The sequence below is a fragment of the Trichoplusia ni genome, chromosome 1 (assembly GCF_003590095.1).
Source record: "Trichoplusia ni isolate ovarian cell line Hi5 chromosome 1, tn1, whole genome shotgun sequence".
Lineage (NCBI taxonomy): Eukaryota > Metazoa > Arthropoda > Insecta > Lepidoptera > Noctuidae > Trichoplusia > Trichoplusia ni.
This window is the reverse complement of record NC_039478.1, coordinates 3900682-4044860: the sequence shown is the minus strand read 5'-3', so window position 1 is coordinate 4044860 and position 144179 is coordinate 3900682. Positions and strand designations below refer to the sequence as shown.

Sequence of the window (144179 nt, the reverse complement as noted above, 5' to 3'; positions counted from 1 at the left end):
CTCTTTGTAACCTGTTCTCTGCACTGCACTGAATTAAAACGTGGATAATGAAAGAAGTATTTACATCAGAAAAACACCTACCCAAACATTGATATCTCACTGAACATTGATCAACTATGAGATAGCTGTATTTATGTATTTACGATGAGAAACTAATAATCAAAGAAATATAATGCTTCTATGTAGTTCCTGTCTTAGACTATGAATAGTATTTATTATATACGAGCCTATGGTCATATATTTGTTTTTAGATGGCCAAATAATTAATGAATTAGGTACCTTATTAACATACTTGATGTGCATAGTCTAAAATGCCTCAAAAACTGAGTAAGGTCTTACAACTCAATATATATTGTACTTTTGCTTGAAAAAACCACCTCAGGATATATATTTTATGTATTAGTGATTTCACTTTGATACAAGTCAGCGCAGGCACTATTATGCAGGAAGGAACATAATATACCTTATTCTTAATGCCTATTAATATCTAGAAACTTGATTGGCTCTAAAAATTAATGTGATTACATTGTTATTTATATACTGGGTAGATAAATCATCATATTATTATGACACCCTGTTCAAGAGCTAAAAATCTGTAAAATCCATGTCAATGAGATATGAATAGTTAAATATCTATCTTTTTTCATCACAATTCTATTTTAATTTCATTGCAGTTTATGTAAATACAAATGTTGGTTAGAACAGTTATCAGAGAAATAAAAGAATATAACAAAATATTGTTATGATAAAATTCTATTTTTGTTTATACTCCGAGTCACACAATTTCCTATGAATCATTTTAGACTAAATAAATATCACGTTTTATAGTATGTTAAGTACAGCTTTAGACTAAATTGTTATATTTGTAATAACCAAAACTTTAGCCTGAAAATAAGTACTAAGTTATTTTCTATGAAGTGCACCTTAACAGTATAGTTTTATTCAGAAAAGCCCTTCACATATTAATTTCCTTTACTAATATATGCATAAAAAAGACTAAAAATATGTATGAATATCCCACATATTCTCAGAAAATATACATGGTGTCACTCCTGACTAATACAAAAACATTGAGCGATGACTAAATGACAAGTACACATTACAAAGTCAACATAAGGATTAGTATCTTGATAAAATCTCAATTGTTTTTTACACTCATAGATAAAGAGACATACAAGAGTTATAATTGATAATGGCCAAACTATAGTCCACTTGCTGACGTACCTAATTACCTGTTTAGCTGCGCATTAAACTAAATAATGCAAGAAAATAATGCTGGTGAAAACTGGTCTAGTTTTGGACTCAAATTCTTAAATTGGGTTTGTCAATTTATGTACTTTTGAAGCAACCACTATCAGAGGAATCTAAGGTTTTGTATGGCTTTCTGAAAATATGGCTGAGAGAGAGAAGTGAAAGAACGGGGAACTATGTATACATGAAAGATTATAAGAATAAAAATCGCCCATGGGGCTGGCATAGTAAAAGATAAAAAAACTCCTTAATAATTCTATAATAGGCGGTGAATTAGTGGCTGATCACTGAGGCACCTGAATATGATATCCAACAAAACACTCTTTGTGGCCTGTGTGGCCTCTGTGTGTTGGCCAATGGAAGTTGAATTTATGTCCTTGCCCAAACCATTAATCAAAGTATGAGGCGGATTTTTTACTCTTTTAACGATGAACGGGTTATTAACATTCACACGATGCAAGCAATGCTTACTTAGCACCACGGGTATCAAGTCACAACATATTACAAAAAGAGTATCCGTTCTGTTCTGGTCTAAGAGAAGGTATGATATGATATTTTTCCTATTAGAATATGTGTGTTACAAAAAGGGAATAATGCATAAATAAAGGAAGTTCAAATTACCAATAGTTAGTACTTATGGTAGTATTGCATCATAAAGATATTATGAATGCACTATTGTATACAGACCTCTATCCTATAAGTGTCTGTTATAGGATAGAAGCAATCGTCTGCAATAGAAAAACAAATCAAGTATTGTTATAAGTTTGTCATGTCTGGCATTAGGAGTCTTTATGACCCTCGATCAGTCCCTGTGGTTGTATAAGTAACATTATCAGGTTTACTTCATCAAATATTATTTGGCACAACAACAGTGTCACAATTTAAATACTGGAGCAGGTGTCACATGTTTGTTTAACTTGGTTTCAGGTGAATAAGGAATTTTAGTCTGTATTTATTATACTTTCAAAGAAAAACTAGAAATCTAACATGAATAATATTTGTTTAGCGAGGAGCCAAATCAAATCAAAGTCAAATCTATTACTGTTTGCTAAAATAACATTACTATCAAAAAAAAAAAATCTTTTTTCTTGTTAATACTTTTAATATATTCTATTGCTTCATGGATAACATCGTAAAAATCCTGATAGATTTAAAAATAGGTTAGTCCAAGCTCAGATTCAAGTGGAGTGTTTTCTTATTGGACTTCAAAGGCTAGCTTTAGCTTTTTCAATGCTTACAACTTACAACAAACAAAAATGTTGTCTATGAATCAATGTGTAACTCTGTTTGATACATCTCATTGTTCAGACCTGGGTTGTGATTGATATAAGCTAATTATTTTCCTAACACAATCTTAGTGTATTAAAAAACAAAAGAATGAGAAGGTCAAGCAATGAAACAAGCACAGACAATAAATATGTCTAATTGAGTACCAGGAGTGCTTTTCTGGTTAAATTATGCTAACAGCTTGCTATACTTATTTGCGTTGAAAAAATCGTATGTAATTACTTAGTCAAGTGTCATAGTGGGAACTTACCTAAGCCACTGGTCTGTATGAGCTCTGAATCGTCGAACTCCAAGCTCGGCTCGTAGTCGTGGAACTCCGACAGACTGGTGTATGTTTCCTCAGGGTCAGGGTTGCAGCCGTGAAGCACTGACACGCAAAACAATATCATTGACACGGATATTTAAGAACATACGTCAAACAATAGCAACGTAACTAATCACATACCTTGAAAAGCCCTCACGGGGCTTAATTTTGGCTGATGCTCCGACTCCATCGTATTTACACCCACTTGTTATTTCGTTATCACTAAGTTTTTGTCCCAATATCACTACTTGAAATGTCACTTCCTCCGAACGAAATTATATTTCACCACCCTCTTGGCACATCAACTATGTTTTTCTTACGTCACGTCAATACTTAGCGAAATCAAAATACGACGCTTTGAGTAAACAAATAATATACAACGTCAATTCGTCAACTGGTATTGGTAATATGAAAAACGTTTCCTCAAATCTGTGAAGAATGACTGACAGTCGGAAACCTTAGCCACAGTCTACACAAATGTAAAAGCAGTAGCTCCACTTATTTTATTGCTACCACAAGGCACCAACGGAACGACCTGCACTTTTAAAAGTGCCTTTATTAACGGCTTACTTGAAATAAACATTTACATTTTACAATAATTATTTATATTCCGACTTATTTTTCACGTAATGATCCCAAATGTATAGTTTCGATAAACCCATATACATATAACAGCTGTAATGGCAAAACAATAATAAATAAACTCGGCGGATACATACTAGATACAAAACCTTTTATATTTTAGCACCTTGTCTGCTATAAGCTTTAATTTTTTGTTGGCCCTAAAGTAACCAGTTTATTTTCATTTGGCCATATTTTATACAAATATGTAAACTCTCCAATTAATTGTTTTAAGTTTGTGTTTATTACAAGTCATTTAGACATTTTCTGGATCAACGAATTATTGCATAAGATCATTCAGGAATAAAAAAACTTTAACAAAGTATATCGATTTTAAAATATGAAATAAGTTCATGAGTTTTAAAATTAAAATTATCCTTTTTATAGCAAAAACGTATACGATAGCGTTAAAGAATTTTTAAGTCTGTGGTAGATTGTCTATGCTACTATTAATCGAGTCTGTGGTTATCAATAAAGCATTATTTACTTGTCGAAACTACTCGAAACATAAAATACAAAATATTCACAAATTAAAGGATTACCGATTGTGTGCTGCAAAAAAACATCATTATGCTTGGATTTTCCAATGCTGGTATTCCCGACAAAACATGGCAGCCGCAAGTAGCGGTGATAGAAACAACGTAAGATAGTTTAGTTGTAAACAATCAACAAAAGCTAACCAAGTTGGGGTTAATAAATCCTGTTTTCTCGTGTTTATTTTGCAGAATGGGTACAATGACGGTCGAGATGTATTGGAAACATGCGCCTATAACATGCAGAAACTTCATGGAATTGGTTCGGAGGGGCTACTACAACAACACGAAGTTTCACAGGGTTATAAGAGACTTCATGATTCAGGGTGGCGATCCGACCGGTACAGGCAAGGGCGGTCAATCCATCTACGGCCCTGAATTTGATGATGAAATCGCGAATGATTTGAAGCACACGGGAGCTGGTATACTGTCTATGGCAAACGCTGGTCCCAACTCCAATGGCTCTCAGTTCTTTATAACGCTGGCGCCGACGCAGTGGCTGGATGGAAAGCACACCATCTTTGGCAGAGTTCAATCAGGAATGACAGTTGTTAAAAGAATAGGTTTAGTAGAATGTGACAAACATGATTGTCCTGTTGATGATATTCGGATAGAAAAAGCCTATATTCAAAAATGACGTAATTAGTTAGACCACTTTGTCAAGAAATTATTGAATTTAATTGGTTAATTAATTAAGTAAATTTAAGCGGATACCTGCCTCGGATGTCTTACTGTAATATACTGTCATTTCTAATTGTAAACTCGCACTACCAACTCAAAATCATTATTAAATGTCACCTCGTAAATGTACGTCTGAATGTCACATTCTTACCTGCCGGTTAAAATCCTAAACAAATATACTTACTGTCCTTTATACTATTTTTGTATCTTTATACTTACAATGTTCGACTATGATATGTGTGCATTTGTTAATTAAACAACATATTGAATGATCATGGTCAATGTATTAGTCCAAACTGCCATCATAAGCAATTGAGTAATAAAAAAAGGATATTAAATCTGTCTGGTTTTATATTTAGGCGACAATTCATTCATCGTATTTTACCTACTTAAATCCATCTGTAAGCTAATGCATCAATCATAAGTTAAAGTTATACTTTAAGAGTTGTAATGCCCAAGCACAATTGATGTGCAAAGAATTTTGTATAATTCACACAACAGAACTAATAAACCGATAGTAATACTTTAATATCATCTGCATACATGAAGATTGTTATTACTGCTTGCTGCGAATGTGTATTAATATAAAACCTAACTTATTAATGGTTAATAGTGTGTAAAAAGGTAATGCAACATGTAAGAGCCCATATTTCAGTAAACTTTAAACTGCATTCTTTATTTTTTTTTTTTTCTACAGTCTATTTGCGAGGCAAAAGCATACTAAACAATAATAATCCTACCATAACACCCTATCCTGTATCATAATAAACCTGACTTGACCCATTTTCTATATATTTAGATTTTTTAACAGATCACAAACATGCACTGCGACAGTTCCTTAATTGTTGATGTAAAATCGTTTCCTTTTGCCTGCAAAAGCAATGTCATAGATCAGTCTAGAAGCAGTCCACGTCTTGTATAGCACTGAGAAACATACATTCTGGAATTCATAGCTCAACGGACAATTTGTGCTGTCAACTATAAATATGATCGTAACTAATGTTTTGGTAACGTTCATCACGTAGCAGATAATCTTAGAACCTACTGAAATTATTCAGGAAATCTTCTTCTTCTTCTTCTTATATATAAAAATGAATTGCTGTTCGTTAGTCTCGCTAAAACTCGAGAATGGCTGAACCGATTTGGCTAATTTTAGTCTTGAAATATTCATACCAGTCCAGGGAAGGTTTAAACGGTGAGAAAATATGGAAAAAATGCGGCAAAGAAAAAATACTACGCGGGTGAAACCGCAGGAAACAGCTAGTTCTAAATAGAAATAAGTAGGACAACTGTGTCTCGTAGTTTAATTCCAAAAAGCTAGCTAGTTAGGTAGTCAGCTAGTTTTCAGTGAAAAAATATTTTTTGTTTTTCAATTTCCAATTCCAACAATTTTTAATCATCCTTCATATATTTTGATGTAGTGAAGCTTATAATTGTTACTAGACTTACCTATGCATTCACCAAGATAAATCTTATCATACAGTATACACAATGAAGTCATAATTGTATAATTTAAAACTGTCAAGCTGTGTGTATGAAAAATAACCTTAGTCTTTTATTTTAATTTCACCAAACAAGCACACAGCTTTGAACCTATCTTAAAATATCTAATTATCTGTATAAACACTAAGGTACTGAAAGGAACCTCAGGAGGTGATACGTCTGTCGCATAGCTGACAATACACTAAGTCACATTTGAATCAGGAAAACTATTGGCCGGTCCGAGTAGGCAATGTGCGTCTGTGTGGAAAATGCAAATCTGAAAGAATCTGTATTTTCACTCACACAGGTTTCCAGATACCAGGAGATCATAAGGCTATGCTATCTTAGGTACAGGTCACCACCTACGTACGATTCGCTGGAGGCAAAGGAAATTAGTCTCAATTCGTAAGCATTAAAGTTAAGTATCAGACGAATTACTGCGGCGCAACAGTTAGGCTCAGTTTGCGTATGCTTTACTGACGTGTTACGTATTCCAGAATATTTATTCAGTAGTATGAAGAAGTGGGAAGGAAGGCATTGCATGGCATGTTAAGTTAGCAAGATTTTTGTAGACATACTTAGATGTATACAAATAACGTTTTTTTGGTCTTTCTTCGGCCTCGGGATGGCGGAGTCTTATGCTTACTTTCCATAGTTATTAAATATGGCCGTTAGTAATGATAATAAATTTGTATCACTCAAAATACAATAATCAATCGTAAGTAAATATTATAGTATGCTTGGTTTAGTAGCCTTTTGCTAAGATCTTTTAACGGGGTGAAACCTTCAAATGACGTTAGTATTTTAAAAGCTGATGGGGACACACGTTTCTAAGTTGATAAAAGTAATATCGTGGAATCGTCACAGCGCAATATAGGTACGGCGTAAATTCACATCTCTCTGCTCCATCCATTTGCATTATTACTTTAATACGTGGTGGTAGACCCCTGACATTGTGAGGATGTCGCTAATACCCCTCCTCTGATCAGCACTAAGATGTTAAGCAGGCCACTATTACCTCATATAAGGCAAACCCAGAAAATGATGTATTTTTTTTTTGTATTTAAATTGTATTTATATGTATCACCGCAAGGAATAAGTGAACCGCTTTATGCTATGGCTGCCTACTCCTATTGTTACTAAGCGTGTCGATTGTAGCTACCAGGGTGATATAAATCTTAGAAGCATTGAATTTCAACGCGAATTTTTCAAAGTTCAATAACTTCCTATTAGGAAACAAATATTAAAATAAATGCTAGCGGGATTTTGATACATATAATATGGTTGCAATCCTTCGTTTGGAAGATATGAGGTATAAATTTACATTCGCATGAAAGACTCGCGTCCCTCGTGCGAAAGTTAATTTATTTACTTCTGATGCCTGTGTGCGGTAATCTAATGAATAACGTACCACTGGGCAATCAGTACCGTGCATTCTAAGGCTCCAAACAGATGAACCGTATTTCAACTGCAAGTTGCTGTAGAAGTGCAATTTGAATGCATTTGACACGACTAGGGAAGTAGGACTTTTGTTTTTTTAAAACTACTCCCGCAGTAAGGTGTACATATGATCCTTGTGTCGCGGGGGTTCCACAAACATACAAATCACGTGCATAACCAGACACAGAACAAGGACTCGTGGATCACACAAATGTTTCTCCTACGCGGGGATCGAACCTGCGACACGGACACGACGCGCACAGTGGGTTTTGGCGTGGTGACCTCATCCAATCGGCTATTCGTGCACTCAAACGTCAACTGCAAACCAAACGTGCAGTCCGATTGCAGTCGTCTCAACTGCATTCAAACTGCAATTTGTGGTTAAAATGCGGTCCTTCTGTCCAGAGCCTAAAAGCTTGATGGTGCCTTACTACTAGATACCTACATCGAGTTGGCAATTATCTTTTTAAGTAGAGTACATAATAGTACTATACTATATTCTGCCGTATAGTCGAATATGTTTAATCATTGCAGAATCGACACAATCGCAGCTCTCTAAAACCATTATTGTAGATTACAGGGCATGAGTGATCTGAAAATAGGTATTGGCTCACTCATTCACTGTACTTGTATTTTTTACACTCTACTTTGCATAGTGGTTTTTTTATTTATTTTGGGCATCCAGAAAACCTAAAATAATCGATGTTGTAGATGAATCTCAGCCAATTATCAAAATGGTTGCGAGATGCATCTATCAAAAACAAAACTATATTATGGAGCCGCATCTGGGTAATCAAGAGGACTTCTGTAGACCAATGGTCCTGGCACAAGGCCATCGGGTTACCGTGGTGGGATAGTCGTTCGGTAATCCAAATAGTGAGCCACCTCCGGTAATATTATCTAAAACAGATAGTGTAATAGTTAAACTAGTCTCAAATGTAGCAGTTCTATAAGTTAGACGTGTCTGTCGGTCTGTCTGCCTGCCTAACTCCCGAACGGCTTCACCTATTTGAATTTGGTTTGCACTAAAGGTGATCAGTGTCCTTGTACGTGCTTAATAATAATCGGTTGAGCGGGTTTAAAGTTGAGGTGGTATAAAGTGGGGAAGAATAACCGAATGTCTGCAAACATAATTGAATGCAGTGTCAAATGGAAACGCCCTGAAATTGAATGTTAATCAAGAAAGTTAAAGTCGCAAATCCGAATGTCAAGTGAGACTATATAGGTATAACTTACTACATCATAAAGACAGTCATTTCTTAAATGCGTTTTTTATTATTTTTTATAATCTCTACAAATATGTCTGATGCCATTGGCTTCTACTCATCCCTGAAATAAGCCCGTTAACTTACCTAAAGGTTGCAGTTAAATTTAAAAGTGGCGTAAATCAGTGCCATTAAGTATCTCAATGTATTTTCTGCCTCGCGGGAAACTAATACATCTCATTGATAGCAATAGATGTATTAGGTTCCCGCGAGGCCCGCGAGACCCGAAAATTATTAATTGGGGTCAAACATACTTCCTGCCTAAATAAAACGATCATAAAAGTTAAAACTCATACTGGCTAAAACAAAGACAAGAAACTTACTGTTAGTAAATTACACCGCTAGGTAGGTTCAGTAATTCCCTGTCAATTTTTTGGCAATAAAATCACATTCATCACAATTATTTTCCTTTTCTATCAAAACACTCGAAAGCGTTTAGTTTTTATGTACTTGTTAAAATTAAAATTTGTCTCGAAATTATGTGATTCTCTAGATCTTGTTGGTAAAACGATATTCTCACAATATTTTTGTAGATCTATAAAAAACCCAACTATTTTATAATTTTCATGGCTAAAAGCTTTTCGTTTTTTTCTATCCTTTATTTGTATTTTAATTACTCGCTTAATTCGAACCCATGATGCGTGTGGTCTGATCACTAGACTAGTGGTGAGTGCACAGTTCCAAGTCAAAGGTCGAGTTCGAAATTGAAATATCAACTTAACCTTCCATGTTTCGGAAGAAACGCTAAAAACTTACCTCCTGCGCATTGCATAGTGTTATGAGAAGGAGAGAGAGAGAGTGCACGTGCATTTGTTCCAACACTTGTGCACTATATTATGCTGAAATAATAGACTTGCCGTCGTGGCCGAAATCGGTCAGGAGGACACTCGTATCACAAAGACTACGAATGTATAATCAGATATAGATGCATTTTGGTAATTTTCAATTAATGCAACGATTTCTTTCTAGGTTTTTAAGACAAGAAATGAAATGAAATTGTAATTTCTGGTCTTTTATTTAAATCGAACTTCATTTTTTTTTTATTAATAAATATTACACGTGCATTTTATTTATTAACACGGTTCATAAAAGACAATCGCTGCAAAATGCAGCAACAATGCACTAAAACTGCACTAAAGGTAGAACATTGTACCAGGAGGCCATAAACACTAGGAAGTCTATCGTGGCTCAAGTCGCATACGTATTAGGTGTTCCACTCATTTAATATTATTATTTATTCTTCGTTGGTCTCGTTTTACAAACACCATTGGCGAGGGTGACGTCACGATTGATTCAGAGGACGTAGTGTCATTGTTTATTTATGTTTCGAAAATCTAATGACACTAGTGGAATCTAAGTGAATGATTCAACGATATTTAGACCGAATAAATCTGCCGAAGTTCTTTCGTTACACAGACACTAAAAAGTCCAGTAGGTATTAAACAAATGGTCTTTCAGCAGATTTTGATATTTTAGAAGTAGGTAGACTAGGTAGGTAGTATTAATCATCTGGCAACCTCATTTTGCATAAGTCAATTTACCTAAATTTAGATTTAACAATGGTAATGTTGTTTCTAGTCTAAAAATACACTGAAATTTTTGTATCGCTTTTGTCTTTTTAGTAGGTACGAATACAGATGTTTCCTAAAACAGTCTCGATAAATGCACATACGTTATAACACGAGGTCAAGGTACAAAAGAAAATTCCACCTCCTAATATTCATGCTATCCTGATAGACTAAGATCTAAATATTATCTAGATTTCTGAATCTAGATAAGATTCGGATCTGAACTGTCACAGACCAAACATTTACATAAGTAAGAAGAGTCTTAGAAAAAAATGTTCAAATTAAATACATATCAAGAAAAGGATCACATTAATGTTGTAAATGTGATCTGGTGAGCGTGTGTGGGTGTGTATGTATGTGTGTAAACTGAATTTCATCATAAACATAAATGTGAAATGAGAGTCCAGTTCAATCTATACTAATATATAAAGCTGAAGAGTTTGTTTGTTTGTTTGAACGCGCTAATCTCAGGAACTAACGGTTCGAATTGAAAAAATATGTGTTAAATAGACCATTTATCAAGGAAGGCTATAGGCTATATAACATAACGCTGCGACTAATAGGAGCGAAGATACAATGGAAAATATGGAAAAACGGGGAAAATTCTAACCCCGTGGACGAAGTCGCGGGCAACAGCTAGTATTAGGACATATGCGTTTAGTTGTTGACTTCAACGATAAAAGAAGTGAGGTTTAAATGTGTGCCAAATTCGATGGCCGGTCTTGAAATACATTTAATAACATAAAATATAACCTTCTTATAACTTAGGATTAGATATTCTAGCCTAAGTTTTGACTTGGCTAGTTCTCATATAAGAATTATTATATTGATATCGATGGCTAGTTTCTTGCAGCAAGCCAAATTTTCAGAATAAAAAAAAGAACCGACAAGTAATGGGCCGTTCAAGTATTACGTACAGACATTTTACAATTATTTACCCCCCCCCCCCTTACCCCCTTGTCAGCGAAAGAAAGCTCTTACTCCCACCATGCTTACGTAAACATTTTTTTTCAATTAACGTATTGTATTTTCATTAATTTTAAATTATAAAAAATAGATCTATGATAGAGATTAGATTTTATTGATACGGTATTCAACATAGAGTAAGGGACAAAATTATTCTCTCAAGCTAAGAACTTACTTGAACGAAGGCAGTACGTCTACTCGCTACAGTATCCAAACGAAAAAATACACAGAATGCACTGACAGAAGAAACTTGACAAGTGAATAACGCGCGGTAATCCCCCTACTTGGTTCTGAAGCGATTACCTAAACGTATGCATTATTTAGGGGAAACCCCCGAACATAGGTTTTGTCTTAAAGCTAAGAGAATGTGAGGTTTGTCTCTTGAAAAAAGTAAATAACTACCTACCGCTGACGGAATCATCATCTAGAGTACCCCCATGTCATCCAAAATAAGCAAAGCGACCCCCCCGTCTATAATAGTGCTTACGTAATACTCCTATAATATAATTCGTGTATAAAAACTAGCCAAGTCAGGTTATAATGTACAGGGTGAAAGGGGCATGGACGCGTTCCCGTTTTCCAGGGGGTGCTGGACATAAATCCAAACCCAAATCTGGTGGAAATTTTTCATCGGAAATTTCATGAATAATGCATTGCGTTATTTTTTATTATATGGGTCATAAAATGATATTGAATTAGTCTGGAAAATTGTTGTCTAATACCTACAACAAATATGCCGTTTCCTGAAGAAAAAAAATTGGCAAAGATAAACTGCTGGCTGTCTTCACGTGTAAGTTCCAATCAGTGTTCCATTATTTATAACGGCGAAATATAGCTTAATGGAAAATGTATACTTTTAAAATTAAAAGGTAATTAATTCATTTGGAATAATTGGGATGCGAGGAATAAGATAAGCACTGTTTAAGATTGGTCCATTACCGTCTTCTACTAAAATTAACTTTGTAGGACCTTTTTACTACCTCCCCAAATGTGCTCTCATATTTGTAGTTAATTTTAAGATAAAAACAAACTTCCATAATGGATTAGTCTTACACGCAGTGAGTACTATAATCAATATCATCGCATGTGTATTCGGTAGAAAGTGAAAGGATTTTGCTGGCTTGTGACCTCTTCGTACCCTTTGATATCCTAGTCCATGAATATCTATTGCGCATGTTCGGTAACATCGTATATTTTCAAACGACGCGACCTAATCAAACGTAATAAAAGTATTTGACGAGATCTAATATTTATTTTATTTCTTTAATAGACTTCGAGTGAGTTTTGTGGCAAGACTGTACCTACAATGTCTGCTCTTTATTCCCATCCGTGATTTTATTACAGCTAATATCTCTAAGACCTATCTAGAGCCTCTACATGAGCTCTATGGATCATGGTACGTTCGTCCAAGATTACAAAACTGACACCTCGAATAACTTTTTCCAAGGGACCAGTTTTACTTATGGAGCACACGCTGTAAAGAAACAGTTAGGGGCAGTTTAAAAGTGGAATGGGCTGTACGTCCATCTGCTCATAGAGTTGCCGCGATACCTGACGACGCTACTGCCAAAGCTTGCATTCCCTGAGACCTTACTCTTGCTTATATAAGATGCCGTGCACGGGAGCATTAAAAAAAAAACTTTTCCTTCACTAAAACGAACACTTCGCATAACACAATTATACGCGGTCACCTGGTCAGTAACCAATTTTGGTTCATTTTGAGTAATATACTCATTTAATTCATTAAGATCGGTTTTCCCAACACGCCTCCCTCGCCCAGCGTCATTTTGCGTCTCATCACGCGGCGCCTGTGAGTTTTGAATCAAAGGTATCCTAAAATTGTCTTAAATCTCTTAAGATGTTTCATTTTAAAAATCTAGTGATATCAAAGACAATTTTGTTCATAATTAAATACTAGTAGCTATTGAGACACACATTAATAAAATCTAGGCTTAGATTTTTAATATTTCATCAAAGACCTGCCATAAAGTATAACGAATTTTTGAATATAGTAAATGGAGGTCTGATATGTAGATTTTGTAAGCTATACATATAATGAACAAGCTGTTGCCCGCGACTTCGTCCCCGTGGGTATATACTTAAGTTATAATTTATACCTGCCCTGTTTTTTTCACATTTTCTATTGTATCTTCGCTCCTATTAGTCGCAGCGTGATGGTTCTAAGCTCTTCAGCTTTATATATTAGTATAGATATAGATTGAAAAAGTGTTTCGAGATTTTCTCATTGTTTATACAATAGAAATATAAGTTTTCATTTAGGGTGCGAAATTAGTTTGACACTTTAAGCTGTCGTAGACGCCGCTTATGGAATAAGTCCACAAAACTCAGTCGAAATCTATTAAAGAAATATTAAATCTCATCAATGTGGTTTAAATACTTTTGTTACGTTGGGTTAGGTCGCGTCGTTTGAAAATATACCTACAATGCTACCGAACATGCGCAATAGATTGTCATGGACTAGGATATCAAAGGGTACGAAGAGGTCACAAGCCAGCAAAATCCTTTCACTTTCTACTGAATACACATGCGATGATATTGATTATAGTACTACTCACTGCGTGTAAAACTAGCTCCAATAGATAAACCTACAACCTGCCACTGAGAGATCATGAATGTGAGGAGACTGGGAGATACTGGTTAAGGAAATGGTATGAAGCCAGCCACTATCAAATAATGTAAACTAACCTTTTACGACATTGTGTTTATTTTCGTAAAATTCGCAAAATTACTAGGTAAGTAAGGAGGATAACTAATCAATTCAATAAATGCTAATATTATGTGCAACGGGGGCGGGATGTATCGGCCGGATCTATTAGGAAGAATAAGTTTTAACTCGAAACAACAACGGTATTATTTGCGATTCAGTATTGCAAAAAGGAAGAGTAACCAGTAACCAGTGACCAGTAAGTACATTCCAAGCGACATCTTTATGTCAATAACCAAGATGAGTTTGTCACATTGTCTGCACGGGTAGCCGTTAAAGTAGTAGTGCTTTAGGTCAATATGCATGTTTTCAATCTGAGAGTTCCGTATGCCTTGTAACCAAAAAATATGCTATTCACTTGTGAAGATGACATTCGAGGCCCTCTTGGACTACGCAACGAGTACCTAATTATGATTGGCTAGTATTTACCAGCAAGCCAAGTTTCAGAATCTATATCTATACCAATATATAAAGCTGAAGAGTTTGTTTGTTTGAACGCGTTAATCTCAGGAACTACTGGTTCAAACTGAAAAACACAACCGTTGTGTTGAACAGACCATTTATCTAGGAAGGTTTTAGGATACATATATACCATCACGCTACGACTAATAGGAGCGAAGATACAATGGAAAATGTAGAAAAAACTTGTCAGGTTTTGAACACAAAAAGAGTTAACACATTTGAAATCGCTAAAATTGACTATGTTTCTGTACGAAAATATGCATAGATTATACTTAAAAACCTTCCTCATGAATTACTTTATGTAATAAAAAAACCGCATCAAAATCCGTCAAGTAATTTCAAAGATTTAAGTGGTCAAGGGGAAATAGGGACAGAAAGCGCTTCTGTTTTATAATAAATAATGTAGTGATAGTGATATTGAGCTTGACTCTCATTTCACATTCATGATTTTTCGAAAATATTTCTTTTTACAGTTACAGACACTCTGTGCCTATATAATAGAATCAATTAAAATAATAATTAAAAAATACTAGTTTTTTTACTACTACTGCTGATTTTTTCCTTTGTATTTACCTAATTACCTGTCTGCATGCCAAATTTGAACTTTCACGTTTACTTTTACTTTGGACCCTGAGAAAAGCTACCAAAACTTCCTCTACCCATCGTAGGGTCTTCCCTTAATCTTCCGTCACATCAAGGAACGAATAAGTAAGTGTTAGGTATATCAAGTAACTGTTTCAGACAATTGTGATCGTAACCTGTCTTATCTTAGATGAGAGCCTTTGTAGTCAATATTCATACCTTAGACCTTCTTTATACGCACGTGGGTTATGCTGGCCAGTTGAAACGGGAGTCTCCTTTAAACGAGGGTATTATTCCCTGGTGTTACTCCACACAAGATGGTCCGCCCAGAGCCCCATTTCCGCTATTTACAAACGCCGATTAATTATAGCATTCGGATTAAATTGGACACTATTTATATACTAGTAGGTATTTTTCCCTTTTTCTGATCCCGAAGCCAAGTAATCTAAACTAACTTCCTATATTCTTTGCTTTAATTTAATATTTTGTATTTTACACCTCAGTTAAATACTGCGAAACGATTACCTGTGCTTTGTACCCCAATAACAACCTTTTGTGTAAATAATATTACTTAAATGTAATAGTTAAGCTACACTATAACATACTAGCTGTTGCCCGCGACTTCGTCCGCGTGGTTAGAAGATATAAGTTCTTGTATCTTCGCTCCTATTAGTCGCAGCGTGAAGATATATATGTATCCTAAAACCTTCCTAAATGAATGGTCTGTTCAACACAAGTAGTGTGTTTTTGTAATGTTTTTTTAGTTTGAACCAGTAGTTCCTGAGATTAACGCGTTCAAACAAACAAACTCTTCAGCTTTATATATTAGTATAGAGTATAGATTATACTTACACGTCAAATTAATTCGTTTGTGAATGCTCTATATTTTGTTTTGGAGTTGCATCGGGTCTCCGCAGCAGCTAAACTTCAGCACCTTTAAACAACATGCGTGCAAGAACGCGAAGAACACAGTTATGATAGCGATTGTGATCTGTATTAAACTTGTACCACCTGCTCAAAAATATCGACTGAATTGAGGTAAGGAAATACTAAAGAAAATAGAATACTAACTATTATTGACCAAGAAATACTGGAATGAAAATAAAAACCGAAAAATATATACATAGATACCTATGTAATGAATAAATTATTGCGGCCTATTATTAGCTGTTAAAAATAAACAGTTTTAACAGCTAACAATAAATCCTATTTATTTAAATGTTTACATATTGCTTTGTTATACGATATTTAAACAACACTAAACAGTTTTTCTGTGGGCGTGACGAGTAAGGGCTCCTAACTCATTTATAAACACGTTGGACAGCACGTCGTAGCGTTAAACAGGAAAGAATAGACTGAACTATAATGAACAGACTTACATAATTAGCCTATATCTGCGGCTATATGTCAGGACTCGTGGTACAAGACTGAAGCGCGTAAGCGGGCTTTAAACTCGCGCTGACCTCATGCTGACGGTATGGTGGGCGCTGATGGTTCAATATGTAGCATTTTGTATTTGCGCTGTCCGCTCACAGGCCACATGGCGTGACTGGAAACTGAGCGGACAGGAAAAATTACTGGCTGGACACTGACTGCAAAAATGTAGGTTCAGTCAGCGCCAAAAGTCGAAAAACAGAATCAAGTTTCCAAAACACCTGTTCACAAATAAATGCCATAAGTTACAGTCGCAACTAGGAAACAAAATAACCTGTACACCAGAAATTTACAAAAGTCTTTAAACACGAATATTTCAAAAGAATCTGTGCACTAGTATTCCTTATGTCGCTGAACACCATCAATCCAAATGTCGCTGAACAACATTCTGCCTAAAGTCACTAAACAGCAGAAAAAACCAAATTAGGTTAACACAGTCACGGCATTATTAAAAATTTATATTTTTAATGTTGCCGTGACTGTGTTAATATACTTTTGACGTTTATGTTGTTCAGCCACTTTTGGGACAGTGCTTGCTTGAAGTTAATAATGTATGTTAACACGTTAGTTGTCCAACCTGCCTTACTATCATGGGTAAATCACACACAGCAAGGCCTTAGCAAAAGGCGCCTGTTTTGTTGAACCCAAAAATAAACTGATTTCCATGCAACCATTCACTTCTTGTTTTTACTGTGACTGTATTTCAAGAAGAGAACGCTCGCTAGAAACAATAAAATGCTCTTTTGGACGCCTTTAGGCTTGGCTCGTGCAAAAGCGGTTTTTACACTCGTGTGATAGATCAGTCGGGATGTAAAAGGTGCTTTCTGCAATCCGCGGTAGTACCTAGGATAAAAAACGGATAAAAAGCCTATGTGTTAATCTAGGCTCTCAGTTAACTGCATACAAATTATAATCAAAATTAGTCTAGCAGTTGAAATGAAACTACTTTTACGGACGGTTTAATTTTAGATTTTAGTTCCCGACGCTGCTGAAGGCTCCAGCCATTATATTAGATTTGACCAACCACAGATCCTCGCTAAAGAATCCAAATTCCTACCTAGGATGTTTCGCGAGGCTATTGAGATTAAAAAACACCCTAATTTCAATAGAGATGATGGTTGGAAGATATCACCTACTTGGGATCCAATAATAAATAAACTCAAGGCCAAACCCAAGAGCAGCGCTGCAAGACATCAAGACACATTGAGCTCATACCGCGTAGGTCGGACCACAAATAATTAATTAAAATATGAAGGTAGAACGAGCAACATCTTCTGTCAAGACGAACGCCATCTCAGTCTGCCCGTGACCATGATACCTGCAAAGGTTTCGAAACGTCGGGAACTAAAATCTAAAATTAAACCGCGAAAAAATCCGTAAAAGTAGTTTCATTTCAATGTCTAACATTCGCGTAAACCTAAAAAACCACTTAGTCTAGCAGTTTAAGCGTGAAGAGACAGACATATAAAATAGACAGTAGTGTTCGTGTAGTACATGTTAAATGTTTTCTATGCTATATCATGCGAGGATTTAGAAAAAACATTTTTATTTAATTTCGCTATATTTATTAAGCTAATACTTTTGAAATAAATTCTTTCTGTTTAATACAATAAATAGCATTATTTGTCCATTTAGTTAAAAAATCTTATGAAACACGCGTTTCTTAATTCAGAGGGATTCGGCATGGTGCATTATTATCTCTTCAAATAGAGCGGGCTGCGGGCTCGCGTGAGATGTCTGTTGGTCCTCAAGTCTTGTGTATTGTAAGGTTAATCCATTACAATCAGCTGACAGCCTTCCTCGTCCGAAAACTACCCCCTTTTTAATTAAAGCTGAAAAAACAAAAAATCTGTTATCAATATTGTGTTTCAGTACATTGTTTCAATTAAATAGTTTCTATGTGCTATTTAAAGTTAAAATTTAAATTAGAGTGGGAATTATTCATAGTTATCCTCATGTCTCGCGCAGGCTAGTTTAGTTACCGGGCCAGTCAGCGATGGATAAGCCAGGTTTAAACTTTATTATTTATTAGATGGAGGAATTTTACATATCTAAAGTGAGTTTGTAAAAAGCTCTCATCGCAAATATGTGCCGACTGTCGAACAGTGGAGGATGTGCAATTTAGTAGTCGCGAAGTAGCAAATTTTTGGTTACTTCGAAGGTACTTTTAGGCAACGGGAATAGCGGCACGTATCTCGTAATAATGTCTTGTCTTCTTCCTTCTCCAAATGGACCAACGTACTGTATGAGGTAGCGGCATTTCGTAGTAGTTTAATTTTAGCTTTAAGTTGTTATTAAACAGTGAAATCACTCGGCTCGGATTTGACAAGAGGCAAGTACCTATAGCATTTATCATTGCCGCGAAGTGTGAAGAAGCTCACCATGGTTTGGTTGTAAATGAAATAAAAAAACAAAAGTACTTACCGCTTAGCAAGTGTTGTCCGAATTGTTACGCGGCCGCATTTGGTCCGTGCCGCCGCCTAGGAGTAGGCCTCAGCTCAATAACTCGCCATTCCTTGTGTCTCTCCTGAAGTAAAAAAGCAGGATCTCCAGTTAGCAACCAGCCTAGGGTAAGTTCTCCATCTTCAGCCACCCCTTCGTCTTGTCCACAACATTATGGACTGGTATGTTCTGAAACTTCTTGATATCCTGGTTCGGGAACACTGCTTCACTATCATCTGAAAATCAGAAATATTGAACTCATTAGAATGGCATGGAGAGGAACAGAGTTGATAGTAAAAGATACTCTTTTTCCTGTCCTTTATTTTCCTGTTATTTAGCTAAGAAACAAGATGGAGAGGATATTGATGAATGTCCATCTTTCAATGAGCTGTGCTCCAGAATAAAAGAGTTTATCTACTTCAAACAGACTAGTTTAAATAATAAGATAAGATGTGTATTCCAATTTTGCCTATAATGGTTAACACTTGTGTCTGTGAGTTTAGTTTCCGAGTGGCCGTGGTTCAAAGCATTGTTTAACTTTTTTGTAAGGTCTGATGGTTAACAAACAAAATTAAATGTCTTGCACTGGAATGCCCAAAGGCCAAAGCCAGTAATTATTTTAAGTGTTAATTTTCAAAATATTTGTATAAATCATCAGGGTGACATTTTCTACACAGAAAAATCCCCATAAATTAAAAAGATTAAAATAAAGTCCTTATGTCAGAAACAACTAAAAGTCTAGCTACTTGTGTTAGCTACTTGTTTATGGCTGGCAAATTTTTCCATTTCTAAATTTAACAAATTAAGGTTGTGAGCCTCAACAACATACATAATCAAAAGGGAAATTATATATTTATGTTTTTGTTTAAAGTAATTTTTAAAAAGGTTACCTTTAAACATTTGCACTGGTCTTCATTTTCATTTCAAGCTACTTGTCATGTTGATGCTCCGTATGATAGGAATCAGCCCAGTAAAGGGCACAATGCTATATAAACTTTCATCTTGTATATTTCATATTTCTTATCATTTCAATCTGAAATTAAAGTAATTTTAAAGAATATTTATTTAAATCTTTCTTTTTTTCTACAACGGCAGACCTAATAACTGAAAATACTGTTAGGAGATATATTTTTATAGTTCTATGATTACTTGAGGGATTTAATTATATAGCAATATTGGTGTACTTATTGCTGGTATATTGTCAGTGACAGTTTTTTATTTAATTCTGCAGTAAAGAGTAATTGAATGTAATGACAGAGCTAAGTGTGGGAATACAACTGAAGTATACATATCCAGCATGCATGAGACTTATTCAAAATCTGCTGAGAACCTGCAATTTTTTTTTCTAATAGGATTCCTACTATGATTTATATAAAAATCTTTAATCCAGCATGCTTATTCCATTCAATAAATTTGATAATAAGATGCATGAATTACCAAAGTGTAAAATACATCATTCCATTTCTCTACTTACTTGGTCTTATAGTTTGTAAAACTTCTGTATGTAAGGCGAACACAGACAACGGGAATTTTTAATTTAATCAAAAAATTATAGCTAAAAGTACCTGATTAGTTCGTGTAATAATAGAATTCGTTAAAAAAATACTGAACCTATACCTACAAACAAGAAAGTTACATGTACGGTTATTAAGGCATTTTAAAATAAACGCTGAATTCAAAGTTGACTTACGTTTACATTACTGATATTCCAATCGTATATTTCAGTGCTATGCAATCCTCTCGGCACCATTCCTGCCGCTGCGCTAATATTGTGAAGTTTATGCATTTTAAATAATGGCAGATTACGCTGCGCTCAATAGTCATGAAAATAATATTACCGAACATCAAAATATCAAATCAAGTATAGAACATTCGAAATTCACATTATTATCATGACAATACAAAGTAAACAAACATGATTCTGTGTTACACCAAAATAACTACCACGTAAAAGTTATAGCACAATGAATTTCATGGGGTAGTTTATATTTTATTTACTCTGACAACATTCAATATTACGTTTCTTCCGTATTAAATAGGTCAAGCGGTATGCTACGTCACCGCCTAAAGAGCTCTGTGCTGCCATAAAAAAAATACTACAAGTCTACAATATAAAATAGTTTTATAAGTTATTAATTATTAATATTGCTGATTTGTTTGCACTCTATCAGTCTATTAGACTGAGTCAGAATAGTGATCAGCGCTATTATATTATTATTTCAGCTATATATACCAGTACTATTATATTTATATACCAGAAAAAGTATTTTTTTTTGTATGTTGAATACAAAAAAAAAAATACTGGAATAATTAAAATGTTTTTTATTTTTGTGAAAGTTTACACTATTTTATAGTATGGTTCAGGTACTCATTAAAACACTAAAACGTGTCCTAAGAATTCCAAAGAACGTAACTCCTTAGTTTGAAAAAATATTTGACTTCTAAATCTATGGACTTGAGCAGCTTAAATGATGTTGATCCTTTAATGAGATCTTTCAGTAACTCATCAAATATATAGTTTAGAAAAAACATTAATTTTGGTATTAGGCGATAGTTCATACGAGCTCATTTCATGTCTACAACTTTTAGAGCTTCCGGAATCAGGGTATCAAGGAAGAATCAAGGTGAAAACAAAAATACATTTTAATAGTTAGTTATTTATTGGACGGATAAACTGGCAAATATCTAGCACTAAATGCAATAGCAAGTGCAATAAATGGTCACATAATTAATTATAAATGTTTTATATATAAAAACCTTAATGATAATATATATCAGTGAATACGTTAGGTATTCACTGATATATTCTAACAGTCTGTCAGATAATATCAAAATATTTAAATGAAAGTACTACATACATTGTTAGATCATTCCATGGCTTACATCTAAACACTATTTCTAGTACAATAAAAAAAGAGAGTAAAATGTAAATATAATATCATTATTTTGGACGGATACAATTAATTCTCACAAAATGTGCACATACATGAAATTTACATAATAATTCCAATATTTATTCTAAAGTGCTAAAAAGAAAGCATCTTGAAAAAATACTCTTACTATCTATATTAATTGCTTAAACTACTTTGTATTGTGAGGGAAAGGCACTGTCATACAACTATGCATAAGATACTTTTTGCTCATATGCATCATCCTCATTCCAATAATCCTGTTCAGGTATTGTATTGTGGCGGAGCTTGCACCATTGTGCTCCAAATCTTAGAATCAATATAATAACCATTAATACAAACATACTGAGAACTGCAACAGCAGGATATAACATAAGGAAAGCCATGTTTATATGTCACTCTCCCTTTTGTGCAACTCTAAGTATTCTTGGGATGACGTAAGCGGCTGCTGTGATATGGATGAAGGAATGTTGTGCCCAGGAATATCACCACGACCGTCTGAACTGTTGTCACGGTATGGGTGGACGTAATGGACTTGAGAATAGTTGCTCTCGAGTTCAGTAAAGTCCAGAGGAGGCTGCTTGTGTGGTGTCGCTGACCAGATGGAGACAATCCAGCGGTTACCTGTAAACATATAGAAATCAAATTCAATATAGCTATATAATATGTTGCAATCCTACTACTATTATAAAGGCGAAAGTTTGTAATTATGGATGTATGGATGTTTGATACTCTTTCACGTAAAAACTACTATGGATTTGAATGAAACTTTACCACAATATAGCTTATACATCAGAATAACACAAAGGCTACAATTTTTGAGGTTTCTAATGTGAGGTGTTAAAAAAACACATTTTTTGCGCTTACATTGCAAACGCTGACTGAATCCTACAAGATAGATAGAAGGCAGGTATAAATTATAACTTATATCTTCTAACCACGCGGACGAAGTCGCGGGCAACAGCTAGTAATATTTATAGTATAATTTAGATTAATACTAACATCTACACATATTCGCAAAGAAGTTAAGCTTGCCATCTATGAAGAACATATTGATTGATTGCTTTATATATTTTCTTTTATTGAGTTTTATCTGCACTTACCTAGACAAATTGCAGTTCTTGATAAGAGAAAGTAGTGATAGAGATTAAAAAAAATGTAGCTAACCTGTATGTCTATCCAGCCAGTAATCTGAGTATCTTGAACAACAGCAAACGATGTTAAGTATGAGCAGAAATCCGAAGATCACCGAGCAGATAGCAATGGCGATGTAAAATGGTGTAAAATCACCGACTTTCGATATTATGGGGTTTATGGCTTTGTACGTCCCATTTCCTGCAAAGTAAGTGTTTATTTCAGAATCCGACATTCTCAAAACACCGTGTCAACCTGTTGAAGAAAAAATCCCAGTCAGGAACTAATAAAGATTCTGTGTTGTGGTCGGTGACCGCGCCTAAACAAAACGGTTAGTCGGAATGTAGGGCGTGGTGTGTAATTCTCAAGTTTAAAATGACAAAAATATTGCATAAACGAATAAAACAATATCATTATATAAAAATAATATACGTATTATGCATGGGTATTTTAATTTTAAGTTAAAAATCAATATTCTAAAAGTTCTTATACGTACCGTTTGTTTGACAAACAATCACTTTGGTTTGTACTTCAGCGTTCAGCGTCACCGAGACAGCGTAAATATGCAAGGCATAGACAATTTTTTTGACCACAGGTAAAATATAGAAAGGGACGATATTTTAAATGAAAGCAACAGGAACAGCAATTACATCAACGATTTAGTTATAGTCAGTACACACCATTCTATTATATTCTTCATCACGGATGCACGATGACAAAGTAGTTATTACTTTAAAACAGACTTAAATTGTAACCTGTTGCCCTTATGTACGTTTGCATTCTTATTCTTAAGTTAGACCAGTTAGAAGCGCAGGTGTAGTAGTTATTTCACTTTACTCTACTTACAAATTTCATAAATATACTTTTTTATTTTTCCCACCTGTAATTATGTGTTATGGATCGCAATAAACGATTTGATTTGATGCCCGGTACACTTAAGATACTACACCTTTTATAATGTTCTTTACTCTAAAGTCTGCTTTGATCACACAAGATCCATATCTTACGTAACTAATAATAATTATTCTGATTTTTACAAAATTTTTACTGATGGCTCTAAGGAGCAGTCTATAGGTGGCGCTGCATTATTAGATTCAATAGTCGGAATTGGTGCTTAATTTAAAATAGGTTCAAATGTTTCGATAATGCATATTGAATTAGTTGCAATAGCGGAAGCTCTCTCATACATTAAATCCTGTCAGCTTAGTAAGGTGGTCATCCTGACTGATTCTAAGAGTGCCTTGCAGCATTTGCTTCGCCATACATCGCATGCTGGTGGTTTACCTGTAGCGTATGATATTTATAAGTTAATTTTGGACCTGCAGCCTTTTATCGAAATCCGGCTACAGTGGATTCCGTCGCATGTTTGTGTGAGGGGCAATGAGGAGGTAGATTTTTTGGCAAAACAAGCTATAACGGAAGGTATTCTTTTGAATATTCTTCCGCTGTATTCTGATTTTTTTGCGACCCTTAGATTAGCATGTTTACATTTATGGCAGGAATACTTCGAGGACCGTTCTATATATAAGGGCGTTTGCTATCGGACTGTTAATCCACAGATATCTTCCTTTCTGCGGTTTTACTCCGATTTGGTTACCAGGAGAATAATGACGACTGCCCTGAGGCTTCGTTCTGGACATGATCCATCGAGGAAGTTTGCACACCTCATGAAAAAGGTCCCGTCGCCCAACGGTCCTGACTGTGGTACAGTAGAGGATGTGCAACACATCATGGTGGAATGTGTCCGGGGTGAAGCCTATAGGCGAAATAGCTTTGGTTGCTGTGTAGGTTTTGTAAATAGTGTTTTGGCTTGTCCATTCTAGAAAGAGGCAAAAACTCGATATAAGATATTGGACAGGGCGTTAGGTTAGGTTAGGTTAATTGTTTTTTTTTTTTTGTGTCGTAAGTAGTTGTTCTTTTTTATTTTATTTTTGTGTCGTAGATTTAAGCTTCTTGTAATAATTAGAACGGTGTTGTCGCTAAGCGACAAAATTCTTAAATAAAAAAAAATAAAAAAAATATCTTACGTAACTCCTATAATACCGATTAATTTCAAAATAAAGAATCATTTTTAATTATTGTAAAAATATTAAAAGGAACGAACCATAGACTTTACCGTTTTAATTATTCTGTGACAAACGCAGAACGGAAAAGCGCGGGAAACTTTCAAACTTGGGCGACGCGGTTTCTTGGGGAAAAAAACATTTTTTTAAGTATTTTAGCCATTAGTAGTCATAAGTTTGTGTACATATTTTTTTCTTTGTAGTGTATTCTTCTACTGTTAAGTCACTTTTAAACCATTTAATTTACTTAGTTTAGGTTTTAACTGTGAGACAACTCTTTGTTTTAAGGACGATTATAAGGATACATACAGAATTACCTTTTGATCCTAAAATCGGAGAATATAGGAAAGCTAAACCAGTGTGCAATCCACGAATATCCAGATTCACATACAGCTGGAAACAAAATTTCTACCCTTTCCTGGGCCCACATTTGTATAATAACATCAATAAACGAATTAAGATCTATCCGCTGACAATTAAAAAAAAAAAAAACATTTATGTGGCTACAGGAACTTGACTAGAGTGCTGCGGAAAGTCTGCTTGAAAGTCTACTTTTTTTTATTGATATAAAAAAAATTCTCTCACTTTTCGCTGCTTTTCGTTTTTAGTTAAATATAAAATATAATATGTATATTACTGGTGATCTGTGTCACAGGTTTTATCTAAAACAGACTCCAGTCTCTATGTCATGTACAACACTTTTACTATGTTACCATAATTTCCGATAATGAGAAAAATAAAGACTTTTTGAACTTGCCGGTTAGGTGCACTTTGCCCCCTCACCTTAATTAGAATATGTATTCATTCGTTAATAACTTGATAGAAAGGCTTGTTTTAAAAGAAAGAGTGTGAGATTGATAGTACCTTACTTATGATCATTTATGCATAGGTAAATACTTACTTAAAAGATCAACAAAATAAATAAATAAAAGTAGGTCTCCATGTAAGATTTAATGTTTATGTTTACTTATGTGTCAAATAAAATGTGTTTCTGATATGATGAACGACCCGCCTGATCCGGGGGGCTATGTTCCCCCGGCAGGTAATTTCGTGACCATCCAGTCAAACGAGTCTGGAACGTAAAGTATGGATGGGTCCACATCGACCCGTACTTTAAAAAGACGCTTACATGTTTGCAAATACTGCAACAAGCTTCGTCGGAGGCACATTGGCTCCGATTCGGTTGGCTACGGTTGCCAAGATTCCCAAAGTCTTACCGTGAATTTAAACAGTAATGCTGTAAAAGACCAATTCCTGTTACTCCTCAAACTTCTACATTTGCATAGGCAGACATTTTTAAGTAGAAAAATGTAGTAATAGAAGTAGAAAAAACTATGAAAAAACAGACAGTGCATCGTATGTAACACGAATCTAAAAAGAGGTTTCCTTACCTAATGACGACACCACATTGCATCCAATCACCTTTGGCATATTTTTGAAAAAACATTAGTTCCTTAAGCAGATAGGACGTAACACAATTTATATGGCTTGTCCAGCCATTTAAACGCGATTTATTTTCTTATAAATAAGAGCCTGGTGGCCCAAATTTAAAAGCCTACATCCCTACATTTAATGTGACAAGGATGGGCTTAGTTCGAGAAGACCCTGCAGAATGGTCTGGGAATGTAATTGAATTATAATTTTAGTAACAGTCGAAAAGTAACAGGTTCAGAACTTACGAAGGTTCTAATGTAATTCTTAAATGTAAACTTGCTAAGTCTTGCCTTGTCTTTGACATTACGTAATTTAAATGAACATCTTAGAAGGTAACAATTTTAAAATATCTTCGATTCAAAACTCACACGCGCCGCGTGTTGTGCAAAATCACGCAGCGCCTGGCCAGGGCCGAGGAGAGGCGTTGCGTTAGAAGTCGTTTTGGGAAAACCGTATAATCTTAATGTATTATATGAGTATGTTACTCAAAATTAACCAAAATTGGTTACTGACCAGGTGACCGCGTATAATTGTGTTATGCGAAGTGTTCGTTTTAGTGAAGGAAAAGTTTTTTTTTATGCTCCCGTACACGGCGGAACCAGCAGAACCTTTATTTCTAATCTTATATTAGCCAAAGTAAGGTCTCAGGGAATGCTAGCTTTGGCAATAGCGTCGTCAGGTATCGCGGCAACTCTATGAGCAGGTGGACGCACAGCTCATTCCACTTTAAACTGCCCCTAACTGTTTCTTTACAGAAAGATAGCGGGTGCTCTATACATAAAAAAGGTCCTTTGGAAAAAGTTTTCAAGGTGTCAGTTTTATAATCTAGGACGAATGTACCATGATCCATAGAGCTCATGTAGAGGCTCTAGAAACGACTCTTGAGATATTAGCTGTAATAAAAGCATGGATGGGAATACTGTTATGTTTGCTGGGAACTTTCGACAAACTTTACCAGTAATAGTGGAGGGAACTAGAGCAGACATTGCAAAGTCTTGCCTTAAAAGTTCCCCGTTATGGAAATATGTTAATAACTTAAAATTAACTACAAATATGAGAGCATATTTGGAGAGAGGTAGTTCCTTCAAAGTTAATTTTAATAGGAGACGGTAATGTACCTACCTCATTTTGAAAATAAATTGTAATTGATCGCAATTTAGGAGAAAGAGTGAGTAACATTGAAGACTTAATATCGAAAGTTTACCCTGAAATCAGCGAAATATAAAATAAGGATCATCAATGGACGTGTCAAAGGTCAATATTGGCGGCGAGAAACAGTTGCGTGAACGAAATTAATGACCTAATGTTAAGTAAACTTGTACGACCAGGAAACATACGACTATTGATAATGTAATGGATCAAATAGATGCGTTCCATTACCCACAGAAGGTTTTTCATTCTTTGAAACCAAGTGGCCTTCCCCATATTCCCTCAAGTTAAAAATAGGTGCCAGAATGATTGCACTTAGAAATCTTAAACCACCAAAATTATGTAACGGGACCCGATTTCAAATCGAATTTCCACGCAATAACGTGATTGTTGCGATAGTTTTAAATGGTCCAGCAGTTGGTCAAACACTGCTTATCTTATTCCTCGCATCCCAATGATTCCAAATGAATTACCTTTAATTTTAAAACTATACATTTTCCCGTTAAGCTATATCTCGCCGTTGCAATTAATAAAACACATCGGCAAACGTTTAAAAACGTAGTAATCGATTAACGTCAAGACTGCTTTTTACACGGACAACTATATGTCGCGTTGCCAAGATGGGGCGGAGAAAACCAATACTTTCTTCTGCCGCAAGAAAATAAAACTAAAAATATAGTTTACGCACTTTAAAAATAAAAATCTTTAAAACTAAATTGTCTAAAATTATGACAGGTATTGACACGGGCAAAGTCGTGGGTCAAATACATAGTTAATAAAGCTGAGGAGATTGTTTGCAAAAATAAATGATGCCCAAAATAAACATTGTTTCCGCCTGATCTCTGACTGTAAATAGCTTGATAGAGACCAGTGTTCCAGATACATACCACATTTCAAACACGATTTTTAAAAAGTTTAGGTTGTGATTAAGCTTTTAGTGAGACGGTGAGATAGAAGTCCATGAACCACGTGAATACGAGGCTCGATACTAGGCGATCATGAGGCATGAAGAGACGAGAAAATAACGTGAAAATCTGCCAAGTCGTAATTGTAGCATGCGAAAGCAGAACTTACGACTTGATTAATAAAGTTTATATTTGCTTTTCAATAGTAGACACAACTGGTCAGAGGTTTTAAACTGAGAGTTAGTCGATTAATGGACGTTATTTTGTACTACACTGTCCTTTTATATTTTTGTACGATACTGGTCGTTTTTTTAAACGACCCCCGCACTAAGGAATTTAATCCTTGTGTCGCGGGGGGTTAGACACCTAGAGTTAAAACAAGCATTCGTGGATCACGTCCATGGAATCCATCATGAAAATACTGAACTATCGGTATAGATTATTTTGTGTACTGCTGAATTAGTGGTTTGTGTATAAGTTAGTAGCAGCAAGCTTATTAAATTCAGTACATGTGTGCACCACAAATCTGTCCATCCACATTTACATTTCTATGTTATGTTACACATATTTATACAAACAAAAATATATCTTTATTTTTACAACTACAACGACAAGGAATAAATTAATCGTAAAGTTATAACACTAAGGATTGTTAACGACACAATCGCTAAAGCGTCATTCATCATCTCTGCTCTTCTTACTTATGATCAATGACCTTCCTTCAGTTCTCAAGCACAGTAAATGTCTTTTGTATGCAGACGATTTAAAAATATATCGTGAAATAAAATCTGAATCTGATTGTTTAGCTATTCAAGAAGACATCGACGCGATTTGTAGGTGGGGTTTGGACAATAAAATGGAGTTCAATATCAATAAGTGTCTTGTGATGACCTTTGCTCGAATACGACGTCCAATTTACGCTGATTACAAATTAGATAACACCACCATAGAAAGAACCATGACTATTAAAGATTTAGGCGTCACATTCGACCAAAGGTTAACATTTCACGATCACATGACATTAGTCGCAAAAGAGGCTTTTCGTAGGCTTGGATTTGTGCTTCGCAACACGCGTGAGTTTCATAGTCAGCACGTAATTAAATTATTGTACAATACTCTCGTACGCAGTAAACTTGAATCCAGTGCTGCTGTCTGGAATCCCTATGAAAGTAGTTACATATTGTTAATTGAGAAAGTACAAAAGGCATTTCTGCGATACCTTTACAAACGGATTTATGGTTATTACCCATTCTTGTACCCGACCTTATTCTTACTAGGATGCTTAGGTTATAACTCTTTGCAGATTAGACGTACAATGCAACAAATCATCACCGTATATAAGATTATCCATGGACAGACCGATGCGCCTGAACTGCATAATGACCTTCTTCGTAGTTTCGCACCAAATAATTACTGTCGCAATAGATAGCATCAGTTTTTTGCAATACCATCATGTAGAACGGTTAGTAGAGCAAAATCCCCCTTACCCCGAACGCTTCAGTTACTTAACCAATTCCTGGACTCAACACCTGAGTGTGGCGTGTTTGCGAGTGAAAAGATGCTATTTTTGTCTGAATGTTTAAAGTTTTGTGAGAGAACTGATTGCTGAGAGGTTTATGTTATAATTTTGGAAGTAGTTATTTCTGTTATGATTTTTATTTTTCATTTGAACGTTTATATGTTTTGTTATTTTGTTATTATTATTTTTAAACAGATATTTTTTTCTTTGTTTGAAAGCATTTTTTTATTTTTTTTTGTAATTTTGTCATTGTTTTTATTGAATAGTGTAATTGGTGTTGTACCGTCTATTCAAATAAATAAATAAATAAATAAATCATCAGTTCATTAGTCAATCTACTTTCATTCTAACGCGTTCACTCATTCACTCCCAAAAATCAAATCTTTCAATTCATTGCGTACGTTGTGCATTTTTTAAAGGCCAGTAAATCTATGTATTTTCTATTGTTTGACCTATGGAAAACAAAATTGGGTCAGCCTATAGTATGTTAAGAAGACGTTACAAAATAGTTTTATCCGCCACTCGCTTCTGAATAAGTTTCGGATTTTAGTCAACGTTATTAATATCTAATGTTTAGATTTTTTTGTGACTAAGAAGAAAGCGATGGTTTGAATTGAAGTCACTTCATACGCCCTATACATTGATATTGCCCAGCGACCTACTGTTATAACGTTACTTTATGTAGGTACTTTATATATAACTTGCTTCGTTTTTAATTTATTATCCGGAATATCTGAACTAATTTGCATATTAAAAAATCCCAAGCTTTATTGTATTTATAATATAAGTAGATTTTTCTTAAACTACTTTTACCTTTTGAAGAGATAATAAATGTATTATGAAATAAAGAGTTTCTTTTTTCTTTCAACTCTGATGTTCAGTGTTGGTTTTTCATACATCTTTGCTTCTCAAAGTTCTGCGCTCCTAGTACTTGGGTTCGCGGTGCCATAGCGGGCACTGACCGCCGCCCGGCTTGTTTTAAATTGTTCAGAAATATAAAACAAAGGTAAACATTTTTTCAAGGTTTTCTTATTGTTTGTACAATATATTTCGACATCCTAATTTACAGCGAATTTCCACCACAACAACAGTATCTATCGTCGAAATTTCGATAGAGAAAGCTTAAATTTATTTTGGGAAGCAGGGAAAAGTGGAATATGAATACAAAAGTTCTATAATACCCCTTTAAAAAGAAATAATACAATCAACAACATGATGCTGCAAAATACCCACCTGGGTGATATAATATGTTTGCTTATCATAATTTTATGGATTTAATTCTTTAAAACATTATTCATGCAAATAAAACTGGAACAAGTAAACAGAATCAGGGGGAACATAAGACACCTGGCATTGGTAACGGTTTTACTGCTCAAGTCAATGGGTCAAGTCATGAATAGGGATTTAATGTATACAGCCACAGGCCAGACGAGACCAAGACCATAAAATATTTTAATTACTACACCGGTCTGAAAGATAATCAACTTAATAAAATATGATGCGTTTTTGACAAACGTCATAGGATCACTCTTATTGGATACGTAATTTTTCTTTTACTGCCTAAACGAAAAATATGTGCTGTACTGACCACAAACTTAGTTTAAACAGGTCTTTTATTTCCATTCGTTGAAATTCAATTGTATATAAAATTTTGAAACTTCCAAAAAAAGATACAGAATTTTCCCAAAAGAATACAAAATCTATACGTAGGTATATTAAGTGCAAATGCATTAATTCACATTGGCCTTTATGCACTAAGGCAGGTTTTTTAAAGTACGCGAGGTCTGGGTGTGCAAAATAAAAGGCACCACAGCCCGGTTAAAACGTGATCAATACTTGTTGAACGCCGGCTATTTGCGAAGCTTTCAAATGAAGTAGCAAAAGCAAACGAAAGTAACCGCGTTTGCTAGAAAAAGGTAACTGAAAACTGTTGCTCATACAGTTACACCAGTCGTCTGTGTTATGCTTTGTGTATGTATCTCAAATTTCATTCAAAATTTGACAAAAATGTAACGAAACCACCTAGATTTCAAGCGGACTGCGTTTTTCGCTGGAATCTAAAGGATAAATATCCTAACAGGTTGCAAGACAATTTGGACCGTGAACACACTAGAGCAGAATCGATATTGCTGTGAAGTTTTCTCGGTTTTCAGTATCACATTGTCAAAGCTGAAGCCTCCTGTACGTTATGCTCTCCTGGTAGAGAAAATCGTAGTTTGACTGCGTTTATCGAATGTATAGATTGTTTCAGTTGTACAATACTAGCTGTTGCCCGCGACTTTGTCCGCGTGGTTAGAAGATATAAGTTAGGAATTTTTGAACGGAAACCCTCGAAGATGAATAATAAGCGCGTTCAAACAAAAAAACAATTTGAGATTTAAACTATCCTATCTCTCAAGTTGGATCGAACTGCACATGGTGAGCGAATTTTATTATAATCGGTTAAGTGGTCGGTAAAGTAAAAAATAGATGTCTTTCATTATCATAAATGCAAGTACGTATTTATTATGTAGGATCCAATTTACGTAAATATTTAGTGGTTAATTAAACTTTAAAGTTATAAGTATGTGTCGTATCTAATAGATTATTATTGTAGAACTTGGAGTGCTTTCGTCTAAGTTTAGTGAATCCATTTCAGATAGTGTTTAGATTTAATTCATATCGATTATGTTGAATGAAAATACTTCTTTCGCAGAACTCTTGAATTCATAGAATTTTACTCCTTAAAGAAAATAGTGACTACAAATAAACCTGATTACGAAGAATTCTCCATTACTCACTGAAGTCCATGTGGACTGAGACACGATACGCATGCGTGATATTTGAGGGGGGGGGGGCGATGTTACGGGTCCTACGGTTACGATGCCACATACCAGGACATCAAAAACCTGAAGAGGTTCTTGAATGTTTATAAAATACGTAACACGCTCTTACTTTTCCTTGAGTAACTTTTCAAGTGACAGTTCATTATTGTAAATTATTCAAAAAAAATATTGTACTCAAGTAATAGTCTGTTCGTTGAAAAAACAATGTTACATCTAAAAATATCTTATATATAACTAGCTGACCCAGCAAACGTTGTTTTGCCGAATTTTCTTTTTCTAGTTTTACGTATTTTAATGCCACATTATAAAAAAAAAAAAAAAACAAAAAAAAAATATTTTTTTTTAGTGTGAGCAACCCTTATCTCTTAGGGGTATGAAAAATAGATGTAGTTCTATTCCCAGACCCACCCAATAGGTGTACAAAATTTCATAAGAATCGCTCGAACCGTTTCGGAGGAGTACGAAGATAGGAGATAAGAGAGAAGTAACTAACATCGTGACACGGGAATTTTATATATTAGAAGAAGAAGAAGATTAAATTAGCGGATTTATTTAGTTCACCCCGTTTGTTTTATTTACATTTACAAGCTTTTCGCCCGCGGCTTCGCCCGCGTCGATGTCGGTTACATCGCGTTTCCAAGAGAACTGCTTGTATATTTGGAAAAATATCTTTCAATTTAGTTTCTGGACAAGCGTCAGATTATTTGGAATATTTCATCAAAGAGTCGAAAAATAGGCATAAACATAAATCTTGGAATTGAAAATTGTATTATTAATTACATATAATTGTATGACCGTGGGGCACGTCAATTGTCTACAATCGTTGATTAAAATGTTTGTTTTGTAATGTTAAACTATAATTAGGCAGTTGTTCAACCGACAACGACGGACGTGTGATATCAAAACGACGCCCAAAACATAGGTATACAAAAAAGTATTCAAATCAGTCCAGCTACTTAGGAGTTCAGTAAATGTATAAAATAAAAATGTATTTTACTTGTAGAAAGAACTGACAGATTTCAATTCGAATGACGTAAAAGACGTAAACAGGTATTCTTATCAATATTTTTATAGGCTTAAGAACTCTGATATGATATTAAAGACACAATGGTGATTGTTTTCAATGGATCTGGATTTGCAAACGCAGTATGTTGACCGTGTGGCTGAATGGTTATGGCCCTCAACTGCAAAGTTGTGGGATGCGAATGTCTAACAGCCGCGATAGGCTAGTGATGATTGATTTTTTAAGTTATTTAATTAATACAGTTACATAGTCATCCAATCAGTTTTAAGTTGAGCAGTAGGATTCCAGCTGAACTTAGCACTTACATAGAAACTTACACTGTAAGTAAGATAAAAGCGTAAGCCAACACAAAAGGGACGAGAAAATTGTTTTAGCTCTTAGCATCAGAAATGTAAAGAATTGGGTACACCTATTATAGCAGATTTTTTTTGTCATAATATTATTTTGCATAACAACTAATTGCAGAAATCGGCAGACTCATTCTTTTACACACTCATTTAGCATACCCTATCCCTACTTCACTACTATATATTTTTTTTAAATGCGAAAGTAACTCTGTCTGCATGTCTGTCCGTCTGTCTGCCTGCCTGTTACGCTTTCACGTCTAAACCACTGAACTGATTTTGATGAAATTTGGTACAGAGATAGAGTTGACCTTGAGAAAGAACATAGGATAGTTTTTATCCCGGACTTTTCAAGAGTTCTCTTGGAAACGCGATATAACCGACCTCGACGCAGGCGAACAGCTAGTAATCCATAATTTCGTAAGTTATACATCCTTAAGGCATAAATTTCATACCCATAATAATCAAAAAGTAGAATCATCATATCGCAGACAAAAAATATTTTTTTGGCATATATTTCATATCCATAATAATCAAAAGTAGAACCATCATATCGCATAATGTTTACAGCCATTATCATATTTTAGAGTGCATTTCATATACACAATAAATTTAAAGAATACAATATTTTTACCGCATTACGTTGTAAAAAAAATATTTATAAATTGTTCCGATCAGGCGTTATACAAATATTTTTTACTAAAATAGTAGAAGGTAGTTATAACACTAATCATAATTAGCTATCATATTGATATTGTGTTGATGTATTGCATAAAACAAAGTTAATATGGAACATACAGAAGAAATTATTAAATGATGTAACGGTTTACTCACGCGTATTTATCGGGGTAGCCCGACTCGCGATCCCGCCGCGTCTGCTCATGATTAAGGACTCCGGTTGGGTCCGAAACTAGTCGGGCTACCCCGATAAATACGCGTGAGTAAACCGTTACATCAATTAATAATGAATAATTCTCACGACAGTTACTATCAAAATACAGAAGAAAGTAATATAAAAGTGTTTAAATCAAGCAAAGGTGGAATAAAGTTAGAAATAGATGGATTTATTAACGATAAAAATAAAGTGCAAGGTGACAAATAGGTACTATTGGTTGTGTAAAATGAGACGGAACCAAAAATACAACTGCAGTCTAAGAATAATCACCATATGTAACAAAGAAAGTGATATACATACATTGATCAGCAACAAAGTAATTAACCATAACCATGACCCTGATGCTATAAAGTCCAAGGTCGACGACTTTGTAAATTTGATTAAAAAAGAATCCATTCATAACAGTACGAAAAAACCAAGTCAAATAATAAACGATTGCATATCTACTACATCAGAAGTTATTTCAGCACATTTACCAACAATAAAAAATTAAGGCAATTAATTTATAGAAGTAAAAAAGGGAAAACATTCAATTACTGAAACACAAACAGTAGATTTTCAAGTGGATATGACTAATTTGCAATGTGATTATTTGGGGAATTAATTAATGATTAAAGATCATTTAAACAACGGACGTCGGATAATTATATTTACTACAAAAAACCTTATTACAACATTTAAGCCGATCCAAATATTCGCTTGCAGACGGTACGTTCAAAATAGTTCCGAAAATGTTCTATCAACTGTATGTAATACATGGATATGTATATAATAATAGAACATTTCCGATGGTACATGCACTCATGGCTAAGCTATAACCGCATAAGTGGTACGATCACAGGTTAAGCTATGCTTGACGCGGTTGGTCTGTAGATGGGTGACCATCTTTGTCATAACGAGTTCATCCGTGTTTCGGAAGGCACGTTAAATTGTGGGTCCCGGCTGTTATTCCTACATCTTTGACAGTCGTTACAGGTAGTCAGAAGCTTGAAAAAGTCTGACAGCCAGTCTAACCAAGGGGTATCGTGTTGCCCAGGTAACTGGGTTAAGGAGGTCAGATAGGCAGTCGCTCCTTGTAAAACACTGGTACTTAGCTGAAACCGGTTGGACTGGTAGCCGACCCCAACATAGTTGGGAAAAGGCTAGGCCAATGATGACATGCACTCATGACAAATAAAGATAAAGCTAGCTATAGTAGTTAGTAGTAATATAGTTTTGTCCCCAATATATCATAATGGATTTTGAAATTTTGAACAAGCATTCCAAATCACCGTTAAAAATTATTTCGAGAACGTTATAATTAAAGGGTGTAATTTCCATTTAGGGCAAATTATATATCGAATAATATTAAAAGTAACAAAAGGTTTTATGCTTCTGGGTGGCCACGACAGGATTCGAACCTGCGACCGCCGAAACTAGGTTCGGTCGCTCTGTCCTCTGAGCTACGTGGCCTGGTGGAACAAAATTTCAAATTTACCTTCTCATGAACTTTACCGGAAATCAGCAATGCAATATGGAACGTAGCACCCTAGACATAGAGTACAATTTAGCGATTCCCGCTGTAACGAGAATAGCGGGCACGTGACGGTTTGTATAGGCGCCAGGGAATCAAATAGTAAATTATAGAGCAAAAATTGCGTGTGCTAAAAAATTTAACCGATTTTAAAAATTCCTTTTTATATCAAACACACGGACGAGGTCGCGGGCAATAGCTAGTATCTAATATAGCAGCGTCCTACTTTGTCATGAAAATTGGTTTGGCACCGACTTCAAAAAGTGTAAGTTTGAAATAGAGGTGTATACATACCTATAATAATATACTTAATATAATTTATTTTATTCTTTTCAGTTTGTTTTTTCTGAAGGCGGTTCATTTTTTATCTAAAAAAATAGTGTAAAGTCTTTCTGTTTATTTATAAGAATTTGTTTTATTTTTAATTTTTATTTTATACTTTTTAGTGACAGGTTCTTAATTTACTTTAAAGTTTCGTCAAGTGACCTATTAGTTTATTCTCAGTGAATTAGTGATAGTTTTTTTTAGGGTTTTTAATTTAAATATCTCTGTTTATTAATAATTATAATGTAATAACATATATTAACATACAGGTATTGATAACTCTCGTCTAATAATCGCGGACAAACATACATACAAACAATCGAACTGAGAAACTCCTTTTTTGAAGTCACTTAAAAACCACTAAAAGCTTTCACGAACACATACCTACCTACATATGTACATTCTTAAAGGTCAAACTCAGAACCTCCTTTTTTGAGTCGGTTAAAGCACTAAAACCTTCCTCTGGAAGTAAAACATTATTTTCTGAAAAAACCACATCCAAATTGCTTCGTCCAAACGCGAGATAATCGCGGACAAACATATATGCAAATCTTACCGCCTTTTTTTTAAGTCGGTTAAAAATGGATTGTCTGTGAAGTCGATTTACCGACTATAGTTGAACGTGAAAACGTCATAAGAATAACTATAAAACCTTCGTACATACACACAGGTCAATCAATCAATCAATCAGGTCAAACTCAGAATCTCCTTTTTGAGTCGGTTAAATCACTAAAACTTTCTCCTGAATGTACAAGTAACAGTCACTTGCCTAATTAAAATATTATCTGCTTACTTAGGTACTTAAAACAATGCAGGCAGGCCCTTATAAAACTAAGCTTACAGATTTGCTCTTTACTATTATCAACAGCAGATAAATATTCGTGGACCCCCATTAACATCTTATGCACCCCCATTTTTCATTCACGCCTGCGTAGACCCCCCTGCTAGACCCCTGGGGGTCCATCTGGACCACTTTGGGAATCACTGCTCTAGGGGTAGGGCAGACAAGACTGCGTGGAGTCGGTTTTGCTGCGATTCGTTTCTGTCACTAACTCTCGTCATCATAATGCTTTTTAAGTATTTTTTTTTGTATGGCTAATAAAATTATTCCAATGGAAATTCTGTGATCTTCGTAGTATGCCAAGTCAAATTACACCAAATAATCTGCACTCTAAATAACCGTTATACTAAACGAAATTATGCCAAATTATATATCTGCCAAAGTACCGTATACCATTTAAAATTCGGCAGTAAAACAATATGCCATAAAATAGTTAAAGCAAATATTTTTTGTGCCATGAAAATGTTCGTTTAAAGCAATTTATGAAAATAGGTATTGGAGTATCAAGTTTCTGCCAGATAGAGGGCACCCAAAATAATTGTGTCATTTTTATTAATTTGGTGTGTTAAGTGTGATTGATTTCATTTTCAAAGCCATTAAGCCTTCCCTCTCTTACACATAGATAGACACTACCTGCAATTATCAAAACCTCTAAACGCTGTGAACTCCTAGTACTCTAGACCAAATCACATTTTTACGCAAGCGCAAGCATTGCACTAGCTCTATATGCAAGCTACGCGCTACGCCCTACAGTACTGCGGACTAACAACAGAGATAGTTGCTTGTTTTTAATATTATTCTCTTGTGACAAGTACAACAGTAAATAGTAAAAATAAATTTCACGAAAATAAATGGATGTTCTATTAAAATTAATCTTACTCAAAAGAATGAATGAGGATTAACGTAACCTTCAAGCCACATGAGCTGTTTAAGAATTAGATGGGAAATATTTTTAAATATTATCGGAGCAAAGCGCGAACAATTTTATCTAAGTTGCCAAGAGACAGAGTCAATAAACAGTACTAAGAGACCAGGTATTGGAAATATTGAAAGTGAAATTTATGCTATGTTATTAAAAATATTTTTATTTTTAAGCTCTGCTAGGGCAGAATGCGACTGTCTCTTTCGCCAACATTACTTCCTTGACAATCATGTTGCCCTGGTACAAGCGCAGCGTGTGGTAACCATGGCAACGTGCTCGGTGTTTGCCAGTCCTCATAGGTGAAAGCAGGATGGGTGGTTTCAGGATTGTAGTAACAAAATGTGTGTGGACATCACACCTTCGTTACGAACTACGTCATGCGATAGTTCTTGGAGAATTGCAGTAGCTTTAGTAAATTTAATATAATCAGTACGATACAAAGCTATCAATGGCTGTCGCAACCCGTGTATTCGACCAGATAGCCAACCGATTAATAATTTAAAGCAGTAACAAGTTTTATTTTGTTTTAAGAAACAATACGAGTCTACTATGTTTCTTATTACCAATAACGTGTTGGAAACTTCTAAAACGCAAACAAATGTTTAAATGAAAACCTAAAAATATTGCCATAATTTACCATTCAATCAAACTGCGAACAATTGGGCTTTGCTTTGTAATAAATAAAAAAAAGGACGTGCGCCTCTGGCTGAGTAGCGAGGAAGACTGACATCGAGCAGTTCTTGTGACGGCGTACCAGGACAGTATGATTTGCGAGAGCTTCGTTATGTGTCACGAATGACGTGTAAGGGTGGAATGTTACCTTCCAACTGCGCAGGCGTGAGGGGTTGATGACGTCGAGTCACCAACAACGTCACAATATACGTCATCATTACGAAGTGGATTTTGTTTTTTAATTGGTGCTTGAACAGAATGGCACTATAGAAATGTCGGCGGCTTGGGTGTCAGGATAGCCGACATCCAGATAGGATATTCAATTGACCTTGACCTGTCCTGACCGTCACCGCTTGCTAAGCGCGGTGGAGATAACAAACGGCGCGCGGCGCAATAAATCCGCAGCCCTGCGCTGTCAAATCATTATTACACTCTTCAAAAGGTTGTCCTTATCGTGAAAAGTAACTAGAAATAATTAATTAGTCTCATGGCATCTTGATTCTTATATCCCCTTATTATTAACAAGCTGTTACCCGCGACCTGGTCTGCGTGATTAGAAGATATTATTATATGTTATGATTTTTTTAATCGGTATATTGAACCGTTTTCGCAGCGCATGCAACAGAAGCCTACAATTAAATTTGTAATATAATTTGTTTCCTTTAATTAAATGTCCTACTTCTATTTTATAACCTGTGCCAGTATTGACGCAAATAGTAACTAAAAAGGTTCATGAATGAGGTTGCGGACTATTTATCACGAATGAGGTTTTAGTTAAGATTTAGTAGTTTATTCTCATGACCATCTCCGATAGATATAAAGAAAAAACAAAAACAAATTTTTGAAGAGTTGTTTTTTAAAGATTTAATTAATTATTTCATTGGTAATTAATATTTTACAAAAAAAAACTGATTCACCTTCCCTTTATGGAAATTATGTTTCAATATTAGGATGAGAAATTTTAAAGCGGACTTTAAAAGTTACATTAGTAAAAATAAACTTTACAACCTCTAAATCAAAAGAATGTAGAATTAAAATAAATACAATACTCTTAGAATACTTACTAAATTTTACTAGTTTACTCCCAAAGCTTCTGATGTAGATTCAGTCTACATCATCATCGGCCTAGCCTTTTCCCAACTATGTTGGGGTCGGCTACAAGTCCAACCGGTTTCAGCTGAGTACCTGTGCTTTACAGCTGGGACCCACAATTTAACATGCCTCGAAACACGGAATGTAGATTCAGTCTACATTCAGATCAATACTAGTTTCCACACGTAACCTGTTCATTCATAACCTCGAGAGAACTGCGACATTTGCAAGTAAAACGCCGGTAGCTTCAACAAAACTCATTTGAAGTCTCAAAATCCGATTAAAGTACGTGCGTTTCAATGGAAAACTTGTCATCATACTGTTATTTATTCTCTTTTAGAATAACTTTGTGTAATAGTTCATGTATTTTTGACTATTTTCATTTAAAAACCATCAGAAATGTCGAAATACGTGGCCATGTCGGGTCGGACAGCGATTTGTGATAATAACAAAACGATCGAAATACTCATACATTCACGTAACCTTAGGCTTTAAATGCACTAGCGCAAGGCCTAGTATTCTGTAAAGCTTTGCCGGTACGTAAGTTACGGGTTAAAAAACGAGTGCTCTTCGTTGCTTATGGGTTCCTAGTACTAAATATCGGAGTCGGCCTGCGTACATAAAAAAACCCTTTTTATTTTAAAATCATTTTCACATCGTATGTTATTACTAACTTGTATCAATCAATCAATAATCTTCCACACCGATTTCGGTAACGGCGACTGCTTTGACTCTATTGGCGTGCGTGTGCTCTCATGTGGCTGGAGTAACAAATTTTGTGCGTAAAAGTTCGCGCACACTGCGGGCATGTCAGGGTACCAGCCACAAAGTTGTAGTTGATAGCTACGGGTGGTCGAGCTTTCAACTCATCTCGTTTGGCATCCAGCTCAGAAAGCCGACGAGCTTCAAAGTCATAGACATTGGCTTTTACGCGGCTTCTCCAGTCTCTGCGGTTGGATGCCAGTTTCTCCCACTGAGACGGATCTATGGAGCAGCTTTTCATGTGTCGCTTCAGCACATCCTTGTATCGCAGCAGTTGAACGCCACATTTTCGCTTGCCCTCTTGCAACTCAGAGTAGAGGATGCGCTTGGCCACCCTAGTATCCGGCATGCGGATAACTTATAATAAATAGTAAGTAAATAATAAGTAAATCTCCTTTTAACCTTTTTCTCGATATTACGAGTATTGGCAGAAGTATAACTCAGACTATGACAAAAATTGATTTGCGGTTATGTGCGTTAGTGGACACAAAATGAAATATCAATTAAATCCATTTTTAAATTATAATTTTTTATTTCTATTATTTTATTTATACAAAATATTAATGGTATTTATTTAGAACGTTGGCTGACTGTCATACTGAAATTGGATTCAATAAGTTAGAAGAATATTACTACAATCTTTCACACATCTTTCCGCCAAGCAATGTTCGTCGACGAACGACCAGTTCATCTTCAACTTTGTTTATCAACAATGTTGCAGCGCCAGCCGGTCGATACGCGGTACCAGGAGCCCATAACGCAATAGGAGACCGAAACAAAGGACAGGCCACAATAACTCAGCGCTCTAGATGACTCCAAAAACCTTTTTTTCCGGGGAAATCTTCATGGACTTTCTCCGCCCTGGGGAAGGCGGATAGGTGCGGAAAGTGCTTCACCCTTCCCTTGTAACTGAGACCACGGGGACGAAATGCAAACTACCGCGAATGGCTCCAAAAAAGGCCTTAGTCTGTCTTATTTTCAACTATTATTTTTCGATGATAACGTTTTTCTAGGAGTGACTTCCTTTCTTAAATAAAATTATGAATGTAAGATCCCTTAAGAAAAAAAAAACTACAGATGAGAGCAATGAAAAATCCTGAATAAAATGTAAATGCTTGTTAGAGCGCATCATACTTTGGTTAAAACATTAATGTTATGTGTCAGTTATCAGTTAGCAGTATCTGTCTGCGTTGCAAGGTCATTTGCATGTAGCTTACGGGAGATCGTGACCTTACTAAAAAGCGAATTATTTTACTGTCAAAAATGTGCAAGTCACATAATCACAAACTCGACGAACCGAATAAGCATTATCTTTAATTTTAGTTTTGTATTTAAAAATCATTAAATGAGCCAAGTTTATCAGAGTTAGGTAAATTTGATTTTCATTTGATGCCTGACAAAACATTAGTTTAACGACGTTGTCTGTCAGTCTCATCAGTCGTCAGATACGGCCAACATGTCGCCAGAGAAACAGTTTTAAGCGAAAACAAAAAGAAATCACGTCGGTAGCAAGGTCGCAAAAAAAATCTATAATAAAAAATGGACCCCTACAAGAATCGAATGAGATAAAACATTTTAAAATGCAACCAAACTAGTGACGTAACAGCAAATTCACAAAAAAAAAATGTTTCTTTAGTGATATTTGTCAAAGTTTTTGGCGTTCTTGAAATTTTAATTATTAACAAAGATCTGCTACGGTATCAACTATGACATTTACTTAAATTTGAATACACGCGCCGTAAATCATTTTTAAATTGGCTCCAAATGATTAAATCTGGGATTTTTTTATAAAAATACTAAAACCCTAACTAACTCAAAAACTACTGAACTTCAGTAGAACATTTGGTGGCTTAATTTGTTGCATTTTAGCTTTACTATGACGCCCTGTAACGAATACGTCGAGTTACCAGTAACCCTGTATATGAGTTTCGCGATTTTGCAGAAAATTGACAATTAAGTTGAGTTGTTAATCATTATGAGTTTATTTGTGCTCTGTAAATCTATCTTACTTTTTCATTCTTACACCTTCATCGAGGTAGGCAGCAGCTTAGGTAGCACTATTTTTGGGTATATAAGTATTTTAAACACCATCTTAAGTAGTCCTCCACTTCGTACAATTTTGGAGATGACTTCAAGAGAGAGGAGGTTAAAAATTCAGTCATCGTGATCAAAATTGCAGTGCTTTGCGTTTGTTGTCTTGTCTCTTTTACTACCTTATATGTTCACAGTTCTGGCTTTCCCTTCACTTCTTGGCCTTCCTCTACCTCATTGAGCCTCGTATCTATCGTTCTGTATATTAATAATAAATGAATCATAGCAAATAAGGTGGGCAACATGATTGCTCGCTGGAAATCGGATTTTTTTACTTATACTTACGATTTATTTGTTTTTTTTTTTACTGTGTCATGCTTTTGGAATAACCGCCATTCAGTCCCAAAAAAATTACTTTTGCTGAGTAGTCATTAAAGTTATTTTAAGATGAATTATTTTTACGTAAGTATACGAATCTAAGTATCGTAGTTATTAAAACAACGGCAGAACAAAAATTAAGAAGGAAGTGTAAGTGTAGTAACAAAACTTAATTAAGTTTTAAAACACAATATATGGAATGTTTTGTTTCGATAAATAATAGTCTTTTACAATAGAAAATTCTCTGGTCAGTCCCTTAACAATAAATAATACAAAGGAGTACATCACGTCATGTCTTTGAAAATTTTAGTGTCTTATATTGTCAACAATGGAAAGTAGAGGGCAATTGATTTAAACATTTTTTTTCAAGTAATTGTGAATTTTAAAACAAGTAGTGTTAGCAAAACTTGTGCAAAATTGAAACTTTAAATAGTCCTACTGAACTACGCGGCTGACCTTCATAAACGATCGAACTCGAACATAACATTATACAATACAGTTGAACCACGTAGTTAGTACGTATAGCCAATGCAACGTGTTCGCTCCCTCTCACTTTTACCTGAAACTTTCAGATGCGACTATCTCGCACTGCAACACGGATGCATGTGTGCGTTAAAATGTACACATCGACGGTTACTTGTATTTGCAGGATAGACTTCCTAGTGCTTATATTTCCCTGGTACAAGCTAGTGAATCTAGTGCAGTTTCGTTGCAGTTCTTGTTCACAGATAGTTTCCGATGGATGACGGTCAAATGTTGGTAACGGCTCTTCGAGTAGTCAAACTAGCATGTATTTTTTAGGTAATATCAAATTATGATTTTAAAAGGTTTCTTAAGTCAACATGATATAGTTTTTTTTTCTGTTAGTTGGATCTTGGATTTAGACAAAACACTCAAAAAAAAATATGAATTTTGTTTGAAATTGCACAAATTATCTTTAGAGATGATGTACTATACTAGTAAGCACTGGTGACTAACTCTAACGCTTTCGTAACTTATAGTTACTGTGAAGATTAATATTTTCAACTACTAGTGCATCCATAAAATAAGTTGCACTAGCAGGATATGCTAGTTCCATCTTCTAGGTGTTATGCTTTGCTAGTACCTTAGATGCATCTTGTTACCATGGTAACGACTGCTGCACGGGTCTCTAGAATCGCAAAAGTGAATGTGAGCGTCGATGTATGATTTACGGCCATGATAAAATGTTCATTGAGATTTTCTTATTAATAAAGAATCGCAGTATCTCCAATTATTTTTTTCAGTCTTAGCTATATGATAAATTTTTAAAAAATCTAAACTTATCTGTTACGCCTTTGAAACACTTACTAAATTGGCTACCACTCTAAAAATAAAAAACGCACGTATATTTTTTTTTCTTGTAGAATATTATTGAATCTAAAATTTGTTAATAATATAGTTAAACTACTACTACTGCTCTTCTTTGCTTTCAGTTTCAATGTGTTCGTGTTACCTCCTATGCAGTTATGATATCCAAGTAAAGATGCGGATGCGTGCGTCGCGTTGCCAGGGCAACGCAAAATGCACAAGACCGCACTTTTGCTTTTAAATATTTTTCACTAGCTATTGTCCGCGACTAAATCCGTGTGGCCTTCAGTTTACTGCGCGCGTCCCGTTTTCGTGGGAATGGGGTTAAATGTAGTCTTGACCCCTCCCCATTACCACCTTGTTGTGCACATATTTTATTAATTTAAATAATCAATATTTAAACCAAATCTCAAAGCTAAAAAAAATAGTCACATAATCTTTGACCCCCATAAGCCCCCTTTTAACCTTTTGGTTTCCAGTAAAATGTAGCCTATATCTTTTCTCAGGCTCTAGACTATCTGTGTACCTTATTAATTACAAACGTTTCAATGGGTTTGGCTTATAAGAGAGACAGACCGACAGAGTTATATTGGTACAGGTTGTAAACTAAAAAAATATCCCTTGAAATAAATTCCGGATTTTTTTTGTAGAACATTCTAGCACAACTCTATTCTATATCAATTTATTAATTTTAACTTGATATATTGAACTCCGTGTACAATCTGATTATTAGATAATCAAACGAGTTCGCAAATGTAATCGACAGATTCACCGCTGTCATGTGTCAGCATAATTAAAAGAAAGGAAAAATCAGACCATGAAAATGTTTTTGTGCGTATCACTGCTTATTCCTTCTGCGAGTAAAGCTTTGTGATATGAAGGGCCTCCCCCTTCATATCACAAAGCTTTACTCTCACCCACTTTCACCTGCTAACGCATCTATTATAAAATTGCAGGAAAGAGATCGCTTTTCCATTTCATTCACAATTCTGTCTCGCTCTCGTACATGACTGTCTCACGATGTAATGTGCCTGTGTGTGTTAAGAGCATTTGTATGTACGTACGTTCAACTAGTGCAGTCTAGACATCCTAGGGTTTATAACTTCCTGGTGGCAGTTACTAAAGCTAGTGCAGTTTCGTTGCAATTCCTTTAGAAAAGCGTGCAATGAATCCTTAAGGGGAATTATGTGAGATGTCGTTCAACGTTTTCCCGGCTTTAGTAGTTAAACTAAATGAATGGTAAATAACGCATTACAATTTATCAGAATCTGAGGTGCTACGCGATAACTGGCTACGACGCTACGCCGTAGCAGCAGACGTGGTAGGTTACAAATTATGTAGCGGAATTCGCTACAGTTATTGTATGTTAAAAATGTATTTTGCAAAACATATAATGTCGTCATTTTTGAACATTGAAAAAATAATAAATAATGACAAAATTAAGGTAAAACATTATGGAATACAATATGGATAAGGTCTTTATCTAGTTTATGTCATCTTTCGCCTAAATTTTAACCATCTACTATTAAATAGATGTCAAAGTACGCGCGCAAAGTACGATTTTGTGGCATAAACATGGCAACGCGATAATACAGGAGATACAGTGCAAAGCTAGGAGCAGAACATTAGCAAATATTTTATTACAATTGAATGATTCTTGAAAAATCTGCTCTCGTTCATTTTATTCATTAATTAGTATTGAAATTGTCTACGCACAAAAAAAAAACTACACAACATATTTGCAATAAAAAATCTTTACTAACATAATACACAAAAATTTAAAAATTTAAAATTTATCATCCAATGATGACGAAGAAGAAAGAGCGGCAGATATAGAAGAAAATTTATCGAGACCGAAACAAAAGACCAAGAAGATAATTAGTAAGATAAGTCACAAAAACAGTAATGAATCTTTAGGGCTAGTGTTGGAAGTCAATGTCAATAAATTGAAAAAAGAAGAAGAAAGCGGGAATCAGAGAAATGTACAATTAAATAATTGCCATATAAATTTGAGTGGAGGAAAATATGGCAGAAAAGTAAGATTTACAAGTCTTAAATTAGTAATTTTAAAGTCCAATTTGATTTGTACGGGGTTTTATCCTCGAACCTCCTTGAAACTTATGAGCTTCTGGTATTGTCCTGCTGTTTGCGGGTACTGCAGTGGTACTGCAATAAGGTAGGTACTACAGATATATTTTTTCACGACCAGCTAAGGCTTTACAATTCGACCTTTGAGAATAGTATAATATACGTTTTACTAATCCCTACTAATAATATTATTAATGACAAAGTAACTCTGTCTGTCTGTCTGTCTGTTACGCTTTCACGTCTAAACCACTGAACTGATTTTCATGAAATTTGGTACAGAGATAGAGTTGACCCTGACAAAGAACATATGATAATTTTTATCCCGGATTTTTGAAGAGTTCTCTTGGATACGCGATATAACCGACCTCGATGCGGGCGGAGCCGCGGGCAAAAAGCTAGTTAATATTATAAATGTATAGTTTGTGAGAGTGTATGGAAGTATGTTTGTTGTTATTATTTTAAACAAAAACGGCTAAACTGATTTGGTTGAAATTTGGTATGTAGAGAGGTGATACCCTGAATTGACACATAAGTAGGTATGTTCCGTTTTATATCGGTCAAAATTGATGAAACCGTATAAGTAACGATATTTGTTGAAAAAACCGTGGTTTGGGAGGTAACGAAAACACTGCCTAAACCCTTTAAGATCTAACAAAATAATGTATCGTGTAATTAATTGTGTCCCTTACGGAAAAGTTACCATATTATTCTGTCTTTCTCTTAAGGATAAAATACTAAATATATTTGAATACTTTGTGGGCAATTATAAAGCTAAATTGGAAAGCCATTGCATAAATACAGTATCAATCAATCTATCCAATGGACAAGGATGACCATCTTATTTTGGATTCAATGCTATGGTAATTTTAAAGTTCAATTTGATTTGTACGGGGTTTTATCCTCGAACCTCCTTGAAACTTATGAGCTCCTGGTATTGTCCTGCTGTTTGCGGGTACTGCAGTGGTCCTGCTATAACGTAGGCTACAGATATATTTCGCGACCTTTGCGAATAGTATAATATACATCCTACTACTAATCCCTACTAATAATATTATTAATGACAAAGTAACTCTGCCTGTTACGCTTTCACGTCTAAACCACTGAACCGATTCTAATGAAATTTGGTACAGAGATAGAGTTGACCTGTTTTTATTCCGGACTTTTGAAGAGTTCTCTTGGAAATGCTATATAACCGACCTTTAATATAGGAATTGGGGAAGAAGTCAAAAATTTTCAAGCTTATTTGATATCATTTTAGTAATGGATAGGTTTTCTAATGCTGTAAAATTGAACATATTTCAGTTGAACCCACAAAGTCTGCGACCTAAACTTGTATCTTTTTCAAAACTTTTGTTATTATTTGATGAAAAACATTCACAACATTTAAAGAAAGGTACATAAATAATTATCTAAATGTCATAAAATAAATTATTTTGCATCTTTGAATATTTTTTTATCAGTTAGGACTGTATTAACTTGTAAATTAAGTCTAGTCCCTGACGCATATAATTTAATTCAACAAAACGGTAATTCATTACGACAATATTCATCAGCGTACTGTCTCTTAGACTACGCAGCGAGCTGGCGCGATGTGTCGGCACTTAGCGATAATATGAATTCAATACTAGGGAACCAGAAGTGCAAGAGACATCCACGCCAACGAACAGTATAAGCTCCGCAACATGCAGTAATCAATTTCAAAATCTAGGTCAAGTTTTAGTCTTGTTTTAAATGCCAATTGACAACTGATAGCACTTTGACCATTGGCTTCTATCAACGTTGAGATCGATAAACGGGCGTTTTTGCAGGTGTTTTGGTAAAATCAATGGCATAAAACTTACAAATCATAACCCATACCTACTATAGTATTCTAATCTATCGGTATCGGTATTTTTTTTTTAACGTCACGTCTCTATTTATAGGAGTATTATCCAAATAATGAATCAAATAAAGCTGGTTGATGGGGAGGTGTGGGCGACTTCTGTCTAGTTCCTGAAGTTTTATTCTTCATTCACTTACCGGCAATGTAAAGTATATTTTTCGTTGAGTATAAATGGTAATAATATAACAAAATATTTCGAGATTTATCGAACATTAAAATTATAATATTTACTATCGACTTTTGTGTAAAAATGAAGTCTCTTCGTGTTGTTTTTGGTTTTCCGGTTAAAGTATTTAAATCAGACGGATGAATATGATGTCAATGATTTATAAACCTCACTTATTGACTTAGTCCACCAGCAAACAACAACAGCAAATGCAGTTGCTTTTTAGGCCATGAAGAAACATAAACCAGGTTGTCTTATATATGCGAACGTGGAGGTTGTGCGCCAAATCGCTTCATGGAAATCGGGCATAGAATCGTGTGGAGACTTCCCGGGACCATAAATCTGTTTCTTACCTATCAGACGATTACCTTTGCCAGTCAATCTGACGATGCCGCAGCTGCGTTGATGACGAATTTTAATTTTTGTTTTCGTTTTAATGTATTTATGGTAACTATAAGTAATTAAACTAGTTTGTAAATATTTTCTGATGCAAAAACTACTTGTTGCTAAGGGCAGGTGGCGTTGCTATGGACATGGCGGCACTGTTACTAGGGCATCATGAGTCCGCCGGATACTGAATTTTCATCCCTCTTTCTCTCCCGCTTTAAATATTTTAAACAATAATTATAATATAAAATATCACAGCTTTTCTATTTTGTTTACATTTGTCTTTTTAAATTAAGCTTTTACAGTATTTAGTTTGACCCAGCATCTGTGAGTGAAAAAACGTAACTAAATTAAAAATTACTAATAATAATTACTAATTACTAATTATTACAAATTTACATAAATTTTATTCAGTAAAGTTATTTCACAAATAATTTTCACATTAAAAAATTGCACATTGGTCTATTTACGGTTATTTTTTTTTATTTTAGATAGCAGGTTTGGTGAAAGTTCAAATTTGGGGAGGTTTGCCCCATCCCACCTGGAGACACAACGCACGCATGCGTTGTTTTCCACGTTAGTATGTAGGAATGCGATAGCCGTATGTAAATTTGGCATGCGAAACAACCTGTTAATAATGTGTAACATTTTATTACTGGGTAATATCCTAGCCCTGGGCTAAGACCTCCCCCGTCCTACTTGCAAACTTCCCTGTACCTTTTAGCAATTTCTGGCCACGTGTGCCCCATATATCTTTTTATTAAGCCTAAGCAATATAAAAACAGGTTAGACTTAACTGTTTTCGGCAAAATTTTATTTTCTTATTAACTCTCTAGCGATGACAAAAAGATGTTTAAAAGCACATAGAGTCCGAATGTAATGAAAATTAGCATGTCTGGACGAGAGAGGAGGGGATGTTTGTTGGCTACCCTACTGATTGACACAAACTTGGCAACGTTGGTTCACAGACTAGGATAACATGCACAGGTGAGGCTTCCGCAGTAAAATCGCCCAGTGGTCATCGATACAATATATCTATGTAGGACATTGCATTGTCAACTAATTTAATACAACCTATGCATCGTTCACTATGAAAGCGTTTTGTCCTTACTTATAAAATGAAAAGTTTAACTAAATGAAATGACTAAGATTTAATTTCGGATCTTTTTTTATGCAATAAAACGCAAATGCAATAAACGTTTTTGAGAAATTAAAGAATGTAAATGAAAATCAGGAATGGTCGCCATGGTGAAACAAAGCCGTCTGTTTTCTGTACTAAATTGTCTGGGAATGCGAGTGTATATATTTATAGAGACCCTAAATTATATGATATCAAATAGTAAGTAGAATTTAAAAAAAAAGAAAGTGATTGTTGTTTTTTATGAAAAAAGAAATCAATATTCATTTCTTGTAAATGAGATATTACAACGAGGCAGAGAGTTTTCCTTTCTGAATATTCGAGAAGAGAAGAGAAGACGATTATGTTCCTCTTATTTAACCAAATTGATTGAAAAGTCATTTTTTTAATAAACAGAAAAAAGTTAAAGTTGAATGAAAAGTCTTCACTCTATCGATACCCAATTATATTTTTTATATGTCAATTTAGTTGCCTATAATAAGTACTTGAATAGTATTAATCTTCTAATATATAAAATTCCCGTGTCACGATGTTAGTTACCGTACTCCTCCGAAACGGCTTAACCGATTTTTACCAAATTTTATATGCGTATTCAGTAGGTCTGAGAATCGACTAACATCTATTTTTCATACCCCTAAGTGTTAAGGGTTGCTCACACAATTTTTTTCATTTTATTTTTTGGACGAAATGTGGCATTAAAAATACATACAACTAGGAATAATTTATTAGGCAAAACAACGTTTACTGGGTCAGCTAGTTATTCTATAATACTAATATGCGTTTGAATTTTTCCACTTATTATAATTCACCACTCAGCAACAACACTCCTCACTACTCACCCGACGCGGATAACCGAGGCTTACTTTCGGCTAACGATGGCGTCGTCAGAACGCCGAAGTCAGGACTTCACGTTAAGTTCACAGATTATTATCGCCCTTGACCGTCTCTGGAAGGGGGTAATGTAGTGATCCAGGTTGTCATTCGGAAAAATAACAGTTATGGCATGTTGAATGTATGAAAAAGTCTAGAATCCGTCTCTTAATTTGAACCTCTACACCCGAAATACCATTCATTACACATTCAGGCACACATTTTGTGTCATGTTTTTTGAATTCTTGTTAAATTTAATTCATAATTTAGCAAAAACGTCACGGAGTATCCTTTCGTCCAAGCAAATGGCGATTTTTGCTAGAGTCTAAAGAAACGAAGTACCAGCATATTTCAAGCGAATCTCACCTTTAAAGGCACTCTTTCAAAACCTATTTTAGCGTGAAGCTCCATAGGTGGTTATATTTATTCCTTGAAAATCGCTACTCCTCAGACATTATGGGCTCCTAGTCATCGGGTTCGCGATCGCGCGCTGCCCCCGCTATTTGAGACCACGTGGCGACCACGTGGTGGGCTCTAGTTTTCATCTCTCTTGTCGGGAAAAAGATTTTATGTTTATTTAAATTCGTTCTGCACTAAGACTTCGGCCAATATAACATCATCGGTTATGCAAACTCAACTCACGCAGACGGCTGCGACCTTGTTTATTAACACATCGAATTATTAATTATTATTCTAAATTCTATTGCTTGAAACAATTTGCAAGTTTTTAATTATAATTTGCTAGGCCTCGTGTCCGTCTGTTCACCGCCGTGGTTCAACAATTTTGCGTCTTTAACTTTAATTGGCTTATTACTTATTATGGTTGCACAAACAAGCGATACCTAAACTTTCGCTTTGGAGTTCCAGGAATACTACAAGAAAAGCCTGAGACGTCACGAAAGCGTCGCTATAGAAGTTAGGTCTGGAAGAAAAATTAAGGAGCATATTCTTCTCAAAAAAGTGGATGTCGATGTTATTCGATAGTTTGTTTTCTGACGTCATGCACGTACTACGTCACTACTTACGTGTTGTTAGTACTGTTGCGTTATGATAGCCTAGTACATCGTCGTTCGCACACGCTCTATATAATCTATCTATCCAGCAAATTTATAACAAACAGCTAAATAAACTTTTTTTACAAATTATTTTCGACTAAGCACTTTTTTAGTTTTAGCTTTTGAACAGTTTTTTTGTCATTTTCCCTGCAATACTCATAATTTAAAATATTGATTTAAAAAGATAGATTATCACTTTAAATAATTCGTGAATTGTTTAAACTAGCAATCAATAAATGAATAATAGAAATAAAACACACATTTGACACCAAAGAAAACATATCAGAACTGTAACAAAAATAGTAGTAGAGACAATAGACATAAAAGGGACATGGATGGAGACCTTTCCTAAAATCAGTAACAACTTTGGTCGTCGCTTAAGAAACTTCGCTAATTTGACTAGCAATAAAGTTAGACAAGGCGTTTACCAATCTTGATGTTCACTTAATAGTCTCACTTATTGTTGCAACTTCACCCATACTTTCATAATAATTCCTTTCTTGTTGATACCTTGTACAGAGCAACAGTTGGTACTAACAACTGTCATGTTGTTAATACTCATAAACTAGTTATACCACCGTTCAGCATCTGTTTCCCATCGCGCTTTTCCGTTGAAAATCTGATGCCTTGTACCTCGTCTTCCAACTGAAAATTGACCAAACATATTACTTAATGAGTGTCTGGAGTAAAATTTTTGTGGCCTATATTGTTATTTTTTGAAAATGTCTAAAAGTAAATGCAAAATCATTATTGTTAAATATCAAATATTGAGTGTTTAGGTGCATTAAGACAAGACTTACTAACTAGAGTATAAACAACAAACCAATTGATTCTTAAATTAACCACATTATTTCTATCATTAGATAGTATATCTGTTAGTATAGATTATTAGTTGTTAATTTTGATAATTACCTTCAGTCTTGTCTTCATATCTTTGAGAACACAAAACAAGGCTGCTCTTTATTCTGGTTGAAGATAACTTGGTAGAACTGTACTCATCACCATCTTCCATCGTAGTTGATTCTATCTTTAGTTTGTAAGTTGCATCTTGGTGTTAAATACACAGGTTTCAAGCTAAACAGACAAAATAATGCTAAATTATTGTTCTGATGAATTGCAAACTTATTAATGACAATATAAAAAATATACTCAAGAAAATGTATGTACAGTCGCCAACAATTCCAAATGACAATAAGTTCCATTCGCTACAAGTTACCATTAATATTTGAACATTTATTACCTCGTTTATATCTGAGCAGATGCTTGTCAATAATTTCTATACAAACTACAAACCAAAAATATAAGTAAATTTACATAATACACGTACTGTACAAGCATGGATTAATGAACAAAGAGAGCTTGTTATAGTCAAACTACAGCCAAAAAGTCCAGATCTCAATCCCATTGAGAACTTTTAGGGTAAAATGGTGCAAGAGTGAGATGTGAATCAATGTCGAACAAAGGAAGCACTTAATCTTTCAGAGGCCGAAATTATTGTGAAAACGTTTTTGGTTCCTTGCGGTTACAAGACGTATCGAATGCAGAGATATGTAACACAAAATACTAATATTTTATGATATACACTACTCATTCTGTCATAAATAAAAAAAGATTCAATATTTTTTAATTTCATTACAATACCATGATCTATTTTCTAACAATATTTACATAAATTATCAGTTAAAGTATAAAAAAAACGATAGTCGTCGTTTTTGATTCCTCCTTTATATCACGCAGTAACGAAAAAGAGCTTACAGTTTGTCATCCCATATCTGCAAGTGACTGTTACTGTTGTGCTCTGCCCACCAGAAATATTCTGAAAAAGAAAGAGTCAAAACTGTATTCGTTTAGAACTAAGGATTAATATCCCAAATAAAATGTACAGCGGACGATAGAACATATTTTATTTTTAATAACACCTTATTTTTTCTAAGAATATTGTAGTTTTTCAATTTTATATATATAAATTACAAAAATACCCACTAAAAGGCAAAACTTTTAGATTTTAGGGAACTCATTAAATGCGTGTTTAATATTTGCCCATGCAATCCAAGACTTCTGTCAGGGTTTATTTATCAGGGTTTATTATGGAACCAAATAAGTTGAAAATTCAAATTGTTGATTGTATATTTTAGGTGCACGTAGTACGTAGTTGTTGTTATGAGCACGCATTTTAAATATCAAAACGATCTGAACATAGGCACAGAAATCGAAAGCTCTTTCTGTGTGGGGCAGAGAAAGCCTCAGTGCGCATGTCACTCGAGTACACACCCCCTTAGCCATCGCATTTTAGTGTTTCAAACTGAACAATCAAGACCTTTAGCATCGTAGTTATTCGAAGATTGTTACGAAACAAGTTGACTTTTACACATTTTGTAAAGTATGATATCAAAAATATATTTAACATTGGAGTTTGTGACATCTGCAGTCCGGTGGTCAATGCAAGACCGTGGAAAGTGCTAAAAACAATAAGTTTGTGACGTGTTATTCCGTAATGTTTTGAGCGCTGTTGCTATACATCACAAATCGGCGACTTGGAACCCCGTGTATGTTTACGACTTCATACCAGTGAATACCACCAAAGTGCAGAATAATATTGATGTTACTATTACGCACTTAAAGCTTATCAGAGTTGTATATTGAGTCAGTGTTGTATTTTGCTCGAGTTGAGAAATTTAAACAATGAGTGCTCGTGTAATATTTAAATTCATTACAGACCGATTGAGTGTGGTGAGTATGGAGGTGTTCATTACTTTGATACAGTTTCACAAAAGTAAAACCCTGGAAGAGAGCTGGAATGCTAGCATAGCATTTTATTCATGATCATTAACATATTGTTTTTACAGTTTGAATAAGGAGAATTGAGAATATTATATGATAGTTTCATAAAATTAAATACAAGGAGAGCTCATAAAAACAAAACAAAATAATGTCTGATTGTCATAATATATACATTTCAGGTGGGGTATGCCATGCTCTCTATAGTATGTGAGCCATTTGCATGTATCATTGTTTGGCTAAAGAATTTAATGGAACGGGCATTGGAGAGCCGATGTTTTGCTACAAAGCGAGACAAAAAGGAAGACGCATGCATTAAAAGTTCATTAAACAGCTCGAGTCGTCAAGACAGAGACCTAAAGCCAATTGAAATTACGAAAAAGTCTAGAAGTGCATTGGAAATGGACTGGAATGATTTTTGAACAGGTATGTATTAAAAATAGCTTAAAAGCAATATTTTTGGGATGATTTAGCCCTAGCGAAGCATCTGCGTTGTTTATTTTATCGTCTAACTGGAACTTTTCGGGATAATAGTAACCTTTCCCTTTATCCAGGACTACCCTTTGTTGTAATGGCATATAATCCGACCAGATATAAAATATACTTAATCGAACTTTTTTCCCTACTTTTTTTATAGAACCAATAAATTATCTTTTTTAACATGACTACATCACATGCCCTTTCACTGCATACGTCTCCTAGGCACTAAGACCGCAACGCGAATTGAGACTTATGAGCGATTAAGACATAATTTATAACAGAAATCCACGTTTATGGCTAGACTGTGCAGCGATTATCACTACTACTATATTTGATTTGTTATAGCGATAAGAACAACAATCGACTTTAGAGCAGAGAAACAGTATTACATCATCAGCTACATCAAATTACCAGCGGAAGTTTTTCAAATATTTCTTTACTTGCGCGGCATATCAATCAGTGGGGATCTGAGAAGGAGAAGGAGCAGGGTCCTCCCCCGTCCCTTTTTCAGTCCACAACATTATTCTTGCTTATCCTATCAAGCTTACACGTAGCCTCTGTTTCTGACCATACCATTTTCCATAACAAAAACAATCTTATGAGTAAGACTCAGCATAGTGGTTCATAAAGCTCCTCCAAAAGGAGTTATAAAATTAAAATTTCCAAATTATCTCAGCTGCCCACTGGCCGTTATCTAGTTCTAATCTACATTTACTAGAGTCAACTTTTCAGAGCTCTAAACGCTATGCAAATTATAATAATCCGTTAGAGTAGCAGAGAAGTATTTTGATGTGTTTCTATAGTAAAAATAGTGAATGTAAGTGGGACGAAATGGCTAAGCCGCAAGGCATATGACAAGACGTGATCCAGTTACCGACTGGTATAATAAGTTGTTGCATTGCATCCTATAATATACTTTTGTGTTATGTTGCTCTTTATTCTTATTTTGGCTTAACCATTTTTGTTGAAGAAAGTGTTATTTCGATACGTAAATACCTACAATTCGTTGCGGGTATTAACAGATACCTGATATCGTATTTTTATACATTTCAGGCACTTGTGTCCATGATACCTACAGTCTCTTCAAAGGTATCACAAGATTACCAAAGTCTTTTGCTGTCGAAAGTGTAAAGTTTGTTATATTATATGCTGTCGTCGAACAGAAGCTTCAGTCTGTTGCTGTAAGTATCAAGTATTTGGCGGCGAATATCTGCACGGAAGTAACCAAGTGAATAGGATTATCCACCAAAGTACAAACTCGTGGAATCTGAGTTCTCGAAAATGGTCGTGTCTCATTCTAATGCTTCACTGGGATTGATCATTAATAATAATAATTTATTTGCATCAAGCATACTAACACATTTAAATACATGGTAGTAGATACAATTTAAAGTAGATAAACAATAATTTGGCTTTGCTAAGTTGCCAAGACAACTTGTGTTAAGGACACTGGGCCGATCCCTTTTTGGATGTATCTTTTTTGGGTATAGATAAACTAACATTGTAGGCAACATTGATTATTAAGTTCAATATGTTACTATATGGGTTTCCTGAAGTAAATGATTATTATACTATTATTTTTGAGAAGTCCACAGAAAATACTAAAATTTACCAATTTAATTACGGGATCAACCAAGATTCCTGACATAAAAGTTCGGTGTTTGGGTTTTGATCCAGAAAGATCTTATTGGCCCAAACCACCGGAACCTTCGCTTACTTATGTGTAAACATTTGAATTTCTAAATAGTATTATAGATTAATTACACATAGATTTATAAAAAATAATTCGGAGAGTTTAGTTTTCCCTGAACATAATTTTATGCATATGCATAAATACTTATCAGGATATAGACAGATACAGGCTTGATGACACCCAAGTAGTGATTTCACTTTTTGGAAAATTGTTAACTGTAGAGAAAAGTAGCTATTAAGAGTTATGAGTGATCATTTCTTCTCTCGCTTTCAGGTGTTCCAACACGACGAGCTGTTTGAAATTTTGAAATAAGACTTCTTTGAATGCAAGACTACTTCCTCTTTCCATTGCAATAAGGGAAGTGGCTGAGTATAATATACATCTTAATAATTTTAAAATTAGTGTTAGAGATGTAAACTTCTCTAAAGTAGCTAAGTAAGTTTTAATCATACCAATACTATAAAAATGTACATATATTTTCCGAAGAGAAAAATTATCGTGAACGAATATTATAAAATATGTATATATTTATCTCTTAAGAATCCTAAAAACTTATTACATAGCCTAACAAAACTGTTTACGCAAGTAACGATATTACCCGCAGTAAGAAGTATTTATAAAAAGTGCAGGCCGGTAAGTAGGTATGAGAACTGTGAGGTCCATATCTGAGCTGTAGCTGGTAGGTACAGATATCATAATCCAGAGAGTTTATTTCTGCACAGCTCGCATTTGCAAAATTTAGCTTAAAATGTACGTGTTTCACTTGTATGAAAAGTAATGATGAATTTAAGAAATTTATCTAAAAATGATAAGTCTCTTTTTGGCATAGTCGGGAGTCGGATAAGCAACTTTGTATTTTTTATGCTGTTTATTAAAATGACTTTTACTATATTCCTCCTCTTGTTAATACTGTTATAATTAATTAGTGTATTAATTAACTTGAAGCTATTCCTGATCCGTAAATTTACTTAACATCTAAAAGATGAGATTTTATAAATATACTTCAAATTCAGGCAAAATCCAGAATTATATTTAAGTGTACAGAATTCGATTTTCATATTTTGCTTAGCAACTCCGTCCAGCGCCTCTGTGTCAGTAAACAGATATTTGTATTCTTAAGTCAGTCCGTTTGTACGTGCCATTTTCTTACTAACTATTAAAACATTCACTTTCGACAGCGTATGTTATGTTGTTATTTCCAAATTTGATGCTCAATACTTTTAACGGTATCGAAATGATTTTAACCTACTGGCGGCATAATCAACCTCAAATATACGAGAATTATCACGTTATGAATCAAACACTATTTTGCTTTTATTTCTTTTTATTTTATGTGATGACAACCATTTCGATTATTTTTAATTTGTCACAGTATTGATTGAAATGTTGGCCCATTATCGAGCCATGACTGCAAGTTGCAGGTTGTTTATATGACTGTTGTATTATATAATTCTATTGTTGCTAATGCTTAAGATATTTACACAAAGAATGTGGAAACCTACAACACTTTTAAAGTAATGTTTCGAGAGTAATGTGTGAGCAACATTATATTATAACTAGTGTTTTAGCCTATAACTCATGACTGTACTAAACTTTATCGAAAAAGATTATTGTAAAATATTTAGCTAAATCTATAAAAAAATATATTACGTTCGTAATGATAGTATAAATTGAAATAATTTAAATAGTACTCTTATGCAATAACAACTGTTGTACAATATTAACATGTGTTGTTTGTGTAGTCCGAGAGGTGAGCGACAAGGTGCTTTTCATAAAAATTGTTTAAATGATTTTTTTACATTAGGGCTTTTGTGATCCCTTAACAATAATTAGGTGATCTTTAGGTCAGTCAGTCTAACTAAAGCGTTAAGCAACTTAAAAGTTATTAACAAAGGAAATTTATAAAACACGTGATACGTTTGTCAAATAGATCTTGGAAAAATACCAATCAATCACGAGTCGAAGCTATGGAAAATAGAGATATTCTGCACGAGCTTTTTCAAAGTCACGACAGTTACTATCAAAATTATCACCTTGTCGTTCCCTACCCAAATATTTATGATATGCCTAAGAATATTTTTGTGTGTTGTCGCAATACTAATTTATATGTAAAAAAAACTACATTATGCATTCATAGAATAAAATACACCTAGAGACAGTATTCTTAACTCTTTTCCGGTATCCTGATTAAAACAGAATTGTCAGAAGGATAAACCGGCACCAAGTCTACATTATTAGTAATATACTGAATATAAATTGTAATTCGTATTTTAATTATATTTTTATGTCAACTTGTTTACACCCGTGGAGTGGTGTTAGGTTAGAAGAAAGAAGTTAAAATTATATACGTAGTACAATTTGGTCTTTAATTATTTTTCCAAATGTTTTACATTGATTGGTGTATTGTCTTATTTATTTATAAGTAAAAGATATAAGCTGTCCCAGCAATTTTGTTTTGCCATACAAGCTAGTTCTAGGGCATGTCTGCCATCGGCTAAGCACTTTCGAGACCAACTTTTGTGGAAGGTTTCGCAAATATTGATTAACTTACTAAACAGACTGGGATTCTAATTATTTGCGGTTTAACATTGTACTTTTACAGAAAATCGTTCCAGAATACGTTTTAGATTTTAATCTGAAAGACATAGGAGCAATCGCAAGATGTAAGTTTCTTACAGCCGTAAGTATTGATGTTGGTACCAAGAGCTCCTGGTGAAGAGAATCTCTCGCGTTCCCTTCACTAATGCCGATATAGTGAGTGATTCAAAGGAAAAGTCATGGTTACATTTAACTAGAGACGTACAGAGCCGATGTTAGTCGTATGTGAGGAACATAAGGCTAGACTTAATATTAGAACATTGAATCCTACTACTATTATAAAGGCGAAAGTTTGTAAGTATGGATGTATGGATGTTTGTTACTCTTTCACGTAAAAACTACTGAATGGATTTGAATGAAACTTTACCACAATATAGCTTATACATCAGAATAACACATAGGCTACAATTTTTGAGGTTTCTAATGTGAGGTCGTATAAAAACACATTTTTTGTGCTTACATTGCAAACGCTGACTGAATCCTACAAGATAGATAGAAGGCAGGTATAAATTATAACTTATATCTTCTAACCACGCGGACGAAGTCGCGGGCAACAGCTAATAAATAATAATAATACCTGCCTATATTGTAAGACCGCCGCGCTGGGCACGACAGATGTCAGATTTAAACATAAAATAAATAACACGTTTTTTTAGTATTTTTATTTTATTACACACACCATAAGTATAAATTATATGCACGATTTAAATTAAACATTTACAAAACTGCCTTTACATTGATTTTAAATACGCTTTAAATTGTTGAAAAAATTTTTTACATATTAAGAAATATATAATATACCATGAAAACTAAAATGTTGCCGAAATAAATCATTCGAAATAAGTGCTTCTGATTTAAATTAAACATTGACAACACGGCATATCTGTTTACATTAAATACACCCTAAATTACTATTTTAACTATAACTAAGGTAAAATACTTTATAATTCATTAGGAAACCCAAAATGTTTTCGAAAGGAATTTAGAAAAAAATATGCTTATAGTTAAAACATTTATAGATAAACCCATGTTTTAATAGAAAGGTTGTCTTTGTGAATTAAAAGTATGTTCAACATTTTGAATTTCACTTTATTTTTCAAAAGCTACACAGAATGGTGAGACTAATCTTTCATGAGAACCTCAGATAAGCGATTCCTTTTAATTAATTATAATTATTAGTCATTATTACAAAGTTATATTATCGTACTAATATTATAAACGTTACTAATACTACTACATTCACTTTGCGCATCACACACACATATTCAGTTACATAGACATACATTTTTTTTTTCAGTATGAGGCCTATTATTTCGTGCTATTCATAGAGTATGCGATTCAATTCCTTCACATTAATTCTTCTTACCAACTGTGCCTGCGTAGAAAATTTCTATAGTTGACTGCTCGTGATATACAGATTTCCGATAAATATTGTTTTCGTCCCAGCGGATTTCTTCTTGGATCTTCATAAATTTCAATACGTTGAATTGGTTTGGGATTGGTCAGCACAAATTCGTCATTGTTTATTTTATAATCAACATTTCTTAAAGCTATTATATCTAATTCTTTCGCAATACTAATGAATTCTTGTAAATCTTGTTTTTTAATTGTCACTGTGCCTTGATAAATATAGTGTAATAAGTTTTGCAACACTTCACAAGATATTTTGTGTAAAATCAAATATGCAATGAAATCGGGACTCTTCGAGGCTGGTGGGCAGAGCTTTATAATGTCTTCGAGAAAAGGAGATGCCGCAGTTAACATTATTTTATGGGCAGTCAAATGCCCGTTTTTGGTTACAATTTTGAGGTCTATTTGGCGCTGTTGAGATAAATTCTGAAGGAATGTTTGCCTTAAATTCTCGCCATGGTGTTTCCACGTTATGTCATATACTTCATCTGTTTCTTCGATGTCCAAAATACCTTCTGGCAGTTGTTGTAAAGGCTCCATTTTTGCTCCGTACAACTTATTCACTTCGATTCCTTAGGTTAATTAATGTTTTGCATATTAACAAGTTACTCGATGATAGTTCTCAAGGAAGTATTTGCAGTCACCTCACTTTTATTTTAATAATACACAAATCACTGAACGAGATGTAGACTGTGTTGCCCCGTGATTGGTGAGTTTATCGATTTTAGCGACGACACGTTTTGAAATTACATTGGGGCTTGAAGTTAGACATTGAGATTACGAGTTTTGATTCAGTATATAAAGAATAATGGCTTAATAATTTGAAATAACTATTGAATTTGAAATTTAATAAACTAAACCATAAAACTTAAACCTATTGTCGCAAATAAAGAAAAATATTAATCTAAGCAGAAAATATTTTTTTCTTAATTGTTCAAGCATAAAATTTACAAATATCAAAAGTAGATATAAAACTATAAAAAAAATATTCATTATCTACAATCCACCCTCCTTACCTATTTGGGGAGAGGATTGCGAATATCCGCATCCGAATCCACAAAATAATGAGGATCTTTAGCATGATTTTTAACATCTACATCCGCAATAATTGATGCGCTCTTTGATACAAATGCAGTTTGATACAGATGAAATAGAAGTTGCAATTTACGGCAAGAAAGATACGTCGGAGGCCACATCTTTTTAAAATACTAAGTGGGTGAACCGTACTTAGTCTACCAAATTGCTAATGGATATTTTTAAGTGCCTTATATCTCTTTATTTCATATCAGTGTAACCGTTCAAAAATCTGCATTTGCATTCGATATTAATGTGAATGCATGTTTTTAATACCTATACTAAAAAAAAACACGTACAATCCTGATAATTCTTAAAGAATAATTATTAGAGTAAGAGTAGAGAACTTACACTTCCAACGGAAAAAAAAGGATTAACTAGTTCAACGAGCTGAACCTGCTAATATGACGCGCAATTAACGTGGAGCCTACAATATTTCAACAATATATTTATATCGCAAATCATTGGTCAGTTGGCAGGTGATTTGAAGATCGCAACCCAAGAAGACAAATTAATCCCAACCAGTCGTGGAGAAACGAGAAGAATAGAAACACCAGAAAAAATCTGTATCACCCTATGGTCGTCGATTAGTCGAGAATGCCTTAGGCATCAAGCCCACCTTAGCACATATTTTCAAGTATAAATAAATAAATAAAAATGATAGAGCCGCCTCAAGTAGCGTAACGGAGACAACTCACTTGGTCCTATGCCATACCCAATAGCACCAAATTGTAAATACAGGATGACGGTACAATTAAACCTAGTACGAAAACTGTGCCTTCTCAGGATACATCGATCAAGTCGAGGGTAGTTACATCCAGTCCTTTTCCCCAACTATGTGGGGTCGGCTTCCAGTCTGACCAGATTGCTTTGTTTTGCTTCCGACAGAACATGCGCAGATCGCCGTAGCTTCACATCTTTAGTTAATTCTGTTTAGCGTTGCTAAAAATCAGAGCAGATATGGGTTCGCCAATTGATCCGTCGCACTCCACTACTGGCAGCAGTTCCACCAAAGGATTGCGCTTAGTAGATATGTATAATACTATAGTGGCGAATGTTGATCAACGTTTGCTGGCGATTGGAACCGAATTTAGATCCTACGATGCGATTTTGTTGTTTTGGAATTTTAGGAAGCCGTTTATTTCAACTCTATAGAAAATAAATTCTGGGAATTCTTTTGGTCCCGAGAGAGTGAGAGCTGCCACTGGGTCTCAAATGGTCGATTATGCGTTTGGTGAAGGCAGAATTTACAAATCACATTGGGACAATGTAAAGAAACCGCTTGTATTTCTGAAAGACAAAGCCACCCTGGCGACTAAATATTCAAAATATTATACTCCAATACAACTCGGAGCAGATATAGAAAATATCAAAACGATGCCAAGAACTCGTTTCATCAAAGACGGTAACTACGTACTACGGGTACCTACTCGGCATGCCTGACAGAGGAGATACCAGGGAAAATACCTATTGTCCAGAAATGTAAATTTCCAGGATACATCGACCAAGTCGAAGACACTTTCAAGCACATTGGGGATATAAAACCTACTCCCAGAACTGTAGGTTCTCAGGATCCATCGATCAAGTCGAAGGTACTTTCAGGACGTTGCGGGGATATGAAACCTACTCAAGAACTGTCACTTCTCAGGATCCATCGATCAAGTCGAAGGTACTTTCAGGACGTTGCGGGGATAAGAAACCTACTCCAAGAGCTACAAAGACGTAGTGGGGATAAGAAAAATTTGCGGCGACTTTACTGGTTAGTGAAATGCTACAATATAGCCTAGACTGAAGCCGGTCTCCTGTTTCACTCACACAATAAAACTTCTGTCTTTGACTGCTGTTGGTTAATGTTACTGTCCCATTATCATTAAAAGATATACGTTAAACGAATGGGCAACACTGCAACAGTATCCAACATATAAAGATAACATGCCACTCGGCTTGCTGCAAGACGACAACGAGTCGAGTGTATGTTTGATGTAACTTCATTGAACTGTACAGCAATACAAATTCGACTACGATTTGCTATAGTATTGACTACATGTTTTCCAGCTCGAGCACAGATATTGTGGGATATTCACAAAGATTCAATGACTGATGATATATTGCATCAACATCATACACGGAGCAAAGCTCTAAAGATAACATTCAGCAACGAAGCATTGATTGCTATTGAGAATCTTTGTCATTACCAACTTATCACTGACTCATTTCGATATGAATTCGCCAAATTGCATCTGATTTAATTAACACTGAAATGAATCGCGAGCTGCAGGACAAAACTGTAGAAAGAGCACTCGCAATGTCCCACTAATGAAAGACGAACAAGGAACCATTTACGACCGCAATTTACTCTCAGTTTCAGCAGGACTAGGTGGGTTCCTCTTTTTGGATGCAGCGGGTGAAATTGGCACAATTTTTACCACACTAATTCTTGCAACTGGTGGGACAGTTACGTCACAACGGCGCGTGAGGGAGACCGCACTAGTGCGGAGTCGCGCTCTAAATTCACAACACGAATAAATCTTAATCTTAAAAATCCGTCTCTTAATTTGAACCTCTACATTGATGCTGGCTTCCAGCATCGCAGGACAATAGCGTACCATCCAGCCTGCAACGGACTGGTGGAGAGATTCTACCGTCAGCTAAAGGCTGCAATCACCTGCCAGGCAAGCAGCAGTTGGGTGGAGTCTCTTCCACATGTGCTGTTAGGCGTTCGAACTGCCTATAAGAAGGATGCTCAGGCTTCCGCTGCCGAATTAGTATATGGACAGCCACTGCGCCTCCCAGGCGAATTTTTGGACCCGTAGGTCGAGGAGACGGTCGACATGACCGACTATTTGTCAAGGCTTCGGAGTATTGTTCGGGGCCTGCAACCAGCTCCAGCAGCGAGACAGAACAGCCGCTTCAAAACCTTCATTTTCAAGGAGCAGGCCACTGCCACTCATGTGTTCCTTAGGGACGGCACTGCTGGTGGTGGTCTGAAACCGGCATACACTGGTCCTCACAAGGTGCTCGAACGTGGTGACAAGGTGTTCAGACTACTGGTGAACGGTAAACAGGCATCGGCATCGATAGACCGTATCAAACCGGCATTCATACTGCGTGACCCTGACACCACATAGCACAATTACACAAAACCCACAACAGTCACCACTCAACAACAACACTCCTTACTACGCACTCGACGCGGATAACCGAGAAACCGAGATAACCTTCGGCTGACGATGGCGTCGTCAGAACGACGAAGTCAGGTAAGTTCCCAGAGTATTATCGCCCTTGACGGTCTCTGGATGAAATGTTGTAAGGTAATGTAGTGATCCAAGCAACCGGTGGGACAACTACGTCACCACGGCGCGTGGCCTAGACCGCACTAGTGCGGGGTCGCGCTCACGCACGCTTAGCAGCGACTGTCTCACCGGTTGGTTGTCATGAGTGAAAAATAACAGATATGTCAGTTAGTTAGCAACCTGTACAACACGAATAAATTTTAATCTTAAAAATCAGTCTCTTAATTTGAACCTCTACAATTGCATTGTGGCAACGTTACTAGATAGAGGCAGATCAGCTCATTCGTATTTAAGCTGCCACTAAATATTCAAAATAACCCTGACGCAGTGTACAACATTAAAAAAACAATGTACAGTTATCATTTGGGATGAATGTACTATGGCACACAAACATTCAATTGAGTCGTTGAACGGCAATCGTACTTAGCATGCTCTCGAGTGAAAAAATCGTTCGACAGTTCACAATCTCGCGAGATCGGGACATTTTTTTTTACTGCTCCTATTTAGTATTTCTGATTAGTGTCGTTGCGGGTTCCAGGGTAGTTTATTGTTTCACCTGGTGGACACACCGAACTTAAATGTTTCTATGGTTTTTGTTAGTTTCGTTGTAGATCCTGGCTTACAGGAGTTTCAATGACTGACTGGCTGTCTTGTATAAACAATACTGTGATTTCCCCAAAACTCGAAAGGTCAATAGAAAGCAAGACAAAGGAAAGCATTTTGCCACAATTATTATACATAGCTGATTGGCCGTTTCTAAAAACGTTTCAGCCGTGCATCGATTGGAAGAAGGGAGAATATCTTATGCAATGTTTACAATGAACAGAATGTACATAATTTATGTTGATTCCGCAAAACTTCAAATATTCATCGATACGACGTGGATGTTAAAGAAACTTTTGACCAAAAGTTGTTGAGCAATCTTGACACTAGCAATCTGTCACCTTGCGAAAGCGAGCTATTCCTGAGAGATAATTTCATTGGTACAATTAAGAAAAATCAACTACATATTATTATGTCGAATAATAAACAATAAGTTACGTATAGAAAGTGGAAAAACTACAGTTCAAATTCTCAACTCCTAAATCAAAAGACATCCCAATTTTTAGCTGCCCAGGTGTCACAGACCGAGCTTCCCAAACATGCAGGTATTCAAAGAACGTGAAATGCTACTAACCTAAAAACTTATACTTCAGAAAAAAATCTTGCTTAAATACTATTCAAGTAAACGCACCATCACTTATCAAAAACTTTAAATGTTTGAATTGAGAACCGCAATGTAAACTATAAAAAAGCAAAATATAAAACTAGACACGTACCAGGATACTATAAAATATTAGTGTGTGCCTGTAACTGCGCAATATTAACGCACACATCCATACAGCACAAATATATACATAACATTGATAGTCACGAATAGAGATATGTGATAAAATGAGACAGGTATATTTGAAATTTACTGAATGAATTAAGAAGACCGTAAAGGCAGGAGGGTGTTGGTGCACTGTACTGTCCTGCGTACCTATGTCGAATTTTACGTCACAATAAATCAATAACCGCTTGCAAATAACGATACAGAACCCTAATTTGAAACGCACCCCTACTGGCACATTAGCTCGGTTGGATAGAGCATCGTCGTCCGGGGTTGAGACACGAAGTCCGTGGGTTCGAATCCCACATGTGCCGCCACCCCTTTTGCTTAAAATTTTTATTTCTTTAATAATTTGTGTACACACAAAGTAGTTACAAACACAACATTCAAAGAAATCTTTACCAGGAGACCCGCGGTTAGAAGATGTGGTTATTTATTTTGTACTTGGAAAATTTATAAACATTCCAATGAAATATCTACTTGCTAACATTTTACACAAAAATTAAGTCAAGTAATTTTTTCAAATTGAGAAAAAAAGCTGCTCCATAGATCCGTCTCAGTGGGAGAAACTGGCATCCAACCGCAGAGACTGGAGAAGCCGCGTAAAAGCCAATGTCTATGACTTTGAAGCCCGTCGGCTTTCTGAGCTGGATGCCAAACGAGATGAGTTGAAAGCTCGACCACCCTTAGCTATCAACTACAATTTTGTGGCTGGTACCCTGACATGCCCGCAAAATTGGTTACTCCAGCCACATGAGAGCACACGCACGCCAATAGAGTCGAAGCAGTCGCCGTTACCGAAATCGGTGTGGAAGAGATTATTATTATTAGGGTCCAGAGAAATTAAAGAAATTGAGCTTAGTTATCGCCTCCCATTTTTGAAATGAGACAATAAATCCTACATATTGAGTATGATTGCCAGTGTAACATCACATATTTATTTAAACCTGATCTTACAATTTATTTCTCAATCCCACTATAATAATTAATCCTGCATCCTTGCATCATCAAACTTAATGAAAAGAGTCAAACCAATTTTATACAATTTTTTATAATATTTGGCATGGGACAATGTAAGATGCTCAAGAGTTTGCTTAGGGACTACTGGTCCGATTTGAAAAAATATTTTAGTGTCAGATAATTCATTTATTGACGAAGGCTATTTGATTCACTTACAATCATTCCAGATTTTCTTAACATAATTAGTCTCGTTTCATGCACCAGTGTTCACTACCATTCAATAAAAAACAGGCCAAGGTAATTTTAGATATTACAACCTAACAGAGCAAACCAAAACAGTTATCAAATTAACCAAAAAACAAATACAAGAACCATTTCCTGCATTTGACAGACTAGCAGTAGCTTAAGATCAAAGTTAAGTCGGCTCCCTCAAACATCTGACATTTAGGCAGGCTTTTATAAATAACTAGCTGTCTTGGCGAACTGCGTACCGTCTAAAATGATAAACATTACTTAAGACCAATCCACAGTCAATTTGTTATACAGTACATATTCGAACCACAAGAACCTTAAAAAGGTATTTTAAGTCGCTTTCGGGAGTGAGCTCCATGTGACAAGTATGAACGCTCCTTTAAGCAAGTGATTTTTCTTGTTACAGAAACCAATGTTACATTAACATTGGTTAGTTAGCATTCTTAATAAGGGCATTAAAAGAACAACGACGGAACATGAAGGACCCAAGATCAGCGCAATATTCAACTAAGCACAAAACAATTTTGTTTTTGGTGACGACACGCTAACGCCTCGGCGACGATGGTGCACAAACGACAGAAGTTCGTCTCCGAAAGACTCTAAATTAAAATAAGTTGTACTAAGAACAAATAATACCAGAAAGACGGTATCACAAACTCCACAAACGACTACAGGTCATTTCGAATACATTTCACACTCAAACTGCTTTATACCATAGTTATTTTAAAAACTTAAAACGTGCTTCATTTTTTAAATTCCAATTCTCTTTTGCTGGTAGAATGTTTAAAACCATTAAAATATCTCATTTTTTATAACAAATATATCTAGACATTTTTTTTCAGGGCAAAACTGATATCTGATATCTGATATCCAAGATATTCCAAGGTGAGAAACACTTCCACATCCAAGCCAATTTGCGAAACACAATACCTAACGAGAAGACAACTACATCGATCAATTCTTGCTCATATTTTACAGGCTCAAGTATTTTAAACTATTTTCTATTTATCTATCTACTCGTTAGTCGTAAAAATGCTTCTTAAAATTTCTGACACCCATGTGACATGCTTTTTTTTAATCGATTAGAGAGATCGTGCCAGTCCTCTTTTTATTTATATGATATCATTGGTGCCAGTACTAAAAAAGATCATATAACCCAAGACGTTTCTATAAGTAAAGTTGCATGCTACTTTCTGAGAGAGCAAATACGATAGTAGGTACAACAATATGTAATGTCACATAAATATTTTTTGTAGAATAGAAAAATGCATACTTTGGTTTTTTAAAGTTACCTCTTAAGAATAAATACCAGTAATAATACATCTACCAAAATGTAGAAGTCGGTAACGAAAATTACTATTTCATTTTTAACGTCTTCCAGGTTTGAATGTAATCCGAATGATTGTAGCAATAATTTTGAAACATTTTACGGTATACGACCGTCTAAAAGCCTTATTAGTCTTATTTTTTGAAACTTACGTTTATGCAGTAGAACATGATAAGGCGTAGCTGGCTGTTCGAGCCCTTATGGTGCAGTCCGAAACTTGTGCCAAAACAGCGGTCCTGAAAAACCAAAATTGCAAAAAATAAGTTATTCAAATTTAATGTGGTTGCTGGTTAGAAAGTTCTTTAGTGATAAAACAAATTCTGTAGTTCATTGATGTATGCATTGGTATGTATACGTATAGGTACCTGATCTGTATTTTTTTAATTAAGTATGTAACACTTACTACATTTTTTGAAACAAAGTAAATATTCTTAACATTACTTTTATACAATCTTTATTAATATTCAAATAAGTGGTTGTTTGATTTCATAGTACAATAGAACTGAAATTCTATTTCATCGGTCTTTTCCGGAGAGAACCACCCAGATCAATAAGTAAATTAAAATTAATTCTGGACCCAATATAGTGGATAACATTTAATATTACTATAATATATTTATTATATATTACTATTCCATGATGGCCTCCCCTTTCCATATGTTGTCTCCTTGTCAGCCCATTGTGCATCTAATGTTCCTTATAAGTACTGCATCAGAGCAATTATTCTCCATGCTATTATAGATGAAGAGTTAGTTTTACTGTCTGGGTTCAATGATTTACTTTTGAAAGAAGAAAGACATACCCGAAAGCAACTTTAATCCTTGTGTTGAGAGAGTTTCACAAACATTCAAATATGCACAAAGCAATATGAAATTCATGTTTGGGTGTCTCTAAATAAACTAGACAGATTCCGTATTGTACCTTATAACATGTTTAGTAAATATTCCTTATCACATCATAACTAACAATTTAAACAACAGATTACAATTTCTTACAATTATTTATTTTATTAAACCAAATTCATACACAGCAATTACTGTGCATGTATCAAACAGTTTTAATATTATGTGTGCCTCTTTACTTGACATGCTCTGCACTTACTGAACAATAGCTTAAAAATAATGTAAAATGGACTAAAACCAAGCAAGAGAGACTAAGGACAAATTACTTAAGAAACAATATAATATATGTATGATAGTGTGCCAATATTAATTAGTTTTAACTCAAACAAATTATTATTATAATTGTAAATTACACAATTTCGACATGATTATAAATATTGTAAAATTATGTAATTATTATTTGTAATATAGGACGACCAAAACATGTGCATTCCAACAAACAAAACAACACATCATCTTTCCCCACTACCCTGATGTTTGATTGTCTTATAAATACCCGCTGTCTGTGTAAATGATTCATTAATGGTTGAGCTCTGATAGAATAAACATAGTACTTATTGGATACCCACATATTTTATTATGGATCACTCTTGTGTTCTTCACCAGTAACCAGTAACCAGTCTCGTGTTCAACATGTATAATATATTAATATGTGCATACTATAAAATTTTGACACCTTACACTAAATATATTTTATTAAGTATTTACTATCATCACTCAATATCTAATTTAAGGGCAATATTATTAGAAACCTTATGAATAGTATGTAGTACTGTTGCAATATTCCACATCCGTTTCAAACAAAACTACTGTCATAGTTTTCAATACAATTAATTAATTAATTAATGCTTCTAACTTATTAGGAATTTTGTTAATGTTTGTAAGTACCTGATAGGTGTCTTGTGTTTTTTGAATCATATGAATCCAAGCATATTAGTTATTTTTATATTTGCGGCTTAGTTTGGCAGATAATCTAAACAAGTACCAGCCTGCCTCTGCCAAATCCCAAATAATTATAATATAGGTACCCAAGTACTGTACTGTATTGTATTTAATACAGGGGACACCTTATCATGTTAATGTTATTAAAGTAAAAGTTACAATTATAAAGCAATTGATATAATTATTTGTATAGTATAGTTATGTATAGTTTTAAATAAAGAAAAAATGATATACCTAGTTGTTTGTCCCGACCTTTACTTTCACTCACATTTTTTTCCAATTGGCACCGGTTATGTTGTGTTCAATCCGATTACAGTTTTTATTTTACAATTTCACTTGTCTTCAGTCTTGTATATTTCCCGCCTTTTCACGCTTTTTGACATTTGGGTTTCACAGATACAAAAAAGGGCAGGCCTTATTTATTAGACGTTTTGGCTTCATACTATTAAAGTTATTTTGTATTCAAGATTTTTACATATTAATATTATGATAATGTAATTTAAAACTAAACAATCATTTGCTGTACACAAAAAAAAAAAATCAAGGTATCAAAAAACTCATCGGCATCGCTGCCGGCTGGGAGCGTGCCCAAAAGGCTGGCAAGATATTGTAATTGTAGTTATATTATTTCATATTTGTAGAAACTTTCTAAATATAATTTTTTGAGATCTATCGGGAACGGATGCTACTTATATTTTAAATTGTTAGAGTAACGTGTTTTCGGTATAATCTGTATAAATCGATTGAAATTGCAAACTTTTGTATAAAATTATAATACTAAAAAAATCCTCACCCATGAAGCATGTTTTATTTCAAATTTAATAGTACATTGCCAATAAGTTGGTATAATAGCTATTACTTAATATACTTTTTTAAATTCTGATTAAAAGCGTCTCTAAATACCTATAAGGTGTAGCCTCATGAGTCGCTCGTCGCTCGTATACAGCGACAAATCTGATCACGTGACCCCATTTTAAATTTCCCGCTACTCGAAAAAGCGACAAAATACGGTCGCAGGAAAGGTACAAAGCTGAAAATGTTGAGCAACGGCTTTAGCAGTCGCTCGTCGCTTTTCTGCAGCGACAAATCTGGTCACGTGATAGGTAGCGATAAAGCTCAAAATGTTGAGCTTTATAACTGGGAAAAGATCATAGATAATTAATACACAAGAGAATAGAGAAATGAAAAGAAAACCAATCGAGTGAGCAAATAATTTCGGACTACTAATTTATAAAAGTTTCTGTTTGAAACAAATACGCCATTAGCGATGAGCCGTACGTATTCATCCACCTCAAATTTATTTTGCTGTTGTTTTTAAATAAGGTGTAACGACAATTTTATTTGTAATTTACGGAAATTACCTAGACTACAAGAGATTTTATATTTTCAGAGCAAAAAATAGATTTGATTCATATTCACATGCATTTATATGTTAAAAAACTGGGTTTTCAATATATCAATCATGTCAAGGTAATGTTTTCGTGTTGAATTACGGACGTAATCATTTTCTGTTTTAATTTTCTATATTAAGCAAATAATTTTTTTACACCGCTAATTATTGAAAAAAAGTTCCCGCCAAAAAAGGACAGGAACGGGATCGTGGTGTTGGTGTTTTTTGGGGTAATTGAAACGTTTTTTGTTGGACACAATATCGGGTTATCTCGGTTCGTTAAATTTATTAACATGTTGACGCCAATATACAATAGTGGTAACCACTTTATTGATTGTTTTTAACATGCCATGTTAACCTAATAAGCTTTAACTATCTTTTGTAACCAAAGAATGTAACAAAATAAAATCTGTTATTATATGCGTTTATGAAAATAGTTTCCATACTTTTTTGCTGAACCTTCAGCTCTGAAAAAATACATAACTACATTGCATAGCACGAGCGCAGTACTGAACATGCGCAATAGATATTCGTGTACAAGGATAGCATAGGGTATGAAGGAGTTAGTTGATCTCGAGCTACTTTCAGTTTCTGCTGAACATTTGGAACTAGGTATATTGATTATTGTAAGTTTGTAGAAACGCGTCAAGCTCCATTATAAAAATACTGACTTAGAAAACATGAACATGAAGAGGCTGTGGGAGAAACTTGTGAATAAAATGATACAAATTCAATCGCAATGTGTACCTGATGTGAAAAGGAAGCCTGTCTCGCGTATATTTGCAGACATTTGGTTTGCCTTCCTAAATTTCACCTCTTACAACTTTTTAACACACAATACGCCTTTAATACAAACCGAACTGAAAAGAAACCACTCAATCCGTTCTGCAGCTATGATGCCTCAGATAAACACGAAAAACTTATAACCTTGTTTTTTGCCTGTTTAAAAAGACGATGCACAAAAATATTCGTTTAAGGGTTAATTGTTACCAATTTGATACGCTCAGCCATTGCACGATCCTGCGTTCGTGTGCTTTACTTTCCCTGCACAGCCATTAAAATTTCAGTTTATTCGGAAACTGGAAAAAGTTTTTTAAAAATGTGATTCGTATTTTAAGCTTCATTAAAGAAACAACATTAGGTACTTCGAGTAGCGACCAAGTAAGCAGCATTTACACTACTGTCATACAAATATCAAACTTCGCGCCCGAAATAGCGGCCTTAACGAGTGTGAATGCAACAAAATATATCCTTGCCTCTTTCAGGTTTCAGGATCAATGTTCACCTCCCGCTTTCCGGGAAACCGATCCAATAATCCGGGCCGTACGTACAATACCGATGCTATATGCGTTAGTGAGGCACAAAATATCGCTGGATAACCGGCATACTCCTCACAGGATACAGGAAAATGAAAACGTGCTACGAGGCTTTTGAGTAGCGACCTCTAGTATCGAGAAGCGTATTCACAGGTACAGACAATGCCACAGGGGGCAGAATAAAATTCTGAAAATGTGCTACGAGGCTTTTGAGCAGCGATCTCTAGTATCGAGTAGCGGAATCACAGATGGAGAGAATGCAACAGGTGGCAAACTTTAAATCTGCCACCTGTTGCTTTATTGTGAAGCCTTATGTCAGGAACTCGACGATACGACCTCCTTTATGGCTATGTTCTCCTAGTAGCGGAAGGCATCATTGGAATTATTCACAATTTTTGATGGGTGTCCGTATCTATAACGGCGTAACTCCACGATTTTCACGATTTTCCGAGAGGTTCAGTTCCATAACAGCGTAACCGCCAAAACGTCTCAACTCCAAAAGGACGTAAAGCAAATTTCAATCCTCGCGTGTGGCTACCAGGGCGGCAGATACGTTAGGAGTTTCGTCGATACTAGCGCCAAAGTTGTCCGGATGTTTTGTTGTTGGTCCACTATCTTACTAACGGTTTTAAAACATTTTAAAGAGAGGTCACCACTTTTTTAATTCAACTACTCGACAATAGATGTCTCTTGTAAATCTGAGTTACTACCACGTTTTCCATTGCAATTAGTAAATTTAGTATCGTTGTATTTTGTTTTCAATCGTTGACATAATTAGAAAAGTAGTGTACAAATCGATTAGGCTATTTAAAGCTATAATTTAGGAAAAGTCAGCGAGAGGATCATACCTACGCTTTTGGCAGGATCTCACTTCATTATCTGCAGCGGAATTTAAAGTAATTGGGCCAGTAGGTACTATTGTATACATTGTTTCGCGCGAAAATATTCCAATGGACATTGGGATGTCCTTGAGTTAAAAGCACTCACGGATTTTATCGCGGTTTAATTCTAGATTTTAGTTCTCGACGTTTTGACACCTTTGCAGGTATCATGGTCACGGGCAGACAGTCTCGTCTTAGGATCTTGTTTTGAATTGACACGCGAAGCTTTTAACACTGTCTATTTACGTTGGAGGTTTAAAAGGGCAAAATCTTTGCGCACGAAAGCATACCTACTAGATTACCTACCGAAAGTACCTGAGAATGAGTTTAGTTTTTCTTTTAATTTCCACTTTATTAACTTTGTAAAATTGCCGAGTGGCAAAGGTTGTTGTTTCCAGCAATCACGAAATTCCTTTTACAGTTACATAGTCGCCGGCTATTTAGCGGAAAAACGTTGTTCGATTAATTAAGGTAATATATACCTATAGTAACTTAAGCATGATTTTAAATCAAATATGATTTCACTATTAAAGATAGATTTGAGGATTGCGGCAGAGTAGCAGTCTTTGGGTGTTAGTAGCTGTTACCCGCGGTTTCGTCGACGTGACTATGGTATGGCATAATATTACACAGATAAAAGAGGGGAATATTTTAAAACCGCTATTTTACTGCAGATAAATTTTAAAACAGTGACGGTGATGGTTATGGTGAGTCGGCTTTATTGTAGATCTTTTTATGGTGAACAATATTGAAGAACATTATTTTGAAGTACCTTTTTTTGGTTAAGGCAGCGTTTTCAATTTAAGTATTAAATAAAATTACTTCAAAAAAGTGGTTATTGTGAGCGAACCTTAAAAGATAGAGATAGGCTCTAAGGATTTTTTTGTAAATCTCTTTATGGTGTACAATTTTGTAGAACATTATTTTGAAATATCGCTTGCGGTTAAGCCAGCGTTTGCAATGAAAGCTTAAAAAATATTAAATACATTTGAAACCTCTAAAAATGACTATGTTCCTCTACTAAATTATGCATAGGTAAAACTTAAAAACCTTTCTCATGGATCACTTTATCTATTTAAAAAAAACCGCATCAGAATCCGACAAATAATTTCAAGGATTTAAGTAGTCAAGGGAAAATAGGGACACAAAAAGAGCTTCTGTTTTATAATATGTAGTGATGATGACTTGCTGTTGCCCGCGACTTCGTCCGCGTGGTTACAATATGTTAAGATTTTTTTTGAATCGGTTAAGTTATTAGAGTACATACTTTTATTGTATTTGTAAGTTTTATTTTTGTGATATTTTCATACATGTTTTTTTTTTAGATATTTTGAATCGTTTTCGCAGCGCATGCAACGGTAGCCCTCGAAGATGAATATATTTTCCTGTTTTTTCCACATTTTCCATTGTCTCTTTGCTCCTATTAGTTGCAGCGTGATGGTATATATCCTAAAACCTTCCTCGATGAATGGTCTATTCAACACAAAAAATTTTTTTTCAATTTCCACCAGTAGTTCCTGAGATTAGCGCGTTCAAACAAACAAACTCTTCAGCTTTATATATTAGTATAGATTACAACTAAATATTATTAGTTAAAAGTGGGGTGACACGCATGGTCCCTGACTACTCAGAGAGGAAGCCTAGTGTTAAAATGTTTCATACGAATTAGAGCTGTGAATCAGTTGGAACAGGGTCCGTTTTACGATTGTACTTTTCTAGAATATGTCGAGTCTGCTAACCTCCAATACACTTATGTGCTCCTGGTACTGAGACCCGTAGTTGGGCTGGCACGAGACCAAAATTTAGCCCCATCGAACCCCAAAGTTTAAATTATCCTGATTCCTTACAGATTGTATTTAATAACGTGCGTAAATATAGTGAGTAATTTATACTTCTACTAGCAACCCGCCCCGGCTTCGGACGGGAGCAGTGCTAATATACGCCACAGAATCTCAGTAGCGTTCTTTATTCTGATGAAGATTCATACCATACATATTTGCATTGTAATTAAAAAAAGTTGGAATAAATGTTTGAAATTTGAAAAATTTAATACTTGTCGTAGTTATCGTTTATCAACAAAAACAGCTTCGCAAAGAAGTTTTTTTTTGGAATATTTTTTTAGGCAAAAAAATGGTTATGGCGAGTCAACCTGAAGAGAAAGACATATGCTGTCTCAGACTTTTTTCTAGATCTTTTTATGGTGAACAATATTGTAGAACATTATTTTGATATAGCTCTTGGGGTTAAGTCAGCGTTGCGATGAAAGTATACAATAAAAATTATTACAAATAAAGTTTTTATTGTGAGCGAACCTTAAGAGATAGAAATATGCCCTCGCGGGCATTTTTGTAGATCTCTTTATGGTGCATACTATTGTAGAACATTACTGTGTCTCTTGCGGTTAATCCAGCGTTTACAAATACATTAGTTTTGTAAATACATTAGAAATCTCTAAATTTGACTATGTTCCTGTACGAAATTATGCATAGATTATACTTAAAAACCTTCCTCATGAATAACTTTATCTATTAAAAAAAAACGCATCAAAATCCGTCAAGTATTTTCAAAGATTTAAGTAGTCAAGGGGAAATAGGGACAGAAAAAGCGGTTCTGTTTTATAATATGTGATGTAGTGATATATATATTAAAAGTTGTTCATTCGTAAAATACAAACGTGTTTAATCTATGATTCGCACTTAAGGTCCAATAATTTTATTATGATAGTGGGTGTCATAATAAAATTATTGGACCTTAAGTTTTAGACCTTAAGGAGGTTTACCGAACACAGAAACAGTATTTGAATTTTTAAAGAAACTGCGTATACTGCATATTCACCTATGAAATATAAGAACTAACAAAAAATATATGCGCAACATCTCTCTTCCTCATATCTTTGCGACTTGTACTTAAAATACATTCAAAATACCTTGAAGCTACTGTTTTAATGTATGCAACTACACTTCTCCAACAATCATTACCTGCTCCCAATTTTTGCCCTCTCCTCAACGCGGGCTTGCAGTGTTTAAAAGTATTTCCACTGTGGTTGTGCTATACAAGATATCGATATATCATATACATCCCTACCAACCAGGATACCATGCAAGTCAGGAACTAACTTACTTCCCGATAAATTGAAAATTTCCCGCCACCAAAATGTGTTCTCATCGACAGGTACAGTGATACATCTGTTTCAGTTACACTCGTTGTTGCCGACAAGGATGAATATATTTATCCTACGGGGTACTACTGCAACTAAAACCTCAAACTGACGCTTCGAATTTTATGTTGTCCTAATATCAGGCATTCACGGTCTATTCGCCATTTTGAACATGTCTTCTTCTATTCTTGTAAAGCGTCTAAGTTTAATCTATTCCAAAAATACTTTGGGGTATTGAATTAATAATAGGGTTTAGTAAGTACTTTCGTTTTAAAACTTTACTTGTGGTTATATTTACGTATTATATTGCGATTTATTAATTACATGACTCAGTTATTAGTAAATGAATGTGCACTTCTTTAGTGGAGTCTACATAATAATATACAATACATCGCTGCCACAGCATCTTCTAGCGCTAAACCATCACTGCAGTATAGAACTCGCGCAACAGAAGATCAAAAACTAGGGTATCATGAGATATGAAGAGGTAACTCCTTGTACTCCTTTCACTTTCTGGTATAAATAGTAGGCGTGGTGACTTAGGCTACGTACAATGCACGAAATATAAGAATCCTAAAAGCTTAGAGCAAGTATTCTTCTTTTGAACTATTAACCGGTTTTTAATTGTTAGGCTCCTGGACCCAAAGGTCTCAAACAGATCGCGGCGAATGATTCACTGTCTACCCGTCTGTCCATCTATCACTAGGTTGGGCAGTCATCGACAAATGTTATGAAATGGCAAAGAAAAATGACAAGTATGTTAAAAAAAACACAGGTGATGTATTTCTGATGTATAACGAACGAATATCTAATAATAAAAATTAAATGTATATAAAGCAGCGGAAGGTCCGGTCATAAATTTGATGTTAGGTTTTTTTTCGTTTTTGTACTATGTATTTGAGTGTCACTCGCGCCTAACCGGTTTTATCTATTCATTTAGCTGTGTTAGATTATAAACTTTATAATGAGATTGACCTCCTTTGTCATAGTTTGAATTTAAAATGTTTTATTTTTCTGATGTTTGAAGGGCGGTTGTTTTTTCGCAGTTGTCAGTAGTTTTTGTTCTTAGTTGACAATAAAAGAATTCTTACTTGATCGGACGTATTAATTATTAAAATAACCTGAACCCAATAGGTTATGGGCCCAGAATACGCGTTTGTCGATAAGTAAAGAGCAGTCACGTTTTAGTTCGTGAAAGTAATAATAGTTCCGGCTCGAATAACGTAATAAATCATGGAGGTTAACAATTCCATGAAAATTGAGAAGTTTTGCGGCAACAATTTCAGACAATGGAAATTTCAAATTAATTGTGCTTTAAAAGCAAAAGGATTAGATATCAAGAAGGAAAAACCCAAGGTCGCTGATACACAGTGGGAAAGAGATGACGGGATGGCAATGTTCATCATAACGTCCTCAATGGATCTCGGCCAAATCTCGCTTATTGAAAACTGTGAAACGGCAAGAGAAATAATGTTAAAATTGGAATCTATCTATGAAGCAAAGTCTGAACTAAACAAAATGATGGTGCACGAAAAGTTTTACCAATACAAGATGTCGCTGACTGACAGCATTGCTTGATTGCTGAGATTTTAAGATAATACTTTTATTGGTATGGAGATAACTAAGAGTAATAATTCAATTGTAATAAGTCAAAAGCAGTATATAAAGCACTTGATTAAAAAGTTTAATATGTCTGAAGCCACTCCATGTAGTACCCCTGCTGATAATAATGTTATTTTGATGAAAAACGACGGCGAAAATGCAACAAACTTTCCATATAGAGAAGCAGTGGGAGCCCTAATGTTTTTGTCAATAGTGTCTAGACCTGATTTAGCTTATTCATTAAATATAGTTAGTAGATATTTAAATAACCCAAATAAGAATCATGTCAATGCTGTCAAAAGAATAATTAGACATTTAATAAAGACAATAGATATTTGTATTGCTTATAATTGTAAAAGTGAGTTAATGGGTTATTCTGATTCTGATTTTGCCTCAGATATTGATTCTAGGAAATCGATTTCTGGATACATTTTTATGTTGAATGGAGGGCCTGTGACCTGGGCAAGTAGAAAGCAAAATACAGTAGCATTATCAACTACTGAATCAGAGTATGTGGCCGCAAGTGAAGCCGCCAAAGAAATTTTATGGCTTAGACAGTTATTAACTGATATTGATGAACCACAATTATGTATTACTTTGTGTATTGATAACCAATGCGCCATTAAATTAATTCATAATCCTGTATACCACAAAAGAACTAAACACATTGACATAAGATATAACTTTATTAGAGAAAATGTTCAAAATAATATAATAAACATAAAATATGTACAGAGCATGTGTCAACTAGCAGACTTTCTCACAAAAGCTTTACCTCCTGGTAAGTTCATCAAAAATAGAGATCAAATATTGAACTTGAGTACTTAAATAAAATGAAAATATAATAATAGTTAAGTATTGTTTATTAGCATAATCTGTTATGTGCAACATATTTTTATCCTGTTATAAAGTGTGTAGAAGTAATTTAGTATGTAGGTATTGGATTCCATTATAAAGTTTAAGTGGGAGTGTTAGATTATAAACTTTATAATGAGATTGACCTCCTTTGTCATAGTTTGAATTTAAAATGTTTTATTTTTCTGATGTTTGAAGTGCGGTTGTTTTTTCGCAGTTGTCAGTAGTTTTTGTTCTTAGTTGACAATAAAAGAATTCTTACTTGATCGGACGTATTAATTATTAAAATAACCTGAACCCAATAAGTTGAATGTAAAAAATCAAATTGGCAATTTAAATTCAAACAATACTAATTTATACAAATAATACTAAACCTTTTCTCTTAAAGCTGACTTAGTACCTACAAGGACTGTTACTACAGACAATTCAAGTAAGTGTTATTCATAGTAACTTCAATCATTAATGTTCTCCCAGTCATTTTGAGGCTTATGTATACGACTATCTCTTTCTAAACCTCTATCGTCTCTATTGGTATATTTCGCACGTTCTGTAGGTTATGTAATTTATCACACGTGTGTGCCAAGTTGGACCTTAAAACTTGCAGCTTAGGTTCCATTGTTGATGCATTTAGTGATGCATCTGTTGTATTTTGTTAGTCTAGACTTACTTGCAGCACTGGGTCCCTAGTGTAACAACTCTAATTTCGTGAAGATCGAACGTGTCCAAGAGCGCATCGAATGTCATCTTCACAAGTGAAATATCATCATTTTTGGTTTCAAGGCATACGGAACTCTCAGATTGAAAACATGCATATTGACCTAAAGCACTACTACTTTAACGGCTACCCGTGCAGACAATGTGACACACTCATCTTTGTTATTGACATAAAGTGGTCGCTTGGAATGTACACATGTTGCAAATTTTGAATCGCAAAGACAAAATTACGTTGTAGTTTCGAGTTAAAACTTTTTTCCCGATAGCCCCGTTGCACATAATATTTTATTTATTGAATTGATTACTTGTCCTCCTTTTTTACGAAAATAAACACCATGTCGTAAAAGGTTAGTTTACATTATTTGATAGTGGCTGGCTTCATACCATTTCCTTAACCAGTATCTCCCAGTCTCCTCACATTCATGATCTCTTAGTGGCAGGTTGTAGGTTTATCTATTGGAACTAGTTTTACACGCAGTGAGTTACTATAATCAATATCATCGCATGTGTATTCAGTAGAAAGTGAAAGGATTTTGCTGGCTAGTGACCTCTTCGTACCCTTTGATATCCTAGTCTATGACTACCTATTGCGCATGTTCATGCTACATCCTATATTTTTAAAAGACTGAACTTTCTTCTCTCGTCCCACATTATGTGATTTCGCGTTTTACCCCTCTGTTTCGGTTGCACTAGTGATCACTATGATCAGATAGCTTCCGAAGTTTCTGCATTCTTAGGACCAATGAATTTTCGTGTAAATATGTATACCTTTGAAACCCAATATAAAATTTTAAGTTATAATATATAAACAGCTAGTAATATATTATAATAATGGATACGTGATGACATCGTTACGTCACTAGCCAGCCGTTATTTTTCTAATCTACTGCGCCCCATTGCTTGGCAAAGGCCTCTTGAATAAAGAAAAAGGCATTTTTGCAGGTGCAAAAAAAAATTGCGGACTATATTATAATTGGGGAAAAAATATTTCCTCACCAGACAGCCATTATGATAAAATTCATCTGTCCTTTGTCTGTATCATCCTGTTGCCATGGATACGCGGCTAACTGATTCATGCGTCTGGGTACTAGGACAGCAGTAATATAAAAGATGATTTTTTAAGGATAATTTTCCAGCTCTCGTGTAGTCTAAAGAAGCAAATCAAGAAAATAAAGGTTATGGGGAAAACAAAAACAAAAAACTGTATAAGCATTCTTATTTGCATGATGGTGATGAGTTTGAAGTTGGGCTTGGTCTCTTTGATATAAATTCCCTGATATTTGCCTCTCATGTAAATTTTGCATGTCTTCTCTTTCGTACCAACCATACATCTCACCCGGATTTTGGACGACAGCTGAGTCATTATTAAGCTACATCCAATTATTGAGAATTGAAAGGTGAATAAAATATCCGAAGTTTACCATCATTACGTTATTATGCTGCACTTATTGCGATCTTCTTCATCGCAACTCCCGCTCGATTCGTGCGGCAGTACCTACCGGCTAAATTTAAGACTGACAAAGGAGCGAAATACTAAGTGCCTATAAGAATCAGGAGATTACGTTTATATAACGAAGCAACCTTAAAAATCTATGGTATCATTAGTAGATTTTTCTATGAAACCATGTATAGTGATTAGGGCTACGCTAGTGATTAGGTCACTCGATCGATGCTACGTTCAACCGGCTTAGGTTGAACGTAGCATCGATCGAGTGACAAGTCTACGCAGCCTACGCGTAGACATTTGTACTCTACGCGGATGTTGTAGCGCAGAACTCGCGTTTGACTACGGAAAACAATAAGGAGTAGACATTTTTCACAACAACGTCGTTCATATTACATCCTCATTGTATCTTTAAATGAACATTTGATATATTGATCGTTTGCATACTGAACAAAAGGACGAAATAAATATACAAATGTACCAAACAAATACTTTCACGATAGTGAATCAAAGCCTTAAGAACAATTATAATCCCACCAAAAACATTAAATGTAAAAAAATGCCAAGTCTCTCGATGCAGTCTTTCCATCGTAAAAAGTTTTGAGATCTCATAGAAGCCAAGTCCTATTCAAAATATTTTGTAGTTATAAATCAACATTTAGTAATTGTATCAATAGTTTTCTTTATATTATAATTATAGTGACTTGGCAATGAGCACAAGAAGAAACAAATAAAACGGCATATTTGTAGGAGTTGAAAGTTACACACACCGCATGCGTAAACATTAATATCACAAAATTAATTTTCTTTTGGTTTATCCGTGTCGTCCCAACCGAATTTCGGCAACGGCAGTCAGTCTTAGTGTACTCTCGATTCATTTACTTTCATAAAGCGATGGCCCGTAAGGTATTCTTAATTATTGTATTGGAGCATGTAGTCGGTAGTGACCATCATGATTCACACATAACAAATAATCTGATCACTGGTCTCGTCAGTAACATTTGCACATAATTCCAGGCATCAAGCAGCTTTTAATTTGTGCTCATTGCCAAGTCACTATAATTATAATATAAAGAAAACTATTGATACAATTACTAAATGTTGATTTATAACTACAAAATATTTTGAATAGGACTTGGCTTCTATGAGATCTCAAAACTTTTTACGATGGAAAGACTGCATCGAGAGACTTGGCATTTTTTTACATTTAATGTTTTTGGTGGGATCTCATTTATTTTTTGTAAGTGTATTTCTTTCTTTTTTTTAGGTGTCATAATTTCTAGGACTTCAGCTACTGCTTTGCTTAGAACCCATTCTCTATCTCTATCTCTTTTGTTTCTTCTCTGAGACTTCGTTACTTCTAATGTAAACAAGCTTAAACTTATATATATATGCATATATATATCTACTAACTTACAAACTATAGCTAAACTAAACTAAATAACACGTAAAGTTCTCCGAATATCAATTATCACTACAATATTTTTTAGTTTCGAAATGGTTTTTCATAGACAGGTGGCGCTATCAAATGAAAATTATCGAATCATTCTGAAGTACTACTTAGACTGCGCTTTGTAACGAAACCATAGCGCGATTCAGACACGTACAACGCCATCTATCGAGCGCGCATACAATATTTATCGCAATACAATGGAGTTTTAGCTTTATTAATTTAATGAATTATGAATTTTATGTATTAATTTGTATTAATGATAGTCTGTGTATTACATTTATATTATTCTTTTCTATTCTATGTATGTATTCATCCAATTGAATAGGTACTTAAACAACGAACAAAGTTAACAATGCAGTCAAAATCCATACATAATGTTCTTGCCAAACCGCAAATATAAAATTGTTTTCTATGGCATATTATTTTTTAATGTTTTTATAATTTTTCCTTTATATGTGGCTAAGGACCTATCTTGGTGCAAAATTTGAAGTTTCTAAGTCTGCTAGAAGTACCTTAGATTTTTGATGATCTGTCAGTGAGTCAGTGAGTCAGTGAGTCAGTGAGTGACAAAATGGTGTAACTTTGATCGACCGTAACTCCTAAACCATTAATTCAATTGGCATGTAATTTCGAACTTAAGCTTGTTCTAATGCCTACTATTATTCCCCGAAAAGCTAAACTCCTAGCTTCGTCCACGTCGAAGATACAGGGGGGGTGAAACAGCCGCGAATCGCTTCGAGAAAAGATGGTACGGCCGTGCCCGTTTTGCTCGAGACTTGGCAGGGGCACTGCCGTGCCCTCAGATACATACAAGTTGTTAAATACGAGAGGCCCTTTGTAATTCAGATTTATTTACATTATAAAAATTTTCATAGTATTTTCATGTATGGTATCAAAATAACGATCTTGATCTAAGGCAGTCATAGACCAAATGCAGAGGTATCAGCGATTTGCGAAATTAGGCTTTGATTAAACTTAATTACAATCATGTGTTAATAATCGGCGTGGTGACTTCGGTTAGTATTTTTTTTTAATGCAGATGGATGATCTTCATTTTGGCAGCGATCATAACTATTTAGTTTATTTTTAGCTCTTCAGTGCTGTTTGTTTTTAAGTTGTATAAATCTTGTAAAAAAGACCATAACTAGGATTAAAAATGATTGTATTGGTTGACAGTGTTACCAGCTTGCGTTCAAAAGTAGATGTTAGCGCCTAAAGCTTAGGTTATGTTATAGATTTTTTACACATATAATTTTAGTGAGTAACTTGCTTGCGCTTCTGGGCACCTGGTACAAAAACGTCAGTATCGCCGAGACCCAACCGATAAACTTTGCCAGCTTGCTGTGTAGTCCAAGAGCGTGCCGAGATGATGGTCTATGGTTTATCATTTCATCCAACATAATGATGGGTGCCTAAGGGACATTAAATTAAATAGATTTATGTAGTCTCTTTTTAGTAAAAATGTTATTTGTTCAAGTTATTTTTTCCTTATTTATTATTGTTGTAGATCTCGTATGGTACGGTTTCTCCATTACATACGGTATTAATACTTAATTTCTATCAATATAAGTTTGATCGTTATTTAACTTAATTATGTATACGACAGGCGGCTATTCCTAGCATTTTGATATAACAAATTACTATTTATGGCTCGAGAAACGTGCCTCAGAAGGGTGGCAGTATTGCCACGATGATTGGCAATGCTAATTCTTTGAGAAAACAAGTCTTTATCAAAATCTCGTGCACCGGGTGCCCATGTCCCAAACTATACGGTTCAAAAATATAATTAGAAATGAGGTTATTATATTTCCACCGTTTTAGGTTTCCGCCGCTCCCAGCAGCAAGGCAAGGCAAGACCGCTAATCTTACAACAAGGAATGGCGCGACCGTGCCGACGCATGTCGCGTACCATATGCTAGCCGACCCAGTTTCCACGACAGCAATGACTTTCCGTCAGGTCTAGTTCATCGTTGTGTACTCCATTGGGTTCTTAAACGACAGGTACGACGAATGATGTCATTGTAATATTTGCATGACGCGTTATCAGCCTCGTGTCCTACTGTAGAACAGGCCATGATCCATGATGACCAAGCAAATCGACTCTTTCACACCATCAACAAAAATGAGGTGCGACGCATTCAAATATCAGTACTCGCGTAACTGAAGGTATACGAGTAGGGGATCTTCAACATTAAGCTTCTAACGCTCATGGGCTCCTAGTATTTTGCATCTTTGCCAGTCTGAATTTTGCCGGGACCGCCGCCCGATGAGAGCAAGCTCATCAAAAAGGCTCTCAGCAATCCAACTAGTTCAACTAGCCTATTTATTTAACTTATCACTTAAAATAAATATTTCTAATTTAGTAAAGTAAATAAAGAACGGATATCATCTTCCATCTCTTAGATTTCGTTACATTACGAAATCGATATAGGTTTGAAAAAAAGGGATTTGAAACTAGATAATCTTTATAAGTTCAATTCCTGATATAAATTACGGTAATTAAGAAATTGCAAGAGACCAAGCAATTGAGTATTGTTTGTGACGTGATCCGCTGACTAAGTCTAGAGCGGCCTTAAAAGTTGAAAATATTTTTTCGATGTTAAATAATAACCCTTCATGTTACTGCTGCTCTGGTATCTAGACGCATGCATTGGTTACCCGCGTTTCCAAGGCAACAGGATCATGGCCATGCAGACGCAGTAAGGAAAGTGCTATTGTTGTGTTATATTAAACTGACAAGTGTTTGACTTTTTTTTTCTATAAAAGTACACATAGTATTCTTATGAACTTACAATAAAACAGTACAAACTGTTTGACTGTGAGATCAATTTATTTAGGTCCGTGAGGTTTTTTTGTTAAGGTGTAAAGATATAAAAATCTACATTCAAATTTATTGGTACCAGGAATGCATAAACGTTGGGTGTATTTCGTTACTAAAACAACCGAGTCAGGGCTGTAGGAGTAATACAAACACTAAATGAAGCGGAGCCCTGGCCGGTAGAGTGAGTATATTAATCGGTGTATAAGAGTTTTCATATTTTAGTTAGTCTTTTGGTTTTTAATAGTACTTAATAGTTTTGAATATGTAAGTGTAGAGATTTTCATTACTGCCGCTATGTACTTACTAAGATACTGTTTATTTTTAACGTTTAATTTAGGTAAGAGGTTGTCTCGTTATGCGATTGATATATTTAATTGGAAGACTTATGATATTTCTAAAGTTATATAATTACGTTCATAATGAGTAACTAAATATTTTTTATTCTAATAGAAAGCTGTGATTTTAGGAATAAAAGATAATTTATATTTAATGAAAATAGTTTTATTTATATTTATTTAAAATTATTTGGTTCACCGTGCTTTCGTAAGACTTATTTTACTTTTTTATTTGTGGTCCCAAAATACTACTCAAATATAATTATTATATCTATAGAGGGAATATGGGACGGCGGTCCCGGTCCCTAAAGCGCCACGACCCGTTTTTTTTGTATTTAGCAAATTATTGTACTGTAAATAAATATAGATATTTTTAAATAATTGAATGTGCAACCAAAGCAGCATAATTATTATTGTTGTAGCGACGCCGGTTTGTTTCTGTGCAATATATGAGTATTGTACTTTAAAATAGTATTAAACTTCCGTTTCACGATAGCTCTCAACCTATTTTACCGATTTGTAAAAATCCTGCCTCATACCTTCATAGCCGCGGATGAAGCCGTGCGCAACAGCTAGTCCGTTAATACCAGTAGATTATTATATTATAGTATGCTTTTAATGTTATAATTTTAGGTTTTAAGATATTAAAGATTTTTTAAATACACCCATTTAGTGTTCTAAAAGTTGACATAAGCAAATAACCATAAAGTTAAGGTAATATTGGTATTTTAACGTTTTAGTTGCTTGTATGGTATGCTTTCACTTCTGGGTCCCTAGTAGAGTGAAATCGTCCTTGCGCCGAGATCGCAAGTATTGATTTTTCACCCATATGGACGAGCTTTTCACAGAGAATATCACCGGCCCATTAGCTCAGTTGGTTAGAGCATCGTGCTAATAACGCGAAGGTCGTGGGTTCGATCCCCTCATGGGCCACTTTCGCCAAAGTTTTTGATTTTTATTTGATCTTTTTTTTATTTATTTCTACTTAAACATGCTTGTAGTAAAAAGCATTTTACTAATTTATAAAACTTACTAGCTTTTACCCGCGACTTCGTCTGCGAAGACTTTCTTCAGACTTCAGAATTTGTTTCAAATAGAAATAAAAAATGGAATAAAAATTAAAGTTATTGCTAGCGCTGTAATTGAGAAAAATAGCTGAAGTTTTACATTTCAGTTATGCAATTTCCGAGGAAGCCACAGCCAGGGCCAGCAGCAGGTTTAGCAAAAATGTCTTGCCATTACTCCCCGGTGTGTGAAGAAAAAGAGTCCCACTTCACCACTATTTACGCGCTGCATGATTCAATCATAAACATATCTACCGTTGCTCGGCGAGTAAACCTGGCGCCATTTCAATGACAAAAGTATCTAAAGCTGTAATATCGTACCTAAGTTCTCTTATCACCTCGCTTGACAATCTTCCCTTCGCTGGGGTAAACCAAAATCCGCTATATTTTTTCCAGATAAGTTGATTATTTTGTCCTCTATGAACTTCAGAGCTACACTGATTATCAAGTCTTCATTCTTGCCTTGTAGCCTATGCGCGATATCGTCAGACAGTGCGTCCTTGTATTTATCCCACAGCTGGAGAGAGTTGGAGAGGCCGCAAGTGCTTGCTAAAATTGCAAACAGCTCTCTGAGTTTGTCTGCTAAGCGAAACAGTACTGCTTTCCTCGTGGTTAAGTCCCAGTGCTTGTCATCTTCCAAAGCCCACGTGTCTCACATGCTTCCCCGAATGTCACTCGTTCTAAACCATCAACTTTTTTCAGTGCCTGAAAATTCACCGGACCTCGCTCCTGATTGAGCAACATGCGTAAACAGTAACTGCACGGTGCATGGTATACATTTGACCTAGTTTGTTTCCAGCTTCCTCTACAGGAGTCCCCTGTACACGGCGTTTCCATTCTTTCCTTGATGCATTCCACATGTAATACTTCGGCACTTCAGGGTACAGTAGGGTTTTTGCAAAGTTTCACTTGAGATTTGGAAAAATGACGCCAATTTTGTCTTTGGAGGCGTCGCCGCTCAATCCTGGAAATTGTGCTCCTTGCAGTAAACGCGCTGACAGTGGGGTTTCTCTCGTGAAGTTGAAAGCCAAAGATTCGCCACGCCACTTCATTGCTGCTCACGTATCGGCCAGCCCTGAACGTTTGCACTTCACCTCTGGGGTCAATATCCACATTACCAGCTTCCCTAACATTGAAAATTGCTTGATGGGAAACTTTAAATTTTAATTAAAATGTTAGTCGTTTTTATTTAAGTCATTTAGAATACAGTTATTAATCTTAGGTAGCCGTATATATGAGAAGGATTCGCACGCCAAAGTTATTAGTACCTATTACTATACGCGGATAGCAAATCGTTAGCGCGTTTTATTAGTAATTCCAGAAAAAAGCGCGTTCTAACAAATAAACTCTTCAGCTGCAACGTAAATATGCGCCCTCACTCAATATACGCAATAGATAGTGATGGAACATGGACTAGGATATCAAAGGGTACGAAGAGGTCACAAGCCAGCAAAATCCATTCACTTTCTACTGAATACACATGCGATGATATTGATTATAGTACTCACTGCGTGTAGGACTAGTTCCAATAGATAAACCTGCACCAACCACAACCTGCCACTGAGAGATCATGAATGTCAGGAGACTGGGAGATACTAGTTAAGGAAATGGTATGAAGCTGGCCACTATCAAATAATGTTAACTAACATTTACCAGTTTTCGTGACTGTTTTGTATTATTCGTAAGTCTATTTAGTGAAGCTTTTTCTCATTTGTGTTATACTCCAGTAATTTTCAAATAATTTTATCATTTTGTCTGCCAACCACTATAGTTCATTGTGCAAATACATCATACGCTCGACCTCTGAGTGTCTTTACATAATGATTTAAAAATGTTGTTATGACCGTTTGAAGCTCAGTGTGTTTCATTCCAGACAGTAAACTGATCAATTCGGTACATGAAAACTATAAAATTGACTTAAACAATTTTTAAACCAAGTTTATATGTCAGTTCTATACTATATACCAAAAATTCAGTAGAAAACTGCGATAACTCTCTTGTACTAAATATACTAAGGCCAAGGAGACGAGATAAAAAACGTAAACAATCGGACCGTTACTGAGTTACATTGAGATAGCGAGGGATTATTATCCCCGTCCTTATCACTCGTTGGATAGTCATGTGTAGCTCCTGTTCGTTCATGTTTCCCTAGTACCAAATACGCGCGTGGTATCCATGGCAACCGAGGGAGGAGAAGAGCGTCGTGAACAAGTTATGTCAGAAGCACTACTAATATAAAACTTTTTAAAGGCAAATAAAGTAAGAGCAAAAAAGGTTAAATAACGAAGCGTGAGTTAAAAGTTACATAGTATAGAAACCCGGTCAGTTTGGTTGACTGGTAGACAATGCCTAAGGCATTAAGATGGTCCTTCAAGCCGGATATCTTCGTGCGACTTACGACGTTTTAAGCACCGAACGCAAAACAATAGGCAATCGAACGTCGAGTAATCGTCGAAAAAAAAAATTACAATAAATTAAACTAAACTAATATTTACATTTTTAAAACTATATCAATATAAAAAGAAAAATATACATTATTTACAAAGCGTCAAAAAAGACATCCTCATTCTTGCCAAAGTCGGGAAACATGCCTAGAAGGCTGCCTGCATTGCCACGTTGTACAATTTAAATTAAATAAACATATGGCCATTGTAATTATTTATACACGAAGGATTAAAGAGACAAACAAATAAGCGTTGGATTTTCCGTAGCCTGCGTAGTGGTAAAAAAGCAGTATCTTAATTGTGGATCTTTGATATCTACTGCTTTCTGCTGCGTTTCTTAAAAACCCCGAAACGGAGCTAGAATGTGGTTTAATCTAAAAATTTCATTACATTTTTCTTATTGTTTGTTTATTCCTCATTTTATTTCACCTTACAATAATATTTACGAATGGTGTACAACTCAATACTCAACGTTCATTGCATTAAGCGATGTGTCCCCTTCTTTTTTTGTCCGGGGTGAAACTCTAATGACTTCAACCCACGCCGAGGGCACGGCGAGGGGATATGTCGGAATCGCACCGACTAAAAACACCCCGGGCCCCTTCAACTGCCTGAGCCAGAGCGACGGGATCACTGGTCGATTGAAAGAAGCCAGTGCGTTTTTCCGGAAGCCTTTGGTACTAGGGTAGCATAAACGGGAACAGTATGAATGAATGCCCGGTCTGACGTCACTCACTACACACAATGACGTGTATTGGGAAAGCCTTTATTTTATGAAATGCTTAGTATAGCGTCGTCGATATGTATTTTTTTAGTTTTACCAATGTTTCTTATTAGTTTATTTAAATGATTACTGTATTTATTAGTTACCACTCAAAGTTCTCTTTAAATTTTATGTCGAAATCCATGAAAGTAAATAAAATTTCTTTTAAATCATTTATTCACTTGCGATAACAGGTATTTACAATTCTTAAATATAAAAATTGGCCTCTGTTTCCGCTATAGCAGCATGCAAGTATGTTTGTTTTGTTTTACAAAAAATATTATACAATTTAGAGCACATTATCATAAAATGTATTATTAACAAAGTTGATTTTAACGATATAATCATAGAATTCTTTTTGCTCATCTCCAATATTTCAACTTTAGTAAACAGTATTAATACTTTGATTGCAGCTATGACGCTTCCCTTTTTGCTTGTCAATTATTACATTTATCCAAGTTTGACCAATTTACAAAATTTAGTTCTATTTTATATTTCGTTTAAAATTTAAATTAAGTTCGTTTAAATTCTGTGGTTGATATAGATGAAACATTACGCGGGATTTCCCTATCCTGTGTTCTAAACCCAGTCGTGCAAACATTACACCACTACACAAAACGGGAAGTAAATACACTAACATCATAAATGTGTGCGTTTAGTAGAACTACTGTTTACACTCTGACTGCTTTCCGCAACGTCCATTAAAGGCAATTTCGTGTAGTCAGAAAGAGACGACAACTTATTGTTCGGTACGCCTAAAATTTTGACGTATAAATTTGCTCCTCACCCCACTGGAACGAGGGGTGGTTGGTACGACCTCCATAAACTCCTCTATTAGTCTGATAGCCTGGTACGTCTGTGCCTATCAAGAAGGCGGCATTCGGATTAAATCCACTTTTTCTTAGAACAATATTTTCTTAAACTAATTCCTGTGTGCGAAGGACCTTTATGGCCAATTTTATGGACTCATTTTAACAGTTTCAACCATTTGTTACCATGGAAAACTATCACGGTTGAAATTGAGATCTGGTGACAGACGGGCGCGGGCGGATAGCGGAACCTCATACTTATTAGGGTTCCGTTTTTACTCGCAGGGCATGAAGCCGGCTAGTATAAGAAGGCAGATGGTACAGAACCTCAGAAACGACCTTTTTTTTCGAAAAATGGGATGAAAATCTGTATGAAAGTATTGTGTCATATAATTTTTTAAGCTACAAGGATTAAGCTTAAAGTACGTAAACAATAGGGTGTAAATATGACACTAGAGAAGGTAATGTAAGAAATTGTAGATGTGTAAATAAATGGTTTTAAGTTTGCAAACAGTTATTATAATTATTTGTTGATACTGAAATTGTATTAGTGAATAAGTCGTTGAAGTGCCAATTATTAAATGAATAAATAATTATTAAGCAGAGTCATTTTAGCTAGGCAGTTTGACGCCCTGAAGGGACGAGAAACAAAATTAATCTAATATATAAAATTCCCGTGTCACGGTGCTATTTACCGTTCTCCTCCGCAACGGCTTAACCGATTTTACCAAATTTTATATGCGTATTCAGTAGGTCTGAGAATCGACTAACATCTATTTTTAATACCTCTAAGTGTTAAGGGTTGCTCACACAAAAAAAAATGTATCTTTTGGACGAAATTTTTTGTTTTTATTTTTTTTAAATTGGCATTAAAAAATACATACAACTAGAAATAATTTATTAATCAAAACAACGTTTGCTGGGTCAGCTAGTATTTATATATGTAGATCATTAAAGTTGCGGTGTTGCCCCGCGACCGCGCGATTGCGGATCTCAGTACTAGGAACACATACATCAAACAGAAGTTAGTAATAAATCAGATCTTTACTATCTCATGAAAAAGTATCGTTGCAAACTGGACTCTCTTCCAAAGGATTCAAGGTTCGAAGTAGCCTGATAAATTTTATAAGTGGGATTCTCTTTTACCAGTAACTTAGATAGATACCGGAGACTACCCTAAACAGTTCTCCATTTCCGTTCTCCGTTCTCCATTGATTACTATAATCATTCGTCAAATAATTATTTATAGGTTAGTGTAAATGTATTTTAGAACAATTGTGTAGTTGCATCAGTATTTTGTTGGCAGTTGGTGTTCCGCAGTAAGCCGGCTGCCGCCATTTTAAAATGTATTGAATAACGCGCCGAGAGGTCCGCTGTGTTCACAGCTCATAGAGCTTTGTGATGGTAAATTTGTATGATAAATGATATTTAGGTAACTGGTATAGAGGTGATGTATATTATAATTTACTCTTCACTCATAAAATACAAAATCAATAAACAGGAACTGGCTGTAAATCTGACAGCTTTTACTAAATCTAAGACACCTCATTTTTATAAATCAGCAGATTTGTCCTTCAGCTTTTTCATTGTTAATTTAAAATTTAAAAATAAAGTCCGTGTTTACTGATAGAATGCGGGACTGTATTTGAAACAGTTAAACATTGGCGGGACATGTATTGTTAACTTACTCTATGACGTATTGTGTATTCGTAATAATAAATTTATTTGATAACATAGTTTCACGTGACTTTTATATAAGCGAACGAATAAAAGGGCTTGTATATTTTTATGCCAAACACGATGCTCCTGTAGAAAATTTAAAAAGCGTATGTATCACATTTTTGCACTTCAAAAAAGAATGCGTGTAAACGTCAATAATAAAATAAAAAAGGTAAATAATTTCTCTTTTGTGTTGACAGCATTTTATTATGTTGAGTGTATTTGATTAATTATGTGGATATCAAACAGGCAAGTTTCGCTTTCTTTAACCCGATCTTCATTTTGACACCAAACACGACAAAACACTGACTATTTTAATTAGTTTCGATGTAACTTTTTGTCTAACATAAATTGTCTCAAACATAAACTGTCTCTTGTATTTAAAAGAAGTTAAATGAATATTTAGGTAAGTAATTTTTATTACTTTGATTTGATATCTAATTAAATAGTTGTGTTTTTTATAATATTTAGATACCACAGCAAGTTTTTAACCTAAAAGTTAAATATTTAAACTATATTTTGTTAGAAACTTACTGAATATTGGCAAACACCAAAGAGAGTATATATTTAACGATTTTACTTCGATTTTATAACCTGATAGCACGAGGAGCAGGCTTGCACATGCGCGGAAAATGCTTTGAAACAAGGAGTGCATAGGCATGAAGAGATAACGTGACCTTGATAGAGGAGTGCATCTCACACATACATCGTTAACGTGTTCACAGTACCCTACACAGCTAGCAAGCTTTCCGATAGCCTGAAATAGTAACTATAAACAGTAGCTAGTGACTAGGACATCATAAATTATGAGAGCATTTATTTAAGGTCTGAGTACACATTCACTTTTTTGTAAACTAAGTGACCTTTTGTTTTTAAATACGAAACAAAGAAAGAAGTATTGAAATTGACGTGTATTTTTTTAATTGAATTAATTTTTTGGTCCTTATTCATTAATCTTTAAAAGGGAGTGACCGAACGTTTGAAAATAAAGCACATAATTAATATTTAGCCACTTAAAGTTTTTTGGCGCCCAACGCGGGGCTTGACTTAATATTTAACTTAGCAAATTGCCATACATGAACTTCTATTATGTACTACACTTCCTATCCGTACTTATGGAACAAACAGATGACGATGACAATGCACCGATTGACGATAAATTTTTACTGTCGATATATCTGATACGCTCGAGGATGTCCATGCAACAGCTTTTTTTAATATTTAAAAATCTATAACCGCTTCCCCCACCGATGTACAGGTATAACATTTTTTTCTTCTTATCATCTAAGCTTTGCATCCCAATAGGTCTCAACGACGCTCGAGTAAATCCCCATTAAGCATCGTGGGCTCCCCTACTATCATATTTAATATTATTTAACGATAAAACTAAAGAAAAGCAGCAAAAATAAAAATTTTGAATGTACCTTGTCTAACCGCAAATATGTCATTATAGCAAAACTGAGGTACAGATTGTTCCACCGTTTTCTAAGTGTGTGCTTTTAGACTGCTTTTCTGAATGGCGGTGTTAAAATTTTCCGTGGTTAGTAGTATTAGAGAGTCGAAGAATTTATATTTTTCTGTTGTCAATTTGAGATTGTTATTCGGATTAGTGTTTCGGTAACCACTACCAGGTGCTTTAATTAATTCAACCCCCAGCTGGACCCCCATACCGAGGGTTAAACCATCTACTTCAATTCAAAATTTTGATTTTTCCTATTAGGTTTCGTGACGTTTTTTACATAAGTGAAATGCATTCCTTACTACATCCTAATTTATTGTTATTACTTAAGATCGAACAAAGTATTTTGTATTTATTATTTTACAATTGCCTCCTGGTATCCTTTCCTGGATATTCATTCATCTCTCATTTTCAAAGTAGTAACCGCAGAAACGAACATATATTACGCAACAGATAAGCAAGTACAAGGGCAGAAGAGGATATGAAGAGGTTACAGACTTTTGAATTCCTTTCACTTTCTGCTGATATTCATTAATAGTAAACAACTTAAACGCGTCGAGTTCCTATCGATAAGCCTATATTCGGTCACTAAGAGAACAAGAATGTTAAAAGACTTGATGCTTGTGAAGGAAATGGTACGAAGCTAAGCAAATCATGTTTTTATGACAAACTTATCGTTTCCTACTCGTCCTTTGTTTCTGATGATCTAGAAAAAAAGCAATGGGGACTGAACAAATAAAATACGTTTTAATCATTGCATCACTGGCCAAGTTTAAACCGATTAGCTAGTAGTTATTTGACATGTTGGGGCCATTAATGTGGAACCTCTATCATGTAATTCACATTACTTTTGTAAATATTTTAAGGAGGAAGTCCGTCAAAAGGTAAACAATAAACACCACGTGGTGGCCTTTTGAGTAAATCGAAATTCGGAAAAACGCCGAAATCTAGTACTAGGAACCCATAACGCAAGAAGAGGTTCAAATCTGATAGTACTGTTGCAAGTACAGTTCAATTATTTTACAATAGTGAACCCTAACACTTTCAGACTAAGGTTCATTTTTGCTAGCTACTGGTTAGCTGTTTAATCCTAGACTGACGAGTAGAAAACCACGTTTTTAGACTTCAGGATAGGAATTTGTAAATATCTCAGGATTTATGACATAAAATAGTTATGATATGACTTAAAAGCGGTGTATTACAGTATATTGAACATAGTGTAAGTGAATTTTGTTGCGTACACCCTTGCAACACGTTGGTTTTGAATATTTTGCACTCAGCGGCGTGCAGTCCCTGCTGACGCATTCAACTGACTGACGTACGGCGGGCGACGATCACGGTCGGTCGCCGCGTAGGGCTTGGAGTGTTTCACCAGGTGATTTAATAGTTATACCCATAAACATAATATGAATTTGCAGATGACAGATAAACTACCGATCGTGGTTTGTGAGGAGGCAAAGTAATAATACAGAATTAAAAAAGTTTATTCAAAATCATAGCAGGAAAAACTCGGCGGTTGCTAGCTAAGATGACATTACTGTTATTTTTTCCGAATGACAACCAACTGCTGAGACAGTAGTTACCACTCGAGCGTGAGCGCGACGACGCACTAGTGCGGTCTCGCTCACGCACCGCGGTGACGTAGCTGTCCCGCCCGATGCTTAGGTCACTACACTGTCATTCAACTTTTCAAAGTCAGTTGATATTATTATGTTCGACGCAAATACTCCTTTATTCTTGAAAAAAATCTGCATATATTTTAATTATTTTATTTAGGTGCGAAATAAAACTGATCTCAATTTAATTACATTCGAAAATGTGATTTCCGACCTGATATCCTATGATGAACTTACAAATCTACAAATATTAAATTTATGTTCCTCATTTTTCAGTAACACAAATACTTGTTCTATTTTGACGAAGTTGAGAGCGCGAAACAAGTCCAAGAACTGTGTGAAGCTCCGCCGCGCCTCCTGTGAAGCCGGCTTTGTTTGATTCATAATAACACTGTTGATACTGCCGTGTCTTTATGGAAAATGGATCATACTCATGGATGGTGAAATTATGATGTGTTTTTGTGTTACCGTTTCAAGCTTTTATGTCATTAATCACGAGAAATTTGCAAAAATCCTTCATAGACGCCCATTCATTGATGAAAATGTTGAATGAAGCTAGTGATCAAACGGTTAAAGTTCTGAAAGTTTGCATGCAAAACGAGACCTTATAGTTGAAGGCTTAGGTTATACGTTTCAGATAAGGCATGAAGTGGTATTAACGCTGTTGTTGATAATGCATGTAACTCTCTTTCGCTTCTGCTTCCCTAGTATTGCAAATAGAAATTGTGACGAGATCCGAGGCCCGGTCACCGCCGCCAGCTCGCTGCATACATAGGCAAAGAGCGCCTTGAATCAACCCTATCCGCGATTCTCAAGAGATGCAGGCGAAATATGCGTTTAGTGCGAGGTACATATAAAACCAGACATTTATAAAATAGTTTCAATCTTTCAAATCATTCCATACGTCAATTTTTTAAAAAGCCCTAGTTAACATATATTCTGCATTGTTTTGATTCATCGCAAATAAAATTGAAAAAAATCTTGTTTTGACGCCACAACGTGGGGCTTTAAACAACTATTAAATGTATGTGTTACGTCGAACATCGATGGAGACACAGTAGCTGAGTATTTTGGTGCGGATTTACGTTACAAAACTGATGTCTCCTAAGATATTTCCTGAAATTAAAAGATGTTAAGGACAACTTAGTACAAAGATGAATACTAATTACGCTTACAATTATTTTGATAAAGCTTAATACCATTATGTAAAAACGTATTCCAAAGTGAGCGTTATTTTAGACCAAAAATATAAATCGTTGGTTAAGGCAACAAACGCAACAATATTTTCATAGGGACGCATACAAGAGAGCAGCAACGGCGTGCACTGTCACCGCCGCGCCACGCTCCACTAACGGGACTTTGAGTGAGGCGCCGCGAGAACAAGAGCAAGGGCCTAGGGCTCCACATAACGTATTACCGTCATTCGGCTGCTAGGCCTGTTGAATCGAACCACAGTTGATATCCGTATCATGTAAGTCGCTTGAAGTTTGGGTAATTATGTAGATATCCAACAGTTACGTTTCGCTGCCTGAAACCACGATCTTCATTTTGACACTAAACACGACAAAACACTGACTATTTTAATGAATATGTAACTTTTTGTCTAACATAAATTTTCTTTAACATTGTCACTCGTATTTGAAAGAAGTTAAATGAAGAAAGAATATTTAAGTAGGTAACGGTTGATTTTTTGATTTGATGTTTATTTAAATAGTTGTGTTTTCTATCTATACTTAATATATAAAATTGAAGAGTTTGTTTGTTGGTTTGTTTGAACGCGCTAATCTCAAGAACTACTGGTTCAAATTGAAAAAATCTTTTTGTATTGAATATACCGTTCATCGAGGAAGGTTTAAGGCTATTTACCATCACGTTGCGACTAATACGAGCGAAGATACAATGGTAAATGTGGAAAAAACAGGGTAGATAAATCATAATTTATGTCTTCTAACCTCGCGGATGAAGTCGCGGGCAACAGCTAGTTACTTTGTAAAATCAATCAAAAGATTTTTTCCGAAAAGCCTGTTTTCCAGGCTCTTTTTAAACTTTTAGGTATGCAACTTGAGCAAAATTTAATTTATTTTCTTGGTTTCCAAAATATCTTTCCTAAGGAGAAAATATCTGATATAAGGTTAATATCTTCTTCCTTAAAGCCATTTAGCCTTTCATACAGGTCACGGCGGGTGGCGGCCTGAGGGGTGTTTTAATATGAGCCAATGTATGTCTGTTTAGATTTAAATATTCCAAGATACTCCATCAGAAAATGTCACAATGGAACAATCTGTTTGTCATGGGACAGTGTTTTGCGTCATATAATATTACTAGCTTTTTGCCCGCGGCTTCGCCCGCGTCAAGGTCAGTTATATCGCGTTTCCAAGAGAACTCTTCAAAAGTCCGGGATAAAAACTATCATGTTCTTTGTCAAGGTCAACTCTATCTCAGTACCAAATTTCATTAAAATCAGTTCAGTGGTTTAGACGTGAAAGCGTAACAGACAGACAGACGGACAGAGTTACTTTCCCATTAATATGCTATTCGCAAAGGTCGAATTGTTAATGAAAAATATCTGTAGTACCTACCTTATTGCAGTACCACTGCAGTACCCGCAAACAGCAGGACAATACCAGGAGCTCATAAGTTTGAAGGAGGTTCGAGGATAAAACCCCGTACAAATCAAATTGAACTTTAAAATGACCAAAGCATTGAATCCAAAATAAGATGGTAATCCTTGTCCATTGGATCGACAAGTATGAAATCACATTGATTAATACTGAATTTATTTTCATACAAACTTTGTGCATTAGTGTCATTACTTTTTTTATTCTTTTTTTTATTAACCACAACTGTGATAACTGCCTTGAAGCAAAGAAGCGGAATAAAATAAATTATATACTTTGAAACGAATTATATGTTGTGATATCATAGTCATGTTTGATATCAAAATGAAGGTCTCGAAATGAATAATTTGAATATAATATCAATGTTTAAGAATTTGTAACGGAAAACATATTGGATGCGCGCAGTTTGCTCTCTAAAAACCGAACGTGAGTACGATCGATATTACTCGGTCACCGCGGCGCCGACAGCACGTTATTTTCATAGCAGTAAATCGTCCTTCTTTTTATAATAACTAATGGATTTAGTAACATTTGCCTGTTTCAGACCAAGACCTTTATTTTGATACCAAACACGACAACACTACGACAATTTTGATATGTAACAGTGTAGCGCTCTGTCCAACGCGTTCTTCATATTTAAAAAGTTAAGCAAATAAATGTAACTTCTTTACAATGATATGATATTATACATGTAAATACTTAAGTATAGAACGATATTTGCCAATTAATCCTCTTTGATAGAATTTTCTTGACAATTGCTTAGAATAAATGTGAGTGTAAAATCAGTAAAAAGATCTATGAACACAGAATGGACGAATTAATTGTACTTTTAGTTATAAGAGATTGGATGATGGTGAGACATAATAGTCAAGTTTGGTATCAAAATGAAGGTCTTAATTTGAATATTGAAAACATTTTTCGAGAGTTAATTACAAAAAATGTACTCGATGCGCGCTGTTTGCTCCGAAAGAACCACCCGTGAGTACGATCGATATTACACGGACGTCGCGGCGCCTACTACGCGCAATTTTCATGGAAGTAATTCCTCCTCCTTCTTATTATTCCAATTTATTTAATTATATTTGACTATTTCAGATCAAGACCTTTATTTTGATACCAAACACGACATCACTACGACAATTTTAATTTGTATTTGAAAGAAATGATACGAAGCTAAGCAAATCATGTTTTTATGACAAACTTATCGTTTTCTACTCGTCCTTTATTTCTAATGATTTTGCAAAAAATAAAAGACGTTTTAATCACTCCATCATGCAATTTACATTACTTTTGTAAATATTTTAAGGAGGAAGTCCGTCAAAAGGTCAACAATAAGAGTGTCCACGTGGCCTTTTGAATAGATCGAAATTCAGAGAAACGCCGAAATCTAGTACTAGGAACCCATAACGCAAGAAGAGGTTCAAATATGATAGTACCGTTGCAAGTACAGTTTAATCATTTTACTATAGTAAACGCTAAGACTATTAAGACTAAGGTTCATTTTTGCTAGCAACTGTTTGGCTCTTTAGTCCTAGACCGACGAGTAGAAAACCACGTTTTTAGACTTCAGGATAGGAATTTGTAAATATTTCAGGATTTATGACATAAAATAGTTATGATATGACTTAAAATCGGTGTATTACAGCATATGGAACATAATGTAAGTGATTTTTGGTGCGAACACCCTTGCCATACGTTGGGTTGAAATATTTTGCACTCAGCGACGTGCAGTCCCTGCTGACACATTCAACTGACTAACGTACGGCAGACGACGCTCACGTACGGTCGCCGCGCTGGGCTTGGAGTGTTTCATCAGGTGATTGAATATTTATACCCATAAACATAATATTAATTTGGGAATAACAGATAAAATAAAATATTTGTTATAAATGGCTAATAGATTCAGATGAATTGTGAAAACCCTATTTCAGATTTACATAAATTTAAAGTCAGAGTAAAAACAAATAGTTTATGAGAACATTATCTTTAATAGTCATGGCATGGGTAACCCAAACGATAAAATAATCACAAGAAGATCCATCTCACAAGCGGCACACCTCACCCTTTCTGCATTAATCATTACTATTACTTCCTACCATTAATCCAGTGTCCATAATTTCATAATTTACTGTCGTTGTTTTTATTCATAAACCAGGCATACCCACGAGTTCAGATGTCACCAAATGAATTCCAAAAAGTAGATATAGCCATCCACCACGAATTATATCTTCTCTTCTAATATATTATATTCCCGAGTCACGATATTTTTGTAGTGGATTTTATTTTTATGACAATGACTTGTGAATTTTATTGCTAGTCACATAATAATCATAATAATCATCATCATTGGCCTATATTCGTCCACTTCTGGACATAAACCCCTCCATCAAGATCTTCTTCGGCTGCTAGGCCCGTTGAATCGAACAACGGTTATTATCCGTATCATGTAAGTCGCTTGAACTTTGATTAATTATGTGGATATCAAACAGTTACGTTCCGCTGTCATAAACCACGACCTACATTTTGACATCAAACACGACAAGACACTGACTATTTTAATGAGTTTCAATGTAACTTTTTGTCTAACATAAATTGTCTTTAGCATAAACCGTCTCTCGTATTTATAAGAAGTAAAATGAAGAATATTTCAGTAGATAATGGTGATTATTTTGATTTGATGTTTAATTAAATAATTGTGTTTTTTCTTTTAATACTCAGGTGCCACCGTAAGTTTTCAACCTTAAAGTTAAATGTTTAAACTATATTTTGTTAGAAACTTACAGAATATTGGCTAAAACGCCAAAGTGAGTATATTTTTTACGATTTTACTTCGATTTTATAACCTGATAGCACGAGGAGATGGCTTGCACTTGCGTGAAAAATGCTTTGAAACAAGGAGTGCATAGGCATGAAGAGTTGACGTGACATTGAGAGAGGAGTGCATCTCACACACACATCGTTAACGTGTTCACAGTACCTTACACAGCTAGCAAGCTTTCCGGAAGCCTGAAATAGTTGCTACTAATAGTAGCTAGTGACTAGGGCATCATTAATTATGAGAGCATTTATTTACGATTTCAGTGAACATTCTTATTTAAGCTATGTGATATTTTTCTTATATTTTGTCCTACGAAATAAGTATAGAAATAGACATTTATTTTTTATTCCATTTCTTGCGGCACTATTCATTTATTAAAAAAAGTGACCAAAACTTCAAAAATAATGCAACACCTTCTGTTCAGCTGAATTTTAGTTGATTTGACACCCAACGCGGGGCATGACTAAATTATCTATTAACAATTTCTATACATGACTCTATTACTTTATACTCCTCTACACTTTTTAACTGTATCACAATAAATTCTATGGAATAAACAGCTACTCATATGGACCACTTCACGATAAATTTTCCATACGGAGCGCTCTTTGACTATGCGTCAAGCTGGCAGCATGTGGACGGGCGTCGGATCCCGAAGCAATCCTCGAATTTAATACTAGGGACCGAGAAGTGCATGGAGTTAACTGTATTTTATCAAAAGCACAAGTACCACTACATGTGCAGGTTTGGTAATGTATAACCAAAACGTCAAAGCTTTGAAGTCTACTTTTGTGAGTGTATTATATAAGTATTAATAATAGTATTTATATTGAATAATAACATTACAGGCTGCCGAATCCATTAATCGATTTTTCAGTAGCCGGTTACAACCACTCTGAGTTCCAACATTTTGTATGTTTGAGTCTTGGTGTGTCTTCGGCTGAAAATGATTTGCTCAAGGTACAAACAAAACGGGGAAAACAGAGCGTTGAAAACGTTGCTATTGTAGACATTGCCAATGAAGAGTTTGAGAGGAGGTAAAGTAATAATACGGAATAAAAAAGTTCATTCAAAACCATAGCAGGAAAAACTCGGCGGTTGCTGGCTAAGATGCCATTACTGTTATTTTTCCCGAATGACAACCAACTGCTGAGACAGTAGTTGCCACTCGAGCGTGAGCGCGACGCCGCACTAGTGCGGTCTCGCTCTCGCACCGTGGTGACGTAGTTCTCCCACCGGATGCTCAGGTCACTACACTGTCATTCAACTATTCAAAGTCAGTTGATATTATTATGTTCGACGCAAATACTCCTTTCTTCTTGAAAAAGCTCTGCATATAATTTCATTAATTTATTTAGGTGCGAAATAAAAATGATCTCAATTTAATTACATTCGAAAATGTGATTTCCGACCTGATATCCTATGACGATCTTACAAATCAACAAATATTAAATTTATTTACCTCATTTTTCAGGTACACAAATACTTGTTCTATTTTGACGAAGTTGAGAGCGCGAAACAAGTCCAAAAACTGTGTGAAGCTCGGCCACGCCTCCTGTGAAGCCGGCTTTGTTTGATTCATAATAACACTGTTGATACTGCCGTATCTTCATGGAAAATGGATCATACTCAAGGATGGTGAAATTATGATGTGTTTTTGTGTTACCGTTTCAAGGTTTTATGTCATTAATAACGAGCAATTTGCAAAAAACCTTCATAGACGCCCATACTTTGATGCAAATGTTGAATGAAGCTAGTGATCAAACCGTTAAAGTTCTGAAAGTTTGCATGCAAAACGAGACCTTATATTGGAAGGCTTAGGTTATACGTTTCAGATACGGCATGAAGTGGTATTAACGCTGTTGTTGATAATGCATGTAACTCTCTTTCGCTTCTGCTTCCCTAGTATTGCAAATCGAAATTGTGACGAGATCCGAAGCCCGGTCACCGCCGCCAGCTCGCTGTATAGGCAAAGAGCGCCTTGGATTAAATCCTATACGCGATTCTCAAGAGATGCAGACAAATTATGCGTTTAGTGCGAGGTCCATATAAAACCAGACATTTATAAAATAGTTTCTATCTTTCAATTCATTTCATACGTCAAGTTTTTAAAAAGCCCTAGTAAATAAATATATTTTCTGCATTTTTTTATACATCGCAATTAAAATTGAAAAAAAATGTGTTTTGGCGCACAACGTGGGGCTTTAAGCAACTAATAAATATATATGTTACGTCAAACGTCGATAGAGATACAGTAGTTTATGTAATATGAAGTATTTTGGTACGGATTTACGTTACAAAACTGATGTCTCCTAAGATATTTCCTGTAATTAAACGATGTTAAGGACAACTTAGTACAAAGATAAATACTAGTAACGCTTATAATTATTTTGATAAAGCTTTATATCATTATGTAAAAACGTATTCCAAAGTGAGCGTTATTTTAGACCAAAAATATTAATCGTTGGTTAAGGCAACAAACGCAACAATATTTTCATAGGGACGCATACAAGAGAGCAGCAACGGCGTGCACTGTCACCGCCGCGCCACGCTCCACTAACGGGACTTTGAGTGAGGCGCCGCGAGAACCAGAGCAAGGGCCTAGGGCTTCACATAACGTATTATCGTCATTCGGCTGCTAGGCCTGTTGAATCGAACCACAGTTATTATTCGTATCATGTAAGTCGATTGAAGTTTGGGTAATTATGTGGATATCCAACAGTTACGTTTCGCTGTCTGAAACCACGATTTTCATTTTGACACCAAACACGACAACACACTGACTATTTTAATGATTATGTAACTTGTTGTCTAACATAAATTTTCTTTAACATTGTCACTCGTATTTGAAAGAAGTTAAATGAAGAAAGAATATTTAAGTAGGTAATGGTGATTATTTTGATTTGATGTTTAATGAAATAGTTGTGTTTTTTATATTTATATACTACCTTAAATTTTCAAAATAAAAGTTAAATATAATCGTATTTAAACTATATTTTGTTAGAAGCTTAAAGGATATTGGCTACAAGGTCATGGTGAATAGTTTTTACATGTTTTGTTTGCTTGCGTGCAACAACTTCGATAACACGAGGCGCAGGCTTGCACATGCACCGAAAATGCTTTGAAACAAGGACTGCATAGGCATGAAGAGATAACGTGACATTGAGAGAGGAGTTCATCTCATATATACATCGTTAGCGTGTTATCACCGTAACCTGCAAAAAATACAAGCAAATCTATACTCTATACTAATGTATAAAGCTGAAGAGTTTGTTTTTTTGTTTGAACGCGCTAATCTCAGGCTAATCTCACGCTGCGACTAATACGAGCGAAGATACAATGATAAATGTGGAAAAAACAGGGTAGATAGATATAGAAGACATAAATTTTAAATTAAGTCTTCTAACCTCGCGGACGGAGTCGCGGGCAACAGTTAGTTACTTTGTAAAATCAATCAAAAGATTTTTCCCGAAAAGCCTGTTTTCCAGGCTCTTTTTAAACTTTTAGGTATGCAACTTGAGCAAAATTTAATTTATTTTCTTGGTTTCCAAAATGTCGTTCTTATGAAGAAAATACCCGATTAAAGGTAATATCTTCTTCCTTAAAGCCATTTAGCCTTTCATACAGGTCACGGCGGGTGGCGGCCTGTGGGGTGTTTTAATATGAGCCAATGTATGTTTAGATTTAAATATTCCAAGATACTCCATCAGTAAATGTCACAATGGAACAATCTGTTTGTCATGGGACAGTGTTTTGCGTCATATAATATTACTAGCTTTTTGCCCGCGGCTTCGCCCGCGTCGAGGTCGGTTATATCGCGTTTCCAAGAGAACTCTTCTAAAGTCCGGGATAAAAACTATCATATGTTCTTTGTCAAGGTCAACTCTATCTCTGTACCAAATTTCATTAAAATCAGTTCAGTGGTTTAGACGTGAAAGCGTAACAGACAGACAGACAGACAGAGTTACTTTCTCATTAATATACTATTCGCAAAGGTCGAATTGTAAATGAAAAATATCTGTAGTACCTACCTTCTTGCAGAACCACTGCAGTACCCGCAAACAGCAGGACAATACCAGAAGCTCATAAGTTTCAAGGAGGTTCGAGGATAAAACCCCGTACAAATCAAATTGAACTTTAAAATGACCATAGCATTGAATCCAAAATAAGATGGTAATCCTTGTCCATTGGATCGACAAGTATGAAATCACATTGATTAATACTGTATTTATGCAATAGCTTTCCAATTTAGCTTTATAATTGCCCACTTGTTAAGACATTGAGAGAAAGACATAATATGGTAACTTTTCCGTTAAATATACAATTACACGATACATTATTTTCTTATATCTTAAAGGGTTTAGGCAGCGTTTTCGTTACCTCCCAAACAACGTTTTTTTTCAACAAATATCGTTACTTATACGGTTTCATCAATTTTGACCGATATAAAACGGAATATACCTACTTATGTGTTAATTCAGGGTATCACCTCTCTACATACCAAATTTCAACCAAATAAGTTTAGCCGTTGCTTAAAAGAATAACAACAAACATACATCCATTCACTCTCACAAACTGTACATTTATAAGATTAACTTTGACAAAGTTTCATACAAACTTTCATCCAATATTTTTCCCCTTAGGGGTGAAATTTATCAAAATCATTTCTTAAGCAATGCTTACGTTATAGTAGCTATATGCATGCAAAGTCTCAGCCCGATCGCTTTAAAATTGACAAAGTTTCATACAAACTTTCATCCCCTTATTTAACTCCTTGGGGGTGAAATTTATCAAAATTCTTTCTTAGCGGATGCCTACAATATAACATCTACCTGCATGCCAAATTTGAGTCCGATCCGTCCAGTGGTTTCGGCTGTGCGTTGTTGCATCACTATGTCAGTCAGTCACCTTTGAGTTTTATGTATATAGATTTTGTAAAATCTTTGAGCCAACACGAATAACGTTTTGAAAGTTACACAAAGCTTTTTATTAGCAAGGGTTCAAGGGAAAAGTATTTGGTATTAAAAGAATGTATTGATCTGGGTAAGTCAAATAGAATGGAACCCTACATTATAATTAAAACATGAGGCGTGGCCTAGCCCACATAAGTCGGATATTATCAACTCGACTGAACTTATCTGGCACCCAGCCCGAGAGTGCATCGCATCAGTACCAGGGTCACATGTAGCCAAGGATTTGGTCGGTTTTTCGCCGACGAAAGAGTACATTTTTATATTAATGCATTCGTGTCATTACTTTTTTTATTCTTTTTTTTATTAACCACAACTGTGATAACTGCCTTAAAGCAAAGAAGCGGAATAAAATAAATTGTATACTTTGAAACGAATTATATGTTGTGATATCATAGTGATGTTTGGTATCAAAATGAAGGTCTCGAAATGAATAATTTGAATATAATAACCATGTTTAAGAATTTATTACGGAAAACATATTCGATGCGCGCAGTTTGCTCTCTAAGTACAAAACGTGAGTACGATCGATATTACTCGGACATCGCGGCGCCAACAGCACGTGATTTTCATAGCAGTAAATCGTCCTTCTTTTTATTATAACTAATGGATTTAGTAACATTTGACTGTCTCAGATCAAGACCTTTATTTTGATACCAAACACGACAACACTACGACAATTTTAATATGTAACAGTGTAGCGCTCTGTCCAACTTGCAAAGCGTTCCTCATATTTTAAAAAATAAGCAAATAAATGTAACTTCTCTACAATGATTTGATATTATACATGTAAATATTTTAGTAAGTATAGAACGATATTTGCCAATTAATCCTCTTTGATAGAATTTTCTTGACAATTGCTTAGAATAAATGTGAGTGTAAAATCAGTAAAAAGATCTATGAACACAGAATGGACGAATCAATTGTACTTTTAGTTATAACAAGTTATTTGACTGATGTAGGAGTTGGATCCATATTTTTTTCTCTGATATTTTTCGATATCCATATCTTTTTAGAATTAACTACAAAAAATGTACTCGATGCGCAGCTTGCTCCAAAAGAACCGCCCGTGATACGATCGATATTACACGGACGTCGCGGCGCCTACTGCGCGCGATTTTCATGGAAGTTATTCCTCTTCCTTATTATTCTTATTTATTTCATTATATTTGACTATTTCAGATCAAGACCTTTATTTTGATACCAAACACGACATCACTACGACAATTTTAATTTGTATCAGTGTAGCACTCAGTCTAGCTTGCAAAGCATTCCTCGTATTTCCTTAGTAATAAATGTACTCAATAATGATTTGATATCTATACTAATATATAGAGCTGAAGAGTGTGTCTGTTTGTTTGAACGCGCTAATCTCAGAAACTGGTCCAAATTGGAAAAATCTTTTTGTGTTGAATAGACCATTCATCGAGGAAGGCTTGGCTATAAACTTTAACGCTGCGATTAATATGAGCGAAGATATAATGAAAAATTTGAAATAAACAGGGTAGGTATAAATCATAACTAGACTTCCTTAAGTTTTCAAAATAAAGTTTTGTAAATACTCGTATTTAAACTATATTTTGTTAGAAGCTTGCAGGATATTGGCTACAAGGTCACGGAGAACAGTTTTTACTGGTTTTGCAACCTCATCAGCACGAGGCTCAGGCTTGCACATGCGCCGAAAATGTTTTGAAACAAGTCCCGTTATCTCTTCATGCCTATGCAGGCATGAAGAGATAACGGGACATTGAGAGAGGAGTGCATCTCACACATACATCTTTAACGTGTTCACAGTACCCTTACGCAGCTATCAAGCTTTCCGGTAGCCTGAAATAGTTGCTATTAATAGTAGCTAGTGACTAGGACATCATCAATTATGAGAGCATTTATTCAAGATTTCAGTGAACTTGCATTTAAACTATGTGATATTTTTATTATATTTTGACCTACGAAATAAGTATTGAAATAGGCGTATATTTTTTTATTCTTTCTATTTGCACCATAGTTCATTTGTTTCTAATAGGGAGTGACTGAAACTTCAAACATAATGGACGTATTCTGTTCAGCCGAATTTTAGATATTTTGGCGCCCAACGCGGGGCATGACTAAATTATCTATGAACAATTTCAATACATTAATCTATACTCCTCTACACTTTCTTAATGTAACAATAAATTCTATGGAACAAACAGCTAATCATAGGGACCGATTGGCGATAAAATTTCCATATGGAGCGCTCTTTGACTATGCGTCTAGCTGTCGGGGCGTCGGATCCCGAAGCAATCCTCAAGTTTAATACTAGGGACCGAGAAGTGCAAGGAGTTAACTATATGTTATCAAGTTCAAGGTATCCGTGAAAGGTTTTCGGAAATTCTTATGATTAATGACATAAAAAATATTATTAATAAATAATAACATGATCTTGAACCGTGATATTATAATTCACTGGTATGGGCCAGTTTTTAGAGTGACACGGATGTATCAATACTGTTATTTATGAATCAAATAAAGCCGGCTTTGTGAGTGGCTGCGTCGACCTAAATCTAGTTCCTAAGCCCGTTGCACCCTCTAGCCTTTATAAAGTTTTATTGTAGTCCAGACGTCCCGATTTCGGATTTATGGTTAGTTATTAAAAAAAAAACTAAAGCAGCTGAAGTACCTGTATTCAAAATTTTATTTTTTTCTATTAGGTTTCGTGACGTTTTTTTAGATAAATGAAATGCATTCCTTACTATATCAAATGATATTGCTATTACTTAAGATCCAACAAAATATTCTTTATTAATAATTATTTAGTGTCTTGCATTCTGAGCAAATAAAATACGTTTTAATCATCGCATCACTGGGCAAGTTTAAACCGACTAGCTAGTAGTTATTTGACATGTTGGGGCCATTAATGTGGAACTTCTATCATGTAATTCACATTACTTTTGCAAATACTTTAAGGAGGAAGTCCGTCAAAAGGTAAACAATAAAAACCACTTGGTCTTTTGAGTAAATCGAAATTCAGAAAAACGCCGAAACTAGGAACCCATAACGCAAGAAGAGGTTCAAATCTGATAGGACCGTTGCAAGTACAGTTCAATTATTTTATTATAGTGAACCGTAAGACTATTCAGACTAAGGTCCTTTTTTGCTAGCTACTGGTTGGCTGTTTAGTCCTAGACCGACGAGTAGAAAACCACGTTTTTAGACTTCAGGATAGGAATTTGTAAATATCCCAGGATTTATGACATAAAATAGTTATGATATGACTTAAAAGCGGTGTATTACAGTATATTGAACGTAGTGTAAGTGAATTTTGTTGCGTACACCCTTGCAACACGTTGGTTTTGAATACTTTGCACTCAGCGGCGTGCGGTCCCTGCTGACGCATTCAACTGACTGACGTGCGGCGGGCGACGCTCACGTGCGTTCACCGCGCAGGTCGAAAACAGCTTTCCCGATATTTAATTCTCGTGTATTTTGAAAACTCGACTTCTGAGTTACTACAAATTTAAAGCCAGAGTAAAAACAAATACTTAAATCATCGGTAAAAATATTAGTCCTCACGAATTTAATAAAATGATAAAATTTTAACTTACAAATGTTGTTTTCGTATTGCCGTTGTTCTTCTTTATAACGCGGGTTCAAACTGAAAAGTTGAAATGTCATCAAATTAATTCCAAAACGTTTTATTCATTTCATCTCATAAGATGCAATACACCACGAATTGCGTTGAGAAAATGTGAGTTTTCGTATATAAAAAAAAAAATACTGCGTAAATAAATTAAATACATAATTTTATTGCATAAGTTGATAAAAAATGTTATGCAATAGCTTTGCCGCGGCAGTCTCCGAGGGCCACACGTTCTTTTTTTTCATCGTAATCCATCTTCAAACCAAATACAAGTATCACTAATTAGCTAATGTTTAATGATTACGCTGAAGTCGATGAAGCTGTTCTATTAATTTAATTTTTCGGTAGGCCAGGGCAAGTTTCTCCCGATTAGCTAGTTGTTGTTCGGGGTGTTGGGGGCATAAACATAACCACCATTATGAAATTTACATTACTTTTGTAAATGTGTTTTAGAGGAAGTCCGTCAAAAGGTCAATAAACAAGTAACGTGACCACGTGGGCCTTTTGAGTAGATCGAAATTCAGAAAAACGCCGAAATCTAGTACTAGGAGTCCATAACGCAAGAAGAGGTTGCTGACACTGACTATTATAATGAGTTTCAATATAACTTTTTATCTAGCATAAATTGTCTTTAACATAAACTGTCTCTCGTATTTGAAAGAAGTTAAATGAAGAATACTTAAGTAGGTAATGGTTATTATTTTGATTTGATGTTTAATTAAATGGTTGTGTTTTTTATATTTAGTTACCCGTAAGTTCTCAAAATAAAAGTTGAATAAATATTCGTATTTAAACTATATTTTGCAGAAGCGTGCAGGACATTGGCTACAAGGTCATGATTACTAGTTTTTACTGGTTTTGTTAGCTTGCCTGCAAAAACATCGATACCACACCCCCACCCCACAAAATGCTTTGAAACAAGGAGTGCATAGGCATGAAGAGATAAAGTGACATTGAGAGAGGAGTGCATCTCACACATACATCGTTAACCTACACAGCTAGCAAGCCGTCCGGAAGCCTGAAATAGTTGCTTTTAATAGTAGCTAGTGACTAGGGCATCATTAATTATGATTCAAGATTTCAGTGAACATTCTCATTTAAACGAATTTATAATTATATGTTTTACGAAGTAAGTATTGAAAAGGCGTATATTTTTTTATTCTTTCAATTTGCGCCATTGTTCATTTGTTTTTAAATGGGAGTGACAGAAACTTCAAACATAATGGACGTACTTCTGTTCAGCCGAATTTTAGTTATTTTGGCGCCCGACGCGGGGCGTGACTAAATTATCAATTCACAAATTCTATACATTAATCTATACTCCTCTACACTTTCTAACTGTAACACAATAAATTCTTTTGAACAAACAGCTAATCGTAGGGACCGATTCGAGATAAACTTTCCATATGAAGCGCTCTCTGACTATGCGTCAAGCTGGCTGCATATGAACGGGCGTCGGATCCCGAAGCAGTCCTCAAGTTTAATACTAGGGACCGAGAAGTGCAAGGAGTTAACTATATTTTATCAAGTTCAAGGTATCCGTGAAAGGTTTTCGGAAATTCTTATGATTAATGACATAAAAAATAAAAATTATAACATGAACTTGAACCGTGATATTATGATTCACTGGTATGGGCCAGTTCCGAGAGTGACACGGATGTATCAACACAGTTATTTATGAATCAAATAAAGCCGGTTTTGTGAGTGACTGCGTCGACCTAAATCTAGTTCTTACGCCCGATTCACCCTCCAGCCTTCATAAAGTGGTATATTATCGTTACAGACGTAACGATTTCTGATTTATGGCTAGTTATTAAAAAAAACTAAAGTAGCTGAAGTACCTACATTCAAAATTTTGTTTTCTTCTATTAGGTTTAGTGACGTTTTTTACATACATGAAATGCATTCCTTTCTATATAAAATTATTTATACTTAAGATCGAACAATATATTTAGTTTTTATAATTTACTGTCTTGCATTCTGATATCCTATCCTGGATATTCATTTATCTGTCATTTTCAAAGTAGTAACCGCAGAAACGAACATATATTACGCAACAGATAAGCAAGTACAAGGGCAGAAGAGGATATGAAGAGGTAACAAGCTTTTGAATTCCTTTCACTTTCTGCTGTATAGACATGCAACGATATTGATTATTGTAAACGACTTAAGGGCGTCGAGTTCCAATCGATAAGCCTGCATTCAGTCACTAAGAGAACAAGAATGTTAAAAGACTTGATGCTTGTGAAGGAAATGGTACGAAGCTAAGCAAATCATGTTTTTATGACAAACTTATCGTTTCCTACTCGTCCTTTGTTTCTGATGATCTAGAAAAAAAGCAATGGGGACTGAGCAAATAAAATACGTTTTAATCATCGCATCACTGGCCAAGTTTAAACCGATTAGCTAGTAGTTATTTGACGTGTTGGGGCCATTAATGTGGAACCTCTATCATGTAATTCACATTACTTTTGTAAATATTTTAAGGAGGAAGTCCGTCAAAAGGTAAACAATAAACACCACGTGGCCTTTTGAGTAAATCGAAATTCAGGAAAACGCCGAAATCTAGTACTAGGAACTCATAACGCAAGAAGAGGTTCAAATCTGATAGGACCGTTGCAAGTACAGTTCAATTATTTTACAATAGTGAACCCTAACACTTTCAGACTAAGGTTCATTTTTGCTAGCTACTGGTTAGCTGTTTAATCCTAGACCGACGAGTAGAAAACCACGTTTTTAGACTTCAGGATAGGAATTTGTAAATATCTCAGGATTTATGACATAAAATAATTATGATATGACTTAAAAGCGGTGTATTACAGTATATTGAACATAGTGTCAGTGAATTTTGTTGCATAGACCCTTGCAACACGTTGGTTTTGAATATTTTGCACTCAGCGGCGTGCAGTCCCTGCTGACGCATTCAACTGACTGACGTACGGCGGGCGACGATCACGTGCGTTCACCGCGCAGGTCGTAAACAGCTTTCCCGATATTTAAGTATCGTGTAGTGTGAAAACCCGACTTCTGAGTTACTACAAATTTAAAGCCAGAGTCAAAACAAATACTTAAATCATCAGTAAAAATTATTAGTACTCACGAATTTAATAAAATGCTAAATTTTAAACTTGATTTTTGGACAAATGTTGTTTTCGTATTGCAGTTGTTCTTGTTCATAACGCGGGTTCAAACTGAAAAGTTGAAATCTCATCAAATTAATTCCAAATCGTTTTATTCATCTCATAAGATGCAATACACCACGAATTGCGTTGAGAAAATGTGAGTTTTCGTATATAAAAAAATACTGTGTAAATAAATTAAATACATAGTTTTTATTGCATAACTTGATAAAAATACTATGCAATAGCTTTGCCGCGGCAGTCTCCGAGGGCCACACGTACTTTTTTTTCATCGTAATCCATCTTGAAACCAAATACAAGTATCACTAATTATCTAATGTTTAATGATTACGCTGAAGTCGATGAGGCTATTCTATTAATTTAATTTTTCAGTAGGACAGGGCAAGTTTAACCCGAATAGCTAGTTGTTGTTCGAGGGCTAAACATAACCACCATTAGGCAATTTACATTACTTTTGTAAATGTTTTTTAGAGGAAGTCCGTCAAAAGGTCAATAAACAAGTAACGTGAGACCGCGTGGGCCTTTTGAGTAGATCGAAATTCAGAAAAACGCCGAAATCTAGTACTAGTAGTCTATAACGCAAGAAGAGGTTGCTGACACTGACTATTTTAATGAGCTTCAATGTAACTTTTTGTTTAATATGAATTGTCTTTAACATAAACTGTCTCTCGTATTTGAAACAAGTTAAATGAGAAATATTTAAATAGGTAATGGTTATTATTTTGATTTGATGTTTAATTAAATGGTTGTGTTTTTTATATTTAGTTACTACCGTGAGTTTTCAAAATAAAAGTTGAATAAATACTCGTATTTAAACTATATTTTGCAGAAGCGTGCAGGACATTGGCTACAAGGTCATGATGACTAGTTTTTACTGGTTTTGTTAGCTTGCGTGCAACAACCTCGATACCACACCCCCACCCCACAAAATGCTTTGAAACAAGGAGTGCATAGGCAAGAAGAGATAACGTGACATTGAGAGAGGAGTGCATCTCACACACACATCGTAAACGTGTTCACAGTACCCTACACAGCTAGCAAGCTTTCCGGTAGCCTGAAATAGTTGCTATTAATAGTAGCTAGTGACTAGGGCATCATTAATTATGAGAGCATTTATTTACGATTTCAGTACACATTCTCATTTAAACTATGTGATATTGTTATCATATTTTGACCTACGAAATAAGCGTTTATTTTTTTTATTCTATCTTTTGTACTATTCATTTTGTTTTCAAATGGGAGTACCGAAACTTCAAAATCATGCACGTACTCTGTTCAGCCGAATTTTAGTAATTCTGGAACCCAACGGGCATGACTAAATTATCTATGAACAATTTCAATACATTAATCTATACTCCTCTACACTTTCTAACTGTAACACAATACATTCTATGGAACAAACAGCTAATCATAGGGACCGATTGACGATAAATTTTCTATACGGAGCGCTCTTTGACTATGCGTCAAGCTGGCTGCATATGAACGGGCGTCGGATCCCGAAGCAGTCCTCAAGTTTAATACTAGGGACCGAGAAGTGCAAGGAGTTAACTATATTTTATAAAGTTCAAGGTATCCGTGAAAGGTTTTCGGAAATTCTTACGATTAATGACATAAAAAATGAAAATTATAACATGAACTTGAACCGTGATATTATAATTCACTAGTATGGGCCAGTTTTTAGAGTGATACGGATGTATCAATACTGTTATTAAGGAATCAAATAAAGCCGGCTTTGTGAGTGGCTGCGTCGACCTAAATCTAGTTCCTTAGGCCGTTTCACCCTCCAGCCTTCATAAAATGCTATTTTATCGTTACAGACGTAACGATTTCTGATTTATGGCTAGTTATTAAAAAAAAACTAAAGTAGCTGAGGTACCTACATTCAAAATTTTGTTTTCTTCTATTAGGTTTAGTGACGTTTTTTACATACATGAAATGCATTCCTTACTATATCAAATGATATTGTTATTACTTAAGATCGAACAAAATATTTTTTATTTATAATTTACCGTCTTGCATTTTGATATCCTATCCGTGATATTCATTCATCTCTAATTTTCAAAGTATTAACCGCAGAAACGAACATATATTACGCAACAGATAAGCAAGTACAAGGGCAGAAGAGGATATGAAGAGGTTACAAGCTTTTGAATTCCTTTCACTTTCTGCTGTATAGACATGCAACAATATTGATTATTGTAACCAACTTAAAAGCGTCGAGTTCCAATCGATAAGCCTATATTCTGTCACTAAGAGAACAAGAATGTTAACAGACTGATGCTTGTGAAGGAAATGGTACGAAGCTAAGCAAATCATGTTTTTATGACAAACTTATCGTTTCCTACTCGTCCTTTGTTTCTCATGATTAAGAAAAAAAGCAATGGGCCTGAGCAAAAAAAAGACGTTTCAATCACCGCACCACTGGGCAAGTTTAAACCGATTAGTTTGATGTTAATTGATTAATAATTGTTGGGGGCATTAATATGCAGCTTCCATCATGTAATTTACATTACTTTTGTAAATGTTTTAAGGGAAAAGTCCGTAAAACGGTAAACAATCAATGACCACGTACGTGGCCTTTTGAATAGATCGAAATTCAGTAGAACGCCGGAATCTAGTACTAGGAACCCATAGCGCAAGAAGAGGTTCAAATCTGATAGTACCGTTGCAAGTACAGTTCAATTATTTTACTATAGTAGACCCTAAGACTATTCAAACTACGGTTCATTGTTGCTAGCAGCTAGTTGGCTCTTTAATCCTAGAATGACGAGTTGAAAACCACGTTTTGAGACTTCAGGATAGGAATTTGTAAATATTTCAGGACTTATGACATAAAATAGTTATGATTTGACTTAAAAAAAGGTGTATTACAATATATTGAACATAATTTCAGTGAATTTTGTTGCGTACAACCTTGCAATACGTTGGGTTTAAATATTTTTCACTCAGGGACGTGCAGTCCCTGCTGAGGCATTCAACTGACTGACGTACGGTGGACGACGCTCACGTGCGATCTCCGCGCAGGTCGAACACAGCTTTAACGATATTTAAACTCGCGTGTATTGTTAAAACCCAACTTCTGAGTAACCACAAATTTAAAGCCGAAGTAAAAACAAATACTTTACACGAACATTATCTTATTTATACACATGGCATTGACAACTCCAACTATAAAATAACTGCCACTCTTTCTGCATTTATTAATGACATGTATATTACTATTAAATCGATAATTCGTTTAATACAATACAAATGCAAAAAGGTCTTGTTGTCTATCCGTCTTGCTTTCACGCCAAAACCATGTAACCGATTGTAATGACCACTGGTACAAAGGAAGTCTGAAGATAAAAAGAAAATTAAGAATCAAATATCGAAACTATTGAAGAAAAACCTAATTGAAGAATCATGTAGCCCTTTTGCTGCTCCGGTCACCTTAGCGTACAAGAAAGAAGATGGGAAAAGATCAAGACTGTGTATCGATTTCCGAGAACTAATTAAAGTAGTTGTCCCACAGTCACAGCCGTTCCTGTTGATTGAAGAGTTTATTGTAAAAATTAGACTGTTGACTGTGAATATTTTTCTACTTTTGACATAAATTCAGCAATTTGGTCCATTCCATTGAGAATTCGGAAGACATCTTTCGTCACGCAAGGAGGCCATTTTCAGTGGACATGCCTTCCATTTGGTTTAAAGACGGCTGCAGCTATTTTCCAAAGAATATTGAGAAATATAATCTCTTAGGTTATGCAATAAATGTCATAGATGATATCTTAATTTTTCTAAAAGTTTTCAGGAACACGTAATTCATATATCAAAACTACTGGACGCAATATTAGCAAACAATCAGGTCATGTATTAAGGACATATAATTAATAGGAAAAAATCACACACACACCTCTCAAGGACAATTTGACAGCTGAATTGATAATGCATGTAACTTGCTTTCGCTTCTGCTTCCCTAGTATTGCAAATCGAAATTGTGACGAGATCCAAGGCCCGGACACCGCCGCCAGCTCGCTGCATAGGGGCGCAAGGCAAAGAGCGCCTTGAATCAATCCCATACGTAATTATTAGGAATCAGCAAATAAAATATGCGCTTAGTGCAAGGTCCATATTCAAGATTTCAGTGCACATTTTCATTTAAACTATGTATGTGATATTTTTATTATATTTTGACCTACGAAATAACTATTGAAATAGGCGTATATTTTTTTATTCTTTCGATTTGCGCCATAGTTCATTTGTTTTAATAGGGAGTGACCGAAACTTCAAACATAATGGACGTATTCGGTTCAGCCGAATTTTAGATATTTTGGCGCCCAACGCGGGGCATGACTTAATTATCAATAAACAATTTCTATACATCAATTTTTACTCCTCTACACTTTCTTAATGTAACACAATAAATTATATGGAACAAACAGCTAATCACAGGGACCGATTGGCCATAAATTTTCCATACGGAGCGCTCTTTGACTATGCGTCTAGCTGGCTGCATATGAACGGGCGTCGGATCCCGAGCAATCCTCAAGTTTAATAATAGGGACCGAGAAGTGCAGGGAGTTAACTATATTTTATCAAGTTCAAGGTATCCGTGAAAGGTTTTCGGAAATTCTTATGATTAATGATATAAAAAATATCAATATTTATGCATTCGTGTCATTACTTTTTTACCCGACTGCCAAAGAAGGAGGGCCTGGCATGCGGCGCGCGGCGCGGTGCGGAGGGGGATATGCTCGAGTATACAGCCCGAATGCGGGCACACGCATAAGGGCACACGTCGTTGACGGTCGTCTCTAAATAGCGATTTTTTCGATACTGCCCGCCCGTAATCTAAAGCCAAATGTCGTCGAAATAATTTAAAATGGTACTTACATATACATAGTCTTCTACATCTACAACAATTTCGTTAAATAAAAACAGCTAAAAAGTTATAAATAAAAAAATTATTATTAAAAAAACAAAATACCCGACTGCACACTAAAAAAAGAGTAAAACAAGCCCCACAATAATATTGATCAATCAAATGCTAAAAACTAAGTATGTAATACCGTTTAAACAATACCTATATTAAAATACACTACAATATGTGTTCTTAATCGATAGTTAAATAAACAGAAACTTATTTTGAATACAAATTTACTGAATATAATTTATAAATGTTGATGGAAAGCATCGCAGGCGGGGACCACCTTGACCGCCACCAACGAAAATTCTGCTAAATGGTGCACAACCGAAATGACTATAAATAAGCCTCTGTTGGTCCCCGCCTGCGATGCTTGCCATCAACATTTATAAATTATATTCAGTAAATTTGTATTCAAAATAAGTTTCTGTTTATTTAACTATCGATTAAGAACACATATTGTAGTGTATTTTAATATAGGTATTGTTTAAACGGTATTACATAATTAGTTTTTAGCATTTGATTGATCAATATTATATTCTTTTTTTTTATTAACCACAACTGTGATAACTGCCTTGAAGCAAAAAAGCGGAATAAAATATATTATATACTTTGAAACGAATTATATGTTGTGATATCATAGTCATGTTTGGTATCAAAATGAAGGTCTCGAAATGAATAATTTGAATATAATAACCATGTTTGAGAATTTATTACGGAAAACATATTCGATGCGCGCAGTTTGCTCTCTAAGTACAAAACGTGAGTACGATCGATATTACTCGGACATCGCGGCGCCAACAGCACGTGATTTTCATAGCAGTAAATCGTCCTTCTTTTTATAATAACTAATGGATCTAGTAACATTTGACTGTCTCAGATCAAGACCTTTATTTTGATACCAAACACGACAACACTACGACAATTTTAATATGTAACAGTGTAGCGCTCTGTCCAACTTGCAAAGCGTTCCTCATATTTAAAAAGTTAAGCAAATAAATGTAACTTCTCTACAATGATTTGATATTATACATGTAAATATTTTAGTAAGTATAGAACGATATTTGCCAATTAATCCTCTTTGATAGAATTTTCTTGACAATGGCTTAAAATAAATGTGAGTGTAAAATCAGTAAAAATATCTATGAACACAGAATGGACGAATCAATTGTATTTTTAGTTATAAGAGATTGGAAGACGGTGAGACATAATAGCCATGTGGGGTATCAAAATGAACGCCTTGATTTGAATATTGAAAACATTTTTCGAGAATTAATTACAAAAAATGTACTCGATGCGCGCAGTTTGCTAAAATAGAACCGCCCGTGAGTACGATCGATATTACACGGACGTCGCGTCGCCTACTGCGCGCGATTTTCATGGCAGTAATTCCTCCTCCTTCTTATTATTCTAATTTATTTCGTTACATTTGACTATTTCAGATCAAGACCTTTATTTTGATACCAAACACGACATCACTACGACAATTTTAATTTGTATCAGTGTAGCACTCAGTCTAGCTTGCAAAGCATTCCTCGTATTTCCTTAGTAATAAATGTTCACAAAAATATTTGATATCTATACTAATATATAGAGCTGAAGAGTGTGTTTGTTTGTTTGAACGCGCTAATCTCAGGAACTACTGGTCCAAATTGGAAAAATCTTTTTGTGTTGAATAGACCATTCATCGAGGAAGGCTTGGCTATAAACTTTAACGCTGCGATTAATATGAGCGAAGATATAATGAAAAATTTGAAATAAACAGGGTAGGTATAAATCATAACTAGACTTCCTTAAGTTTTCAAAATAAAGTTTAGTAAATACTCGTATTTAAACTATATTTTGTTAGAAGCTTGCAGGATATTGGCTACAAGGTCACGGAGAACAGTTTTTACTGGTTTTGCAACCTCATCAGCACGAGGCTCAGGCTTGCACATGCGCCGAAAATGTTTTAAAACAAGGAGTGCATAGGCATGAAGAGATAACGAGACATTGAGAGAGGAGTGCATCTCACACATACATCTTTAACGTGTTCACAGTACCCTTACACAGCTATCAAGCTTTCCGGTAGCCTGAAATAGTTGCTATTAATAGTAGCTAGTGACTAGGACATCATCAATTATGAGAGCATTTATTCAAGATTTCAGTGAACATAAAGGAATTTTAATTTGAATTTTACAAAGTAGTAACCGCAGAAGCGAACATATATTACGCAACAGATAAACAAGGACAAGGGCAGAAGACAATATGCAGAGGTTACAGACTTTTAAATTCCTTTCACTTTCTGCTGATATTCATTAATAGTAAACAACTTAAAAGCGTCGAGTTCCAATCGATAAGCCTATATTCGGTCACTAAGAGAACAAGAATGTTAAAAGACTTGATGCTTGTGAAGGAAATGGTACGAAGCTAAGCAAATCATGTTTTTATGACAAACTTATCGTTTCCTACTCGTCCTTTGTTTCTGATGATCTAGAAAAAAAGCAATGGGGACTGAGCAAATAAAATACGTTTTAATCATCGCATCACTGGCCAAGTTTAAACCGATTAGCTAGTAGTTATTTGACGTGTTGGGGCCATGAATGTGGAACCTCTATCATGTAATTCACATTACTTTTGTAAATATTTTAAGGAGGAAGTCCGTCACAAGGTAAACAATAAACACCACGTGGCCTTTTGAGTAAATCGAAATTCAGAAAAACGCCGAAATCTAGTACTAGGAACCCATAACGCAAGAAGAGGTTCAAATCTGATAGTACCGTTGCAAGTAAAGTTCAATTATTTTAAAATAGTGAACCCTAACACTTTCAGACTAAGGTTCATTTTTGCTAGCAACTGTTTGGCTCTTTAGTCCTAGACCGACGAGTAGAAAACCACGTTTTTAGACTTCAGGATAGGAATTTGTAAACATTTCAGGATTTATGACATAAAATAGTTATGATATGACTTAAAATCAGTGTATTATAATATATTGAACATAATGTAAGTGAGTTTTGTTGCGTTTACCCCTGCAATACGTTGGTTTTGAATATTTTGCACTCAGCGACGTGCAGTCCCTGCTGACACATTCAACTGACTGACGTACGGCGGGACGCTCACGTGCGTTCACCGCGCAGGTCGAAAACAGCTTTCCCGATATTTAATTCTCGTGTAGTGTGAAAACCCGACTTCTGAGTTACTACAAATTTAAAGCCAGAGTCAAAACAAATACTTAAATCATCGGTAAAAATTATTAGTACTCACGAATTTAATAAAATGCTAAAATTTAAACTTGATTTTTGGACAAATGTTGTTTTCGTATTGCAGTTGTTCTTGTTCATAACGCGGGTTCAAACTGAAAAGTTGAAATATCATCAAATTAATTCCAAATCGTTTTATTCATCTCATAAGATGCAATACACCACGAATTGCGTTGAGAAAATGTGAGTTTTCGAATATAAAAAATACTGCGTAAATAAATTAAATACATAGTTTTTATTGCATAACTTGATAAAAATACTATGCAATAGCTTTGCCGCGGCAGTCTCCGAGGGCCACACGTTCTTTTTTTTCATCGTAATCCATCTTGAAACCAAATACAAGTATCACTAACTAGCTGTTGCCCGCGACTTCGTTCCCGAGGGTAGAAGAAGATGTAAGTTATGATTTATACCCGTCCTGTTTTTTTTTCACATTTTCCATTGTATCTTCGCTCCTATTAGTCGCAGCGTGATGGTTTATAGCTTAAAGCCTTCCTCCTTAATTGTCTACTCAAAACAAAAAGAATTTTTCAATTTGGACCAGTAGTTCCTGAGATTAGCGCGTTCAAACAAACAAACAAACAAACTCTTCAGGTTTATATATTAGTATAGATTACCTAATGTTTAATGATTACGCTGAAGTCGATGAGGCTGTTCTATTAATTTAATTTTTCAGTAGGCCAGGGCAAATTTAACCCGAATAGCTAGTTGTTGTTCGAGGTGTTGGGGGCATATAACCACCATTATGTAATTTACACTACATTTGTAAATGTTTTTTAGAGGAAGTCCGTCAAAAGGTCAATAAACAAGTAACGTGACCACGTGGGCCTTTTGAGTAGATCGAAATTCAGAAAAACGCCGAAATCTATTACTAGGATTCCATAACGCAAGAAGAGGTTGCTGACACTGACTATTGTAATGAGCTTCAATGTAACTTTTTGTCTATGTGTCGCTTATACGACGTTTTTGTGTATGTTTTGTATATGAATTGTCTTTAACATAAACTGTCTCCCGTATTTGAAAGAAGTTTAATGAAGAATATTTAAGTAGGTAATGGTTATTATTTTGATTTGATGTTTAATTAAATAGTCGTGTAAAAGTTTTTTTTTTATTTAGATACTACCCTCAGTTTTCATAATGAAACTTAAATAATTACTCGTTATTTAAACTATTTTTCGTAAGAAGCTTGCAGGATATTGGCTACAAGGTCATGGTGAATAGTTTTTACTGGTTTTGTTTGCTTGCCTGCAGATTTCAGTACACATTCATTTAAATTATTGATATTTTTATTATATTTTGACCTAGGAAATAAGTATTGAAATAGGCGTATATATTTTTTTTCTTTCTATTTGCGCCACTGTTCATTTGTTTTTAAAAGTGAGTGACCGAAACTTCAAACATAATGGACGTATTCTGTTCAGCCGAATTTTAGTTATTTTGGCGCCCAACGCGGGGCATGACTAAATTATCAATTATCAATATACATTAATCTATACTCCTCTACACTTTCTTACTGTAACACAATAAATTCTATGGACCAAACAGCTAATCATAGGGACCGATTGACGATCAATTTTCTATACGGATCGCTCTTTGACTATGCGTCAAGCTGGCTGCATGTGAACGGGCGTCGGATCCCGAAGCAATCCTCGAGTTTAATACTAGGGACCGAAAAGTGCAAGGAGTTAACTTTATTTTATCAAGAGCACAAGTACCATTACATGCTGTTCTGATTTATATCTAGTTATTAAAAAAAAAGTAGCTGTAGTACGTTCATCAAATTGGTTTTTTCTATTAGGTTTCGTGACGTTTTTTAGATAAATGAAATGCATTCCTTACTATATCCTATGTCATTTTTATTACTTAAGATTGAGCAAAATATTCTTTACTAACTGTTGCTCGCGACTTCGTCCACGTGGTCTTCTATATTCATTTTACAAAGTAGTAACCGCAGAAGCGAACATATATTACGCAACAGATAAACAAGGACAAGGGCAGAAGACGATATGCAGAGGTTACAAGCTTTTGAGTTCCTTTCACTTTCTGCTGTATAGACATGCAACGATATTGATTATTGTAACCAACATAAACGCGTCGAGTTCCAATCGATAAGCCTACATTCTGTCACTAAGAGAACAAGGAAGTTTAAAGACTGATACGAAGCTAAGTTTTTATGACAAACTTATCATTTCTTATCTCGTCATTTGTTTCTCATAACTAAGAAAAAAAAGAAATGGGAACTGAGCAAAGAAATGTCGTTTTAATCATCGCGCCACTGGGCAAGTCATTATGATTTTGCCTGATATCTCTTCGTAATCCATCTTCAAACAAATACAAGTATCACCAATATACGTATGCTGAAATGACGCTGAAGTCGATGAACTATTCTATTAATTTAATTTTTCAGTAGGACAGGGCAAGTTTAAACCTACTACCTAGTTGTTATTCGAGGAGTAGGAGTCATTTAAATAACCATGTGGAACTTCCATCATGTCATAAAATTTACATTACTTTTGTAAATATTTTAAGGGGGATATCCGTCAAAAGGTAAACACAATAAGGGCCTTTTGAGTAAATCGAAATTCAGTAGAACGCCGAAATCTAGTACTAGGAACCCATAACGCAAGAAGAGGTTCAAATCTGATAGTACCGTTGCAAGTACAGTTCAATTATTATTACTATAGTGAACCCTAAGACTATTCAAACTAAGGTTCATTTTTGCTAGAACTGATTGGCTCTTTAGTCCTAGACCGACGAGTAGAAAACCACGTTTTTAGACTTCAGGATAGGAATTTGTAAATATTTCAGGATTTATGACATAAAATAGTTATGATATGACTTAAAATCGGTGTATTATAATATATTGAACATAATGTAAGTGAGTTTTGTTGCGTTTGCCCCTGCAATACGTTGGTTTTGAATATTTTGCACTCAGCGACGTGCAGTCCCTGCTGACACATTCAACTGACTGACGTACGGCGGGCGACGCTCACGTTCGGTCGCCGCGTATGGCTTGGAGTGTTTCACTAGCTGATTTAATAGTTATACCCATAAACATAATATGAATTTGCAGATGACAGATAAACTACCGATCGTGGTTTGTGAGGAGGCAAAGTAATAATACAGAATTAAAAAAGTTTATTCAAAATCATAGCAGGAAAAACTCGGCGGTTGCTAGCTAAGATGACATTACTGTTATTTTTTCCGAATGACAACTAACTGCTGAGACAGTAGTTACCACTCGAGCGTGAGCGCGACGACGCACTAGTGCGGTCTCACTCACACACCGCGGTGACGTAGCTGTCCCACCCGATGCTTAGGTCACCACACTGTCATTCAACTATTCAAAGTCAGTTGATATTATTATGTTCGACCCAAATACTCCTTTATTCTTGAAAAAGCTCTGCATATATTTTCATTATTTTATTTAGGTGCGAAATAAAAATGATCTCAATTTAATTACAATCGAAAATGTGATTTCCAACCTGATATCCTATGATGATCTTACAAATCTACAAATACTAAATTTATTTTCGTCATTTTTCAGTTACACAAATACTTGTTTTATTTTGACGAAGTTGAGAGCGCGAAACCAGTCCAAGAATTGTGTGAAGCTCGGCCACGCCTCCTGTGAAGCCGGCTTTGTTTGATTCATAATAACACTGTTGATACTGCCGTGTCTTCATGGAAAATGGATCATACTCATGGATGGTGAAATTATGATGTGTTTTTGTGTTACCGTTTCAAGCTTTTATGTCATTAATCACGAGAAATTTGCAAAAATCCTTCATAGACGCCCATTCATTAATGAAAATGTTGAATGAAGCTAGTGATCAAACGGTTAAAGTTCTGAAAGTTTGCATGCAAAACGAGACCTTATAGTTGAAGGCTTAGGTTATACGTTTCAGATACGGCATGAAGTGGTATTAACGCTGTTGTTGATAATGCATGTAACTCTCTTTCGCTTCTGCTTCCCTAGTATTGCAAATCGAAATTGTGACGAGATCCGAGGCCCGGTCACCGCCGCCAGCTCGCTGCATACATAGGCAAAGAGCGCCTTGAATCAACCCTATCCGCGATTCTCAAGAGATGCAGGCGAAATATGCGTTTAGTTCGAGGTTCATATAAAACCAGACATTTATAAAATAGTTTCAATCTTTCAAATCATTCCATACGTCAAGTTTTTAAAAAGCCCTAGTTAACATATATTCTGCATTGTTTTGATTCATCGCAAATAAAATTGAAAAAAATCTTGTTTTGACGCCACAACGTGGGGCTTTAAACAACTATTAAATGTATGTTTTACGTCGAACATCGATGGAGACACAGTAGCTGAGTATTTTGGTGCGGATTTACGTTACAAAACTGATGTCTCCTAAGATATTTCCTGAAATTAAACGATGTTAAGGACAACTTAGTACAAAGATAAATACTAGTAACGCTTATAATTATTTTGATAAAGCTTTATCCAATATGTAAAAACGTATTCCAAAGTGAGCGTTATTTTAGACCAAAAATATAAATCGTTGGTTAAGGCAACAAACGCAACAATATTTTCATAAGGACGCATACAAGAGAGCAGCAACGGCGTGCACTGTCACCGCCGCGCCACTCTCCACTAACGGGACTTTGAGTGAGGCGCCGCGAGAACCAGAGCAAGGGCCTAGGGCTTCACATAACGTATTATCGTCATTCGGCTGCTAGGCCTGTTGAATCGAACCATAGTTATTATCCGTATCATGTAAGTCGCTTGAAGTTTGGGTAATTATGTGGATATCCAACAGTTACGTTTCGCTGTCTGAAACCACGATTTTCATTTTGACACCAAACACGACAACACACTGACTATTTTAATGATTATGTAACTTGTTGTCTAACATAAATTTTCTTTAACATTGTCACTCGTATTTGAAAGAAGTTAAATGAAGAAAGAATATTTAAGTAGGTAATGGTGATTATTTTGATTTGATGTTTAATGAAATAGTTGTGTTTTTTATATTTTTATAGTACCTTAAGTTTGCAAAATAATGGTTAAATATAATCGTATTTAAACTATATTTTCGTTGGAAGCTAGCAGGATATTGGCTACAAGGTCATGGTGAATAGTTTTTACATGTTTTGTTTGCTTGCGTGCAACAACCTCGATAACACGAGGCGCAGGCTTGCACATGAACCGAAAATGCTTTGAAACAAGGACTGCATAGGCATGAAGAGATAACGTGACATTGAGAGAGGAGTTCATCTCATATATACATCGTTAGCGTGTTATCACCGTAACCTGCAAAAAATACAAGCAAATCTATACTCTATACTAATGTATAAAGCTGAAGAGTTTGTTTTTTTGTTTGAACGCGCTAATCTCAGGCTAATCTTACGCTGCGACTAATACGAGCGAAGATACAATGATAAATGTGGAAAAAACAGGGTAGATAGATGTAGAAGACATAAATTTTAAATTAAGTCTTCTAACCTCGCGGACGGAGTCGCGGGCAACAGTTAGTTACTTTGTAAAATCAAAAGATTTTTTCCGAAAAGCCTGTTTTCCAGGCTCTTTTTAAACTTTTAGGTATGCAACTTGAGCAAAATTTAATTAATTTTCTTGGTTTCCAAAATATCTTTCCTATGGAGAAAATATCTTCTTCCTTAAAGCCATTTAGCCTTTCATACAGGTCACGGCGGGTGGCGGCCTGAGGGGTGTTGTAATATGAGCCAATGTATGTCTGTTTAGATTTAATAGAGCAAGAGCCCGTGAACCCCAGACCTTCGTTATTTTATAAAAGCTGAAAGTTTGTCAGCGCATACTCCCAACACAGGTAAGAACGATGGACCATTATGAAGTTTGGGTTATAGTGGCTTAGGCAGGTAAACGGTACTAAAGGTGTGTAAAATACCGATCTAAATTCGTCAAATAATAAAGTGCGATTTTTTGATATTATCTTCAGAATATTATTAAAAATCACGTTATTCATTGCCAGACACTTAACATCGTGGCAACCCCTTGCCAGACACCCTTAATGTTCATGAAATTATAGTTTAACTTACGTTATAGTATAAAAGCTGATTTTTATAAATAATACTTGGGTAATAAGTAGATGATGTTTCCTCATTAGCCAGACATTTTTTATAGTTCCAACCCCTTGCCAGACAAGCATGTAGGGTAGCTGTAGGAGCGAGCGCGAGGCAGTATGTATATGAGTGAGTGCGAGTGAGATGGCGAGTTAAGTCTACCGCGATGTAAGAAAATGTTACAAATGGTCACTAAATTCGAAGCGCCAAGAATTGACGTTATTTTTGATCAATACCTAACTCCATCGATCAAAGATTACGAACATTCTCAACGTTTAGAATCAGCACAATTGAGCTATACCATAACTGGACCTGATCAAACACGTCCGAGTGATTTTACAAAAGAATTGAAAAATTCAAATTTTAAACAAGCTCTGGTAGATTTTTTCATTTTGCATTGGGCCAGTGATGAAATAATACCTTTCATCGGAAACAAAACTATTTACATCAATTCTAAACAGTGCCATTCTTTTGTTGTTAATGCTTCTAACAATATAGTAACAAGGGTTGTAGAAGAGTTATCATGTCCAGAACATGAAGAGGCTGATACCAAAATAGTCTACCATGCGTGCAGTATTTCAAATCGGGTGAATATTGTGATCAGAAGTGTCGACACTGACATTGCAGCTATTATGCTTGGTCATATGCACCATATACAAAATGATTCACTTATTTGGATGCTGATAGGCACTGGAAACAACTTGAGATACGTAGACCTCACGAAGATATATGTCAAATTAGGAAAATCTTTTTGTAAGAGCTTGCCAGGATTCCATGCTATAACAGGGTGTGATTATAATCCCGCATTTTTCCGAAAAGGAAAGTTAAAGCCTTTTAAAATATTAAAAAGAACGGAAGAATATCAAAAAGCTTTCATTAAATTAGGTAAAAACGAATTATTTGAAAATGATAATGAACGACAACGAATTTTTGATGTTGTTCAACAGTTTATATGTGAGATATATAATGTCGGTTCGATAACTGATGTTGATGCAGCACGACTTCAACTATTCATTAATACGTATCAGGTCTCAGATATTAATGAAGCATTTAGTCGTAAAAAACTACGAAGTTTTGATGCAAGTAGTCTGCTACCGTGTAAATCCGAACTGCTACAACAATTTCTGCGAGCCAACTATGTGTCTAGCATTTGGAATAATGCAAATCAACAAATTCCAACAATTTATCAACCCGAGAATAATGGATGGGTACTCGAAAATAATCAGTACCATTTTAAATGGTTTGAAGGTGATCAGTTACCAAACTTCGTTAGAGATTCACTGAAAACTGTCTCAGGTATAACTACTTCAATCCATTTTACATTTTTTTTAATACTTTTAATCCCAATTACTTTTTTACATTTTTACAGAAACTGACGCAGAAGAAGAAGACCAAGATATCGAATGGAGTAACAGTGACGAAGAAAATGATAACATTGATGATGATAATGAATAAATTAATATTGTCTTTTATACTCTATAATAATATGTAATGTCATCAATTTATTTTTTTATCCTCAGTAATAACTTGTAGCATCATTAACCTATTTTTAATTAAATTTTTGAAAAATATTTTATTTTTTGGCTTTTTTTTTTAAACCTGTTTTTGATAAAATAAATTAAAATTTTTAACAATTTAAGGTAATTGTAGCATCGAATGTCTTTCCTTAAGATGTTTTTAAAATTTACATAAATCTGCGCCAAAAAGTTTATTTGCATGAGTCATTCATAATTCATAATTAATATTATTCTTATCATTTATAACGAATATTTAATTAATAATAATTGAAGATAGCACATATTATTGTTTTAGTTGATGTAAGCATGTATTAAATACTAAACAATACAAACGCATCTCACTCGCACTCACTCATATACATACTGCCTCGCGCTCGCTCCTACAGCTACCCTACATGCTTGTCTGGCAAGGGGTTGGAACTATAAAAAATGTCTGGCTAATGAGGAAACATCATCTACTTATTACCCAAGTATTATTTATAAAAATCAGCTTTTATACTATAACGTAAGTTAAACTATAATTTCATGAACATTAAGGGTGTCTGGCAAGGGGTTGCCACGATGTTAAGTGTCTGGCAATGAATAACGTGATTTTTAATAATATTCTGAAGATAATATCAAAAAATCGCACTTTATTATTTGACGAATTTAGATCGGTATTTTACACACCTTTAGTACCGTTTACCTGCCTAAGCCACTATAACCCAAACTTCATAATGGTCCATCGTTCTTACCTGTGTTGGGAGTATGCGCTGACAAACTTTCAGCTTTTATAAAATAACGAAGGTCTGGGGTTCACGAGCTCTTAGACCATAAATATTCCAAGATACTCCATCAGTAAATGTCACAATGGAACAATCTGTTTGTCATGGGACAGTCTTTTGCGTCATATAATATTACTAGCTTTTTGCCCGCGGCTTCGCCCGCGTCGAGGTCGGTTATATCGCGTTTCCAAGAGAACTCTTCTAAAGTCCGGGATAAAAACTATCATATGTTCTTTGTCAAGGTCAACTCTATCTCTGTACCAAATTTCATTAAAATCAGTTCAGTGGTTTAGACGTGAAAGCGTAACAGACAGACAGACAGACAGAGTTACTTTTTCATTAATATACTATTCGCAAAGGTCGAATTGTAAATGAAAAATATCTGTAGTACCTACCTTCTTGCAGAACCACTGCAGTACCCGCAAACAGCAGGACAATACCAGGAGCTCATAAGTTTCAAGGAGGTTCGAGGATAAAACCCCGTACAAATCAAATTGAACTTTAAAATGACCATAGCATTGAATCCAAAATAAGATGGTAATCCTTGTCCATTGGATCGACAAGTATGAAATCACATTGATTAATACTGTATTTATGCAATAGCTTTCCAATTTAGCTTTATAATTGCCCACTTGTTAAGACATTGAGAGAAAGACATAATATGGTAACTTTTCCGTAAAATATACAATTACACGATACATTATTTTCTTATATCTTAAAGGGTTTAGGTAGCGTTTTCGTTACCTCCCAAACAACGTTTTTTTTCAACAAATATCGTTACTTATACGGTTTCATCAATTTTGACCGATATAAAACGGAATATACCTACTTATGTGTTAATTCAGGGTATCACCTCTCTACATACCAAATTTCAATCAAATAAGTTTAGCCGTTGCTTAAAAGAATAACAACAAACATACATCCATACACTCTCACAAACTGTACATTTATAAGATTAACTTTGACAAAGTTTCATACAAACTTTCATCCAATATTTTTCCCCTTGGGGTGAAATTTATCAAAATCATTTCTTAAGCAATGCTTACGTTATAGTAGATATATGCATGCAAAGTCTCAGCCCGATCGCTTTAAAATTGACAAAGTTTCATACAAAGTTTCATACAAACTTTCATCCCCTTATTTAACTCCTTGGGGGTGAAATTTATCAAAATTCTTTCTTAGCGGATGCCTACAATATAACATCTACCTGCATGCCAAATTTGAGTCCGATCCGTCCAGTGGTTTCGGCTGTGCGTTGTTGCATCACTATGTCAGTCAGTCACCTTTGAGTTTTATGTATATAGATTTTGTAAAATCCTTGAGCCAACACGAATAACGTTTTGCAAGTTACACAAAGCTTTTTATTAGCAAGGGTTCAAGGGAAAAGTATTTGGTATATAAATAATGTATTGATCTGGGTAAGTCAAATAGAATGGAACCCTACATTATAATTAAAACATGAGGCGTGGCCTAGCCCACATCAGTCGAATATTATCAACTCGACTGAACTTATCTGGCACCCAGCCCGAGAGTGCATCGCATCAGTACCAGGGTCACATGTAGCCAAGGGTTTGGTCGGTTTTTCGCCGACAAAAGAGTACATTTTTATATTAATGCATTCGTGTCATTACTTTTTTTATTCTTTTTTTTATTAACCACAACTGTGATAACTGCCTTAAAGCAAAGAAGCGGAATAAAATAAATTGTAAACTTTGAAACGAATTATATGTTGTGATATCATAGTGATGTTTGGTATCAAAATGAAGGTCTCGAAATGAATAATTTGAATATAATAACCATGTTTAAGAATTTATTACGGAAAACATATTCGATGCGCGCAGTTTGCTCTCTAAATACAAAACGTGAGTACGATCGATATTACTCGGACATCGCGGCGCCAACAGCACGTGATTTTCATAGCAGTAAATCGTCCTTCTTTTTATAATAACTAATGGATTTAGTAACATTTGACTGTCTCAGATCAATACCTTTATTTTGATACCAAAGACGACAACACTACGACAATTTTAATATGTAACAGTGTAGCGCTCTGTCCAACTTGCAAAGCGTTCCTCATATTTAAAAAAATAAGCAAATAAATGTAACTTCTCTACAATGATTTGATATTATACATGTAAAAATTTTAGTAAGCATAGAACGATATTTGCCAATTAATCCTCTTTGATAAAATTTTCTTGACAATTGCTTAAAATAATTGCGAGTGTAAAATCAGTAAAAAGATCTATGAACACAGAATGGACGAATCAATTGTACTTTTAGTTATAAGAGATTGGATGACGGTGAGACATAATAGTCATGTGGGGTATCAAAATGAAGGCCTTGATTTGAATATTGAAAACATTTTTCGAGAATTAATTACAAAAAATGTACTCGATGCGCGCAGTTTGTTAAAATAGAACCGCCCGTGAGTACGATCGATATTACACGGACGTCGCGTCGCCTACTGCGCGCGATTTTCATGGAAGTAATTCCTCCTCCTTCTTATTATTCTAATTTATTTCGTTACATTTGACTATTTCAGACCCAGGCCTTTATTTTGATACCAAACACGACATCACTACGACAATTTTAATTTGTATCAGTGTAGCACTCAGTCTAGCTTGCAAAGCATTCCTCGTATTTCCTTAGTAATAAATGTACTCAATAATGATTTGATATCTATACTAATATATAGAGCTGAAGAGTGTGTCTGTTTGTTTGAACGCGCTAATCTCAGGAACTACTGGTCCAAATTGGAAAAATCTTTTTGTGTTGAATAGACCATTCATCGAGGAAGGCTTGGCTATAAACTTTAACGCTGCGATTAATATGAGCGAAGATATAATGAAAAATTTGAAATAAACAGGGTAGATATAAATCATAACTAGACTTCCTTAAGTTTTCAAAATAAAGTTTAGTAAATACTCGTATTTAAACTATATTTTGTTAGAAGCTTGCAGGATATTGGCTACAAGGTCACGGAGAACAGTTTTTACTGGTTTTGCAACCTCATCAGCACGAGGCTCAGGCTTGCACATGCGCCGAAAATGTTTTGAAACAAGTCCCGTTATCTCTTCATGCCTGCATAGGCATGAAGAGATAACGGGACTTGACATTGAGAGAGGAGTGCATCTCACACATACATCGTTAACCTACACAGCTAGCAAGCCGTCCGGAAGCCTGAAATAGTTGCTTTTAATAGTAGCTAGTGACTAGGGCATCATTAATTATGATTCAAGATTTCAGTGAACATTCTCATTTAAACGAATTTATAATTATATGTTTTACGAAGTAAGTATTGAAAAGGCGTATATTTTTTTATTCTTTCAATTTGCGCCATTGTTCATTTGTTTTTAAATGGGAGTGACAGAAACTTCAAACATAATGGACGTACTTCTGTTCAGCTGAATTTTAGTTATTTTGGCGCCCGACGCGGGGCGTGACTAAATTATCAATTCACAAATTCTATACATTAATCTATACTCCTCTACACTTTCTAACTGTAACACAATAAATTCTTTTGAACAAACAGCTAATCGTAGGGACCGATTCGAGATAAACTTTCCATATGAAGCGCTCTCTGACTATGCGTCAAGCTGGCTGCATATGAACGGGCGTCGGATCCCGAAGCAGTCCTCAAGTTTAATACTAGGGACCGAGAAGTGCAAGGAGTTAACTATATGTTATCAAGTTCAAGGTATCCGTGAAAGGTTTTCGGAAATTCTTATGATTAATGACATAAAAAATATTATTAATAAATAATAACATGATCTTGAACCGTGATATTATAATTCACTGGTATGGGCCAGTTTTTAGAGTGACACGGATGTATCAATACTGTTATTTATGAATCAAATAAAGCCGGCTTTGTGAGTGGCTGCGTCGACCTAAATCTAGTTCCTAAGCCCGTTGCACCCTCTAGCCTTTATAAAGTTTTATTGTAGTCCAGACGTCCCGATTTCGGATTTATGGTTAGTTATTAAAAAAAAAACTAAAGCAGCTGAAGTACCTGTATTCAAAATTTTATTTTTTTCTATTAGGTTTCGTGACGTTTTTTTTAGATAAATGAAATGCATTCCTTACTATATCAAATGATATTGCTATTACTTAAGATCCAACAAAATATCCTTTATTAATAATTATTTAGTGTCTTGCATTCTGAGCAAATAAAATACGTTTTAATCATCGCATCACTGGGCAAGTTTAAACCGACTAGCTAGTAGTTATTTGACATGTTGGGGCCATTAATGTGGAACTTCTATCATGTAATTCACATTACTTTTGCAAATACTTTAAGGAGGAAGTCCGTCAAAAGGTAAACAATAAACCACGTGGTCTTTTGAGTAAATCGAAATTCAGAAAAACGCCGAAATCTAGTACTAGGAACCCATAACGCAAGAAGAGGTTCAAATCTGATAGGACCGTTGCAAGTACAGTTCAATTATTTTATTATAGTGAACCGTAAGACTATTCAGACTAAGGTCCTTTTTTGCTAGCTACTGGTTGGCTGTTTAGTCCTAGACCGACGAGTAGAAAACCAAGTTTTTAGACTTCAGGATAGGAATTTGTAAATATTTCAGGATTTATGACATAAAATAGTTATGATATGACTTAAAAGCGGTGTATTACAGTATGTTGAACGTAGTGTAAGTGAATTTTGTTGCGTACACCCTTGCAACACGTTGGTTTTGAATATTTTGCACTCAGCGGCGTGCGGTCCCTGCTGACGCATTCAACTGACTGACGTGCGGCGGGCGGCGCTCACGTGCGTTCACCGCGCAGGACGAAAACAGCTTTCCCGATATTTAATTCTCGTGTATTTTGAAAACTCGGCTTCTAAGTTACTACAAATTTAAAGCCAGAGTAAAAACAAATACTTAAATCATCGGTAAAAATATTAGTCCTCACGAATTTAATAAAATGATAAAATTTTAACTTACAAATGTTGTTTTCGTATTGCCGTTGTTCTTCTTTATAACGCGGGTTCAAACTGAAAAGTTGAAATGTCATCAAATTAATTCCAAAACGTTTTATTCATTTCATCTCATAAGATGCAATACACCACGAATTGCGTTGAGAAAATGTGAGTTTTCGTATATAAAAAAAAATACTGCGTAAATAAATTAAATACATAATTTTATTGCATAACTTGATAAAAATACTATGCAATAGCTTTGCCGCGGCAGTCTCCGAGGGCCACACGTTCTTTTTTTTCATCGTAATCCATCTTCAAACCAAATACAAGTATCACTAATTAGCTAATGTTTAATGATTACGCTGAAGTTGATGAAGCTGTTCTATTAATTTTATTTTTCAGTAGGCCAGGGCAAGTTTAACCCGAATAGCTAGTTGTTGTTCGAGGGCATAAACATAACCACCATTATGTAATTTACATTACATTTGTAAATGTTTTGTAGAGAAGTCCGTCAAAAGGTAAATTAACAAGTAACGTGAGACCACGTGGGCTTTTTGAGTAGATCAAAATACAGAAAAACACCGAAATCTAGTACTAGGAGTCCATAACGCAAGAAGAGGTTGCTGACACTGACTATTTTAATGAGTTTCAATATAACTTTTTGTCTAGCATAAATTGTCTTTAACATAAACTGTCTCTCGTATTTGAAAAAAGTTAAATGAAGAATACTTAAGTAGGTAATGGTTATTATTTTGATTTGATGTTTAATTAAATGGTTGTGTTTTTTATATTTAGTTACCCGTAAGTTTTCAAAATAAAAGTTGAATAATATTCGTATTTAAACTATATTTTGCAGAAGCGTGCAGGACATTGGCTACAAGGTCATGATTACTAGTTTTTACTGGTTTTGTTAGCTTGCCTGCAAAAACATCGATACCACACCCCCACCCCACAAAATGCTTTGAAACAAGGAGTGCATAGGCATGAAGAGATAAAGTGACATTGAGAGAGGAGTGCATCTCACACATACATCGTTAACCTACACAGCTAGCAAGCCGTCCGGAAGCCTGAAATAGTTGCTTTTAATAGTAGCTAGTGACTAGGGCATCATTAATTATGATTCAAGATTTCAGTGAACATTCTCATTTAAACGAATTTATAATTATATGTTTTACGAAGTAAGTATTGAAAAGGCGTATATTTTTTTATTCTTTCAATTTGCGCCATTGTTCATTTGTTTTTAAATGGGAGTGACAGAAACTTCAAACATAATGGACGTACTTCTGTTCAGCTGAATTTTAGTTATTTTGGCGCCCGACGCGGGGCGTGACTAAATTATCAATTCACAAATTCTATACATTAATCTATACTCCTCTACACTTTCTAACTGTAACACAATAAATTCTTTTGAACAAACAGCTAATCGTAGGGACCGATTCGAGATAAACTTTCCATATGAAGCGCTCTCTGACTATGCGTCAAGCTGGCTGCATATGAACGGGCGTCGGATCCCGAAGCAGTCCTCAAGTTTAATACTAGGGACCGAGAAGTGCAAGGAGTTAACTATATTTTATCAAGTTCAAGGTATCCGTGAAAAGGTTTCGGAAATTCTTAGGATTAATGACATAAAAAATAAAAATTATAGCATGAACTTGAACCGTGATATTATGATTTACTGGTGTGGGCCAGTTCCGAGAGTGACACGGATGTATCAACACAGTTATTTCTGAATCAAATAAAGCCGGCTTTGTGAGTGACTGCGTCGACCTAAATCTAGTTCTTACGCCCGGTTCACCCTCCAGCCTTCATAAAGTAGTATATTATCGTTACAGACGTAACGATTTCTGATTTATGGCTAGTTATTAAAAAAAACTAAAGTAGCTGAAGTACCTATATTCAAAATTTAGTTTTTTTCTATTAGGTTTAGTGACGTTTTTTACATACATGAAATGCATTCCTTTCTATAAAAAATTATATTGTTATTACTTAAGATCGAACAATATATTTAGTTTTTATAATTTACTGTCTTGCATTCTGATATCCTATCCTGGATATTCATTCATCTCTAATTTTCAAAGTATTAACCGCAGAAACGAACATATATTACACAACAGATAAGCAAGTACAAGGGCAGAAGAGGATATGAAGAGGTTACAAGCTTTTGAATTCCTTTCACTTTCTGCTGTATAGACATGCAACGATATTGATTGTTGTAAACGACTTAAGGGTGTCGAACTCCAATCGAGAAGCCTACATTCTGTCACTAAGAGAACAAGAATGTTAAAAGACTTGATGCTGGTGAAAGAAACGAAGCTAAGCAAATCATGTTTTTATGACAAACTTATCGTTTCCTACTCATCCTTTGTTTCTTATGATTTAGAAAAAAAAGCAATCTGAGCAAAAAAAAGACGTTTCAATCACCGCACCACTGGGCAAGTTTAAACCGATTAGTTTGTTGTTAATTGATTAATAATTGTTGGGGGCATTAATATGCAGCTTCCATCATGTAATTTACATTACTTTTGTAAATGTTTTAAGGGAAAAGTCCGTAAAACGGTAAACAATCAATGACCACGTACGTGGCCTTTTGAATAGATCGAAATTCAGTAGAACGCCGGAATCTAGTACTAGGAACCCATAGCGCAAGAAGAGGTTCAAATCTGATAGTACCGTTGCAAGTACAGTTCAATTATTTTACTATAGTAGACCCTAAGACTATTCAAACTACGGTTCATTGTTGCTAGCAGCTAGTTGGCTCTTTAATCCTAGAATGACGAGTTGAAAACCACGTTTTGAGACTTCAGGATAGGAATTTGTAAATATTTCAGGACTTATGACATAAAATTGTTATGATTTGACTTAAAAAAGGTGTATTACAATATATTGAACATAATTTCAGTGAATTTTGTTGCGTACAACCTTGCAATACGTTGGGTTTAAATATTTTTCACTCAGGGACGTGCAGTCCCTGCTGAGGCATTCAACTGACTGACGTACCGTGGACGACGCTCACGTGTGATCTCCGCGCAGGTCGAACACAGCTTTAACGATATTTAAACTCGCGTGTATTGTTAAAACCCAACTTCTGAGTAACCACAAATTTAAAGCCGAAGTAAAAACAAATACTTTACACGAACATTATCTTATTTATACACATGGCATTGATAACTCCAACTATAAAATAACTGCCACTCTTTCGGCATTAATTAATGACATGTATATTACTATTAAATCGATAATTCGTTTAATACAATACAAATGCAAAAAGGTCTTGTTGTCTATCCGTCTTGCTTTCACGCCAAAACCATGTAACCGATTGTAATGACCACTGGTACAAAGGAAGTCTGAAGATAAAAAGAAAATTAAGAATCAAATATCGAAACTATTGAAGAAAAACCTAATTGAAGAATCATGTAGCCCTTTTGCTGCTCCGGTCACCTTAGCGTACAAGAAAGAACATGGGAAAAGATCAAGACTGTGCATCGATTTCCGAGAACTAATTAAAGTAGTTGTCCCACAGTCACAGCCGTTCCCGTTGATTGAAGAGTTTATTATAAAATTTTGACTGTTGACTGTGAATATTTTTCTACTTTTGACATAAATTCAGCAATTTGGTCCATTCCATTGAGAATTCGGAAGACATCTTTCGTCACGCAAGGAGGCCATTTTCAGTGGACATGCCTTCCATTTGGTTTAAAGATGGCTGCAGCTATTTTCCAAAGAATATTGAGAAATATAATCTCTTAGGTTATGCAATAAATGTCATAGATGATATCTTAATTTTTCTAAAAGTTTTGAGGAACACGTAATTCATATATCAAAACTACTGGACGCAATATTAGCAAACAATCAGGTCATGTATTAAGGACATATAATTAATAGGAAAAAATCACACACACACCTCTCAAGGACAATTTGACAGCTGAATTGATAATGCATGTAACTTGCTTTCGCTTCTGCTTCCCTAGTATTGCAAATCGAAATTGTGACGAGATCCAAGGCCCGGACACCGCCGCCAGCTCGCTGCATAGGGGCGCAAGGCAAAGAGCGCCTTGAATCAATCCCATACGTAATTATTAGGAATCAGCAAATAAAATATGCGCTTAGTGCAAGGTCCATATTCAAGATTTCAGTGCACATTTTCATTTAAACTATGTATGTGATATTTTTATTATATTTTGACCTACGAAATAACTATTGAAATAGGCGTATATTTTTTTATTCTTTCGATTTGCGCCATAGTTCATTTGTTTTAAAAGGGAGTGACCGAAACTTCAAACATAATGGACGTATTCGGTTCAGCCGAATTTTAGATATTTTGGCGCCCAACGCGAGCAATGACTTAATTATCAATAAACAATTTCTATACATCAATTTTTACTCCTCTACACTTTCTTAATGTAACACAATAAATTATATGGAACAAACAGCTAATCACAGGGACCGATTGGCCATAAATTTTCCATACGGAGCGCTCTTTGACTATGCGTCTAGCTGGCTGCATATGAACGGGCGTCGGATCCCGAGCAATCCTCAAGTTTAATAATAGGGACCGAGAAGTGCAGGGAGTTAACTATATTTTATCAAGTTCAAGGTATCCGTGAAAGGTTTTCGGAAATTCTTATGATTAATGACATAAAAAATATCAATATTTATGCATTCGTGTCATTACTTTTTTTTATTCTTTTTTTTTATTAACCACAACTGTGATAACTGCCTTGAAGCAAAAAAGCGGAATAAAATAAATTATATACTTTGAAACGAATTATATGTTGTGATATCAAAGTCATGTTTGGTATCAAAATGAAGGTCTCGAAATGAATAATTTGAATATAATAACAATGTTTGAGAATTTATTACGGAAAACATATTCGATGCGCGCAGTTTGCTCTCTAAATACAAAACGTGAGTACGATCGATATTATTCGGACATCGCGGCGCCAACAGCACGTGATTTTCATAGCAGTAAATCGTCCTTCTTTTTATAATAACTAATGGATTTAGTAACATTTGACTGTCTCAGATCAAGACCTTTATTTTGATACCAAAGACGACAACACTACGACAATTTTAATATGTAACAGTGTAGCGCTCTGTCCAACTTGCAAAGCGTTCCTCATATTTAAAAAAATAAGCAAATAAATGTAACTTCTCTACAATGATTTGATATTATACATGTAAATATTTTAGTAAGTATAGAACGATATTTGCCAATTAATCCTCTTTGATAGAATTTTCTTGACAATTGCTTAAAATAAATGTGAGTGTAAAATCAGTAAAAATATCTATGAACACAGAATGGACGAATCAATTGTATTTTTAGTTATAAGAGATTGGAAGACGGTGAGACATAATAGCCATGTGGGGTATCAAAATGAACGCCTTGATTTGAATATTGAAAACATTTTTCGAGAGTTAATTACAAAAAATGTACTCGATGCGCGCTGTTTGCTCCGAAAGAACCGCCCGTGAGTACGATCGATATTACACGGACGTCGCGGCGCCTACTACGCGCAATTTTCATGGAAGTAATTCCTCCTCCTTCTTATTATTCCAATTTATTTAATTATATTTGACTATTTCAGATCAAGACCTTTATTTTGATACCAAACACGACATCACTACGACAATTTTAATTTGTATTTGAAAGAAATGATACGAAGCTAAGCAAATCATGTTTTTATGACAAACTTATCGTTTCCTACTCGTCCTTTATTTCTAATGATTTTGCAAAAAATAAAAGACGTTTTAATCACTCCATCATGCAATTTACATTACTTTTGTAAATATTTTAAGGAGGAAGTCCGTCAAAAGGTCAACAATAAGAGTGTCCACGTGGCCTTTTGAATAGATCGAAATTCAGAGAAACGCCGAAATCTAGTACTAGGAACCCATAACGCAAGAAGAGGTTCAAATATGATAGTACCGTTGCAAGTACAGTTCAATCATTTTACTATAGTAAACGCTAAGACTATTAAGACTAAGGTTCATTTTTGCTAGCAACTGTTTGGCTCTTTAGTCCTAGCCCGACGAGTAGAAAACCACGTTTTTAGACTTCAGTATAGGAATTTGTAAATATTTCAGGATTTATGACATAAAATAGTTATGATATGACTTAAAATCGGTGTATTACACTATATCGAACATAATGTAAGTGATTTTTGGTGCGAACACCCTTGCAATACGTTGGGTTGAAACATTTTGCACTCAGCGACGTGCAGTCCCTGCTGACACATTCAACTGACTGACGTACGGCAGGCGACGCTCACGTGCGGTCGCCGCGCAAGGCTTGGAGTGTTTCATCAGGTGATTGAATATATATACCCATAAACATAATATGAATTTGCGGATAACAGATAAAATAAAATATTTGTTATAAATGGCTAATAGTTTCCCATGAATTGTGAAAACCCTATTTCAGATTTACATAAATTTAAAGTCAGAGTAAAAACAAATAGTTTATGAGAACATTATCTTTAATAGTCATGGCATGGGTAACCCAAACGATAAAATAATCACAAGAAGATCCATCTCACAAGCGGCACACCTCACCCTTTCTGCATTAATCATTACTATTACTTCCTACCATTAATCCAGTGTCCATAATTTCATAATTTACTGTCGTTGTTTTTATTCATAAACCAGGCATACCCACGAGTTCAGATGTCACCAAATGAATTCCAAAAAGTAGATATAGCCATCCACCACGAATTATATCTTCTCTTCTAATATATTATATTCCCGAGTCACGATATTTTTGTAGTGGATTTTATTTTTATGACAATGACTTGTGAATTTTATTGCTAGTCACATAATAATCATAATAATCATCATCATTGGCCTATATTCGTCCACTTCTGGACATAAACCCCTCCATCAAGATCTTCTTCGGCTGCTAGGCCCGTTGAATCGAACAACGGTTATTATCCGTATCATGTAAGTCGCTTGAACTTTGATTAATTATGTGGATATCAAACAGTTACGTTCCGCTGTCATAAACCACGACCTACATTTTGACATCAAACACGACAAGACACTGACTATTTTAATGAGTTTCAATGTAACTTTTTGTCTAACATAAATTGTCTTAAGCATAAACCGCCGCTCGTATTTATAAGAAGTAAAATGAAGAATATTTCAGTAGATAATGGTGATTATTTTGATTTGATGTTTAATTAAATAATTGTGTTTTTTCTTTTAATACTCAGGTGCCACCGTAAGTTTTCAACCTTAAAGTTAAATGTTTAAACTATATTTTGTTAGAAACTTACAGAATATTGGCTAAAACGCCAAAGTGAGTATATTTTTTACGATTTTACTTCGATTTTATAACCTGATAGCACGAGGAGATGGCTTGCACTTGCGTGAAAAATGCTTTGAAACAAGGAGTGCATAGGCATGAAGAGTTGACGTGACATTGAGAGAGGAGTGCATCTCACACATACATCGTTAACGTGTTCACAGTACCCGTACACAGCTAGCAAGCTTTCCGGAAGCCTGAAATAGTTGCTACTAATAGTAGCTAGTGACTATTAACAGCTATTGAACATTCTTATTTAAGCTATGTGATATTTTTCTTATATTTTGTCCTACGAAATAAGTATAGAAATAGACATTTATTTTTTATTCCATTTCTTGCGGCACTATTCATTTATTAAAAAAAAAGTGACCAAAACTTCAAAAATAATGCAACACCTTCTGTTCAGCTGAATTTTAGTTGATTTGACACCCAACGCGGGGCATGACTAAATTATCTATTAACAATTTCTATACATGACTCTATTACTTTATACTCCTCTACACTTTTTAACTGTATCACAATAAATTCTATGGAATAAACAGCTACTCATATGGACCACTTCACGATAAATTTTCCATACGGAGCGCTCTTTGACTATGCGTCAAGCTGGCAGCATGTGGACGGGCGTCGGATCCCGAAGCAATCCTCGAATTTAATACTAGGGACCGAGAAGTGCATGGAGTTAACTGT

The 144179-nt window shown here is 35.1% G+C and overlaps 5 protein-coding genes, 4 long non-coding RNA genes and 1 other non-coding gene across 12 annotated transcripts in view; 5 read left to right on the top strand and 5 right to left on the bottom strand.

Moving 5' to 3' along the window:
* The window catches only part of LOC113508769 (rho GTPase-activating protein 1), a 34892-nt gene extending 31399 nt beyond the window's left edge, over positions 1-3493 (bottom strand). Inside the window, exons 1-2 of one of the 2 annotated variants that reach the window (XM_026891866.1) lie at positions 2984-3493; positions 2789-2905 (exon numbers count right to left, since the gene is read on the bottom strand). In XM_026891866.1, coding sequence (XP_026747667.1) covers positions 2789-2905; positions 2984-3032 — 166 coding nt within the window. In that variant the 5' untranslated portion in view covers positions 3033-3493. The remainder of the gene's footprint in view (positions 1-2788; positions 2906-2983) is intronic. The other variant, XM_026891874.1, reaches the window with a different exon arrangement.
* A 416-nt stretch (positions 3494-3909) lies between these two features.
* LOC113508765 (peptidyl-prolyl cis-trans isomerase-like 1) lies at positions 3910-5348 on the top strand. The gene is made up of 2 exons (XM_026891852.1): positions 3910-4104; positions 4189-5348. Exons 1-2 carry the CDS (start codon positions 4034-4036, stop codon positions 4631-4633), a joined length of 516 nt encoding a protein of 171 aa, XP_026747653.1. The 5' UTR covers positions 3910-4033; the 3' UTR covers positions 4634-5348.
* A 12634-nt stretch (positions 5349-17982) lies between these two features.
* LOC113508761 lies at positions 17983-21021 on the bottom strand. The gene is made up of 4 exons (XR_003402047.1): positions 20734-21021; positions 19934-20076; positions 19026-19279; positions 17983-18433 (listed from the first exon to the last, which is right to left on the bottom strand). It is a non-coding gene; the product is annotated as an uncharacterized LOC113508761 (long non-coding RNA).
* Positions 21022-21684: 663 nt separating this feature from the next.
* Positions 21685-22363, bottom strand: LOC113508754. Its single transcript, XM_026891839.1, has one exon. The coding sequence runs from the start codon at positions 22336-22338 to the stop codon at positions 22162-22164; it is 177 nt and encodes a 58-aa protein (XP_026747640.1). The 5' UTR covers positions 22339-22363; the 3' UTR covers positions 21685-22161.
* LOC113508745 lies at positions 21685-23670 on the bottom strand. The gene is made up of 3 exons (XM_026891828.1): positions 23583-23670; positions 23120-23341; positions 21685-22576 (listed from the first exon to the last, which is right to left on the bottom strand). Exons 2-3 carry the CDS (start codon positions 23319-23321, stop codon positions 22341-22343), a joined length of 438 nt encoding a protein of 145 aa, XP_026747629.1. The 5' UTR covers positions 23322-23341; positions 23583-23670; the 3' UTR covers positions 21685-22340.
* Positions 23671-52955: 29285 nt separating this feature from the next.
* Positions 52956-114243, bottom strand: LOC113508723. Of its 2 annotated transcripts, none has more exons than XR_003402043.1 (5): positions 111608-114243; positions 70084-70167; positions 54450-54510; positions 53607-53768; positions 52956-53339 (listed from the first exon to the last, which is right to left on the bottom strand). It is a non-coding gene; the product is annotated as an uncharacterized LOC113508723 (long non-coding RNA). The 2 variants fall into 2 exon arrangements; XR_003402044.1 differs by lacking the exon at positions 111608-114243 and adding an exon at positions 72010-72210.
* Positions 54572-59937, top strand: LOC113508732. Its single transcript, XR_003402045.1, has 4 exons — positions 54572-55424; positions 55655-55898; positions 57006-57133; positions 57919-59937. It is a non-coding gene; the product is annotated as an uncharacterized LOC113508732 (long non-coding RNA).
* On the top strand, positions 88603-88676 carry Trnai-aau. The gene has a single exon. It is a non-coding gene; the product is annotated as a tRNA-Ile (tRNA).
* On the top strand, positions 97775-105158 carry LOC113508739. The gene is made up of 3 exons (XR_003402046.1): positions 97775-98464; positions 98910-99088; positions 100207-105158. It is a non-coding gene; the product is annotated as an uncharacterized LOC113508739 (long non-coding RNA).
* Positions 114244-129124: 14881 nt separating the features above from the next.
* On the top strand, positions 129125-130500 carry LOC113508713. Its single transcript, XM_026891801.1, has 2 exons — positions 129125-130289; positions 130363-130500. The coding sequence occupies exons 1-2, from the start codon at positions 129170-129172 to the stop codon at positions 130446-130448; spliced, it is 1206 nt and encodes a 401-aa protein (XP_026747602.1). The 5' UTR covers positions 129125-129169; the 3' UTR covers positions 130449-130500.
* The last annotated feature ends 13679 nt before the right edge of the window (positions 130501-144179 follow it).

Coding starts and splice junctions, on each gene's coding strand:
- LOC113508765 (XM_026891852.1), top strand. CDS start 4,034: ATGCTTGGATTTTCCAATGCTGGTATTCCCGACAAAACATGGCAGCCG. Junction 4,105..4,188: donor GTAGCGGTGATAGAAACAAC/GTAAGATAGTTT, acceptor TTTATTTTGCAG/AATGGGTACAATGACGGTCG.
- LOC113508754 (XM_026891839.1), bottom strand. CDS start 22,338: ATGGCTTTCCTTATGTTATATCCTGCTGTTGCAGTTCTCAGTATGTTT.
- LOC113508745 (XM_026891828.1), bottom strand. CDS start 23,321: ATGTCGGATTCTGAAATAAACACTTACTTTGCAGGAAATGGGACGTAC. Junction 22,577..23,119: donor CTGGCTGGATAGACATACAG/GTTAGCTACATT, acceptor ATATGTTTACAG/GTAACCGCTGGATTGTCTCC.
- LOC113508713 (XM_026891801.1), top strand. CDS start 129,170: ATGTTACAAATGGTCACTAAATTCGAAGCGCCAAGAATTGACGTTATT. Junction 130,290..130,362: donor TTCACTGAAAACTGTCTCAG/GTATAACTACTT, acceptor ACATTTTTACAG/AAACTGACGCAGAAGAAGAA.